Raw genomic sequence first — 144,179 nt, 5'->3', positions numbered from 1 at the left:
TTCTGCAACTGACATTACTGTATTAGTGAAATTATCAAATTTTGCTCTTTCTTACTGTTTGAGTTACCCAGTTGTTGTTGTGCGTATGTGGAAGAGACGCAGATTACACAAATAAACAGAAGAATAAGAAAACGAAAATGAATGGCATGTCACGTGTTCAACGAAAGAAATTTCTGATGAGGTAAAAAAAACGATGTATTTCATGAGATACTATAAAAATCTATAAGCTTATGTACTGTAGAAGTCATGAATCTGGAACAACATGTTTCATTGACATTCACTGTCAAAGAACCAGTGGAAACACTTCTTTTATTATTTATTATTGGATTCTTATTCCTAGCAAGATCAGCCTCTGCAATTTTGTAGGTAGTGTGAAAAGTGAGTCAAGGTGATACATTGTTTATTGTACACTCTATAAGTAGTTTGTTTGTGTGTGCTGTGTGAAATGAGTTAAAGTGACACATTGTCTAAAATACACTTTATAATTAATTTGTGGGTAGTATGTAAAATGAGTCAAATGATATATTTCTTAATGTACGCTCTTTAATTAGTTTGTGGTTGGAGTGTAAAATAAGACAAAGTGACACATTGTCTAGTGTATAGTCTGCTTGTTTCTTTTTTTGAATTTCGAGCAAAACTATACGATGGCTATAAGCACTAGCCGTTTCTAATTTAGCAGTGAAAGACTAGAAGGAAGGCAGCTAGGCATCACCACCAACCGCCAACTCCTTTACCAACGAATAGTTGGATTGACTGTAACTTTATAAAACCCAATGGTTGAAAGGGCGAGCATATTTGGTATGACGGGGCTCGAACCCACGACCCTCAGAATACGACCCGAACGTCCTAACCACCTGGCCATGCCAAGACACTAATATATACTTTTTAAGTAGTTTGTGTGTTTTGTGTAAATTGAGTCAAAGTGACACATTGTCTAAAGATCACTCTTTAAACAGTCTGTGACAAAGTGACACATTGAATTTTCTGTTGTTTGCATGTTACAAGTAATTTGTAGAGCTTGAAACTTTATGTGACAAACTTTTGTCTCTTTAACTGAATAATTTACTTTTCAGTTAGGTACCCTATATCTTCTCGAATCAAATTCTCACATAAAATCCCGACTCACTGAAACAGATGTTGTAACAACAAGAATGTTTGCGTGTAAAATATTTTAAGGACTTTTATGTTAGGAACAGTTACAAACACGTTACTACACTTGTTTTACTGAGTTAAGTAAGCTTCGAATTTCAAGATAAATCTGCAACATTTTTTGACACGAGAAGTGTTTGTAACCGTATTATTCAACACTGGTGAATATGACGATAAAACTTCTACTACACCGTAAATCATGTTAACATATTTTTTGGTTTAACCTTCTCAATAGAAGTATTTCATGACAGGTGTTAAAAGCTTAACAAATTCCAGTGGGACGAGTTCTAATTTTTGTCCTTAAATACATATTTAAAAACTGCTGGTTTGGGTTAAGAAATTTTTTTTATGTAGAGGAGCGAACAACGTTTCGACCTTCTTCGGTCGTCAGGCTCACATGTTTTAATGTGTTTCGTGGTTAAAACATCTTCTTTTTTTTCATCTACTAAGCATGTGATGCACATATATGTTTACTCACATGTTTTTACAGACTCGGTTTTTCAGAAACCTAAGTTCTCTAAGCAATTTTTAATTACTTATGATAACGTATTTAGCATTAATAATCTTTGAATGTTTGTCTTGAAAGAAACTCACATTAAATTGCCTACGGATAATCAAACCACGGATTTTAGTTTTGTAAGTTCCTAGACTTACCACTCTCCCACCTTGGGAATTTCATTAAATAATAATATAATAACATATTCGATAATATATTGTCATTTTTTTTTTAAATTCAGCCTTTCAGAGATATACTTTCCCCTAGTGGATCGGCAGTAAGTCAACGTATAACGCTAAAATTTGTGCTTCGCTACCATTGATGGGCAGCAGCGCAGATAAACCATCGCGTAGTTATGTACTGGAAAGGAAACAAACAAACAGTGACACACATATATATTAACTACTGTAATAAACATCTTTTAGGGTACAATGGATAATTTTCAGCACTAGGTTCCTTAAGTATTTCTCTGTTAAAACAAGCGTTTTTTTTTAATTGTGAATTGGTAGTCAGCTTGAGGTAAAATAAGATACAATTCAGGATTTTGTACAGTGAGCACAATTTCGCGCCTAGACAAAATTCAAAACCAGGCACTTGTCTATTTATACAGTTAATCATATTGTGCAAAAATAATAGTGCAATATTTTGATTAATAAATAACCGTTAGAGGAAAATATCAAACCCATCTTAGTTACAACCAAACAGCGTTGTTTCAGAAGAGTTAACAATAACATTCAGTGTGTTAATTTTTATTGGTCAAATAATAAATATAATTGGTGATAGTGAGTCCATCTAAAACAAGAATTCCTGAATAAACAAGAGAAATCAGAATATTTTAGACATGCTGCAAGAAATAAAAAATATGAAGAAACGTTTCAGATGTTTTCTTTTCTGATGTTTTAAAACACGTGTTGTATGCTTTTACATTTCTTTTATTGAAATATTACTAAAAATGTCTGTCTTTGATTAGAAATTTAATTACATATATTTCATTATTGATAACAAAACTTGAACTTTATAATTTTCTGATAAAACAGCTCAGCAATAAACAATATTAAAAGTTTTCGGGATGAAATGTTCTGAAACCAATCAGTTGTAAAATTCTCCCTTTTCGGTTTCTGATGTCAGCCAGTAGAGTCGGTCTTCCGCCTTCAGCCAATTAGATTAGCAAAGGCTTTCTAGTACATTAGTTTTTTACACGTAATTGGCTTATCTTACAATTTCTCAGCAATTGAAAGATAACTTTTCATTGAGTCCACTTCACGTAATCAATTGAATGCTATTTATAAGTATTACCACTTTTTCAGAGCGATTCTTAGACATTCTATAGCTGAAAACTTTAACACTTCCTATTGCTATACTGTGAAATTAAAGGTAGAAAATAAGTTTGCCTTATGAATAGAGAGAAGGTTTAACTGTTATTAGTTTGTGTCAAATAAGTCTGAAAATACAGATTAGTAATTAAAGTTGCTCGTAAGGAAAGAATAATTATGTAGCTAATTTGAACCAACGACCTCATGTAGTCTCATCTACCAATTATTTATTTTTCCGTGCGGCGATGTTGACCATTAATTTGTTCTTAAAATCTAGCATGCCACACACCTTTCCTACATGTTCGACATGTAACAGTAGGACTTGTAAAAAGTGTAATCCTATAAATAACATTAACTAACACAGATACTTCGGTGCAGTTGTAAAGTTAATTAACGTTATCACCATCTTCGTCAGAAATATAAGAATAAAGTTAAATCCTTTGAAGACATCGAACAATAATCGTGATTGGACAGTACGTTTGCTGATGTTTATTTGTTTGTTTTTGGAATTTCGCGCAAAGCTCCACGAGGACTATTTGCGCAAGCCGTCCTTAATTTAGCATTATAAGATTAGAGGGAAGGGTACTAGTCATCACTACTATACTGCTAACACTTGGACTATTCTTTTACCAATTAATAGTGGGATTGACCATCACACTTAAATGCCTCCACTGTTGAAAGAGCGAACATGTTTGGTGTAAAAGGGATAAGAACCCACGTCCTTTCCTTAAATTACGAGTTGAGCGTCTTAACCATCTGGGCATTGCCGGGTTAGCGTTTGTTGATAAAAAACAACAAAATCTGGTGGATTTAAGAGCTTTCACCCCAATCATAAACAGAATGAAGGCGTAAAGTTTAGTGCCGCCATTTTAATTTTGTTTTGCCGAAAACAGACTCATTTTAAAATCGCATTTTGACCATGGTTCCGAAGCTGGAGTTCCTAAAATTAGATTTTTTTAATGATAAATAACAATGGAGCTATGTTTATATATACACACCTTATTTGATATGGATAAACTTACTGGTCACATTTCTGTGTTGTCCATTTGGGTTTTCTTACCAACTGTGTTGAGCTAGTTTCTCTTGACTTTTCAGAACCATGCGCATTTCGTGGTAATTCAGAAACTTAAGTTCTGTGGTAGGTTTTAATGAAAATATTTTGTTTTTTTATACAACTTATTTCACTGGTTTCATTTGAGCTGAACGTGTTTTCAACTATCATTTTGGTTCAATTAAGACTGCTGTCGTTGGAGGTCGTGAGCATTGTACATATGTGGTAAGTAATTTGGAAGATGAACCTGGATGTTTAATAGCGTAGTTGTTTTCTGATAATATATATTGTGTTATCAATCAAGAGCAATTTGGGTAAGGTTGGTAAGTTTGTAAATAATAGTATTAAGTAATGTTTACACTAAATTCCATCACTTCTAGTCTTGTGGATGAAAGTTCGTTGGATGCATAACATTTGAAAAATCACGTGAAGAAGCATAAAACAGAACATGGGATTCTATGAGCCAAAGGAACGAAGCACAGATCAATGGTGATGAAATATTCGGAAATCTTAGAGCTGTAGCCAGCGTGCAGTTAGCTTATTATATAACCTTGCGCTAAAAACACAAAACACCACCAACAAAAAATGGCAAACAAATCGCGAATATACATCATTTCCAAAATACGCTATAGCTTAAATTTTGCATTATAATATTCCCTTGTTCAATTAAAATGAGGTAAATGAAGCTCGAAACAACGTGTACATATTATTAATAAACAAACACATGAAATGTTTATTGTTTGAATCAATGAGTGCTCTTGCAGCTTAAATTGGAATATGCCTATCGCGCATTCTGAATTCATTTGATGAAAATACAAGAGAAACGAAAGATAATTCACGGTTTTTACGTTTCTTTTGCTAATAAAGCTATTTGCAAATTTTAGTTGTTATATATTTTAAATTATTAGTCACGCAGTATTTCTTTCTTTATTAAAACAACAAAGAAAAATACTTTGCTTTGTGAAGTTTCACATAAAATTGCTTGAGGACCATCTGCATTCAACATCCTAATTTAGAAGTGGTGAACCTCATAGAAGGCAGTCAACACCATCCATAACCAACTATTTTGCTACTCTTTACCAACAAAAAGTTAAAGTGAGCGTCACATCACAACGCTTCCATGTCTGAAAGGATGAGCATGTTCCGATGCCAAAATTTGGGAGTAATCGGTTACTTCTGTCTTGTAGAAATGCGATCAAATGTAATCTTACTGACATTTTAATAATGCAAATTCAAATAAAATTAGGGATATCAAAGAGCAAATATTATCTTATCTGCCTATATAGAGTATATCAGCTTTTTTATTCACACTATATTAAACTTATATTGAATTATATAACGTTTCATAACTAAGATAACTTTGACGTTACTTTTCAAATATCACAAAACATAGTAGTTAAAGTGATAGTGAAGACCAGAATTTATATATTTGGTTTGTTTTTATTCTTCATAACAAGATGATCTCGATAAATATCCGTTTTGTTTCATACTGAGCTGTTGGTGCGTCTCATATTGTTTTGATGTACAGGTTATCACTGCTTAATCGCTATTGTGGGTATATTTTGTTTGAAATACAGTAGAACCTGCACATTATGGACAACCTTCCGACTATATACAGATACAGTACAATATACAATATAGGAAGATGCTCTTAATATAAAACCAATTAGCCATGTGTAGCTATATTCCATAATAGCAGAACTAACTTTCCGAATTTTAAGATCCACTCACTTGGTTTGATGAATGAAAGACATGAATGTTCGTGAATTTGCACGTTGCCATGACAAGAAGCTTCGTTAACAGGTCTCAGGGGGTGGAATAGCTGTGTTCTTTTTTCTTTATTATTGGTTACAAAGTTTCAATATATTTCTCTTCAGAGCTTTAACTGCTAAATATTTCATATTTATTTTCAGTATCTATTTTTCAGTTAGTGATTGAAGTAGAGATCCATTGAAAATAAAGCAACAAATAACTTCTTGTGTTGTTAGACTATTTACCTGACACCATAGTACAATACTCTCGAGAGCAACAAAGCACGTGCACAGAAATAAGGCGACTTGACCCCTGCTCCGACAATAGCATGTGGAATTCACCACCTTATGTATCCTCCAGTGCTTACTGAAAGAATTCCCTAAAGTATTAAGATTGTACTTTGAATCTATGAAAACGTTTATTATAGTATATCCTTCGGAGCCAATCCAATAAACATTACAAGTGTTTGATATTGGTCATGTTTTTTGATGTTTGGAATTTAGTGGTGTACTGTACAGCACACAAAGTAGCTTGTTTGCTTTAAAGAGTGTCATCCTGAGAACGAGATTGAAGATACTGCCCTGAATCCAGAATATCGAGATATCCATTATTGCAAAAGTTTATTGGTTACAAATAGTAGGAAAAAGACACACACTTTAAAGACACGATGTCCGTTAATCGATGTTATACTGTATTATTCCTATAAAGGTTATCAGGAAAATTTGATAAGACAAATATCCTTTCAAATTATGAGCTATTTTTCTTATAAATTTCACTTCTGACAAAGGGACGTTCTAAAGTTAAAATAAAAGGAAAAAAAACAACAATACACTAATCTTTACGGAGTACAATAAGACATCACTTCCCAAATGCACCAAGTAAGTATAAGTGATGTTCAGAAATAAAAAAAAACAACAACACCCCAACCTATCCGATAAACTCAACCATCACTTTCCAACATAATCTTATTTAGATACGATCGATTTCCTCCAATGCTCCATTAACCTCATCTGATTAGCTTAGTTAAATGCAAGTGTAATAATGCGAGTCCAACTGCTTGCTGCCTTTCCAAAAAACATTATTTATTTGGGAGTATTGGGTTCGTAGACCATTTTTGAAAGGACAGAAAGAAAAAGAAAGATGAAATCGCTAACCTATCAAGTTCTTCATCGTTGGTACGTTGAATAACCATTTCCCATTCAGTCGCCAAAAATTTAATTACGAAAAGTAACATTAGTTTGAATAGCAAATTTTATTGTGTTACAAACAGTGTATGTTGTTGAAACACATAAAATAAGATACCACCAACAGCAGAAAGATAATGTCCTATTAATATGATAACTCATTTGATTGAACTTAATCATAGCTAGAATATGTGAAAAAAACAACAGTTTCTTATTGCATTATTTTCATAACTACATTTTCACCATACATTGTTCTATATTTACTTTAACGGTTTTCTTTACTATTACCTGAATTATTAAATGAGCATTTTATATTTGATTTAACTATCATTTAATTTTATATTTTAGTTTCGTCCTATTTCATTATTTCCATTAGTAATAATGTTTAATAGCGATTTTCACATAGTTAGTATTGTTTTTGAATTTCGCACATACCTACACGAGTGATATCTGCACTAGCCGTCCCTGTTTAAGCAGCGTAAGACTAGAGTGTGTGTGTATATCTACCTCGGACTATCTACTGAGTCTACCGAGGGGAATTGAACCCCCTGATTGCAACGTTGTAAATCCACAGACTTACCGCTGTACCAGCGGGGGACTCATATATGTATATATATCTTAGTGAAAATGAATTCACTAGAGGGAAGGTAGTTAGTCATCACCACCCACAACCAATCAATTCTAGGGCTGCTCTTTTACTAACGAATAATGGGATTGACCATCACATTATAACGCCCAAAACTAAAAGGGGCAAACATGTATGGTGTGATAGGGATTCGAACATACTTCCCTCAGATTACGAGTCGAACGCCCTAACCGGCTGGCCATGCCGGTCCTTTCGCAATCAGAACTTATACTAAAATGATGCAGTGTGTGTGTCATGACATCACACTGTTAGCAGACAGGCTGATCCTTATTGTGGTTTGTAACCTATATGACCACTTAGGTGAAATTGTTAATTAGCTTCTGGTAATTAGACTTAGATATTCGTATTTGGGCTACGAACTCTGAGAAGAACTGACGTCCATCCTCTCTACAGTTCTTATTATTCATTGCTTATTGCAAAACTCTATAATGGGTATATTTACTATTCCACCGAGAAAGAATCAAGCTTCAAATGTTGACGTTGTTATTCCATAAAATTGTCGCTGATCCACCGGCAAACCGACAAATACAGAGAGAAATTAATTTATACATTGACAAGAATAATTGACTTGTTTGAATAAAAATCATACAAAATCCTATAAACTGACGAAAAATAAGGAATATTAGATATAACAGACAATGCTATGTAGATGGCTAAGTACATAATCAACTAGAGCCATAACGATACAGATGACCGTCAATCTAATGACGAATAATCCACTTTTTTAGAAAAGAAGAGGTTGAAGACGATTTGAATGGATAATGAATAAAGTTTTTTTTATAAATGTACAACGTTTTGACAAGATTATTTTATCATCAGATACAAGTAGTTTATATAGATATAAGAATAAATATATAAATACAATATGGAACAAAAAGAGGTCATGTGACCTCCCTTAAGTGATTGGCAAAGTTATTATTTTGGTACCTCGAATAGGGCTGAATCAAGATGTCTTTCATTATTTTACGTTTGTTGATGTTTGGTTCTTTGTTTAAAATTACATTGTAGCTTTTTTGAATTATAGAGTTAGTAAACATGAAAATGTTTATTATTACATTCGTTAAACCCAGTTTCCAATTTTATTCCGGTTTCCTTAATGAACAATTGTGCGTTATTTTATAAACGACTTTGGTATTGTATGATATTGTACAAATTTTGTTTAGGGCCGGATGTTTTGTTAAATTTAAAGTTAACATGGATTTTATATTTGATGCAAAGTTTTCTTTAAGTGCTTATTATTAATGATCCTCTTTCAATCTTATTTCTTATTTTGAATTTCGCGCAAAGCTACTCGAGAGCTATCTGCGCTAGCCGTCCCTAATTTAGCAGTGTAAGACTAGAGTGAAGGCAGCTAGTCATTACCACCCACGGCCAACTTTTGGGCTACTCTTTTACCAACGAATAGTGGGATTGATCGTCACATTATAACGTCCCCACAGCTGAAAGGGCGAGCATGTTTGGTGCGACTGGGATTCGAACCTGCGACCATCGGATTACGAGTCGAATGACTTAACACACTTTGCCATGCCGGGCCCCTCTTTCAGTGATAAATGTTAATGTGAAGTGTAATATGTGTTGTTGTTTGCTGAATTTGTATTAATTTTGTGTATTAGTTGAATTTTGAGGTTTTTATTCTGGTGGTTGTGTAAAACTTCGTTGGTGTGAATGAATAAATGCTTTATAAAGCTGATTTTTTCATCTATGTAGTCAGTTGAGAAAACATATGAAGATGTGTTTATAAGGTTTTTCAGTGTATTGATTTTTTTCTTTGGATTTATGAAAGGAATTACAGTGACTGTAGACGCCTTAGTGAGAGATTTTTCGGTGAATTTTGGCTTTCAGCTTTCAAGGTTAAGTAAAGATAACTGCTTGTTATTTTCGTATTCCATGGTGAATTTAATATTAGGGTGAATGGAGTTTGTGTGTTCAAAGGAAATGTGTATGTGTTGGGTAGAAGTGAAACCAATAAAAGTGTCATTGATATATGTTTACGAGTATAAGGGAGGATAAAGCAGGGATTGTATGGCTTGAGTTTCATGCTGGGTCATAAATAGTTTGACGAGAACAGGTGAAACAGGGTTACTCATATTTAAGTCATGAGTTTGAAGAAAGTTTTTGTATGTTTGAACAATGAAGTTGGTTTTGTTTATTATGAATTATATTAGGGAAACAAAAATGTACTGAAGGTATGGTTTAAAATACTAGAGTCATAAAGGTAGAAGTGAGATGTTATATTACATGCTTTCTGTGGTATCAGACCTAGTCCTTGAGGCTTTAGGGTTGAGTTGGCTTAATGTGTTTTTGAAATAAAAGTTATATTTGAAAAGAAACCCGCAGATCTGATGTAAGGTGTGAAGGACTAAACTATGTATTTACTAAGATTATAGTGAAAGGTTTATTTATAATTTTTTTTCGAATCAAGCACAAAGATATACGACAGGCTATCTCTTCTCTGTCAACTACAGGTATCAAAACCCGCTTTCTAGCTATGTGAATCTGCAGACATGCCGCTGTTCAACTATGGAGCATAGTTAAAGGAGCCATGAACTGATAGTATATATGGGTAGTGTAGGGAAAGTCTTGTTTGTATGGTTTTTGGATGCCATGGGAATGTGGTGTGTGTTTTGTGGGTGTCAGTTGTCCTTACATAAAATAAGTGTCATCAATAATTAAGTTTTGTTTACTTATTTTTCATGTGCATTTGTTGGGTTGCTGGGAATGGGTTTTAATTTATTGTCGTCTGAAAGGATGTTGTACATTTTTTGACGTATTCTGTGTTTTTCATGAAACAAATAAATGTAAAATAAAAAAAAAAGTACCTTAATTGAACAAAACAACCCTACCGTAAACCGACAACCTAAGGTACCAAAATATCTTTGCTAAGATGTTTGGTTTGTTTTGAATTTCGCGTAAAGCTACACGAGAGCTATCTGCGCTAGCCGGCTCTAATTTAGTAGTGTAAGACTAGCGGGAAGACAGCTAGTTATCATCACCCACCGCCAATTCTTGGGTTACTCTTTAACTAACGAATAGTGGGATTGACTATAACATTATAACGCCCACACGGTTGAAAGGGCGAGCATGTTTGGTGTGAGGGGAAATTCGAGTGCATTATTTACTTGACCATGCCGGGCCCTTACTGAGATATCGAGCAACTGTCGGTTATGTGTTTTTTGTTCCATACTGTTTATATATATTCCTGTGTGTATGTAAACTACTTATATCTTGTCGCAATGATGTACGTTTATAATAGTTTTATTCGCTAACAATTCAAGCAGTCTCCAAACTTTTAGATAGCTGTAAAGTTTTTTTTTGAAAATTTCAGTTGGTCGGACATACAGGATGTAAAACAAAGTATTTGAAACGTGAAATGGTTTATTCAGATTTTTTATTCAAACAAGTATAAAATACTTTGTTTTTGATAATCGCTTTCTATTATATTACATTCAGTGTATTGTTTTTATTAAAGCAAAACAGTCGTAAGTCAAGCATTACGATTGTATTTTATACTGAGAAATTGAAGTTAAAGATTTTTCTGTTTTAGAAAGTATATTTGATCGTGTTTAGTCAATAACAGAGATAAATCAGTGAGCTCTGAATACCTTTTTGAACCACACTACTAAAAAACTGGTTCTTTCAAACTTGTTGTAGATTCAATGTTAGATAGAGTACGTTTTATGAAATTTGTGGAAACGTGGTGTGAACAACAATAACAAAATCTTCACTGAAAAATAATTGCTCTCTCTACCAAGGGGTCGTTGATGTATTATAAGAGCCAAAGTGAAAGTAAAATATCACTAATCGTTCAGGTGAAGGTAGCCCAAGAATTGGTGGTGGGTGCTGTAAACTAGCTGTCATCTTTCTAGCTTGATAGTTTTCTATTAGGGACTTCTAGCCAGGTAACCATTAAGTAGGTCTACGAAAATATCCAAAAATGAAATAAACATACGGCCTCGAAACGCGATGCACGGTTTTGAGGCAATAGCTTACAAGTCACTGTTCCTCTGATTGTATAGGCGTGTTAATCGATATCGGTCACACCACCATAAATTATTTTCAACTAATGGTTTGTTCACACTTCTGTTAAAAGAACTTTTCTCTCCCGCTTCTAAAGCAATCTTACGACGCTAAAATTCGAACTTCGATACCCATGGGAAGCAGAGAACAACAAACAAGCCTAAACAAAATAATATATCATCACCTCCAGCGACACAGAGTCAAGACTGAAGGCTAATAACGCAAGAAAAAGGGTTTCGATACTTGTGATAAACACAGTACCGATAGCCCGTGACGTATTTTTGTGGTTACTGTTGTCAGAGAAACAAACAAGCAAAAAAAAAAAAAAAGTATTCTGAATGTTGCAACTGTAACGTATCAGTGTACATATAGGTTATCTCTCTTGCCAAATCACATGGTAGTGAAATGTTTATATAATTACTTTGAAAATGCTTTTAGGAAAATCAACTTAAAGAAAACGAAACCACAAAGGTCTAGTAAAAAAGATAAAATAGATCCCGAAAGCATTTATTAGAACTTTTCTTGAACTAATTTTACATTTTTCAATAGGAAATATTCTTTTCAATAGAACACTGTTTGATTGACTAGTTAAAGGTAGCCCTTATGTTAGTCATACAGTCAAAAACATTCAGATCGATTACGTCTGGTAGAAACCACACCGCTGCTCTCCACTAAAGTAGTACCGGTCCTGATGCACAAGCCGTAAAATAATTTATGAAGGTAATTTCCCGAAGAACAGATCTTATAACGAGGCTGTTTGATTTAGCTTGAAAGAAAATTGTTTCTTGTTTGTTGGAGTTGAACTCTTTCTTCAGAATACCCCAGAGAAAAGTGACAGCCCTGAAAACAAAAGAAGAAATAACACTTATGTAATAAACAAGTTTATATTGTTACGCCAAAAACTGTTGATTTTTTTCTGAGAAATTCTAAAACAGGTTTATTAAATATTCAAAAGTGCTCACTTAGACACCTAATACTGTTAGATCATTTCTTACATTTCGTAAATGAGTAACAATAATAAATAACATTCTTCGTGTTTATGTGGTTTAATTTTTTGTTTCTGAGGTGGATAATAAATTTACAAAGATTTATAATGATAACGAAAATTATTTTATCTAGAGAACATACTAAATATCCTGTTTAAGTTTTTACTTAAAATACCTTTAATTACTGTTATAAAATATGTTTCATTTTACTATTGTATTAGCATAATGTGCTTCTATACACAAGAATCAGTGTTGAATCAACATCTGTCTCTTTCAGTTTGGAATGTATTGTGTTCTGACACATGACTCAATTGTTTTGTCTCTAAGGTCCTTGTGTTTGAAGTGTATAGCGTACCGACATGTGGCTTAATGCTTGCTGTACCAATTTATTTGGCTCAGTTGTATACCTGTAAGTATACACTGTAGTGACACTTAGTTTAATAAAACGTCTCTAAAAATGTATGCTATGCCGTCATGAAATTAAATTAAATGATCTTCAGTTGTCGTCGATATGGGAATTAATTAAATTATTCAATGACGACGTATGGTTTAATTAAACGTCGTTGAGATACACTTTGACGTGTGATTTAATAAAATGTTCATGAGATGCATTCTGTGAATGTTCTTGAGACGTATACTATCCTAAAATGTGGTTTAAGGGATGTTTTTGAAACGTATTTTGACCTGTGGTTTAATTAAATCTTGGAAAATATCCTCTTCCAACACGTGAATTAACTGAATATTTTTGAGGTGTATTCTGGCGTGTGGTTCCATCAAATGTTCATCATGTGTATTCTGATGTATGATGATTTAATTAAATGTTCTTCAGATATATACCTCTCCAGCATGACATTTTCATTAAATTTATTCTGTGTTGATATGTAATTTAATTAAATGTTGTGTGATGATAAGTGGCTTAACTTAAAATTATTGAGATACGTGATGTACTGATGTATGATTTAATCGAATATTTTTTTGGAAATTTATGCTGTTCCGACATATGGTGAAATTGTTCAAAATATGTTCAAAAGTATTCATTCTGACATATGGTTTAGCCAAATGCTCTTGCTATGCTAACATGTGGTTTAATTGAATATTCGTGAAATGTATTCTAATATATGACTTAATTGAACGTTCCCTACTGACATGTGGTTTAGTTGAATGTTTTTGAGACGTGTTCTGACCGGTGGTTTAATCAAATTTTTTTAGAGGTATGCTGCGATGCCATATAGTGTCAATTACTGTTTTTGAGATTGTATTTTGGTTATATGGTGAACCAATACATGGCCCAATCCCGTGTTTTTGAGGGATTGAATTAGTATTGAAATTCTCTTTTTACAGTAGTACCACATTGTCTTCTAGCTTATAAATGATATAATGAGTCATCTGGCAATCATACTTTTATTGTTATTTAAGATAACAGAGAAAAAATAGCACAGTTATTTGTCACACGCAAGCTTAAAACTAACATATAGTGTTAATTTATTTTTCCTACCATGAAATACCTCTCTCTTAAAAACTACTTTGAGCTTTATAAAAAAAAAACGTATATGTATTAGGTACATAAGTATCAAACAAGTTCGTTATAGTGTCGGTTGAACTATAGTTATCTCACATATTTAATTAAGATTTGACGTGAAGTATTGGACGTCAAGAAAAATATGAAATTAATTCCAACTGAAGTAGACTGGATTTCATTTTAAGCTGCGTTTTAAATTAATATCAGTAAATTCATAACTTTAAAATCATGTTTGGATCGTAAACGTTCATGCAAAACGAGCATGAAAAGAAGTAAAGTCAATTTTTGATTGTTTTGTGAAATTAATTTTATCTTTGTGGTTAAAACACAGAGACAATGTTTCGTTTAGACGTGGATTCTCGTAGTAAGAGTTGATAATAAGTGGATGGGGATTCGCATGAAGGAAAAATAGAGATACAACCAGGACTTACTTATTAAGTGATACAACACTGAATTTATAAAACATTAGAGATTAAAAAGGAAAGACAGACTTTCTCTTCAATATTTTATAGGTACTGTTGTGTTTACTTGGTTTTATTAACTGTTTTTAACACGTGTTTGTTTTATTAACTGTTTTTAACACGTGTTTGTTTTATTAACTTTTCTAACAAGTGTTTACTTGGTTTTATTAACTGTTTTCAACAAGTTTATGTTATCAGTCTTTGTAAGTGTAACAGAATAGTGTCGGAGAAACCATGTACTAAAATTATAAATGTCTTTTCGTAGAAGACAGTGTTAGAGTAATAACCTCTCCTGATAACGTATGCTCGAATATTGTATCAGAAACATTTCCTTTAACATAGTATCAAAACGAGAAACACTCATGGCTTTAGTCATAAACATAGTGGACCCCTAGTAGCACAATGGTATGTCTGAGGACTTATCCTGCTAAAAACATGGTTTACATACCCATGGTAGGCGGATCACAAGTAGCCCTTCGTGCAGCTGTGTGCTTAATAACAAACAACGATGAACACAGTATCAAAGTGAGAAAATTTTATAAAATATATTCATCGAACGCAACTTTATGAAAATGAGAAACATTCATAAAATATGTTTTTCGAACACGGTACCAAAATGAAAGACGTGCATAAAATATATTCCTCGAACATAAAAATATTAGAAAAATATATATATAAAATTTCTTCCTAAATGCAATATGAGAACGAAAACGTTTTTGCTTGAAATCCATACAATTATTATTGTGTAAAAAAAAAAACACACAAAAACAACCTATCAGACGTCTCAATGATCCTGACATCTGTTGTCAACAGGAACGAAATTACGTGAAGGGACGATATAGTGGATAACAAATCCCGAGATAATTCCTCATTTGTGGCAAACAAGATGACGTCACACTAACTACAAGAGTTTTTTTTTTAAATATTATGTTCTCTAATATACAACACACAACACACAAATATACGAGATTTGGTTAAGATGTTAAGTGTTTCAAAGATATTACACTGGGGAGATACTGTTATTACGTATATAATCAAACTATGTTTCTTATTTTTCTCCCGAGGCGAAATTCTATAAGAAAGGCAGAATGTGTAGAACTCAAAGATAAGACTCCTGTTATTAATGAAAGACGTTTGGTTGTAGCACATGGAGACTCATGTGTAATAAAGAGATCAGAAAGATTGCGTTTATGTTGTTTGTTTTTTATTCCTTTGCTACGCTAGCAAAATCCAAAGCGACTGAAAGCAATATTTCCCACAAATTGATATTATGTTCAAAATTAAACCGTGAACACACGCTAGAAACAAACAGTGTGCCCACATATTACAAATTTGGATTTTTTTCTAACTTTTAGATATATTAAAGTTCTGTTGCCTACACAGAAGTAACTTGATTAAGTAGCAATTGAATTTCAAGCATTAGTTTGTATTTCGCTTCCAGAACATTATATTACTTTTTTAAAACTAGTTAGTTCTTCACGGATGAAGTCACACATATTTGTATATATATATACACGTTTGAATGTGTCAGGTAACTGTTAACTAAATGGTAAATAAGTAAGTACCTTACAATATTATTAATATTATTATACATTTCATTACCATATACCATATATTACCCCAAGTGGTTCAGTAATAAGTCTGGAGATTTATAACACTAAAAAGCTGGTTTCGATACCCATGGTGGGCACCGCACAGGTTCTCAAATGTCCTGTTGTATAACTTTGTGTTTAACTCGAAATAAACAAACTAGATAACTAATGGTGATTGCTTGGTACTTAGCGAGCCATGGGTATGAACGTTATCGCCAATCATATCCGAATTAATTCTTGGGGACGTCCTAATGTTGAAGCCAATCCCACTAGAGTATTCCAAGGGCTGATGGTGGTGGTATTAGTTAGATAACTATCCTCTAGCTTATACCTTACAAATTAGGAAAAGCTAGCGCAGATATCCCTCTGGTACAGGACTCGACAAATCCCGGGCGCAAGGTTGCCATAGCGACTAAAGATTTCATCTTTCCTCCTAAAATATTCTCCCATTTTATTCGTACGTATGGTTGTGTTAAATAGAACTCGACTCTAGGAACATTTGAGGACTCTTGGAAATCTGGAACGTTCTTTGAGTTCTAAATTTAACTTTGTTTCTGGGGTCTTAATAGCGGATTCAACATTTGATGTCTTTTCAGGAATGAAGAGTTGGAGTTGTACAACATATTATTGATTTTGTGCCATTTTGTTTTTCTTCTTTCTCTCAATTCAACCAATCATTGCGCATGTTAAATCAAGCAGTTAACTCAAATGGCTTTTGATATCGTGTGATCGTTAGAACGCCCTCTTTTCTGTAAAAGTGAACAAATATAGTCCATATTTCCCCATACAAACAGTTCGAAAGTTAGGTTAGGCACACCTAAGCCTTTTGTTTAAAGTGTTATAGAAATGAGTAGAATATAATTATTCTAAAACAACCTGCTAAGCCTATCGCTATTGCAGTGATTATTTTTGTTTTGTTTTCCTTCATTATAATAATTCATCTCAGCTTTTGGACTAATAACACTGGGGAACACTTTTTCAGTAACTTTGAGTTGCATTGGATATTTTAACTGATTCTGAAGAAGTTTTAGGCGCTGATTTCAAATCTGAAATTAGTTTTTCTCTACAAGCTCTAGTTTGTATGCAATTTGAGGTTAATGAAATTGTACAAATGTGAACTTGCGTAAACCATCTATAAGCATTTTCACGTCCATATATATAGATAGCTTCTAATATTTTGATCATTCTTCTTTTGTTTCAGATCAAAAATGGCTTCCAAAAATAGATATCATTGCAGAAACAAGCCTGATGCCTTCTGCTACATATGTGGATGCTAACACTCAATCGTCAGAGACGTAACATATCCTCGTTCGTCAAGCGTGCCTACAAGGCATATTTTGAAGTTCATCTTGGTGATCAAGACAAGCAATAGGCTCCTCATGTTGTGTGCCACAATTGTGAGGAAATGCTTCGAGACTGGACCAAAGGAAAACGCAATGGTCTGCCTTAAAAAATAAATAAAAATGTCAAATTGCATAAAATCTGTAGCTTGCAGACAAAAACCGACTTAAGATTTGAAATCAACACACTCAAATTGACTATAGAAAGGTCTTTTTTTAAATGCAACAAAATGAGTGTTCCCCAGTGTAATTTAATAATAATTGCCTTTTAAAATCTGCCTTCCACAGCCAGTGGCTAACTTATAGTCCTTCCTTGTAGTCAGTCAGTTTATATCCTAGATCCTAGATCTGAAATTGTTTGTCAAGGTTTACTGTAGTAGATTTGTGCCAAATTCAACAAACAATTTAACTCAAGGATTTTTTTTTAAACCAAATATTCTGTACTCTCACGGAGTTCGTTAAAGTTATGGTAAATTTACCATTATGTGTAGATTTTATAGATTGGGTCGATAGATATTAATACGTTCTTGTAACAAGTGAAAATAACTTTCTTTTTACGTCTAAAATTTACTTTCAAATTTAACCCGTATCTCATTTGTATATTAAAGAAACTATAGACTATAGAATGAAGTTACCGATGGTAAGTTAGTGTCTACAGATTTCTCTTTCGTGATTCGTCTTGAGAATACAGATTTCTTGTTATTTGTTATAAAGTATATTAAAATTTCTACATAACGTGATGCTGTGAATCAAATACAAACATATCAGGTATAGTCTTGTTTCTTGTTGTTGTATGACCAATTTGTTTGTTTAACGTTTAACCACTTCTATATTTATCATACTTTAACATGTTTCAAGAGTCTTGTTACTGAGCAAAAATTTTCGTCGACATTGTATAAAACAAATATAAATATTCTTATTTACTTTCAGTTAGGATTTCTTACTGAAGACTCCTCTCTCTGGTGCCACAGTCATTTAACTATCCTATTCTTCTGAAAAATGAGTGCTATAATCCGAGTTTGGATTCCCCTCAATAGACAAGCGCAAATTGCCCAATCAGTAATCGCTTAAATACAAAAACAACAACTCTATGTTTTATGTGATTAAAGCTATTTAATAAAAAAATTGTTATGAGGTAAATACGTATTCTAGCGTTCGAAAATATCTTCCTTAACTCTGATGTGAAATGAAATAAAAATATTGATAAAAACTACACTTTACTAATTTAATTTACTTATCGTCTTTACAGCTTATGTCAAAGCAAAACTAATAACTAAACTAATCCTTTGTTTATGGGGTTTTGGGTCTATTTTATTTCATCAAAGGATAACCAAAATTAAATTAGATACGGAAAATCAAAGAACGCATTAGGTCTCTACGTCACGTATTCTTTTTTGAAGCTCACCTGTGGTGAAAAAAAAATCACAGAAATGCATGCATTAACTGTCATTAATATGTTTTTCGTATACCGGCGAGCTTGGTATTAGCGAATGATATCATCAGGATTCTATGACGTAACTATAGTGTGGCTGACATATTATTATACGCTTTTCATTGCTTTTACACACAATTTCGTGTTTTTAATTATTATAGAATGTAATTATCTTAAAGTAAGTATAGATAATTGAATAATTTGAACTATAATTAATCAAACCTCGAGATTTAAAAGAGGACGTTATATTACTTATTATCATTTTTAGAGCCTCCTTTATTTTGTTACGACTGGTCATGTTCTATCTGACAACAGTGCATCCAGACATTAATTTCTGCATCAAATGCTTCGTCTTAAGGCTATTTTGTACAAACCATGGTTCTTCTTTTTTCTCGTTTTTCAATACCTTTCCAGTGTAAAATGGCAATGGTTTATCAGCACTCATTTTGTTTAAACATTGTAAGTCCTCAAATTACCTCTGAGTCCCTGAGAAATACTAGGCATTTTAAGAAAATTAATTTTTAATAAAATATTGTGTATTTAATCTTGATAAAAACACAGATCTTCATCTTGTATTTATTTTTAATATTTATCATTATGGCTTAATCTAAAAAAAACTCAAATATACGAGTGAGAGCCGTTTGTACTATTATTTCAAATGTAATAATTAAGTTACCTTTTGAAATAGCAAAACAACTTGACACACATTGAGTGAATCGTTAAAATGATGGAATTGGCTATAATTTGTAGAAATAGTCGGAGTCCTGCCTTTAAAGGCAGCTCACGTGCGAAATTGAAAGCATTCGTAATTTCATGAACGTACCTCCACTTGAATGTCAACTTAATATGTTGGTGTTCTCAGAAAAAAACATTAAAGTGTTTACAGGTGTGTAAGATACATTAGAACAAAGGTTTTATTTCAAAAAAAGTGTGTAAGTTGAAAACAATCTGGTTAAATTACCATGGTAACAGAATTTTTCATTTTTCTTCCCTTGTTCCTACCGAAATTGACATTGTCGTTTACGGAGTTCATTCAATTTGAGAAACTTGCTCACAAATCTTAAACCAGTTTTAATAACATTAGCTTAACTTTTAGTGGTTCACTAATTCTGTCATTCTAGTCCATACACCCCACATTTGTCAAAAGAAAAAAGAAGAAAGTTTCCATAAAAACTGAAACACAACACACTTTACGAGTTAAGTTCAGTCTAACACTCATGGTGTATAATGATATTTACATGACTCCATATATACAGCAAAATCTTGAAAATAAAAATAAGACAGATCTCCAACCTCATTGTGTCACTCATTTAACAACTTTATTAATATGGAATACTTAACACTTATTACTTGTCAATCAGACCTTTTGATAGCACAGAAAATTGTGTTAAAAGACAAATCGCTCCGAATAAATCTAAGTTTCAGGGAAAGTTAATTAAATTACGTCTACAAGTGTTTTTGGAAACATTAATTCTGACCCGTTGTTGATTTATTACACTTTTGCGCTGTAGCCAAGTTCCAATATTTTTTAGCATTTTACACTGTATTATACATTCTTATTTTTCAATCATATTCTATCCAAGCATATTTACTCTCTTACATCATTCATTACGTCATTACCATCCCAGCTATTCCACTGCAGTGAATATATCGTTTCTTGTCGAAATTTGAAAATTGAGTACAAAACATATTTCTCAAGATACGTCAATGTAATATTGTTACGAGTTTTATTTTTTCCAGATGAGATATTTGTTTTAATATTACAAATATTCTCACAGACATAAAAGGCATATGCTTAAAGAGTCCTAAGTACAAACTAGTAGGTGTTCTTGAATCTGTGTACGATATAACAGGCTTTTATATAAAGGCTGTTTAAATCACTTTATAAATTTTACGTATCTGGGGCATTAAGTGCTTTTTATTTTAAAAATTATATTAAAATTACTTTAGAATCATATGATAAGTCGGAAACACAAATTATTGACGAAATGTTGAGGAAATTTATTGTTTGTCATTAAGGCATCTATAATAATATATGTTTTCGTCTCTTATCTTACTTTTCATCTTAAATACAGCTCCTAACTCAAACTATCGCAATGTGAAATGTGTCCTGATCATGCAGTTTGACATCGCTAATAAAACTTTAGCAATTACATTTTCATATCTTCAATGATAAGCAAGAGAATCTATTTGATGAATTTTGGAACTAGTGTGAAGTAATTCCCTTTTTTTATCATGAGATCTTTGTTCCATCTACTTTTTCTAATAAATAAAAGCTAACGTAAAATTTCTTAGTATGATTTGTCAGAGTTTTCAGAAAGGGGTTCACATCTCAGCGACTAACTGTATGCTTGCAATGCTAGAAATCGAGTTCTGTCACCCTTGTTGGACAGAGCATAGACACAGATAGCCCATTGTACAGGTTTGGGCTTAACTACAAACGAATAAATAAACTGCAGGGTTACGACCTTAAAAATCGAATTTAGAAATCTGTGGTTTGCAGAGAACAGTATACTTCTGCGCTTAAGAACAGCCAATCGACCTAAATCAAAAATCAGGAGAAATTCTCTTTCCCTTAGGAGTCTCTTAAGTACACGAAAACCTGATAGATGTTTCGCTACTTGCGACTTGCATCACTGTTTTATCTACACACTGTTGATTTGCCCGTTTATTCGATCTATTTTTGATGGATGTCTTAAAACGTGTGTGAGAATTTGTAATGACTGTGTTTGAAGTGTGGAGTTTCTCAAGCGTTCCTTCTGGATAAATTAATAGAAACTTGGTAAGACTTGTTACATAAGTATATTTTAAGTCTGGAATTTCTTCTTACATACAGATAAATCCGTATTGTTCGAAAAGGACCAAATACACACGAAAGTGGTGCAAACAGGTTGTTTGTATATTCTAATGAAGATATTTTATTTGAACAACTAACCTCGGAAAATATATTTACGTAACTGTAATTTTTATTTTTTATCAGGTTTGGTAATAATTTCATCACACAATTATTCAAATAAATAAGTACTCTATAAATACGAATCAACCATTTGTTTAGGATTCCAAGGTATAATTTGCTTGTGAAATGACATCGGTTATCAACTGGCTGATTAGTTCGCAAAAGTATCTCTAATGTTTGACAAGGTGACCACTCCATGTTTTCACTTCTCACTCCTTAAAACAAAGAAAACGATTAAATTTAAAAATCCAAATTTTGTTTTATATTAACATTGGTGTTTAATTTATTTTTCTTGTTTTTGTTCTCCATTGTTAGTGGAAAGACTCAGGAGTATAATGCTAACATTTAGAGTTCGATCTTTGCGTTAATCTCATTGTAGATATCCCGATTTTATATTTGAGTTTGAAGAAACCAACACTTTATCCTTGGTTTATTTTATGCACTGAACTCATAATAAACTATTGGAAAAAGAACTAGATTTAGCAGGTTTATAGCTTGAGTTAACAATTAAACTATCATACAAAAGAGAATTTGAACACAAACTTTTTAATTACGTCATGTTCCAAAACCAAGTTTTTCAAACATTTTGTTTATAATTTGAATAATTTATCTTCTACCTGTTAAAGATAATCGAATAATTGTGTAAAACAATTATTTCAGACACCAGTCATCTTGTCTCTTTGTATGTGAGGTTTGTCGAGTCAGTGATAAGAGACTCTAAAATAAACATTTTAGAATCTTTTATCACTGCCTAGATAAACCTCACCTATTATTTAACTTAATAATAAATAAAAAAAAACTGAAATAAAACATTGACATTTCAATACGTAATTTTAATTAAAGTAAAATGTTACAATATTGGGAATAATTATGGTTTGTTAATTCATTGAATTTTTGCCCGAAGCCATTATAATTTTGCTGTTATAGACTAGAGGAGTCAACGCCAATCATTCTCAGCTCTTTGGCTACTCATTTTCAGTGAAAAGTATAACGATCGTAGTGCGAACACGTTCTGTGATGGGGTGAAATCCTGCAATTCTCAGGATACGAGTCAAGCACTCTAATCACCAGGTCTTAAGGAACAATTACAGAACAAAATGAATAAAACAAATATAAAACATGGATAAAGGCACGCAACCGTTTCCCTCTCTCAGTTATTGTAAGAAAGTAAACTGTACCATTTTATAATCGCATGGTGATAACTTACACTATATTTGGCAGCCATCCAATTTTAACTGATACGTCTGTCGAGAGGAAAATGTTCAAAATCTTCGCAAATGGTTTTAAGTAAATCAGGGTATGTATGCTCTTTACTTAATTCACAACGATTTAGTGAAGACCTTGTCTAGGATCTAGTCATAAATACAGCTGCATAGGTATTTTCATAATAATAAGATAAACTTTAGCATGAATGGCTTCAATCCATGCATTACTGATCAAAATCCACTGCTCAAGCGAAAGAACAAATTAAAAATATCGAAATGGGCATCAGACTTGAAAAGATATGATAAACATATTTGGGAGGAAATACCTTTCACAAATGAATCAAAGTTCAAAATTGTTGTTTTGAATTAAGCACAAAGCTACTCAATGGGCTATCTGTGCTTGCCCACCACAGGTATCGAAACCCGGTTTTTAGCGTTGTAAGTCCGCAGACATACCGCTGAGACGCTGGGAGGCAAAGTTCAAAATATTCAATAAGAATCAAAGAGTGTGTTCGATAGCAAAGAGGAGAAAAAGTATTTCTGTCAACCTACAACATTTACAGTACAGCAGACTAGGAGAACCAGTGCAGTTAGTTAACGGCTGCACCTCAGCCAGTAATCTTACAGACCAACAAAAAGTTGATGGCACCTTGACGGCTAACAGGTACGAACAGGATTTTACTCATCATACTATTCCTTTAAGAACAGACCAGGGACCAGTGATCCTAAGCTTTCAACAAATATATAAAATTGAATTCTACAAATAAAATGTTGTAAAACACGCAATCATGACTTGACCTGCAAAAAATCTAGATATGAATATATCTGAGGATGACAAATGGAAAAAAATATCCTGACAGAACTGTGGGAAGAAAATTATTTTCTAATCGTATATTGGTAAACGTACGGTATCAAACAAATATACACAATAGTACTCCTCTTTTTGAAAGCAAACACTAAATATTTAATTATTTATTTTGTATTTTTGTAGTATCTATAGAAATTTACTTTGTTAATGATTAGCCATTGTTCGTAACTCATTTCTGTTTGTTACTCCTTAGTTTAAAATATGGTTAAATCATGCATTTGTATCATGTTTTAAAAAAAACTTTCTTTTATTGAAAACCGAAAATTCAACGACTAGAAGTAACACGCAATAGTTATCACACCTGTCTTAGATCTATTACTTTCGTTGTTTCAGCACACAACAAAATATCCTATACAGTTTCTAATGCTTTGTACTTTATTTTAAACTTAGAACGTTCATATGCATTTTACAGTATGGATGTATAAAAGACTAACATTTGTTAACACCGCTTGATTTCGTGCAGGCATTCGTCTACTTTATACATATAACTGTTTTTGAATACGGCTAAATCAAATAACTAAATGATACCTAAGCGAAACGTACGTTGCCAAGCTTGGTTTGAAATTGAAAGGCCAGGAAGGAGCTAGAAGAAACGTTGCCAGCGTAACAATAATATGCCACTAGAAGCCCATAGAATGACTCGTTTGTCTAATTAAAATGCCGGATAAGAGTAATTTAATGAATAGATCAAGACAGGAATGTAAATATAGATAAAACAACATTCCTGCTAATCGTATGTTTTCGTAAGCATGATAGTTGTCTCTGAAGTAAAGGGTGTTAATTTCAAATAATGATTTCAGCTTAGAGTATGTGTGTGTGGGTGAAAATAAACATTAACATTCCATTGTTTACTCATGCATTTGGAGCTATAGAAAAAGCATATTACAAAAGAAAGTGCATTCTTCGGATAAAAGCATTGTAACAAATATATCGTATACTCTTTATAAATGAAAATAAAGTGTTTATATGAATGTTTTTGTAATTGTAATATGCTTTTATTTTTGAGTTTCAAATTAGTCTTTAATAAAGCTGAAGCTATTTGTTTACAAAAGGAAAGTTAGAGTGGAATCACAGTTAGAATGAGATATTCGGTATCTCTTCCTTTAAATATAGCCTTCACAAAGTCGTTCCAGTGTACATTAGTAATAAGAAAATCATTTATACTTGCTGTAAAGATTATTTTTAAACATAAACGAACGTTTTACCAGTTTATTAGTTATGATCTTTATTAGAGCTCTAAGTAGTCCTTTTGTGATAATTAATTATAATTACGTTTTAGAGCCCCAATAGGTAAATTTGTAATAATTAGTTATAATTAATGATTACAGCCCCAGCAGGTACTTTCGTAATAATTAGCTATTATTAATTATTAGAGCCGCAAGAGGTACTTTCGTTGTAATTTAATTGTTGTAAGAATTCCGCAATCATCATTTAAAAAACTTATTAAGACAGAGTTCGGCAAAGACCTGAAGTCACATAAATTAGAAGTTGGGATCGGTTTAGTGTCTTTTTGTTTTTGTGGTTATGCATGCAATTTACAACTGAAGTTTGTTTTATAAAGTAAGCTTAATACAGTCTTCAATTACTTAAGGTCCTAAGAATCTACCTAGAAGACATCGTCTGGCACGTGTACGCTTTATGAGCTCTAATTTAAAGCTCTAAAAATTATGGACCCGTGATTTTATAACACAGGATTTTGTAACATGTGCAGGTCCAGATATTTCTGTAACATTTGTATACATAGAGATCCAAGGATCTTTTAACATCTGCTGATCCAGAAATCCAAAGATTTTGTAATACATATAGATCAAGATAACCAAAAATCTTGTAACATCTGCTGATCAAGAGGTCCAAAGTTCATGTAACGTCTGTAGATATAGAGATCGAAAGATCTTGTAACATTTGCAGATCAAGAGATTCAAAGATCTTATAACATCTACAGATCCAAAGATCCAAGAATATTGTAGTACCAACAGATCTATAGATTTATTTTTGGATCTACATTAACATTTTATCCAATTCTAAACTACTTCTTTTCTGACAGTAAAATATCTCATTTACGAATTATTTGGAGCTTCAAACTAACAGCGCCTTTAGTCTCGTGTTTGTTCATCCTCTTGAGTCAGTCATCAAGCATGAGTGCTACATCTAGGCCTTGTTAACTGGCACTAAGCACTGAGCCGTTAAGACAACCTTAGTTTTTTTGTAAACTCATTATGTCTGTTGAACTAGTAAGAAGTCCTTCACGCTAGCTACACACACACACATACATACAAATGAAACCAAAGAGATAATAAATTCTCCTCTTTAGTATTTTTCTCGAGATTAGAAGCGGCAATATAAGAAAAGTGACTTGACAAGCAATATCTTATTTACACAATCGTCTCTCGTTGCACCTTAGAAACTCATAATAATGTTATACAATAGAGATTTCCTCAGCTTGATACATGATTGTATTAACCAATCCACTCATTTGTAATCACATCGATTTCTTTCAGATGTTGAACAAAGAGCCAGACTGATAGACATAGAATATCAGCTCAACCTCTTAGATGATTGAAAGTCAAGCGGTATAGGTGAGGAACTCACACTCACCTTACGAATGGTGAGACAGGGATTCTAAGACCAGACAACATGTAAGAAAGATAAAGGAATATATCATAGAATCCCCTCAAGAATTTTATTTTCTTGTTACCTTAATACCTTCTTTCATTGACAGGATCATTTGAAAGACTAAGAATATAACGTGAGCATAGTATTATGGTATGTTTGATTTAACGGAATTACATTCATTTTGTGCTGTGTTACTGTCATCGATATAAGCTGAAATACACATAATAAGTATTTTTGGTTGGTATTCTGGTTTAAGTAACATTCTCTCGCGAACAAACCGAGTAGTAAAATAAAAACAATAAAAATACATATCAGCCATCTGTGATTGAGATGTACTTTAATGGGTTCTGTATTTCATTACTCCCAATATATTAAAGCCATCATTCGTTTCACACCTCCTTCGTTTGAATACGTTTGTGTGTAGGTGATAGTTGTGTAGCTAGTTATTCCTTAATGGGTTTGTTTGTTTTAAAATCGACCACGAAGGCTATCTGCGCTAGCAATCCCTAATTTAGCAGTGTAAGACCTACCTCCAACTATTGGGCTACTCTTTAACCAAAGAATAGTTGGATTGACCGTCACATTATAACGCCCCTACGGCTAAAAGGGCGAGCATGCTTGGTGTGACAAGAATTCCAACCCGCGATCCTCAGGTTACGAGTTGAGTGCCCTAACCACCTGGCAATGCCGAGCCTTTCTGAATTTGAGTATTTTGTTATTACATTTGTGATACATTATGACACTATAATAAACATTATTAACAACACGTTTTGGTTGTCTCTTACTGGAATCACTCTTTTTTTGTGTGTTTAGCAACTTCCAGCTTTTCCACACTTTATAAGGTTAGTGACACAGTGAATCACCAAAGGTGCTTAACCGCTGTTGAGTGATTAAGAGATTTGTAAAAAAAATGTTACTGAAACTATTTTTTTAAGAATGATGCTAGAAGTAGTAATTTGGTATCAACTGGCACTACAATCAAGGAAGTCATTAGATTAATTACAAGGTTTTCACTTTTATAATTAAAAGAAAAATTCTGAGCACGTCTCAGAGAAATCTGATAGAAATCAAAGACTGATAAATATATTTTTTTAATATGTGATTTGTCTGAAATTATTTCCTTATTCAGTGATTGAAAGTAATTTATTTTCCCTTATAAGTTCCATTTTGAAGATTTGCGTAGTTTGGAGAACTAATAGTTTCCTGGAGTGACATGACATGCTTGTCTCTCGTTATCCATACTGTCAATAGATCAGACACGTTTATACTCGATATAGAAAGAAGTACCAGATATTCTACTGTAATATCTAGTGTCTCCTTTGATAATTGCAAACATATGCTATTCACGGCTCTATAATTCAATTAAGATGACCGTTAAGATACCTGTGGTGGTAAGCAGAGGAATGTGTGTCAACAGAAAGATACCTGCAAAAATCTGAAATTATATTGTGGTGAACCAAGTTGTAACAGAAATGAGTCCACAAACACACTATTCATAGCACGAAACATCACGAAGAAGCATCACCATGTGGAAAAGTGACACAAGTGTAAACGAGATGATTTCACGATATATATTTGTTAAACCGTTGCATACCTCAAGCAGTTGGAGAATGAGCTGGGCATTCATGCTATTCCCTGAAAAGTCATATAGATAGAGGGCCTATTATTTTTTTATGAAATTGAAGCGTTGAAATGGGTGCTCAGAAACCGTTGTCTTCGTGCAATAGATGGATTTCAAAAGGGAGTAAGAAGTGGAGTGCTTTAAGCATAACAACGTTAATGAAGAAGACTTCTGCAATGGAAACTACGTTGCAGGATTGTTGTCAAGAGCATGTTTGTGTAATAAGACACGACCTGACATGGCTACATTGACTTTAACGACGTGGTGATACAGGAAAACAGATTTAATACAACGTTTGTTTGTTTTTGAATTTCGCACAAAGCTACTCGAGGGCTATCTGTGCTAGCCGTCCCTAATTTAGCAGTGTAAGACTATAGGGAAGGCAGCTAGTCATCATCACCCACCGCCAACTCTTGGGCTACACTTTTACCAACGAATAGTTGGATTGACCGTCACATAATAATGTCCACACGGCTGAAAGGGCGAGTATGTTTGGGGCGAAGGGGATGCGAACCCGTGACCCTCAGATTACGAGTCACACGCCTTAATACAACGTAGTATTTAATCCTCTAGTGAATGTAGAAATTCATGGAACTTGTAGTTGACACTATGAAATAAAGAAAACAGTTTTAATTATCACAACGAACAAGATATCGTAGAATAAATACTAGTGAAACAGATGAATAATGTAATAGTTGAACAAAAATTAAACTGCCCACATGGTCAGACGAGAAATAAATCACATGATGAAAGCAATATGTACTTATATAGCAAGTAGAAATGATATACTGCATAATATTTAATATTATATTCATAGGAAGTTTCCATTTATGCTTCTTAAACGTTAATATATATTGAAATTACTTTTTTAATTCTTACGAGTTAAAATAGCAGAGTATAAACCTTAACAATTTCAAATATCATATTAACTAAAGTATCGTCGAACAAACAGATATTTTTAGTAAAATAGTTGATTCTTTTACACACCAAGATGGTAGACTAACAGTTGTTTGATGCTTACGTTTAAAAAATTATACTTTTTGAGGCCATTTTTGTGCATGTATGAATACTAAAAAATGGAGCATCGAAGGAATATTTAACCACAAAGTGTTTAAGAACCCGAGAAAGTTGCCCTCTCACCAAACATGTTCGTCCTTTCAGCCTTGGAGCGTTATGAGGTGACGGTCAATCCCACTAGTCGTTGTAAAAATAGTAGCAACATAGCTGGTAGCAGGTGTTGATGACCAGGTACCTTCCCTCTAGTCTTACACTGCTAAATTAGGGACAGCTAGCGAAGATAGCCCTCGCATAGCTTTGCGCGAAATTCAAAAACAAGCAAACAGAGTGTTGCTCTCTAGATTTCAAATGAGTCATTTGAAATAATTTAGCAACATTTGTACTGACTGAGATCTGATTTTCATTGTGTTTTTTTGCCGATTAAAAATTTAATTCTGATTTCCATCAGTGTGTATTGCTTTGTTAAAAACTATTTGATTCCGCCATGACCCGAGGTTGAAAATTTTGTGAATATAAAGCAATCGTTACATGTTTGCATTATGTTGTTTATGAGCTGTTACGATCAGATTTCTTGGATATATTTTGGAACAGTGTTTTCTATAATGTACCTTATTGAAATTACTCTGAAAAATAGTGCGTTTGCCCTAAAGTAAATTGAGGGTAGTTGGTCAAGCATTAAATATGTTTTCTGTGTTACGTGAATCTTTGATAGCAACTATATTGATGCTCTTAAATAAATACACACAAAAGTATAAGTACAAAGTTTCCAATCATCAGATACATTATTTACTGTTTTGAGTGAAAACACCACAGCAATAAAAGTCTGGCAGAGTTTCTTCTCCACTAAACTTTATCTGTAAATTTTATCTGTTGTATCGTTCACTGTTTCTTTACTTCATGTAGTAGCCTTCTGTTTTTGATATTTGATAAAGACTTTGCAAGACCACGTGTAATTGGCCTTCCAATCTTTATCAGTTCTAAGTATTGATTCATTAAACATAATTTGAATGAAAAACCACGCAGTATTATATCTTGGATGAAGTGGTTAAAATGTTACTCTTGTAACTTATATAACATTAAGGTGTTTGAAATGTTTTGTTTAGTTTTGAATTTTGCGCAAAGCTACTCGAGGGTTATCTGCGCTAGCCGTCCCTAATTTAGCAATGTAAGACTAGAGGAAAGGCAGCTCGTCATTACCACCCGCTGTCAACTCTTGGGCTACCCTTTTACCGACGAATATGGGTTACTGACCGTCACATTGTAACGCTTCCACGGCTGAAATGAGGAGCATGTTTGGTGTGACGGGGATTCAAACTCAAGACACTCGGATTACGAGTCGAGTGCCTTAACCACCTGGCCATACCGGGCCTTTTGAAATGTAATCAAATACTTTAACTCATAGGAGTTGTTGGTAATAGGGTTTCTTTTCAAATCTGATTTCGAAAACATTTTGAAATTCTAGATTAACTGTGCATCAATAAATCTTTACCAGTTATTTTGATAATTTGTGGCAGAAGTTGGTAATTTTGATAATTTGTTCAAGTTTATCTTTTGTTACATTAGCAAAATGGGAATATTATGTGGCAGAAATTCGTAATTTCATCACAAGGTAGCTAATGGTTTAGTATCTGAAGAAAAAAAGTAAAAAAAATATATATTTGTAGTCAGTTTTACTAATTTAACTTCTGAAATATGTTATTAATTTAAGTAAATTAACAAGTTTTCCAGTTTCTTACAAAAATATGCACAACTCATTTTCCCATTTCCTCCAAGAACTATAAATGAAAAGTCAAGATTTTTAATGGCACATACATTATTTGCTAATAACTTCTGCATGCAAGAACTGTGTCATGTAATTTACATTTGCATCGAAAGCAACATCAAGTTTTTGAACCATTTTCATAGTGAATTTTCATCTTCAGTTTCTAAGTTTCACAAAAATATCTAACCGTTTCTATGTTTTCTGGAATTTCACACAAAGATTAAAGATTAATATACAAATAATTGTATATTAATGCGTGGATTACTTAAGAAGTTGAAAAGAAATTATTTGACCTATGTAGTTTGCATTTACTAATAAGTCCACCCTTTCACAACAACAGCATTTTTACCAACTTGATTTGACAGAGAAGACCAACGCTACTGTCGTCTGTCAATTTATTTTCATTTATTTTAATTGTATTTTATGGTTTATTTAAAAAAAAGACAAGATGTTATACAATTCAGTCAGTAAATCTTTTCGAGAAGATGTTATGGACCAATGTGTTCCAAAACTCAGTATGTTTTCCCGTGGAACTATTGTGAATCAAAGTATTTCACAGTTCATTTGGCACTGAGTCCCGTGGATAAACTGTGAACCAAAGTGTTCCACAATAACTGAGCTAGGACTAAATCCTGTTTATTACAACATATAAATGGTATTAGCAAATACGTGTACACGTTTGTTGAACAATCTTAATTAAACATAAAATTCATTTGTAATGTTTATAAAACGAACCTACCAGGAAAGAATAACAGGTTTAATGAGCGGAAAAGATTAATTAATTCCTTAAGTTATTAATTTATTTCAATAAAGAACTTACTAAATTTTTGATCTTACGATTTGTTACATTTTTTCACCCTGCTTGTTGTTCGCATTCAAATTTAGTAATGAACCTACAAAGATATAGGCAAATCACTGTGAAACATGATAATATCCTAAACTGTTTTTTCTTTAATTTGATATAAATATAATTTAAACGCTTTTAAATAGTTTGCTTTTAAATTACAGTATATTTATCCTTCCTTAAATTTGTCCTCCGTGTTTGGGCTAGAAATGACACCTTTAGTCAGTTTTTAGAACATCATTTTGCAGATGTTTTCCACGTCAAATTTATAGCATTCACAGATTATTCAACAGAAATGTATCACTCAACAATATCTGCAATGTCTAAAATTCTCTTTTAAAATCTTACCTTATTCTGTACCTCTCGAAGTAATGAAGTGTCCCTCAAACATGATTCCCACAGTTACATTTACCTGTAGAAAACAGAACCATGTATCAGACAGTGATATTGAAATTGAAAGAATATCACATGACATTTTGTATTTGTATGTTTGTAAAAAGAATTGAAAATGTAGAAACAATGTAAATAAAACTAGAGATGGAACACCTTTTTGTATTTAAATTCTACTGCATCGAAAAAATTTGGTAAGGTTAGAACGGGTTTTGAGATAATTTAAGAAAAATATGTTAGAATATGTGAATAAATTTTACATTTTTTTCTATTTATAAAATGAATATTTGATTAAAGGTAACAGGAAGTTTCAATCAAAATTTTATTAATAAAAATATTAATCAAAATATAATTAATGATGTTACGGTTTCCTATCTTAAATGTTTCCCTAAAGATTGGTACATTCCTCACGACACAAGTAAATAATAATAATGATGTTGTTGATTTTGAATTTCGTGCGAAGCTACACAAGGGCTATCCGTGCTAGCCGTCCCTAATTTAGCAGTGTAAGACTAGAGGGAAGACAGCTAGTTACCACCACCCACCGTCTACTCTTTTTTGGGCTATTCTTTTCCAAACAAATAGTGAAATTGACCGTCACATTATATTGCCCCCACGGCTGAAAGGGTGAGCATGTTTGGTGCGACGGGGATGCGAACCCGTGACTCTCAGATTACAAGTCACTCGCTTTAATCCACCTGGCCATGCCGAGGCGTTAATAATAATGAAAACATAAATTAATGTTGAAGCCAGAAGAAATTTTCTATAATTAACATTGAAGTGTTGAATAATTCATTGAACATGGTTATAATGATGAGAAACAAATTATAACTGAAAACGAGAAAAAAACAACGTTTTATCTCAACAATGTTTGCTTTTAATTTATGTTCTCAACGTCTATAGAAATAGCAAAAGTAACATCTTGGAGCAATTCTAGCTTAAAAAAAGTATTGAAAAACAACAGGTGTATTTTACAGATGATAAGTTAAACGCCAGTCGGTCTTTAAATCCAACATCTCATCAAGTGAGACAAACTGTACAGAACAAAACAGTTTCTGAATTACACCACGATGTCAGTACTTTGAACCATACCAAGAGTAATGAAGTATTTGATTACTTAATTTTTCCTTCAACTGCATAACATCATATTGGTTGAAAAATACTTTTTTGTTGATGCTGATTTTTGAGAAACTGTCCTCTCTTTACAAAACAAAAGATGGAAATATGCGACTATACATCAACTTTCATTTCATCAGGATTAATTATTAATATGACCAAATAATTCAGCTTCCATTTCATTGAGATCCATTATTAATAATACAAAAGATTTCAGCTTTCATTCCATCAGGATTAATTATTAATATGACCAAATAATTTAGTTGCCATTCCATTAGGAATAATTAGTAATATTACCAACGAATCCAGCTTCCATTTTATTATAATTTAATATTAGTATGACCAAATAATTCAATTTCCATTCCGTCATATTGATTAATTATTAATATGACCAAATAATTTAGTTGATATTCCATCATGATTAAATATTAAGATCTCTAAGTAGCTATTTCATTTGGATGATTCAAACTTTAGGCTACTAACATAAAAACAAAACTTCGACTGAACAATTTTATGTCTAGAAGGAAACCTGAACTTTATATGCTCACGTACCAGCACAAAGGGCTTTTAGTTCACCTGAATGAATAGAGGAGTGGTTTGAGTGAACATGGACTAAAAATATCACAACAGTGTTAAGCTTTATCGTTTAATCGAATAAGTTTGTTTGTTTTTGTTTCTTTTTAATTTCGCGCAAAGCTATATGAGGGCAGCTAGTCATCACCACCCACCGCCAACTCTTGGGCTACTCTTTTACCAACATATAGTAGGATTGACCGTCACATTATAAAGTCCCACGGCTGAAAGGGCGAACATGTTTGGTGTGATGGGGATTCGAACCCGTGACCCTCGAATTACGAGTCGAGTGTCTTAACTACCTGGTCATGCCGGGCCTAATAGCATAAGAAATGATTTAAAAGTTTCTCACAACAGCATTTACTTTAAGGAATTCACACCTTTCAGTTTCGTCAAAATTAACTCAGGCTAAATTTTATTATTTTCAAGTATCGATTTAGTTTCTCACGGGATCAAATCCCGCTATCGAAAATGCTCGTCCTTTCAACCGTTTGGGCGTCATTATGTTAAGGTAAATCCCACTATTCGTTAGAAATGAGTAGCCTAACAATTGGTAGTGTGTATGCTGTTGAATAACTGCATAACTGACTAATTTGGGCTGGCTAATGCAAGTAACTCTCGTGTAGCTTTGCGCGGAATTCAAGAAACCGTAGTTAGTTTCCCGCACTAGTCATTACCGTGTTATTCACCTATATTATAGAGTTAGAAAATATCAAAAGATAAAATAATACAATTAAACTATGGATGTAAAGTACTAGAGAAAGAGGAACAGATTGCATTGTTACTTGCTTTTTATTAGGATGTTGGAAAATATTTATTTACAAACACGTGATACCAAACGTGGTGCATGACATAAATCGGCAATGTGAATTGTACTGTTCGCTAATCTTAAAACGTCTCTTAATCGTTGCTTTAAGCGATAAGTGTATTTATTTTGATAACGTTAAGACACGAGCTTTGTGAAAGCTAATTTCTAGAAGACTATGTTGTTTGATGGAATTAGAACACGGATTTGTGCACAGGTAATCGATAGACCAGGAGAGAATAGCCATCATTTATTGTGTTACACGTAGTCGTGGGAGGAGAAACGTTTGCGTGTTTCCACTGATAGTAGACGTTGTGTTGTAAAATATTCAAACTTCTGGTTCAAAGGAGGCTTAGAAATTAAACTGTTGATACCTGTTGAGGTGTGTTATATTACATTGCAAATTCATTTCTAAATTTTAACCGTTTTTTCAGCTTAATTTACTTGTGTGACCTGTTAAAAACTGCAGTTATCAACATATCAGCACCGTGCTCTTCAGCTAGACTGTCGAAAGAAAGTATTTGTCCTCGGTTCTCATCACATGCTATTTACTTAACAAAATAACCTGTTTGTTATTATAGTTGTTATTCTAAGTTTCTTTAGATGTATTTAATTCTCCATGGATTTCATGAAAGTGTGAGGCAGTTTATGAAAATAAATACTAGTAATGACGCATGATGTAATGATTATTTATACACCGATAACAACTTAGACACTTTGATTTCCAATCTGTGTGTAGTACGTATTTGTTTTCGCATTTAGGTGCAGTTATGGCGATATGTCTAGTTGTATTAGGAACAAAAAGTATATTTGTGAACTGAAGTTACTAGCACATAAGCTCCATTTAGTTCAGCTAGTCTGTTGACATGAAATGAGTCTAAGAGACTCGCGCAACTGTCTTCCAGGGGTACACTGGTTTGTATGAAGACTTACGACGAAAAAAAAGGTTTTCAGTACTCGTGGTGAGTACAACACATATTATTGTAGTACAGAGTTGACGTGCTTAATGTTTTCTTCTGTAATGTCTTCTATTTGTAATGTGTTCAGTTATATTCCAATCAAGTGGTTGTGGAGGGCTGCAACTCCTGACGATATTTTTTATTCCACACGTGATAGATTATCATTTTGTAAAATTCATATCACAATAAGTTATCAAGATACTCAAAATACAAGTGTGTTGCTCAAACTTAGAACTTACCACACGTAGAACCTTCTCTGAATTTTCCTTTAGTACTAATAAAGTGTGAACATGTGTATAGTCATGAATGAGTTCGTTTAATTAATTAAATTTCAGTTGAAATAAACTTAAAATGTCAAATATTATTTACTTTAGCAGCCTTAGTTCAAGGAAATTCCGGTTCAGCCTACACTCAGATTAACGTGTGTCCTTGGGCTACACCTGTTTCGAAGAAATCCAGTTATCAATAAGAACGATAATGTGTTTGCCTTTCTGTCTTTTGTGATTTGGAAAGTTGTCGTATTCTACGTTCTGTCTGTACTATTTGTAGAGGATTATAGTTTTACAGTAAATTATATATTAGTTTGTTATAGATTTATGATAACAGTAGACTCATATGTTTCAACATTATAGTTTTGTGCTTTAACAGTTCAGTTCTGTTGTTTCATTACAAATCCCTCTGATGTATTATTTAAGTTATTTTTTCGTGCTTTAAACAGCAAATATTGTTTAGATCAGAACTTTTAATTACTCATCTTGGCGGTGTCAGTTGGAATATGTTTGATAACATTAAATTTTACTCGTAGATTACAACTTTGTTTTATGACTTGTATAACGGCTTTAAAGTTTTCGTTTTGTTTGTTTGTTATTAAATACAAAACTTCACGGTATTGAAACCCGTTTACTGGCAACATAAGTTCGAATACACACGTTGTGCCACTGGTAGGAGGTATTGACGTGATCTTTCAGTTAGATAGAGATTCTCTAAGGGATTGCTAATTTGAGATAGTATAAAGATACTTTTTAAATTAGAAAAACCTAAGATCCGCGGTTCAATGGCACAACGGTATGTCTGCAAAATTACTACGCAAGAAATCGGGTATTGATACCCGTTGTGAGCAGGCACAGATAGCCCGTTATGTAGCTTTGTCATTAACTTCAAGCAAACAAGCTTGTAGGTATTACAACTGGTTGCTATTGTTAAAACTCTGATAAGAAAATCTTTCATCCATTGTATGAACTTTTATACAGCTTTAAGTTTTTTATAGATAAGTTATAAACACGAGTTTTGGTTTATGGGGTTTTATAAGTGTAACCCACATGATGAAAGAACTTTAATTTTATTAAAGAAATCTGGTAAAGATATCCGTGCTGTCATCGTTGCTTTATGGAATTGAGTATGTTGCGAAGTGTAACGGTGTTCTCGTGAAATTAGATTGATCTTTCTCTAAAATGAACAGATTTTTCTACAAGTAGTTGAGATTGGAAATATCCCAAGCTCTGGTATTGATCGCATCGCAAACCGTAAACTTTACTAAAATGTGCGTCAATCAAGATATTAGATATACTTCGAATCTCTAACATTTTACTGTGGACTACAAAGATAAACTCTTTGATATTCTAAAACCAACCGGCAAAAACCTAAACAAATTTAGATTTCCTTCGTTTCGTTAGACTAGATCATTTAAGGTATTCTAAAATAAAGGCAGAAATTCATTTGGCTAATTAAATAGAGTAATAGCCTATTGCGGTAGATCTCGTGTTAAATATATCATTTTTTTTTTCTTTGTCTTCATCGATTCCTCCGGAAGGACAGAAAAAAGTCTATGGATTTACAACGCTAAGCATTAGAGCTTCGGTGGACACAACAAGTAATCCGATATGGCTTTGCTACAAGAAATAGGCACAAATTCGTCTTACTTATATTTCCATATGCCTATCTCCATTCATCTACTTTTTATACATTTGTTTCGGTAATTTCGTTTGTGTTTATACATGGTTGTAAATGGCATTACTAAAAGTTTTATGACAAAAAGAGGAAAATTCAATACGAAATACATACTTAGCATCAAAAACTATTTGAATTTTTTTTACTATTTTCCCAAGATGATAAATAACAGAAGGAATAAAAACCAGTTAGTGTGGGGTTGGTGTATCTATTATTTTAATCATATATTTTCTTGGAGTTAAATAACAGAAGGAATAAAAACCAGTTAGTGTGGGGTTGGTGTATCTATTATTTTAATCATAGATTTTCTTGGAGTTAAATAACAGAAGGAATAAAAACCAGTTAGTGTGGGGTTGGTGTATCTATTATTTTAATCATAGATTTTCTGGGAGTTTCCTGTTAGGTTTCAAAGTCTGCCTCAATAAACTATATTTTTATTTGTGATGCTATAGAAATTTCTTCAAAAAATATTAAGAAAACCGCTTTTCTTACTCTGAAAAAAAAATTACTTATTTCGCGTCCTGGAATTAGCGAATTACAGTAAATAGATGTTTTAAACACACTTTTTAATTTAGCTCAATTCTGAAAACTTACTGTATATGTGTGTTTTTTTCTTATAGCAAAGCCTTATTGGGATATCTGCTGAGTCCACCAAGGGGAATCGAACCCATGATTCTAGGAAAACTGACTGTCATTAGTTCTGTTCTATTTAGTTGAGCAATGAAATACTGTAATCAAGAATCAAAAGGCAATCAAAACTGTGACAATTTTTGTACAGTTTATTCACCATTAGAAATTCATTTACTTAAAAACACTATTTTAAGATTTTTTTAGGAAACAAACATAAAACAGGAGATGCGTTTGACTTCCAGGTTATATACGAGCTATCAATAAAAATATTTAATACAACACATAAGACAAACTGGTATTGAATTATTACTACAAACTAACGTGACTTATTTACTGTATATTGTTTACAACATAAATATGTACAAAAATTATAACACAATCAACCAATCGTGACTGCAGTATGTCGCTTAGATTTCTTACTTCACAATTATAATTCCAAAAGCAACACCAAATCCAACTTATACAGTGACACTAATTTTGGAAAGAGGTGATAATGTTTCATCCTTAAGTTAGATTGTAAACTAGATTAGGACAGTGTTTGTTTCAGAAAATGTTTTGACTTCTGTTGTGGAATTAACAAGATACTAGAAAACGGACATATAATTTTATAGAGAGAGTATAAAAATAAGTGAGGAATTTTTTTCAACATAATTTGAGCAAAAGTTGTGATAAATAGAATATTACTTTTATCTTTGGAATAATTAATTTGTATAGTATACAATTAAATAATTAATAACCAATTACAATCAGAATTGTTTAGATTAGTTTGGATGCAAGCAAAACATTCGTGAAATCTTCAAAAATTGAAAAAAAATGATTTAGCTTACAAAATTTTTAATAAATTATGAAACAGATTAAATATTGGGGAGCAGTGATTATCGTTTACTCTAAGTGAGCATTATCTGAATGATATAACAATATGTTTATTATTTGATCACTTTAGATTGAGTTAATTAAACATCTTGTGATTTAACATTTTTCTATGGATTCATAAATACCTCGTGCTTATTGCGTGATGAATGAATTAATTTTATTGTAATTTCGTTGCGTTTAAAAATAGAGGGTTGGAACTATAATATGGAAAATTGATGCCATGACAAGTGTCTTTTCTTCTGTGTCCTACTGAATATTTTGAACATAACGAGCGTTATATAAGTAAACAATTTAAAACACTTATCCAAAGAGACCAAAAACTTTGATCACAAAAGCACATTAATTCAACGAATAAACCACAAGAATATTAAAAATAAGGATCTTCTGCTCCTGTCATAAGGAGCTTTAATGATAAATAAACGAATCATCAGGAAACACTTTGTAAATGAACGACGTCGTTCGAGAATAAGTTAGTAAATAAAACACTTCGGACGTTAGTGCGACAAATTACATCAGTACAGGTATAACTGAAATAAGTTTCATAACAAGTTTGTGAGATTTAGGCAAAGAACACGGTCAGTGTCGGTGGTCTGACAAAAGATAGTAAATCGATGCACAGCGGGTTCGGTTCACTGAAAAAAAAAATCACAATCTTTCAGTTACCGGAAACAGTTTTAGTACCCCATGATGAGATTTAAAAGAAACAGATAAAACATTTCTTAATCGTATCTTTGAGTAATTTCTTCACAGACGACAGGTTATTATCGTAATGTGTAGGGAACGGTGTTTTTAGACTACCGTTGATACAACTGGCCTTTTCCAATCTGTTCTTCCACCCTGAAAAAAAAAAGTCAGTCTTTCTATTGTACTTCAAGTTTTCACAGTCGAAAGAGAGAGAGTGTAGCTTGGTAATCTTTAAAACATAAAACTATACGAGTTTACGATATTAAGAACTAAAAGATACATCCAGAAGAGATTTTATTATTTCTTACACACTTTGACGATGATATCAGACCTGGTAAGATATTGATTGTTATATCGTTATTATAAGTTGTAATGAAACTCAATCAATATTAATGTTGTATGTGGAAAATATAGTGGATATACTATAACAACTGAGCACTGAAATTTACCAGATGTTGATAGGTTATATATTTTATAATAAAGCAATATTTAACTGACAAGTAGGTATTATGGTACTGCGAAAGTACAATAGGTCTTTGAAGGAGTAAAACACATGTTAAAATCAATTGACGAAGTCTCTTTTAAAATATGGAACTAGGTAAAGTAAGATAAAGTGATTTATCCTTAGATAAAAATAAAGTACAAGATAAGTAAGTTTGATTTTTGGTTTGTTTTTAATTTTGCTCAAAGCCACCTGAAGCAGTCCGTAATTTTGAAGCAATATAGTAGCCACTAAACGCCATCCGTTGCCAACTCTTGGGCTACTCTTTAACAACGAAAATAGAGTTTGACAGTCACATCATAATACCCCCGACTAAAATTGCGAGTCGAGTTTCGTAGCCAAAGAAATACGGGTTATTATTTGATAAGTGATGAAGAACTGGTAGTGTAAAGTGTTTTTTTTAATTTTATAAACTTTTTATTTGTATCGGTAAGTAGCGTGAGTGGCTCCATTTAACCATGAATTAGATGTGGTTCGCGTACTTTTACTGCAAAATCCACGCTCTGCAAATGGAAGACCGTGCATGTACGATAAAAATAAAGGTTAGATCCCAGTATATTGCCAGGTTAAAAAAAACACACGAAGAGTTATCAGTGAGAGATAACAAGTTACTGCCTTCTATCAGTTCAAAATTAAGAATATTTATACTCATACAGATCTTGTGTAGCTTTGTACCAAAAGTTTGACCGACCAATCATTTAATAGTATTTGGTTAATGAAGTGTTAGGAAGGGTGGGTGGAAAACCGTAAGTCTTCGTGTATTAACGGATATTTGTGGTCCTACAAAATGTACGCAGTGAAAAAAAGTGTAGTAAAACATTGATCGTTAAAAAAGTTAAAATAATTGATGAAAATATTGAGTGACCGAAAATCATGTTAACACCCATTTTCAAATTTAGAAGCATTAGCTCACACATTAAGCGTACTGTATATGTCCACAAATATTGCTCTAATGAAACATTAACTACAGAAATCCTATTTATTCACTTATGAAAACGAATAACCTATTCTGGTAATTTGTGTATATTTTTTTCCTATTTAAAGTCCTAGTTAGCTCTATTTTTGTTTTGTTTTTTCAAGTTTGATCGCCAGATAGTTTTCCTATCACAACTTATAATAAAATAAGTAACGTTGTCTCATAAAAATATATTTCTTTCAAAAAATATTTAACATGGTTAATACGGAATTAAAACGTATATCTTATGTTCTAGATGAATGACATGCAGGTGAAGCTGTACCTAGTTGGAACTTCTGAAGGCAGCTACCAACAACACTTACCGTCATAAGAATGTTGTACTTTTTTTGAAGATAGTGAATCACCTAACTTTTATTAATAATGTGACCACAGTTTAAATGGTGTTAGGTGGTTTCTGATAAGCAGCTTAGCATGCTAATCGTTGTCTTGCCCGGAAAAATAAAAATATTTCAGGAAAATTGAAATTGTGTCAAATAGAGAATCAAGAAGCAAAGAGTATAGATTTGGCTATACTGGATTGCACCTTACACCTAGCGAATAACTCGGATGGCTCAGAAGTTAATTGCTTGGATCGCTTATTATTTTACACTATTGAATCCTTTCATGTTGTGAATTTTATCTTCTTTATGCTTTGTCTGCACTGTTTTAGTTAAGTGAATTTCATGGTACTGAACAAGTTATAAGTAAATTATCAAAACAAAAATTGAGCCTGGTATGGCCAGGTGGTTCAGGCACTCGACTTGTAATCTGAGGGTCGCTGGTTCGATTCCCATCGTAATAAATATGCTCGCCCTTTCAGCTGTGGGAGCGTTATAATATTACGGTCAATCTCACTATTTGTTGGTAAAAAAAAGAGTAGCCCAAGAGTTCGCCGAAGTGGTAGTGACTGGTCTTATACTGCTAAATTAGGACGGATAATGTAGATAGCCCTCAGGTAGTTCTCTGCAAAATCCACAACAAACAAAAACTGAAAGTTATCACTCTGATTAAAGCAACTAACATACTTTGTTTGCAAATGAAACTCCTCTCATAAATATTTTAGATTAAATAAAGTTATAAATATCACATTAATGAATAATGGTGTAAAAGAATCAATCGTGTTCCGGAACCTAATTATTCGTTTCCGTACATTGTTTCAGAATTATCAAATACCAAATTCTATAAAACCATTGAAAAGGAGTGAACATTAAAACATACGTCACTGCTCCGAATATAAATCTTAAATTCTATCGCAACGAGCGTCAGGGCGTGGCCTAAAGACTATCTGTCGTACAGGACTGTGAATTGTTAAGGTCCAAAATTTGAACTGATAAAACAAGGAATTCTAATCTTTATAAGTTGAACATTAAAGTACTAATGGTTAGGTTGTATTTAATGTCATTCTAATTGCTTATATTACTCTTATCGTAGGTTATTTCTATTGATTCAGAGCGAAATAAACGTGTGGTTCCATAATATCGTTGTCGAAAGTAAAATGTGTATTTAATTTAATAAAATCGATCATATATTTAATATATATATATATATACTCTTAGGTGATTTTTTAACTGGTGCGTGTAGAAAAGTCTCACTCATCAGATGGTTATAAGTTATTTAATATCAATAATGCTATTTCAGACAACCCGTTTCCATTATTCTTCGACATTTATGAGAGATAATCAGAGTTGATCTTAACTGAGAAGAGGGAAACATGTCCAACATTAAGAATAAAAGGTGTTTCTTGATAAACTATCTCCAAATCAAATAAGGAATTATCTTACTCGGTTGGAGATGTTTCTATTCAAGAAGATGTAGTTGCTAGTCTGTGCAGTCCACTTGTCTCAGGTGAACAGTTTAATGAGTGAGATAGGAGGTAATGAATATCAACTGGCTAATCTATGTGGACATGAACTTGACATTGTGTACTGTGACTCTGAAACAAACGATGTTCCCGAATCATAGAAATGTGAGTGTACTTACACCTCTGCTGGATTTGATATATTGTGGACCTATTCTGTAATATCTGTTGTGACAATGGTCAAATGATTCAAGCACACTGTGTAAAAACAGTTGTTCGTATTCACAAATGAAAGTTACATAGACTGGAATATATACACTTTGCTGGAACGTAGCAAAGAATGAAAGCGAATATATTACAAACAGGCTTTGTGAACGCATTTCATCAGCTATTGTAAATAATTTTCATTTAAGACATCTAAATTTAAAGCAATACGAACACGTTTTTAGATATTATTTATTTCTAAGATGACAATCTAACAAGAAAATAAAAGAAAATACTCCAACGTCAACGCAGTTACTAATATGGTAATTATATGTTTGATTAGAATAAGCTGTAACAAACTAGATGCAAAATTGAGTTGACGTTGTGTAGACATCATTAGAAACTGAGAACTGTACGTAAAAAGTGTTCGAATTGTACCAAAATGATTAAACGTACAGAACTTAAAATATTCAAGATATAAACTGTAATGTTTTATGTATTAAAATTGCTTCCGTTACTTAAAAAAAATAATATTTTTTAGAAGCTCATTTTCGATTATTACTCATAAAAATTACTTCAATAAAGATATAATCAAACCCTCACGTGCAGTCCATGTGAAAGTCATGTTCTTTTGTGAAGAGAGAACTTTTATTTAAAACTGTTTTCTGTTATAAAGAAGTGATTGTTGCATCTGCTACAGTTATTTTTCTAATTGCCTAAATCTTGAATACTCAAGGTATGAACTTTTTGATGAATTTTTGCTTATGATATTATTCAGATAAAGGCGCAGGAGTTTTGGTTACCTTCATAGATTCTAACATGCGCCCTACGTCCATTATTGTAAATCTAGCAGAACTTTTCTATTCCACTACTATATATCGTTTTCCTTGTGATGGATTCTATATATACTATGTTATGTGCGTTTGTGTCCCTCCCATGGTGAATGAAAAGGAAGTTTAGGCCATGTAACGTTTAAATTAAAAAAATCGATATAGCAGTGGGAAAAGCGCAGATAGATCGGTTTAGCTTTATGCTTAAAAACAATGAAAAACTTGTAGGCCTAGTCAAATCATACAGCACTATTAATCTGACAGTTCATGGCTTGCGTCCCTTTCCAACAAAATCCCGCTCCGCTATTTGAAGACGTGGTTGCATTGTAGAGTGACACTCAAATCTTATCATTCGATTAAATTAAACCAAGAGTTGGCGGGATGTGCTTTTGAATAGCCGCACTCCCTTTCGTCTATCAGTTCAAAGTTAGAGATGACTAATGCATACAGCGTTTATGTAGCTTTGCACAAATATTAAAAAAATGTATTCTGGCTCATGCATTAATAACATATTTGCGATCATTTCGTATGGAACAATATACGCAATGGGTATTAGGAATTATATTTAACTAAGTAAAGTAAGTAATGGTGTTATTAGCTCCTAATTTGCAGAACTTGGTTTACTAGTTGTTCGTGTCTCACACTAGCGTTTTAATATTCGCCTTGAACTCAAATTTGAAAGAAGCAAAAGTCGTTTAATTTCAATATATTTAACACGTTTGCTTAACAAATTTGCTAACATTTAACGTCTCTAAGTTAATTATATTTATCAGTTATACTTATGTTTCTTTTTTTCAACTTACAGATATCAAATAACTAAATTAATCAAACACTTTAACCATTATATATCAAAGAGTTCTTCAAGTTTGTGTACTGGCAGTTATCAGGAACTATGGTGAAGGAAATAGCTATTTTATTAATTATTATGTATATCAATAATATACCTGGATTGGAAATCTACTTTTAGTACCATGAATAGTCTTATGTTACAGAAGAAAAATGTATTTGGATTTAACTCTGAAGTTTATGGATTTATATAAATTGTTTTTTTTTTATGTTTATTATGCATCATAGTTTTAATCGACTCTCCTGACTAATATTTATGATGTTATTGGAAACCTTTTGTATTTTTACATATTTGTATCTGTAAACAATCAGTTCACACATTATGTTTCGAAATTAGACTTCATCCTTTAGCCATTGCCATTAATTCGTTATTAATCTGAGTATATATCAAGAACAGGGATACTTACATAGATCAGAGAACATTTGATTGTGTATACTTATATATAATACTTTTCTCTTCCTGAATCAACAGAGCTTAATATGAATTAAACAGTCGGCATCTATGTTCCTAAAAAGAGTTCGTGCAAATATGGTAGATATTTTACAATAACAACAACAACAAAATAAACACAAAACATTATATACTAATACAAAAAAGATTTACTGTGAGGTCTATTTATCATAAATGTGTCATTCAAAAAGAAAATTCAGTAAGTAATATTACATAGTACTGTAGCGAACAGAAGTGTTTCTTGGTTTCTTTATCGGCTAGTTTCATAAGTAACTACAAACTTACTCTTCTATCACTTTTCAAACTATTCATTAATGGCGTTTCTACAGAGTAACCATCCATCTCTTCTTCTGTTTCCATCCCTGAACATGGTCGAAGATAGTCGCTCCTCTGGTGGTCAATATTTGCATATTCCGTATGCTCTACGTCTGTATTTTTCACCAGCTGTGGTTTAGTTTCGGAAAGAGACAGTACGGAATACATGAGTTCGTCCTATGTAAGAATTAGGACGTTGAATACATGAACGATTTATTTACAACACCTTAGAATATACAAAACAGCAAAAAAATCTGTTTCCTGCATTTTCTTTTGAGGAATATCACAGAAAAATTTTGGTACTTTAAGAGTTGCACGCCACATCGAAATCAATCTTTTTTTTTTTTTTTTATCAGTCGTTGGCATGTCACGAAACATCATGTCAATACGAAATGATGATACTTTAGCAAACACGATATTTCATGACTGGACAGTGTTGGAAAATTTTAAAGGTACAAAACTAAAAAAAAAAACAACACAAAACAAAAACATTTCTTATGTATTGAAAAGAATAGAACTGAAATGACTTCTAAATGAGTTTATTCCATGTGGTTAATTTCAATACATTTTCAATATACTTTGAATCGGAAGTTTCCTACAAAAACGCGCCTCTAAGACTTGGCTGACCTGATTTGGAAGAAATTCCTGTTGAGCTATTACGTTTTCATAGGTTCGATCCCTTTCAATCCTCAGGTTTTCATAAATCCTCTGGTTTCCTAGGTCAGCCATCTTAATTGCAGGATTCATAACCATGTCATCAAACTCAGTACCTGTGTCATTACAGAGTAAATAATATATAAAGAAATACTTTTATTAACACCATTGGAAGCGATATAATGTTCAAAAGTAAGTGACAATGAAAAAATATTTCAAAATTCTTTTAATTTTTCATTGTAGATTGGATATATGTTTTGATCACCTTTTGTTTACTTGCAGCGTTTATTTTCAGTTTAATTATTTCCTTTAACTGAAAAAGAGGTCCTTTTGAAAGAGATCGTATACGTTTAAATAAAATATGGTTTGTTTTATTTCTTTGACTATTAGCTCAGCTGTAGAGAAAATTTCAAACTAGGACTAGATATTGGTGTGAGGCAAGATAAACTATGAGCAAAAAATAAGATGAAGAGAAAAGTTTAGCGTAGGAAATGAGTACAGAAGTAGTTCTAGTGGTAGGCTTAATTGTTACTATTGTAATACTAGAAGTATAAGAAATAAAATAGATCATTTTAGGGCACTAGTAGGAATAAAGAATGTTTATATAATCGAATTAACCGAAAGATGATTAAACATACGTTTTTATGACAGTAATGCCTTTGAAGTCCATGGTCACAGGCTATTTGATAGGGATAAAGTATTATAAAAAGGATAAGAGCGGTTTACATGTAAAGTGTAAGTTACATTCTGTTGAAGCTGAGGATATCAAAGATAATAGCAAGGAAATTTAATCCATTTGGGTTTCTATTAGTGGGTATAAAAAGCAAAAGGTTTTAGTAGAAAACTGTTAAATATCACCAGATGATGTTGATGAAATTTTTGAAAAAGAAAAATACTTTTCAGTCTTATTAAGATTTGAGGTGTTAATGAAGTTAAAATTATAGATTATTTTAATTTCAGGCATATAGATTGAGAAATGTTAGAGTCAAATCATAAAAGAGAAAGGTTTTTGAAAACTATTCAAGATTGTTTTTTTCATCCATTAGTTAAACACCCTATTAAAGAAAAGCTATTTTGATTTATTATTTTATAATATGGAAATGATTGAGAAGCTGTAAACTGGGGAACATTGCTCTATTACATCAGATATTTTGATGCATATGGAGATCAAGAATATTGACATTTGTGTTACCGAATTAAAAACAGTAAATTTTTAATGGATGCGACAAGAATTATCTGCTGTGAATTGACCAGCTCAGTTATTTCGAAATACTGATCAATTGTGGAAAATTATAGAATTTTAAGTAAGTTGGTCAAACAGGACATTAGGGCCTCAAAAGGATGTATGGAAAAAGCTGGATGAAAATGTAAAAATTAACGGTAAAAAGTTCTTTTAATACTTTAAGAAAAACAAACTCTTAGGATGGGGTAGGAACCTTAAGGAATGATAAAGGAAGCTTGATATGTGATGATTATGAGATAACTGGGATATTAGATTGTACTTTTACTTCCGTATTTTTTACTAATAATGATTTACGCACTATTCTTTATTTTGAACAGTTGATAGATGGAAACGAGATCGAACAAGATGTTCACTTTAATTCTGAGCTTTTTAGAATAAAATGGTAACTTTAAAGACATAGAATGGCTCCTGAGACAGATAATATTTCCACTAAGGTTTTGAATAAGGTTAAGGACTAGATACGTGAGCCATTTACTACTATTTTTGTCAGTCCTTAAACATTGGACAGCTACCAGAAAAATGGAAGTTAGTTAATGTGATTGTCCCAATAATTATAGACTCATTAATAGTACATTAGTAGTGAAAAAAGTTTTAGAGAGTCTGATAATAAAAGGTTTGCAAAGTTATTTAACAAAGTTTAAAATTTAGTTTGGTTGTCAACATGGCTTCATTGAGGAAAATCTTGCTTTACAAATCTTTTGACATTCTCTTAAGAGGTGACTGCTTATGTAAGTGAGGACAAAGGACTAGATTTGGTGAATCTAGGTTTTCAGAAAGTATTTGACAAGGTGCCCCATAAAAGGTGCTTTACAAAATAATTTAGGTCATGTAGATCATGAGAGACGGGCTTTAATTATACTAAGGGACACAAATATAAATCTTGGCAGGGTAGAATTTACCTTCAGACAAAACAGTTTTATTTTTTAACAGATTGGTTAATCTTTAAAATTAGTCGACTTCAGATGTTTTGAAGATAGTAAATTTATATGAGTTTAAAGGGGAAGCTTGATGACCATATGAACATATGGCTTTGAGGGTTTTTTAATATTATTAGTTTACTTTAGAGGACGGGACAGTTTAGACGGACGAATAAGCTCCTTCATGTTATACGTTTTGATCACCTTTCCTACCTAAAGATTTTATTTTATATAAACAAAGTTTAGCTTAAGATAATAGCTTGTTTCCTTCAACGTAAGATACCCCTAAAAGATAAAGCTTTGTGTTATAATTTTTTTCTAGTTGTTCCCTTTTACTATTTTCTTTTAAGATATAAGTATGAAACATAGCTAGGTATTTGTAAGTGGGACACTGTGTGTGTTTGTGTTTTTCTTATAGCAAAGCCATATCGAGCTGTCTGCTGAGCCCACCGAGGGGAATCGAATCCCTGATTTAAGCGTTGAAAATCCGTAGACATACCGCTGTACTAGCGGGGGGCAAGTGGGACACATTATTTTCTGAAAATTAATTTTAATTTTAATTTGGTGTCATCTTATTCATTGTAAAGTAGAAGCTCTAACTAGTTTGAGTTTTAATTTCATCAGATAAATGCTCAGGCCTTAACCAGACTTTAGTTTCACTAAATATTATTTTCATTAGTTATAATTTGACATTTATCAAAACTATTATAATTTTACGATACAATGCATCATAACTAAACAATAGTGTTTCATTAAGTAATTATATTTAATTTCTAATTTATTCAGGATCAGTAGATGATGATTTTCGATTTTATTTTTCGTTCAGGATGCAGAACACATCTTATAAATAATAGAATTACGCAAAGAAAAATAATTTCAATTCCGCAACAGCGGAAAAACAACTGAAACCTTCTGCCAGATAAAAAAAAAGTTATTTATTAAATGTATAACTCATCTTGATTATTCTAGAAGGATACTCTCATAAGGCCGTTAGTAATAACAATATTGCAAGACGAACAGATTGTGTTACCTGGTGTGAGGTTTCTTGGAGGTACCACATCTGGACACTTATCTTCGGGCTCTGGTTGGTCATCAATGCTTTTAATCTGCTCGTTAGATCTATATATTCATACATTGATATATGTACTTAGAAGTTGCATTCGTAATTAGAGCACACATTCGTATCCTGTATATATATATGATCATAACATAAATATGAATAATAAGCACAAGTATGGATCAGCTATTATTCGACATGTTTCTAAAGAAAAAAAACGTGGAGGGTTTTTGCATGCGAACTGTTTTTGTGATTTTTATGGTTTGTTTTTTGCATGTTTAACATATTTTCCATACATGTACTCTCATGTTAATAGCACTCAAGATATTCAACTTATCAATACCTCATTCGGTGCTATGAAAACTTTGGCTGTTTTAAAATATTTAACTTCTTTTATTGTTCAATGTTGGCCATTTGTTTAGAACTGCACATTAAATAGCTTTCTAAGTCGAATTTATTAGGCGCGGCAACCTATTACTGAGATAACTAAGAAAGTAATACAGGACAAACTTGTGAAGCAGTTTTACGATTAACGTTTTTTTATTTTCAAAATTATAAATCGAGGAAGTTGTTTTGAATGAAAACTAGATCAAAAAAGCACACTAAGGTTAAACTGAAGCTATTTCATAACGCATAAAACTTTTTCTTCACATGTGTTTAACTTCAGCACTCTAGGGTTAAGCCTAATATATAATTTATCTCAACATCCACAAATTAATTATCTAAAATGTATAAAAATAAGTTAACACTTCTCTTGCTACTGTTTTCTTATATATAAAGGAAATGCAAATATATGTGCACGTGTATTAGCGTTAGCATTATCTATAAAATTAGGCATAGCTCAGTTGCTGAGATATATGATTCTAATATCCTTTCCAATAAAGAAAGACACACGATCGTAACCTAATCCTAATTGTGCATTTTTTAATACTTAACATATCGTGTCAAGTGTAATGTATTAACTCATGACCATGTGAGAAAAGAAAGAAAATAATTAATATTAAAACAAAATATAAGAAAGTTAAACTTTGAGAATATCGTGCAAGACAGAAATAAATGACCTGTTTTAACTCTGAGGATGTAACTTATCTTCTCTACTAGAAGATAGCTTGCAACCTGCAGTACAGCTTTCTTAAATAGCCATAACTCATGTCGAATAATCCACTAATTCGGAACTATGTATATTCTGTTCTTGCTAAGCAAATTTCCATTAAGGACCGTCAACATCAATTGTCCAAAATCGGATGCAGAAAGATATATCATATTATGTTAGCCATACTAGAAATTTACAACTATGTTTACTGGGTTGTCGAAATTCATTAAGAATGAGTGCCAAGACATGAAAGATTACTTTACAGGCTTTTTTAGGTTTCGTTTTAAGTTCTTCTGAATGTTACCAAAAAGAAAATGAACAAGGTTTCAAAGTTTAAGAAATCAGTAATACAATTCGACAATTCATAAATTCAAGAAAGCTAATAGTTGTACAGAATCAATAACTAAAATAGTCATTACAAGTCAGTTAAAAACTCCTACAGTCTTGTAATTATGAGAAAATTAGGTACTTACTTGTGTTCATTACTCAAGTCTAACGCCACACCTGTGGAAAAAAATCCAAAATGCACATTTGAGTAACATGGCAACATTGTAGTATAATTAAAACATTGGCCTGAAAACTAGCTTTAGAAGACAATGTTTTATTCCATGCGACGACTTCTTTTCCAAGAGTTTCAATAAATGTCTACCTGAAAGTGTGGTTTTGCTGAAATGGTCCAGCAGTTGAACATAAAATAAAAAGGTTAAACACAAACACAAATACGTTAAGATGCCGAGCCTTCCAACTAAAAAGCAATTTCCTGTGAAAGAAATATCAAAAGTTTGTGAACCCATAACACAGTTCCTTACTCCATGATCAGTAGCGGATTAAATTTTATTGTAGCTATCCGGGGTTAACACTAAATGGATTGCTAATATTTGTACAGGTTATCGATTCTCTGTAAAGTACATAGAGTATAAATTCACCTACACGACGCAAGTACGTTACAATGATGAACTACATGTCGTAGATGAACTTTGTGCATGAGTGTTTTGTAGATTACTCCATGTAAGAACTTGCCGTCTCCAGCCATTTCAAATTTAAGTTGATATCAAAGTTACACGGAGAACGAATGTAATAATGTAAACATGATTTCACTGTTTATGCCTTGCACTGATGAAAAAATGTCTGAATTTAAAGTAAGTTGTGATGCAAAAAAAAGAGATATTATATTTAAGCAGTCATCTAGATTCAAAACATTATTTTTTTAACTCGTCTGCAATGTAAAATGTTTTTGTTTGTGTAGTTATATCGTTATATAAATATATATTAGAAAACATAAGGCACACCGTTTGTAACTTTTGTGCTTTCGAAATATGCATTACTGGATAAGGTCGTAGAGCCGCCACTATACAAAATATTAAAAGATTTTTTTAAAGTTGTGCAAAACGTAAAAGAGGCATAATTGATAAAATAGAAAAGCTGTAATAAATCATAACACCTTCTAAAATAAGCGCTTGTAACACGCTGTTTAATTCCTATTGAAACAAAATGGTGGTTTACACGTATTAACACTTTGGTTTTTGACAATAAGCAAAAACATTATGTAAAATAATCTCTTTTATCATAAGATATGGAAAACAAAATAAAAATAATAACAAGATGAAATTAAGTGTGATGTTACAGAATAGTTTAAGATAACATATTCTGTATATTCTATATCTTCCGTAGGAAAACTCATGAAATCTATAAAGTAAAAATGATTTAACTAGTAATTTTTCAGCTTGTGGCAATACTAATGTTTTTTTTTTTTCAGCATATTTCTGCCTGGTGACAGAGAGTGGAAGAAATAATAAATAATATTTTTTTTCGAAAAATAAATCCTGTCTCTTCTATCAATAATCAACCTGACATTTAGAACGCAATCTTTTTGTCACGATATTTTAAACTGCTTTGTCAATACAAACGCAGAAAAATGATTTTGACTCTGGGGTTTGTCTAAAGTTGAAAGATCAACAGCATTGCCATCAACAAGGTAGAGCTTTGTGAAATACGTTTTGTGGAAAGAATCAGAGTTTTGTGACTCTGTAAAGATACAATACAAATAAAACCGAACATTTAAAATGATTATATCTTATATACTGTGTAACCTAGGTGAATAAATTTTCTACCAATATTTATAAGTCTCATTCAAGAAAGTTGAAACACGGTAAAGCTGCTTCCAGATTATTATTATACTGAATATTTAAATCAATTATTTCGCAAACTATTATATTTTACTTCTCTTCTTCAAACTCATTTACATTTGGTGATTTTTAACGAAATACATCCTAATCTACAGGATACTGTGGGGGACCAATGAACGTTGAACAAGCGTATGATACTTTCAATCCACTTATTGGTGTTTAGGATTGATACGTTGAAATGAGAATGTCGGACAGCATATTGAACACTTTTTGTGACATTTTTCAGATACACTGCAGCCATCTAATAATACATATGATTCTAAATATTGCTATTGTAAAATTATTTACTTATGGTAGGCAGCTTTCAAGATACACAACTTTAAATAGTGTGCTTTGCTAACTCTAATTGTAAATGAACACACTGTCCTATTTAAAAATCAATATTTTATAACGACGTTCCAGCTTTGTTTCGAATGTGGTGGGTTGTAATTCTTATATACTTTCTGCAATATATGATGTATTTGTCATTATCCTTAAATACACGAAACAACAATAATACATCTTTAGGGAGACAAACTATTGCCTTGATGTATCGACAGGCCACACAAGCGTGATTATTAATTCCAGAATAAAGTTCAAATACTCCATATCTCTATAGCGTTAGAACAATTACAGTCGAAGTTCACTATTCGGATAGATAATCAACACTTTGGTAGCGAGTGCTGCAGGCTAGCTGTTTTTCCTCCAGTCTATCAGTTCAAAATTAGGGACGAGTAAACCTGTGCAAAATTCAAATTCCAACAAGAATAGCCAATTACTTTAAAACAAAACTAAGCAAATGGAAGAAGTTAACAGAATGATTTAGGAAAGGAATAGGGAACTAAAGAAAATTCACCTTTCTTTCTGTAACTTGCATGTTTATAAAACTCAATATCCGCGCGCATGAATACGAGAAAATAAAAAGAAAGAAGTCCCAGAAAGTAAATATTTGTATTTATTTCATGGAGATCATCTAAGCTTGCTGAATGCAGTAAATATTTTTTACGATGACAAACAATCTTAGTGCTTTAATACAAACTGAAAACATCCTTAGCAGTAAGTAAAAAATAATAAATTAACCTGTAAACCTGCCTCAGAATAGTCACTTTGATAATAGAGTCCTCATCACCAAAAGCATATAAAACTGTGTATTTACAAGTGGCAGTGAAATCCGCCGTTTGAACTTAAAAGACAAGGCTCCAAAAGAATACTTAATATAATTAAATCGTAACTGGTCAATGTGCTACAAACAGTAACAACTGGACGCGAGAACAGCTGAGATCTGTAGTTACTGTGACAGATTTGGTCATTATGAAAGGCCTGTTTTAAGAGGCTTATACCGTAATCTTATGAGACCGTAGCTAAGTAAATAATTTAGAATGCCTGAAGTAAACCATGACCAGTGACAAAAATAGTATATTGGTAACAGTGAAAATTAACTTTTACATTAATATACACATACATAGTAGTTCAGACTTTTACTTATATTTTCTTGTTTTTATTTTAGAAGTATTAATTTTGAACACACACAAAGAAAAACATTTTAATTAGTGTAACAGTGATGGCTTTAACACTAATAAACAAAAGCGGACCTTGTTAAAAATAATGCCCATTTTACCCGCACGAATAACACGTGACTGGCTCTGTAAAAACAATTCTTCAAAATGTCAAAGTTATTTGCAGCTGAGATTATAACATTGTAACGTGGCGCTTATGGACATTTTAAGTGATGTATAGGGACGACGAAACATCAACCCTGATACAAGAATTTCCTCTCTTTCTCTGGTTAAGACTTGGAAGCTTACATTAGTTTGTTGTATTTTGACTTAATGGTTACCGCACTGATATATACGGGGTGCTGTGGTTCGCGTTGAAAATAGTTTTTTCGATACCTGCGGTAGGCAGAGCGCAAATAGTTCACGGTGCAGCTTTGGGATTAACACCAAAGAAGCCAGGTTGGGTAAGGCGTTCGATTCGTAATCCGAGGGTCGCGGATTCGAATTCCCGTCGCCCTTTTAGCCGTGAGGGCGTTATAATGTGACGATCAATACCACTATTCGTTGGTAAAAGAGTAGCCCAAGAGTTGGCGGTGGGTGGTGATGACTAGCTGCCTTCCCTCTAGCCTTACACTGATAAAATAGGGACGGCTAGCGCAGATAGTCCTCGAGTAGCTTTGTGCGAAATACAAACAAACACAAACAAAACGTTTTGTAGTAACGAAAGACTGTAGTGCGCGTCGTCGAGAATATGACATATTCTCTAAACAGAAGTGATGGAGATATGACCTGTTTCTCAGAATACGACAGTTGGTAATGTCGCCTATAACGACACAATTCAAGTTTTAGTGTGACAATATCCTCACGCGTAGCACTGAAATAACTTACATAAATTGTTTTGTTCTTGGACCATTTGTCCAAACTCTAGGCCTCACCAGTAACAAGATACTATCAGAATGTTAACAGAATATGATGGCGTGCTTTGTTTTACAGTTTCTTAGGTTCTGTTAGTACTGTTTTGATAATATAATTTTTCGAGAATTTCTAGATCTGTTTTAAGACATTAATTCTTATAACTGCACATTTATTATTATGTTTATGTCTGCTGTGATATGAGATATTAGGTTATACGGGGGCGTCAAACAGCAGCTGGCTACATTGGCATGTTGGAGAGAGCATTCTTATTGACTGAAAGCCCTAGCTTTTGTGGAAATGACGGGATATTTCAGCAGGACAACGCTGCAATTCACAATTTCCGCAAGACAAAGGACTTTTTCATAAAGAATAACGTGATTCTTTTGGACCATCCAGCGTGTTCGGCCGAACTGAACCCCATTGAAAATGTTTGGGGGTGGATGGCAAGGAAATTCTATAGAAATGTATGTCAATTCCAAACAGTGCATGATCTTCGTGAAGCTATCTTCACCACTTGGAATAACATTCCAGCCAGTCTTCTGTAAACGCTTATATCGACTATGCCAAAGCGAATGTTTGCAGTTATTCGCAATGACGGCCGTGCAGTTCACTACTGAGACCTCTTGTTGGGCATTTCCTACCCTGTTTAGGACTTCTTTTTGGTATGGTCTTAAATTTTTGACCAGCTAGTATTTAGGCTAATTTTATAGTTTTCACATGTTCCCTATTAAATGCTAAAAAGTTTTTATTTTTATTTTCCCTTTTCTTATTTTCATCTTTCGAAGCTCTACTCAAATAAGTGGTTGAGCCTAACAACGCAAAATGCATATTTTTTCTTTATGTTCATTGGTCTTAAGATTTTGGCCAGCAGTGTATATGTGACGCATCCCTCTTATGTTTCTATAAACATAACACAAACAACAAAATAGCGCATTATTATAATATTAAACGCTTGTCGGTGATCTCATAATAAGATGAGGTACACAAAAGAGACATCAAAATAACACATAAATATAACATTAAATACTTAATGATGATTTAGTAATAAGATGAGGTTCACAAGACAGATATTAAAATAACACATTATTATAATATTAAACGTTTGTCGGTGATCTAGTGATGTGATGAGGTTCACAGGACAGACATGAAAATAAAACATAAATATAGTACTACACACTTGATGGTAATCCAGTAACGTGACGAACATACTACGTTTTCATTAATGAACGTATTGTTATATATGTTATTATTATGACTGGAGGTGACACCGAAACTAAAACACAAATAAATAAATTATACAAAAAATAGAAATAAGATTTACTATATCAAGATTGTAAAGATTAAAACAGATATATAGTTCTAACGGATAACTTAATATCAATGAATCGAATGAGAAAATAAAGAAGTAATAAGTGCATTATTGTTAAAGATAAAGGAAACTGTTTTCTGAAATATATAAATTTCATTATTTTTTGAAATAATTTCGAATGAATAATATTATCTTATAACAAAATAATTGATGGTTAACAAAGATAAAGAAAATATTAAAGTTAATGCATGGATAAAACTCTATAAGCCTTACAATAGTTGGTGAATAATATAAATTGAATTTGGAAATCAAAGCTCGTACACATAGAATGTTTAATTATCTGTACATTGTCATCATTGAATGAGTTTATAAAAGAAGCGCCCGTTGGAACAATGGTATAGTTTATAATAGATTGTTGATCATTATTTGCGATCAACAGAATATTGTTATACTTGAATGCATCAGTTTAAATGTAAGTTATTTTCCTAAACAAAAATGGTTTTGAAACATGAATGCTAATCTCACAATAAGATATAATACACATGTTAAAGAGAAAAAAGCCTTTCAGAAACGTATATATTTTCAACAGTAATTAAATTTTAAATTCAACTGAATACATTACCATTGCGTAATTTCTCCTGTCGCTTCTGTGTGTACAACTTTTAATCATCATGGTAATTGGAAAGTTTCACTCGGAAGTATATTGACAATGTTTTATCTATTGGTCTGTTTCTTCCATAACAGTGGACTTGTTTTGTATCGTAGAACTTGGAAAGTATTTGTGAGAATTGAATGGACTATTAACGTACAAGGTACCCACTGTCACTTCTTATGTATCGGTTGAATCGGTTTGGAAGATGTTGGGTCTACTATAAAAATCTTACTCTGAGAATATGAATGTTTAAAATAAATGCAGAAATTTACAGTTTACGCTCTATCTTCTTCCTCTGGAAGCTATGGATCCGAATAAAAATATAACCTTGCACATATCTTTTACAGTTTTTTAATGTAAGTTTTCCGGACAATTGTGGATTGGTATGGGAAACATGATATTATGTAGAAAGAACGAAGTTGGATTATTAAAACACTATTCAGTTTCATAGTTAATATATATATGTTTTATCTTCAGACTTCATTCACGTAGTTGCACATTCAACACCACACATGATGGCGAAATTTTAGATTGGTACAGAGTGTTGGTGAAAGACTTATTTCTATCCAACATATTTTTTCTTCACGGGCTTTTGGAATTTTTAAAGGTGAAATCTTATCTGTATTCGCTTACCTTTAAAAAAGAAATCGAAACATCGGCAAAGACAATAGAAAAATCCACTCTACAGTTTTCTATTCTCAATGAGTGCAGCACAACTGTCTCGGTCCGCTGCCCAGTATAAAATGAAGTTAGAGTTTATCTAATACGACCTCTCTGCCTTAATGCTAATGAAGTTACAGGAAACTCTTCGAAACATGTTCATTTATAGGATAGTACACAAGTATGCGATGAATAATATGAACATCTATTTTATTTAACTCTTCTGGGTGTCTTTAGGCGTGGTCAAATAAATAATACGTCTTTCCAGCAAAATAGGCTCCAGGAAATATACACAAGTCGAGTGGTGACTAACCCATGGTTCCTCCTTCTGAATCTTAAGTTATGTTTCATGTAGAGCTCATTTTTATTCCACTATATAATATTTAGCTTGTGATTGGCGAAGAGTCTCTCAATCCTTTATGGGCGTTATGGGGCTGCATGTACTACTTTTAATCAACATGGCAATTGGAAAGTTAGCTCAGGTTCTCCACCAATTGATTTAAAATAATATTTTATCAGATGTTGTTTGACATTACATAGAGCTGTACCTAAAGTTTGTGTTTTCTATACCTTCTTTTTTCAACCTACTGAAATGGTTTTCAAAGATAAAAACAAACCTACCTTGTTGTAATCTGGTTCTTCTCCGTTTTACAATAATGAGGATTATCACAGCTAAGGTTACCAGAACCATAATAATTCCAAGTAGAACCGCCAGAAGAGGGCTGATGAAAAGTGGAAGAACATTCTCTGCACATGAAGAAAATGTTGGGTTATAGCTCTAAAAACATTCAGAAGTGATTGGTCAAAAATAATTACAGTTAAACATAAAATCACGTTTTATAGAGGATTGAATCAGAAAGAATGGTACTTGTCCTGGTAATAAAGTTTCTTGTATATATTACTTGTTCGTGTTTAAAAAGAAAAACAAACAGAAAACAAAACGGACATTTGTATTTGTTAAGAAGTGTACCAGTAAGGGAAGATGTGTCTGAGAGAAAGGAAATAATGTTTCATAAAAACAATGTATGTTTACATATTTCATGACGTATGAGCAGATAAAAAAAAGTTATTATTGTCCCTTTGCAACAGCAACTAATCTACATACATGAACGTGTAACAAGGTTATTGCTTATTGTGAACAAAAACTAGTGTTTACATACATGAACGTGTAGCAAAGTTACAGTTATTTTGTAACAGCAGCTAGTATCTCCTTACGTGAAAGTATAAGAAGGTTTCCGTCCTATGGAAACAGTAACTAACAAGCCCATTCTAAATACATTTTTCTCAGTCGAAAGGATACCAGTAAATACGATATTTCATAAATGAATGCATCATTAGTGGTAAAAGTTATCATATTTAAATGTTATATGTGAGTTACCATATTGCAGTAAATATTTCGTTAGCAGTAAGATTCTATACGATTTATTTTCTTGAAATAAATATTTTATTATTGATAACAATATATGTGAATTACAATCTTGCAGAAAATACTTCGTTAATGATAAGATAATATATTACGATTTGTAATATGGAAATCAGAAAGTCACGTTATAACAATTATAACAGATATTAAGTCTTAATAAAAAGGCATATATTAAAAGTGAAATGTGACACTGTATTGTGTTTTCTACGTAGTGTGATAGCACTGAAAATCGATCGATTTTGAGAATGATATGTAACAACCGTTTTCAATGCAAAGTATTCAGATTTGGAATTTATAATTTACAGGAGGGGAATATCAGTTCTTATTTAATGTAAAGGAATAGGGATCAAACTAAGACTATTAACAAAGAGAACTGCATTACACGGCATATTCATTGAACCGTTGTATACCTCACATTTCTTACGATAACATTTCTTTGAGTTGCCTTACGCAAAGTTCGTCAATTTTTGTGCTACCAAAGTGTTAGAATGAACTCTATGAAACTAGTCCTAATGCAAATGATGAATTACAAAAAGCACGAAGGGAAGGATATTGTGCTTTTAACACGAGAACGTTGCGACTGAGCCGTAAATTTGTTTGTTTTTGAATTTCGCACAAAGCTACTCGAGGGCTATCTGTGCTAGCCGTCCCTAATTTAGCAGTGTAAGACTAGAGGGAAGGCAGCTAGTCATCACCACCCACCGCCAACTCTTGGGCTACTCTTTTATTAACGAATAGTGGGATTGACCGTCACATTATAACGCCCCCACGGCTGAAAGGCGAACTCGCGACCCTCAGATTACAAGTCGCATGTCTTAACACGCTTGGCCATGCCGGGCGTAATGCAAATTACGCGACGTGACTATTAAACATATTCACGACCATCAAATAGAAGATGGCTGAACGTAACTATATGAACAGCGACATCGTCATGAGACCAAAAATCATTGTCATATAACGTTTAACAATGCATTGACAAGTTTTAGAGTATTTAACTGATATTTCTTAGCCTTCTAACTAAATCAATCCTTTTTTAAGCTTGCATTATTTATTGATCCATTATACTGTTTCTAACTGTGTTATTCCTAATTTTAATATTAAGCTTAAAATCCTAGAGTAAATCAGTTTACCTCTCCTGCTTAACGCTAGTATTATAAATGGGTTATTCTATACTTTACAAAAAAATTTACAATCCTAGCGCAATCTTACTTGTATCTATTGCTTATTTTATCTCTTATTCGTAAAAAAAGCTAATCTTAAACTTCGCTACAGAATCCAGGGGCAATCCACATAGCCTCACCTGTGTGTTTTTCGACCGAGAGCAGCATTCTCGTCTCAAGCAGAACAGCGGGGCTCTTCCCTTTAACATTCGAAGCGTAAACCATGATTCTCAAGGGACTGCCAGGGGTAAGATCAGTCACTTCGAAAACCGGTTGATCAAATCTTGTGTGATTCATAAGTAAAGCTTGGCTATTTCTGATGAAGACCTCGAGGTGGAACTGTTGGATAAGTCCACCATCATCCCCTGATGAACAAACGACCATAAACGACTTTTCTGTCTGATTTTCAATGCTACAGTTAGTAACAGGTTCCGGCCTAGCTGAAATATTAAAAGGAAAAAAATATCGAAAAATTTAATGAAGCCATAACATCGTATCAAATTTGGCTATTTAGTTTAATAAAAGAATATCATTGTTGTCCATGTAACGTGGATTTGACTAGACAGAAGACGTTTCGTTCACAGTAATATGGACCTAATTATGTTGGAAATAATATTATTTGTTGATGTGCACAACAATTTAAAGTCCAAGATTCAACTCCATAGTCTTTATATTAGTTGCAAGATCTTTAAGCTATCCACATATGTTCCTCAATCACAGTTACCATTGGAAAATATTTGAGCTAGTGACAAATTCTGTATTCTAATGCTTAGATATTCTTCAATACGTGCCTATTGTTGGTTCAAAGGTAACCTCATTCAAATAGATACACAATACATGAACGTTTAAGAGAAGGAATACGTTTTTTAAATGACAGCAACTGATCAGGATGAACTCCATGATGAATTTAAAATAAATGCGTGTGTAAATCCTTTATTTAACACAGAATAAACCTGGATGCGACAAAGTTACACACACCGGAATGTTTGTCACATCATATCTAATTGTCATTGGTTTATATAGTTTCTTGAGAAAACTCTTAACAGTTTTGTTTGTGAGATACAAAATCATTCTTCCGTAACACTACTTTCTTGTTTCCTTCTGGTGGAACTACTCTATATACTAGAATGTTACAAGATTCCACATGTATCCAAGTCATATAAGTGTATAGAAATGAAAGTAAAGGATGAGATAGGTAATTATATTGTTAGGGAAAACAAAGTAATGTAGAAACACCACTTCCGATTGTCAGATCAAAGAAAGGTAGAATAGAGTTATTTTTTCTTTAACTGTAAATTTGATATTTCCGACTTCTACAAAAGTATTATCAACATATCTACGACATGTAAGAGGTCAACAAACGTTCTTAAGAAACCATATACCTTGAGACTGTAAGTGTTAAGTCAATAGGAAGTATGGAGAATCGGTATTTATCATATTATCCATATTATTACACATTGATACAACCTACTGGTTTAATATAGTCATAAACATGTATAAGTTGTTGTTTTTTATAATTTTTGTAATTAACTTTCTAGATTACACTCATTGACATGAATGGATTTTAAATTTATCATAATGTCCGTTTTGGTCAGTTCTTGTTATTTAAGGGATGACTTTCTACTTTAAAACGTGTGGACAAGACTATGTGTGGTCAACATTCTGTTATTAATACCCACACAACTAAAAGAACATCATAAGAGGACGAGAGTATAGAATTCGTCCAATATTCAGGTATGAATGGCTTTAAGATCTTAATTAAACAGCACAAGTAATACAATGAGTATGAAAACAAGTTAGTTGTTTGTTCAACACAAAGCTACACAACTGACTATCTGTGCTGTGCCCACTTTGGGTGTCAAAATGTATAAGCCTACAGATTTACGGCTGAGCAACTGTGAAATTAAAACAAACATTCTACTTAACGAAACGCAAATCTGCATTAGTGCGTATATGTCGACTACAGAAACGTTGACTTAACTGAAGTTTATTTAAAAGTGTTCCTATGATAACAACGTTCAACATAGTATAAAAATCTGTCTAGGCTTAGATTTATCTTAGGGTTTTGTTATATTTATGTGTTAACGTTACAGAATATACCAGATATGCGAGTGCGGTGCGTATAAGAGGCATGGAAATGCTTAACTTCCACAAATGAGTGAAGATAATTTATCTCTTATCTTTGATCACCCAAGAGGTGGTCTCTTGTAAACATCTGTAGCGGAAAAAAACAAACAATCTCCCCAAATAAAACACCTCTCACGGAGCATTATTCTTACGAACTGAAAATATTATACATTATATGTGATAAAATAGCATACACAAACAAAAGACTCAGGCGCCATCTGTTCTAAAATGTTCTACAAGTTATGTACCGAACGAAAACAGTGTACCAAACCACTGTTGTTCTGTAAGAATCACTTACAGATATTTTATTAAGAGGTTGATTTGTTTTGGCTGTACGCACAAAGCTGCACAACGTCTATTAATGCAAGACGTTTCACATTTGAACGAATAAATTAAAGGGAAGCCATTTCATTAAAAGTTAAAAAAAATATGTTCATGTTTCTTGGGCACAACAGAAGATGAATTACTTATTAATAGTTTTAGCCGACAACTGTCGGTAACACAGTTTTCAGCACCATTTAATACACAGTAATGCAATGCTCCTGCAGAAAAATTAAAATGGAAGCTAGCAAACAGGTCCTTTGCCAGTTTTGGGGATACTTTAGTCGAATAGTGGAATTTGACTACCACTCCTATTAAGCATGCATAGCTACAAAGTAAGGAGCACAATATTGTATGGACGAAATGATATCCAATGTTACACTCGTTTTAATATTATAAGAAATACTGCTATTGTTTGATAAGAAAGTATAGACAGGTTTAACACATACGGAAATAGAATTCGGAAAATAATAGTATTATTAAGAAAAAAATATGCGGACAGGTAGTGTACTTTCGGGAAAAAAAAAGAGTTATTTGATAATAAATTGCGCATAAGTCTATTACACGGGAATAAAATATTATAATGGATTTGATACTTACAAATCTAGTAACACGTGGTAATCCATCATAAATTTGCAAAAGTACACTATTTTCTCCCTTTATCAAAATACTTGTTTCTGTTTAACAGTTAATATATGTAGGTGTATTTAGATGGAAGGAACCTCTTCGTTCCGTTCAACAATCAATGATTATCGCAATAATTTCTCATCTCACCAAGTATACTTTACTTTTTATAAATAACTAGTACACTGTATAGTACGATAGAGACCAAATTTAATAAAAGGAAATGCGTTACTCACCAGCTGGTATGATATGGAAAACGCATGGTTCCTTCTGAACACCGATTCTGTTTTCTCCCCAGCAGTAGAGGGTACCATAATCATATTTAGATTTCAACGACAAAGTAGCAATACTAGTTGTTCGATTACTTTGGAAATAACCGATGTCTCCTGAGGTGTTGAATCTCCAATGAAACTCGACTTCTTGAGGCTGAGCAGTCAACTCACATGATATTTCAGCTTCCTCGTGCCTTCCCACTCCATAATTTATCTTTTGACGTGAAGCACAAATAGGCGAAACTGAAAATGACCATTAGAAGTAAGACACGAAAAGACACTTCAAATCGAAAGACAAATAATGTTCTGATCTTCAACCAGAATATTTTATTTTATGAATTTAAGTTTCGGTGGAAAAATAATGTATGAGAAATAGGATGTCGAGTCGACAAAAGCCGCTTTAATCAGTTTATTGTATTTTAGCTCTCTTTTGAAAGATTTTATTTTGAGAACAAATACGGAGCCTGAGAAATGATAACTTATATCGGTGTGAGAGGTGTTAAAATGTGTTATTAGTTTTGTTCAGTAAATGTAATGGAGTTCGATTATATTATTTAATGAGCTGTTTATAACGTCTTTTGAAAATGGCTAATCATCAAATTATTCAGTAAAAATATAGAACTAATTATATAATTACATAACTAATTAACCAGTATTTCAGATAAATGCCACTAAACTTTCCAGAACTAATTATGTAACTAATTAACCAGTATTTCAAATAAATCCACAACAGTTTCCAGAATGCACTCTATTTAATGAAACTGGCATATTGCCGAGTACGATATTAGACCTGTATCGAACCAAAATGCTACTTTATCTGTACATTTTAGGATTTACTAGCTTCTTTGTTTACTGAGTTTTTAACCGAAAGAAATTTTATATATTTTAATAAGAATTCATGTTTTATAACTATTTCTTCTTAAATTAAATAATAATTAAAGTATTTTTCTAGGTTGATAATTCTTGCATATCGTTTGTAAACCTGTTCACAACAGTCTGAGAGCGAGTACACCCCAATAAAAAGGATGCAGTATTGGAGTGTATATTTTACTTTATATGTACATATATGTTTGTACATACGTACATGTATGTTTTGCATCGCACTCAGTTAGTGTAGGCAGTTCGAAAAGTCATTTTCTAAAGGCTCAGAATGGTATGTTACAATAGTTGCGTGTTAACTTTTATTATGACGTTTTGTTGTAACGGCTCAGCTTCGCATAACGTAGATTAAAAGTTTGGAGAAGATCACGAAATAATTTTACTCAAACCTTCGCTGTACTTTCAGAGCTAGCTGTTCTGATATTGAAAAGCCCATTTCTTTGATACGAGGTTCCTGTGCGTGTGTGAGAACGGAAACGAACTTGTGCAGAACTTCTACTAGTAAATACTAAACGAATTAGGCCTGTTTTGAAGCCTGTATTATGTTCCATAACACGTAGTCTCTTCTCTGCACATATATATATATAAAACAATAACTGAGTTAAGGGACTATCCGTGTCCGTTATGACGTTAATTAAAAACAGTAGAGAAATAATTATCGTACACCAGCCCGTATTACAGGCATTCAAGCAATTCCCATTGAAACAGATATAGACGTGCAATAATAACAGTTTTAAACAAACAAAAAAGCGAATCAATTAGCACAATTTGGAAAATATTAATTAAATTACATACTCATTCCAAGTACCTATAAGCACAAAAATTTCTGAATGAACCACAAGTTAATTAAAACTATTGTTTAACAACTACAAACTGCAATAACCAACACTAAATAGACTTCGTAATATCGCGTAAGCCTACTTCGACTGATATATAAAATGAAATTCTATTTATTATTGAACTGTTTTTAGAATATTTCGATTCACAGAAAATGTTACTTCACAGTAATAAGAAAAATGGAATAAAGGTTTTCTCATCAGTAGATCCTTCTACTCAGACACTGCTAAGGTTTTATGTTCTGATACAGAGTGACGTCAACTTTGATAACTTATTTCTATCGATAAACTGACACTTAATTCGTACTTGTGAAGAGAAATACCTTATCGATTATTATCTCTTTTTCTGTTATAGTGGAATTTATAATAATACCTAGTCTTCTATAGCCACGCGTTTAATTTGTAAACATGTGTTGACTTCAATTAAACAATATCGATAAAAACGATGTGTTAAAGGCCTAATTACTTTCGCTAGAAATACGGTTTGATTTCAAGTTCTGGCATAAAGCAAAGACGTCCAACTCGTATAATGAAATTTGCTGTAGGTTTTGACAATTTTGCTACACTGTAGTCACGAATATGCGTAATATTGAAATGTGTACTCAAGTGTATGATTACTGTAATCTAACCACATAACTTGGTTAGGTTTTCCACTTAAGGGAAAATTATAAGTGACTAGGTTTATCCTTATACATAGTTTACTCTTAGGGAAATTGAATGATCAAGAATAGGTCAGATATGCGTGTTGCGTGTAATATTAGATCATGCTAAGTAATTAATTTACTTGTATTGGGCGGAGTTATAACATTTAACACTGAACATGTAATTTATTTTAAAATGGTATTGTGATAAAAACTACAAGCTATACTCTTGAACTTATTATTAATTCTCTTCTGTAGGAAGTAACCATAATTCGAAATAATAGTAATGCTCTCCCTAACGGCTGTGTCAATAAAATATCAATAATATGAGTAGTTAAAAAACGGTAATTGGATGATAAAGCATTCATTTGGTGTGCAAGAGTACCTTGAGTCGAATTTCTAACGTAAATATATTATATTATCAAAAACTAATGTACCTATTGTTTACATTACATGATTTATAGTAGGGAGAGTTTATTACAAAGTTGTTGCACAGACCCTGAGCAATATTTCAAAGAAAACACTGACGTCTTCTTTTAAGGGTAGCAATGTGATTTGGTTATAACTTGTAAATATTTTAGAACGGGATATTCTTAACAGCAGCAGTATGTTAAATTATTATTTTATATATAATATAAAAATAACAATTTTGTATATACTGAAATTAAACGAAACACTTAACAATAAGCTTAACATAAAACTTAAAATATCTGGTTTTATAAACAAATATTAATTGTCGAAGTTGTACGTACTTCTCGTAAACTCACACGCATCTCAATTTTTAGAAAAAAACGATAACTGAAAAATATTTAGACCGGATCCAGTAAACTATAATAATGTACAATGTACTGCACTTACGTAGCAAAGATTAGGTGTATAAATTACTCTTTTAAAACAATATTCTATTTGTCTAATGTTTCCTCTAAAAACCACTTTGAAAGTTATACAGTAGGGTAATATGTTACTCACAGTCGAATATATTACCTTAAACCATTTTGAATGCTTAAATGAGTAAATAACAATGCAGCCCCAATATTTAGTCGCTGTGGAATGAGTTATATCGGAACTACATCTTAGCGTCTTTTATTGGTACTTAGTATCTCTAGGAGCGTATGAATGAAAGCATAGACGAATGCATAATAATATTTTCACTAGCTTACATATGCCATATTTAGTGCCAACGAGGATTTTTCTAGTATTGATGATTATCATAGTAGAAGAACATCCATGTAAGGACATGTAAGATCCATTTCTGGCACAAAATATTATACACTCAGATAATAAATATGAATTCATATCGGGGATTTAGAAAGTTCAGCATACAGATATCCATTGTGCTTAATGGAATTGGAAAACAAAATAGTATTGATCATTTTGAACACAAAAGCCTCCGGTAATAGCCATTCATATGCTCCAGGCAACAGTACGGAACAACAAGTATCTCCATCTTGAAAACTGACACACGTCACATTTACACAATTTTATTTTATGACATATTCGTTCAGCTGTCGCATATCTCAAGTATCTAAAGAATAAAACAGGCATCTACAGTATTCCATATGAAATCATGCCTGTAGGTTTTATGTTGGACATTAAGAAAGATTCGTCCTCGTACACTAAATGGATTGTGAAAACCCACCACGGAAGAGTGGCATGCTTTGGACATTATTAAATCACAACGGATCCTTTTGCAAAGGAATCTATGCTGTATGGCTACTTTGAAGATGAATGGTCGTCAGAGAGAGTATTATTGAGCGTGGCGATACGAACTATTACAATGTAATGTTGTAAAATTGTTTTAACATAACATAATTTACTTTTGTGGAACATTCGTTTTGTCTTGTAAATATTAACCCTTTTTTGGAAAATGCCTCTAAAAACTTACAAAAATGTTAATCGTTGTTGATGAGAGCTATTTTTATTTAGTGACACAATGAAAAGTTCTTCTCACATGCGAACCATGGCAAGGAATATGTTATGCCATCATTCTTAGCAATTAATACTTCATTGTTATCGAATTCCAGATATTTTGATAATACAATGTTATCACGGTTGCATATTTCTAGAGCAATAATATGCATTGTTTTTCAGAAATGTTGTGTTGTTTTTAAACGTTGTAGAGTCAAAGGACTTAATATTTGTAACAAAATTGGGGAAGGGGTAGCCTTTGCTATCTTTTCTGTAAGCTACACTCGATGTCAAAAATATATTAGTTCCAATAGTAATGCCTAGTGACAAGTAAACTTAATTATAATCGCGATTCGCCAGTTCGTAAAAAACATTTATACCATAACATATGTTGTTATAATAATGACAAATTGTACGTGATTTAATACCTATAAAGTATGGATTTTGTGACTTTAACAATACTATATTAAGTGTTATACAACTCTTTTCTAAGTTTGAATACCGATAAATAAGCAAAAATAAATTAAAGTTTTAAAGCCTACTTACATAATACAACTAATAGGATGTTGTTGCTTTGTCCTTTTCCTACGCTGTTTTCAGCAGTACAGTAGTAACCACCTTCATGTTCTCGTGTCACGTTCTTTATCATTAACGTTAAGCCATGTATTTCTATACCATTTTCTGGGCCCGAAAATAGCCTGTGGTCATCAAACATCCATTGTAACTCTCGATATTGAGGATTTGCGTTTATATTGCAGTCTAAGTAAATATCTGATCCTTCTTTTACTTCATTACCTTGGTCATTAGATCGTAACTTCAATGACAGCTCAGGTTTATCTGGAATAGCCATAGACGGTAAGGATAAACAGTGTTATTGGAAAGTGTGTGCATTTTATATTATGCTATAATATGTTTAACATTCCGGTAAGTTTTCGGATTTACAACGCTAAAATTAGGGGTTAGACTCCCCTCGTTAGGTACAGCAGATAATCTGATGTGACTTTAGTATAAAAAAAAAGCATAGTCACACACGTATAAATAAAATTAAATAGACGAGAACATTGAAATCAAATTTTATTATCTTATATACAAATCTAACTAGACACACTTAATTTCACTAATACAAATTTTCATGCATTTCACTTCCCTAAAGTTTGCCTTTGTCAAGAATTTCCTTCTTATTTCAGTTTCTCTGTATTTTTTTTCGTTAAAATTTTTAACATTCTCTTTCGTATCGCGTGTAAGAAATACATTTAAATATATTTTAGTTATTTTGTTGTTAAATTTCCTTCTTATTTCAGTTTCTCTGTATTTTTTCGTTAAAATTTTTAACATTCTCTTTCGTATCGCGTGTAAGAAATACATTTAAATATATTTTAGTTATTTTGTTGTTAAATTTCCTTCTTATTTCAGTTTCTCTGTATTTTTTCGTTAAAATTTTTAACATTCTCTTTCGTATCGCGTGTAAGAAATACATTTAAATATATTTTAGTTATTTTGTTGTTAAATGTTTCTATTTTACTTTTTACCTTTGTTTTGTAGAAGCTTATATCACTCTCTCATAAACAAGTAATACGTACACATAACTATGGCTGATTCTATCACTTATATCACTCTCCCTTAAACAAGTAAAACGTACATATAACTATGGCTGATTTTATCACTTGTATCACTCTCCCTTAAACAAGTAATACGTACATATAACTATGGCTGATTCTACTATTTCTTTTTTCATTCATTACTCGCTAGCAATGTTTGTTTCTGTTTTATTTATTAAGTTAAGAGTTTACAAGAATGGGTTTTAGATCTAAAAAAGGAATTTTTCAAGTTCTATTTTCATTTGTTAGGCTTCCAGAAACAGTTTAACGATAACCTGCTTCTTTCTGTGAAATATTATTAATTAAGTTTCATATTAATGTTATTGTTTGCTTATTTGTTCTATAACAAAGCCTCATTCGATTATCTGTTGTATCTACTATGGGGAATCGATAGCTGGAGTTTAGCGTTATAAGTCTGTAAATTTACCTGTAGCCCATCGAAGGAGTTGCTCATTTTATAATCTGTTTCATACTTCAGAGACTTTAATATTTCTTCCTAAACAACATGTAGTTTAGATTTAAGACTTTAAAGGAAGTAAAACACAAACTCTTGTGTTTCACTGGTAAAAAGTAAAATACGTAACTCTTAGTTAAATGTCTGCTCTTTGTTTCAATTTTAGACTTTCAGTTAGCTTTCATTTCATTTCATTCAAATTTTGTTTTTTAAATCACTAGACAGCTGTTTCCTGTTCGCCATGATGACCAAGCAGATAATGACGGAGACGGCGCTAAATTGCCGGAAGTACATCTTTTGCTGGCTAAATTCCAATAATTATGAACCCAGTGTCTAGTTCTGGAATGGAATAATGTAATTTATTCGTCAATAATAAGCAAGAATAGTGAACTATTAAGAATCGTCTTCAGTTATAATGTGTTGCAACGACGTAGTTTAAATTAAATGATTGTATATAGATAATAAAGATTTTTATATAAACAATGTAAAAATGTATTAACTCCAATAATTACGTTAAGGCTTCAAGCGATTAAATAATAGAGAACATTAGCCTTTTAATACATAACATCTAAGGCTCTATTCAACTACATTACAAATGAAGTGTTTTGAGAGCAAAACTAAACAAATATTTCCTTAGTGCTTACAATGCACGTTTAGTTTCCAAGAATCCTCTAAGGCACTTTCTGACAAACGAGGATTTTGTGCGCGACAAACGAGTTCCTTCCCGTTGTCTTCTTTCGTCAGTTTAACAGTCACGTGACTAGTTGTGATCTTGTTCGTCAAAGACTTTCTGGACTCCTTCAACTCTTCACCTTCCATCCACCAAGTTACCTCTGCCGGGGGAAGAGACCCCTGAGACTCGCATGTAACTTCTATTTCCCTTCCAGTAAGAAGTGGTGTTCGTGGTGATGAAATGTGTACAGTTTGAGGCTTCACTGGGCAAAGATATTTAGAGGTGAAAGCCAGGGTTTGGGAGAAAAAGAAATAATTCATTTATATTACTATGATCTCTGGCACTCAAGGACTTATTAGAACTTCATTCACAATGTAAAGAGCAGTTAAGTTTTATTTTCTGCTTAATTTCAATTATATCGATTTTTTTAGAAACAATCACCGTTATTTGCCTTAAGATAGAGTTACTAGTTAAATACGTTCATCACTTTATAATTAAAGCATGTAATAGCATTAAAAAAATAAATGTCTTCCAATATTCCTGTTACATTTACAATTTTAGTAATTAACCAGACAGTTAAACTCCTGATGATAAAATTATCATCAAAAGTGAAGCGTCAAGCATTATAAGTGATACATTAAAAGTTTATCCAGTAATGTCTAAGAATGTTATTGTTCGACATACATTTCATTCTCTTAATGGTTTCTCAGTTCAAAAATACGTTAATACATTAAAGACTTATCTTACATAACTTAATAGAAATAAATAAGTAGTCAACAATATTTTCTGCATAAAAAACTCACAATTTAAATTAAGTTTCACCGTTATAGATGTTGGGGAAGTGAAATTGGTATTCGAGGCATTACAGGTAAGCGGCGCCATGGAGTAATTTCTGTGTAAATAAGGTATGTCTAAATCATTTATAGTAAGTTCTGAATCATTCCAATAGGTGTCATCTAGTAGAGTGGACTTCCTCCACCACGTTACAACAGGTGGCGGTTTTGCTGCGAAGGAAAAAGTGCACAGTGCAGTAAAATATTCATAAAAGTTAAAAATAAACGTCTTTTAAATGCTTTGTAACTCGATAATATGTAAATTACAATTTTTATCGTACGCTGCTTATATTTAATGTTTACCAGATAAAATAACGAATTGATAAATTACTGTAAAATTGTTTAAGTTCTAGATTTTAAGTTTTTTCTCAGCATCAACAATTTTATTGTTATCCATCTTTTTATATTCACTATTATATACTTGTCAATATTGCTTATTTCTTGAAATGTATAGAACAAGTATGGCATGTATTTGTGAAATGTCTTACCACCCACAGCTTCACATGTCAAATTCAAGTGGCTACCTTCGTCAAACGGTCCAATGTTACTGTCTTCGAAGACGTGTTCACCATGTCTGATGAATATCTTTTTAGGAGGCACTGGAACAAAGTACGACTTTTAAATTTCTTTAACACTAACGTGCATAAATAGATTCATTCAACAAAGTGAGCGTTATGATAGAACTGAATATAATAGAAAAACTGTGAAGGAACAAACACTTTTCACTAGAGAGTAGGCTATCTGTGTTGTGTCTATCTCAGGTGTAGAAACCAGATTTTTAACGTTTTGAGCCTTTAGCCTTACCACTTACTGACTGAGAGGTAAACTAGAGGTCAATCAGATAGTCAACATTAATGCTATTCTTGTCTGCCCTAATAATCCCAAAGTTCCATAGTCCTAAAGAACGGAGTGTTTTTTTTTATATATTTTACTCATTCACAAGACCAGGAGATCTGTGGTCTACAATCATATATGTGGACTACGCTTACTTCCTCCTAAATTTTAAATAATAGACTATCGGCAATTGATTAGGAGCACCTAACAACAACTCTTGACTTGCTATAGTCTGATGGTGGTATCTGATGGTCGTTCATTGATCGCGATCGTGACACAAAATCCGCAGCAATCTAACCATTAGTCCATTCCGGACTAATGTAAGATGCTCCGCATTACGTGTTCTCAATGGATTACATGTGTTTGGTTGAAGTATATTTTGGGAATATGTTTTAACACTCCTACGAAAAGTGGGGCCTAATAGGCCCCAGAGCAACTTGAAAGGTTATTAATATTAGGCTAATAATTTTGTATTTAAATGAAATTGCCATTTAAATCCATTAATGAATGGATTAACGAGATTCCCACTGTCCCTATCTACTATCTAGCGAAACCACAGCCAGGGAGGGGAACGGGCTAGGAGAAATCAGGACTAGAAACGTCTTTTCGTAGGAGTGTTAATTCAAACTGTAATATTAGCTAACACGAAATAAATCCGACCCCTTTTCGACACAGAATGTTTTGTAGCCTGGTATAAATATCGCATTATGGTTATCTTATACAATAGTAATAGTGTACATATGCATGGAAACGATTTTACTAGCATCGTTGCGCTAACTACATGTTTATTCTACTGGAAAGTAAGCTTTTCATTAAATTTCATAAGTAAATAAACTCTTTCACAGTTCCAAGAATTTTCTATTCTTGTTTAGCTTTAAGTCTTTCACTCAGGCCTACGAAAAATAAAAAAAACACCTTCGTTTACTATCCGCGGGTTAGCTACTTTAATTCTAAGTGAATCGAAGAAGAGATTTCTCCATGGATTTATGGTCGTTAGGAATTCAAATACACTATACAAGAAAAATGATGGAAGCGAAAAATCCAATCGTGAAACAAAAAAAAAACACCTTATGCTAATGATGTGAACACAATCTCAGTTTCATAAAAAACAAGAAAACAGAAAAAACAAAATTTGTTAAAACTTTTATTTTTTATTTTTATAAGAACATTAACGACATTCAAGCATTCATCTTTAGACAACGAGCTTATGTCTTCGACAACTAAATTTTTTTTTTATACTTCTAAATATTTCCAGCCCTATGTTGTAAACATTTTTGGGAATTATAAGGAAAACTTATCAATAACGATAATATATATATGAACATAAAATTAATACCAAAACAGTTAAGCCAAATAATATCAAAAGTAGGGACACGTTAAAAAAGCTAAGTCCAAACTGGTGATAGATTACATTTTAATGAACGAAAAGAGCCCAAACAAAAAAATAAATAAATAAATTTTAAACATTGCATAAATTAAAAATATCTCCAGGGTACAGGATATAATGTGGAATGAATGTGCTCTGGGCTTTAAAGATGACTGTGGAAGTAGGACCGACATTGCGGTGGGGATACACCTTCTATCAGTCTTAACTTTAGTTCATCAGACTCAGAAATTAGTAGTTCAATCATTAATCCGTTCAAAATATGAGTTTGCTGGATCTAAAAATATTCGAGGACGTCTGTAATGTTTCAGACATATAAACGTATTACAATTGATAATTGGCAATAGTGTTCAAACACGAAAACACAGACATTTCTAGAAGGGTCTACCTAATTATTCTAATATACATTGCTGCTAAGTTTTGGAATTCGTTTTTGCTTTGATATGTTGACTAAACGGACTCAGAACAAAACAAAACTACACCAGTAACGTGAATCACATAATTACTACTTTACACAAACGTAACACGGTTGTGTGTCTGAAATTCTCAGTCGTTTTCGAATGATTTTATAACTAGTAAACACATTTTGGGTGGATTAGTCATCGAACTACCAATTTCTGAGGAAGGAGAAAAGTTGATATCTCTGATAATCTCATTGTGTAATCAAGTGTAAAAATCATTCTGAGGAAAGGTTAAAGAAGCAAATATGTCTGATATCATCTTTACGTACACAACTATCTCACTCATTTAGTGTAGTAAAATGTAAATATCTTGAATAACCGTTTCATGTTGTTTTGAATTTCACGCAAAGCTACTCGAGGGCTATCTGCGCTAGCCTTCCCTAATTTAGCAGTGTAAGACTAGAGGAAAGGGAGCTAGTCATCACCACCCACCGCCAACTCTTGGGCTACTCTTTTACCAACGAATAGTGGGATTGACCATCACAGTATAACGCCCCCACGGCTGAAAGGGCGAGCATATTTGGTGCGACCAGGATGCAAACCCACGACCCTCAGATGAGGTGTCGCACGCTTTAACCTGCCTGGTCATGCCGGGCTAACCGTTTTGTATAGTGTTAATCTCTTAGCAAGGTATCAGAGACAAGAAATGTGTCTGATAAACGATTCAGAGTCACCAAAGTGCCGTCTAATTCGGAAGATACTGGTTACAAGTAAAAGTTTCAGAATATGACTCTAGTTACACAAATACTAGCCTGTGGGGAAAAGTGACAAATATAACTTTGACGATTTACATTGTATTATCCGTCTTTAGATGTGTGCCAGATCTTTGAGAGACTGAAGCCAAAAAGTGTAACAGTTTAAATTGAGTGAGAGCTCAAATGTTTTTCTTACTGTATGCTGCCTCTTACGGAGGGCAAACAGTGACACAAAATTTACATGTTCAAAATGTACTGTATTATAATATAGCTACCACGATAATTTACTACTGTAGAAATTATGAATATCAAATTATGAGTTTTGTAGTAACGATGTATTTTACTGTATTTTTCATGCTTATAATGCTTTCCGTGTGTATATTGCTTGAAATGTTAAAATTTAGAACTTTGAGCAGCTGTGTTTGTGTCTATGATACCGTAATGTATATAAATTAATACATAAAGTTACGTCCATTTCTAACGAACCACCTAATTGTAACAGATACGTCAGACCTGAACCACGTACAAAATACCAAAGTATATGAACAATTTGAACGTGTCATTCGAGTATCCTCGTTATTTATAAACAGTTTTCTTTACGCTTGCTTCGTAAATATGTGATAAATATCGAAAACTCGCTATTGATTTTCGCTGATATCAGTATAACGTTTTCTACGTTACAGTTAACTTGGCTGTACTGCTTGGTTATACATTGGATTCTACGGTGCGAAATTATGAATGGTTTGATGGATCTCCTGAACTTAACGCTCCAAATTCAGGTAATATAGTCATCAATACTGTTTCTTACTCCCACGTACGTAATACCCACTGTTTCAAGCTTAATTAATTAAGCTTGTAATTAACATTAATGGTACTTAATTCTTTTTAAACTACTTCCTTTTACGTTTAATTAATCTTTGCTCACTAGATTCATATTTTTCCTAAATCTTCATTTTGCACATAATCTTTGAAATTACTGATAGCTGTGTAAACTGAATATGAAATTGGTGATCTGTTTCGTATTGTACTTTGTCAGTTTTGTTATTAAGCGCAAAGCTGTACAATCAGTTATGCGAGTTATGCCTACCGCGGGTATCGAAACCTGATTTTCATTGTTGTAAGTCTAGAAACTTGCCGCTGAGCCAGTGGGGGCTGTTTTCTAGTAAGGTCAAATTGTTTTATTAAATTAACATAACAATAAATAGATTTCACGAAAAAAAGACAAAGCAGCAACAACAAAACAGGTTCTTTGACCCCTTACCAATGACGTTGACTTTCAGCTTTCGGTGACTGGTTCGACCTCTTTGGTAATCCACCCTGCATCTGTACTCACCAGCGTCAGCTTCCTCAACTGGTTCTATAACGAGCGAAGCCACTCTCTTCGTGATATTTAAGCTAGTCCTAGACACATACTCATCACGAATTACGTGTTTTGCTTTTTCTACAGGCATGTTCCTAGCATCTACGCTGTACAAAGGGTTTCCAGAGGTTCCCCGATACCACAGCACTAGCGAAACACGGTCGTCTGGAGAAGGAGGCGTGATATTACATGGTAAAACTAGCTTTCTCCCCATCACAGAACTGTATTCCGCGTATTCTAGAAGTCAAGAGGTAAATGAGACTTCTATGTAAATATAAAAGCAAAAATTTTTAGAATACATAAGGGCTAGTTTTTTTATTAAGGTTATTTCGAATGTGATTCATTTTAAAATAATTGGATAGCACATTAATTTTAAAGTAGTATTATCACATTTCTGTTAGCAATATTTTAAAAATATCGATTAATTTAAACTTTACCTCGTTTCTCAGTAACTGTAAGTAAGTATGTAATAAATTTATTAAAATGGATCGAATAAGTTGAAACTCATTGAATTTAAAAACACCATAAATTACCTTTTTGTTCATCGTAGTAGTGGACAGGTTTAAGTTTTATTCCAGGAACCCCTGAAAAACAACAACAAACAAACAAGCAAAACAATAATTTGAACAACCAGTGGTTGACGCAGTTATGAATGACTCTTTCTTTAAGACGTTTCTCATGTTTCAACTACTATTTTACCCATTTCAAAATTTACCTCAATCTTTTGGTTCGTATGCACATTTGGTAACAAATCTACAGTGATTTTTTAGAAATGAGATTAAAGCAAAATTTTTTATCCTATGGAAATAAATCTATCTTGAAGCCGTCAGTTAAAAAAAGCACCAACATACAGTCAAACTTTATATAGAAATATATATGTATATATCTGTGTATTATTAATTGAAGAGTAATTCTTTATTGACCGATGTGATAACTTTCAAGTGCTTTTTTTTATTCTTCTTTTTCTGTTAAAGATTTTGTTTCTCTTGTAGAATACAGAATTAAAAGTAACGTAAACATTGTAGCTCACAAATATAATGATCTTTTCTAAGAAAATTCTCCAACAACAACAAAGAAAACTTTTCTAATCCAGTAATATAACCCTAAACTCTATTTCTGTCATCATCCTTTTCTGGCTAATACCTTCTAACAACTTGAGGAAGCATCTTTCCAGAATACACCGTGTTTGCGTTATCTAAAGTGATGAATTTTTAACAAACAAAGTGAAATTCCATATTTTGCTATGATAGACGAGAGAGTATGATAGAGCACACAATAATTTCTATGGTAGAAGTTTTTATTAAATTTTATCAATCTAAAGAAGCAGAAGTTAAAATTATATTTAAATTATAAATGTGATAATTAAACTTAATATATATGTGTGTGTGCATATGGCGGAAAATCGTAAACTGAGAAACGTTTTGGAAAGTTAAAATTTCATGAATTGACTTTTAAATTTTGTTACGCCATATATGATTCTACGTATTTTACTTCAATTATTTTCCAGAGTAATATTTTAGTAAACTAAACTGTGTATTAAAGTTATATTGAGTTATTATAGATCTCAAACTTATAAAATATGCTCCGATTATATGAACACATTTATGATATTTAATACCCAATTGCAGAGGACATATATCGACAGAAAATGCAAAGAAACCCTTCACTTTATTTGAGAGTAGTGTGAATGTCGCTCTTACTAGAACTGGTATTAAGAGGGATGATGTTGAATACTGCAATGCATGAAATAGGTGCGCTATAAACAAAACCAGTATCTTGAATTCGCCCCTGTAACACCTGAATAAATACATTACAGAAACCATAAACTGTCGTAGTTCAGTTTCAGATTTTTCCACTTTTATCGATTCTCAACAACCTATTATTTCCTATCCACGTAGAAGCATCAAATAACTGAAGATACTGGCACTAAATTTGGAAGAAATAAATTAATGTCCCCGAATTCCCAAACAGTTTAGTAATGGTTTTAAAAGCTTTTGAAATAAAATAAAACTATTTTTATTTAATTATATTTATAGAAAACTAAACAATCCCGAAGAATATAAGACCTAGTGACATTCTTACTGCAATCCTCTAAACAATCCTAAAGAATACAAACATATAAATTTCTATATAAATTCATTATTTCTATAGGTTAAATCTTCCAAAAAACAGCAACGGCTGAAATTTTACAAAAAATCAAATAAACGTAAAGACTACAACTTAGTTTGTTTTGATAAGAACCTGTAATTATTAATTTTAAGAATTTCCGTAAAAACCTTTAATATTTAACAGGAACTTTGAAAATGACAAATTTATAGAAAGCAAAATTAAACATGAAAACTGCTTTTTTATTGTTGTTAAGTTGATTAGTCGCAAAGCTACTTGAATACTATTTGCATTAGTTAGTTAGTTAGTTATCACCATTAGATTCCATCAAAAAACATAGGGCCGCAATCGCTTGCGGATTCTTCAACAAGTATTTAAGTGAGTATGTTGTTAGCCCACTGCACGCTATTTGCATTAGTTGTAACTAATTCAATAGCGATAGAATAGAGGCAGTTAGTTTGTCAAGACCATTCTCGTCCAGTTTTCAGACCATTTCACGAGCGAAAATACAACTGACCGTCAACATTATAAAACTTCCATGGGTGAAAAGGCAATCATTTTCTGTGACCGTTTCCAAAGACCTGTATAATAAGTGTATAATTGTTTTTCAAAACATATACAAAATATTTATTGTTTAAATATTGTAACGTGATATAACGTGATATTTCTTTAAAGATTTGTTTTCCATACAGATCTAAATATGTTTCTGAAATGGAACATAGAATTTATTTAGAGTTTTACAGAAACCATATGGCTCTATAGTTTTTCCAAAGTGCATTTTTTGTCTTAGAAAGATAATGATGTTTTAGAAACACACTTAGAATAAATAGTGTGTTAGTATGTAGCCTATAACACCAAAAATATTTAACTTACAAAAATGTAGCTCCCTCTACTTACTGATTAAATGGAAGAAAACATATTTCAATATTTACTGTACACAACAGTCGTGTGTAGTATCAACGGTAGTGATAAGTTAATATGATATTTTTATATTCCATTTTCTAATTAGATATACTGGAGCGAAAGTAAAAGAAACTCGTGTAGGGGGAAGGGCATAATTACTATCATATATTCTTGCACTAGTGTGTGTGTTTTTATTATAACAAAGCCACATCAGATTTTTTGCCGTGTTCACCGAGAGGAATCGAACCCCTGATTTTAGTGTTGTAAGTCCGAAGACTTGCCGCTGTCACAGCGGTGGACTCTTGTACTGGATTGGCGTAGTGTTGTGTCCAACAGACTCAGACTATGAATTTGAAAATTCAAAGCTCGTGCACCATTTTCGCAAGGGCCTTGGATGCATTGTAAAAGAAATATTAATACTAGTATTCTGTCAGAAAAAAAAACAGTTCTAAGAAGTAGTATTGATTGCTGTTGAAAGGTCTTCCATATAATCGATAAGTAAAATCAAGGACAGCTTACGCAAATAACTGTTCAGGAAGTTCCCTTAAAATTACGAAAAAAATAAAAGCTAACAAACAACCAATAATTAACATAACAAATATAAATTATGTTGGCTTCTTCAGATTCTCGCTGAAAATAAATAAACGAGGCTGTTGCAGATTCAAAATGAGACTAAGATGTATATACAATTCCCTATATCGTCAATTTATCTTCGTAAAGGTAAAATGCCACATGTAAATACATTATATTAAGCTTAAGAGAGATTGTGTTATTCACAGTAAATGACTTGCAATACCAACAACAAATTCATTGTCCATTTTTTCTACTATAAGATAATTGTAACATGTCAGTCAATAACTCTTAAGTATCATTATAGGGGTTGGTGAGAGAAAGCGGAGCCATCAACTTCCCATACAACTGTTTATAACCATCAACTTCCTACACAAGTGTTTATAATCATCAACTTCTTATACAAGTGTTTATAACCATCAACTTCCTATACAACTGTTTATAATTTTTGTTCCTTCATGGATATTTTCCTCAGCAGTTTTGATATCGTATTCAACACAATTAATCAATCTTTATCGTCACAGAGAGTTTTTTTTTATCCTCTATTTTTTATTTTGCTGATATAATGACATTTATATCATCATTTGTACGACAAATTTCTATTGAATTTTTTTAAAAAAAGCAAACCTGTCAGAAGTAAAGTTGTTAATAGTGTTATATTTTTGATGAGAATTACTGACAAAATTTGAAAAAGTTATTAATAAAAAGCATGTACTTGTGTAAAAAAATTAGTCATAGAAAACAGTTTGTGTTTGTACAGATAACTGAATTACTGTTGTAATTACATTAAAAGAAATTAGTGTTAGCAAAATGAGTAATTGAAGACAGTAAAGTTTAAAGGCGGCTTGAATGGGTAATCAAGGAAAGGTTATTACAAGTTAAAGGCAGTAATAAAAAGCACAACATATCGAGAAGGTTTTGTCATCACCTGGTGTAAGAAGTTTATCTAGACACACGAACATACAATACGAAACAAAGTCACGTGACCGGAGATTACTTAAAAGATTTTTACTTCGGCAACCTAGCGCGTTGGTTCAGAGAATGGTTGCGTTGCTTTGTTCAATTACAGTGTTTTCTTAATTTCTTTGTTTTAACATTATGACATCTTTAATAGTTAGTTATTTGTTTGTTTTTTAAGTCAAAAAATAACTTCCAATTTTCTTCCAGTTTCTTGGATGTAGAACCATAGGTAATTATTACGGATTACTTATGAATGACGTTGGTATTGTGTGATCGGAAACTTCATCAGAGATTATTAGGTATTGAGCTAATTGGACCTTTGTAAGAAAGAACTTAAGAAAATATATTTAATTAGTTAAACTCATGAGAAGGTTGATATTTAATTTCATTTTATATAGATAGTTTGTTCAAAGGCTGATTTCAAATACCATTGAATAAGTTACTTGGTGTTTTACAAAGTTTGTTTATTTTGGCCCAAAAACCACATTAGACTATCTGCTGTATGCAGCGCAGGGAATCAAACCCAAAGGTCATCAGGGAGACTGTAGACTTATAACTCCTGTTTCGCTACCCAGAGTTGGCACACCATAGATAAATATAATTTATTGTATAGCATAACAATAAACAAATAAAGTAAACATAGAAATGAAATAAAGACATTTGTCGCATACGATTTATTTGGCCAGGTTATTACAGCGCTTGACAGGTATTCTGTAAAGCGAGAATTTGAATCCCCGTCACACTAAAGGTGCTCGTCCTATCAGTTAAGGGATGTTATTATATGACGGTCAAGCCCACTATTCGTTGGTAAAAGAGTATCCCAAGAGCTGGCGGAGATGACTTGTTGCCTTCCCTCTGGTCTTACACTGCTAAATTAGGGATAGCTAGCGCAGATAGCCCTTGGGTACCTTAGCGCGAAATTAACAAAAAAAAACAACAAATAAACGATTGCTTCATTATTAAGTTTAACATTGTACCTTTGGTTTCAGAAAAGAAGAACAAAAGAAAAATGTTTTAGGAATCCTAGTCTTACACATTAGGAAACTATGAACATGCACAAGTTGTGTTCTAGCTGTGAAACTATTCAAACTCTTTGATAAAACAAGAACTGCTACGATTCTACAATAATAATTACAATTACTAATAAATAATTATTTGTAATGAATTATTAAAAGAAACAGGTAGAATACATAATATCTTCTATGGACACTCTTCTCTGGTTTATCACTAGAGGAAGGGAAGGGAACCTTGTTGCTAACACTAATTTTGCTCCTTTCTTGCAATAAATAATATAGGTTATTCCAAGGATGTGGATAATTTATATGATATAGATAACTCTATTAGCTTAATCCATTTGATATGCATAACTCTTTTAGCTTCAACTATATAATAATGATTAACTGTAGTAGATTAATCTTTTTTTAACGTGGATATTTCAAGTAGTTTAATCTTATAGATATGGTTATTACGTAAAACGTCATTGCCTTTCTTATAAGTTACATTATTTGAAAGGTTTGTTTGGAAATGACAGTAGTTGTGTTACTTTGGGAAAAGGGAAATGAAATACGTAAAGTTTTGAAAAAAAACAAATAATGGTTCCTTTGACGTTTTGTTTCACGACTATAGTTGTAAACTTTTGTAAAAGAAACGAATTGTATCTCATGTGTTTGTAAAAATGAAAGTTCTGTTTATGAGAAATCCATTCTCAACTCAGATTTGGTGATATCGTATATTAAATAATTAAATCAAAAGGGTAAAATTCACGCAGCTTTATAATTATTCTCCATGGTTCAACCCACAACAATAACAAAACCCGTTATCGTTTTTATTTTAAAAACAACAACAACAAAAGATGTTGTGGATACTTATAAAAATATAGTATAAGCTAAAGAAATATGAATATTTGATTATATAAGCCAGTTATGTTAGCTTTCTCAGAACAAAAATAAAATATTTTCCTCGAATAACATCTGTACAATAATACAAGGATATTTTTAGGCAGGAATTGGTTTATCTCACATTGCTTTCGTACTGTAATATTAGTTGTGACTAAGGATATAGGCTAAGACAAGATATTTTATAAGTCCATTTCTTTTCATTAAGAGGATAGTGCTCCTAACAGTAACAACGACACAAATGCCAACGATAATTATTTCCGAACATCCAAATTCACTCGATTCCTTTGCTACGGGTCTTGGAGATCTCATGTGAGTCTACTTGATAACTGTATTCCATAAAATATTACTCGAATGAAGTATCTACCTTGCATTTTACAACGTAATAGGAGGATTCATATCTCATTAAATTAGCACATCTAATACATGGCTTTTGACTGAACGATTCGTATCTCAGTAGACTGAAATATTTAATACAAGGTTTTTAATTGGAAGATTCGTATCACAGTAGATTAAAATATTTAATCCAAGGTTTTTGACTGGCAAGTATTGTTTAACTTCCACTATTTTAGATCCATTTTAAAAATGTGGAACTAATACGATGCATATATTCTTGTTAGCAAGATTTCGTGAAGCATAGGGTTTTCTATTTATCATCTCCTTCAGGTTTAGAAATTAGCTTTGACAAAAGCCGAGATTCCAAACACAATTGCAGTGCTGAAAGCGCTTGATATGAAGTGACAAGAATTAGATTTATTAACGTCGCCAACCGTATGATTTAAAATGTCTAGCGTGGTTTCAATTTAATGAGAGGAACGATAATATCAGAAAATGCCTATTGTATATATGTATAGTAACAAATAGCACAAAGGCTTACAGAGTTCTGATGAAGTCGTGGCTCAGCGGTATGTCTGCTGACTTACACGCGAAAATCCGGCTTTCGATACCCGTGATAGGCAGAGCACAGATAGCCATTGTGTATCTTTGTGCTTAATTCAAAAACAACAATCCTTTCCTTTTGTTTAATTTCAAATGAAACATCCAAAGCAATATTTGGCACGATTTTTTTTTTACTTTTAATTAGAGGCAATTTTAAAGCGTCTTATTCCGATTTGTTAAACTTTTTGCTGTAAACACCTGGTAGGAATAATTGATAAGATATTAAACATTGGTATGATTGAAATGATAAATCTCTTATAAATATCTGATAGAAACCTTTTTTTCATAAATACTTAGTAAAAATAACTGATAAAAAAGAGAACACTGGTATGAGGAAAATGAAGTTTGTTATGTTTTTACCAAAACTTTGTTTTACTAACCGGAATCAAACTCCGTGTAAGAAAAAAATGGTAATTGGTTGTGGTTCTGTTGTTATGTCGCTACGAACAACAGATATATTTCTCTGAATGACAAAGAACCAAGCTAAACAAGAAACATATGCACATATGCATATACACACGATTACACGTAAATAATATGTTGACGAATTGACGTGTAACAAGATTTTATAACATTTTGTGTTTGTTTAATATCCAAAGATATTTATTTGTATTAAGGAAGAATATCTTACATTTCATTTGACGATAATGTTACGATAGAATAGACGAATTCAGTAAAAAGTGTTTATTATTGCAGGAAGCTCTTCCCTTTCATAACGTGTTTGTTACTTAAAATTCTTAAAAAGGGATGTTTTTTTTTTAAAAAAGTTCAGTGTTTTCAGTGCTTGTTCATTTAGTTACATAGCTAAAAGCTTAGATTTTTATGTTTGATCATAATATGGTAGGATAAGAACAAATACTTTGTGTATAAATCATTTCACCAGCTACAGAAAAATAGGTTTGTTTGTTTAGAACAAAGCTACACAAGGCAATCTGCTGTGTTCTTAGTGGGGAATCCAACACAGGATTTTAGTATTATAAGCCCGTTGTGAAACGAGAGGAGAACAAATGGACGACCTGACTGGTTCAGTTACAAATCCATGATTTTGATATTGTTAGGATATTTTTGTAAATAATGAATTTTATATTTGAACAGAAGCTATGAATATTATCTAAAGAATTGACAGCATTTCCCTATTGTAGTTTCAAACCTAACAAACAATGACTTAACTCTCACACACAAGACGATGTTCAGAAAATATACTAACAAAATTGTTCACTAATGTTAATTCTTAACGTAATTTCTGGACACCTTACACATCTTAATACACGTAAATTATTTGTTTCTGATGTAGTTCTAACTATATAGTGCAGGAACGACATACATAGTGTGTTTACTTTTCTTTTAATATTTGTATTAATACTCATGACTCAACTTATGTGTTACAAGAAACAGTTTGCTTATTTTTCAGAAACACCATAAGATTTTTTAAAACGTGTATCCTAATACTTAGTGTATCTAGAATATATTTACTGGGTTTAATAGTTTGCGTACCATTGATTCAGAAATGGAGACCATGTGCGGCTGTCAAATTTAGTTGTTTGATCAAACACAGTGGCCCAAAAGTTGGTGTTGGGTGCTTTTTCCTACTTATCTCTTAAGCTACCAATTTAAAATTTCAGAGTATTGTTCTTTGTGACCCTTTTGCGCGGTTTTGCTCGATTATTCTGAAACAAAGTCACCAAATCAAATATTTGTAAGAATTCCTTTGTCTTAGAAGCATATTAGTTACATTTCAAATCATCCACTCGTGAAAGTTATGTGTCTTATGAAATTCAATTATATTTCACTAGTGAAAATTACGTGTCATTGGAATTCACTTGTATTTTACTAGAGAAAGTTATGTGTCTTATTAAAGTCACTTGCATTTCACTAGTGAAATTTTACTTGTCTTTGAAATTTACTTGTACGTGACATGAATTAATTAAACAAGTAGTCTTGCAGAGATCTCTGTGAAACTGCTTGAAAATTTATTGTCATTTTTACGAATTTCTTACACTTAAAAGTTATAATGCTTTCTCTCTCATTTTTAATTCATGGCGTCGGCATAAAAAATTCACGATTTCTTTTTAATTTCTTTAATTTATATACGTTTGAGAAAAAAATAGTCCCAGACCATCTCCAGCAATAAATCTAAGATAAAGTTGCGTAATATAATGATATCAAATATCCAGTGAGTGTATGGCTAATCCAATTATAATTTTCAGGCAACAGCTTATTGTGTGTGTTTTTCTTATAGCAAATCCACATCGACTATCTGCTGAGTCCACTGAGGGGAATCGAACACCTAATTTTAGCGTTGTAAATCCGTAGACTTACCGCTGTATCGGCAGGGGACCAACAGCTTATTACCAGGTCAGTAAGTATTCCTAACTGTGTTTATTGGTGATCAAAGTGAAAGTAAGTAGGAATGTTCACAATGTTAAATGTGTATTGTTTATTATGTAAAAGAGTTGCACAAATAAAGTGCAACCACACAGTTTAAGGTGATTAATGTGGCTCCATCTTTGGTTTTTAAGGTGTCTTTAATTTCTTCTAGTAGGATACTTGCAAATTCCTGGAAGGAATACTGAAGAATTAAGTTATATTTCTGGATGTCACGATTTTTACATGAAGCAAGATAATTTCTTTTATTATTTATGAACTTCGATTTTGCTGAAAAATAAGCTTTTGTTCAATACTTGAGACAAAATTTTGCATAAAACATGGCAGTTTCGTTTATTCTTCGTGATTTTCCAACAAATATTACATTTACTTTACGTGGTTTATTGGTTAATCCTCGTCCAGAAGTAGCCTTTGACATCGCCCATCTTACAAGGTTAAATAGCTAACCTCTTTGAAAGTATGTATAGATAGTTACTTTTGTCAACTCACGCTGAGTAGACATTACGTATATATAAACAATATGGATAACTTGTGTAAAGGGTCTTAAACAACTTTGATCACATGTGCAAGGAATCATTTAAAGAATATAGATCACATGTGAAAGGAGTCAATTAAACAGCATAGATTACATGTGTAACAGGTAATTTAAGCAAGATATATCGCATGTGTAATAGGTCATTTAACAATATAGATCACATGTGTAAGAGTTCATTTAAACAATACAGATCATATGTGTAGCAGGAAAAGTGGACAATATAGATCATACGAGTAACAGATTGTTTAAACAATATAGATCACATGTGTAACAGGTCATTTAAACAGTATAGATTACATGAGTAACACGTCATTTAAAACAAATGAATCAGTCAACTGAAGATCTGTAGTTAAGCACAAAATTACACAATGGTCTATCTGTGCTTTGCCCGCTGAAAGCTACATAGTATGAATTCACTTCAGAAATTTCTATAATGCACCTATTTTTCGTTTGTAAATAAGCACAGAGATACACAATGAATGAGCTATCTGTGCTCTGTCTACCACGTATATTTAAACTCGGGTTATAGCGTTGTGAGTCCGCAGACATACCACCGTACTACAAGGGTGGGCATTCGCTTATAGTTGTAACTTTTCTTTTCTAAGTTTGTTTTAATTATATATATCATCGACTCTCGTTAATTCTAAACAAAAAACAAAAGAACAACAACACTTGTATTCATCTAATTCTTAAGAGAAAATTTTTGATAGTAATGTATATTAAGAACTTGAAATGAAGCATGCAACAAATACTCCTCCGACTAAGGAGGGTTTATAAAAAATGATATTTGATTGAACTATCTTCACTCTCAGGAATACTCAAACGTTTTTAATAAATATGCTTTTTAATCTAAGAGCAGATAATGAAAACATTTTATTTGCGTTTCGAAAAAAATAGAGGTAAATACTTCAGTTGATGATTCGGTAGAAAGTACGCTACGTCTATTAAAATATTTTCACGATATAATGGCAAATACATATATATATATATATAGGCACGACGTTGAACACCACACCGCGATAACTCTGTTGTTTTCGCCCTTTTGTACTAGGAATCGATTTGTCTATTCGTACACTAAAATAACATTACATTTGAAGAGGTCCGGCATGTCCAGGTGGTTGAGGCACCTCGTAATCTGAGGGTCGTTGGTTCGAATTCCTGTCACACCAAACACCCTCCACCTTCCAGGCGTAGGGGCGTTATAATGTGATAGTCAACCCTCCTATTCGTTTGTAAAAAGTAGCCCAAGAGTTGGCAGTGGGTGGTAATGACTAGGTGCCTTTCCTCTTAGTCTTACCCTTGTAAATTAGGGACGGATATTGCAGAAAGCCCTCGTGTTGCTTTGCGCGAAATTCAAACCATTAAGCTTAAAAAAGGAAACATTAACAATATGTATTGCGTTTAGAATTTAAAAATTTAGTTAGGGTGAAATCATTTCAAAATAAAGTAAATGTGCTATTCCATAGCTTCGAAGAATTATTAGCGTTCATATTTTAATACTCTATGTACGTTTGAATGAACATTTAAAGAATAACTGACGGGAACAGGAATTTGAAAATTTCAATGGAAGCGTGAGGACAGGACTAGAGCAGTTGATGTCAGGCTTTTATCTTTAGGCCTATAAGAAATTTGTTCCTTATAGGTTTTTCATAAAATAATTATAGAAAATATTGTTACCAGTAAAGTAGAAATTCATCTACTCACTAATATGCATTTTTTGTAGTTTGAAAAGAGAAAATATTTTTAAATAATTGGAAATTTGAAAAAAAAAAAAAAACAAACAGAGAGCAAAAACTAATGGTTTTATCTCGATTCCTATATCGTTATAACAATGAAATTCGCTTTACCTATTACTTTTTAAAGAAAAGTCTGTATAAGTGTGCTCAAGAAAAACTGGCAGATTTAGCGTTATTTGCAAAAAGATGTACATAAAACATTCCGAGCAGACTTAAAATAAGTACAATTTCTTGAAAATTCATTCACGATCTTTGTTTGTTTGGAATTTTGCGCAAAGCTATACGAGGGCTATCGGCGCTAACCATCCTTGATCTAGCAGTCTAAGACTAGAGAGAAGGCAGCTAGTCATCACCACCCACCGCCAACTCTTGGACTACTCCTTTACCAATGAATAGTGGGGTTGACAGTCACATTATAACGCCACTATGGCTGAAAGGGCGAGTATGTTTGATGGAATAGTAATTTGAACCCATGACCACCAGATTACGAGTCGAGCGCCCTAATCATCTGGCCATTTATAGAACAACCGTTGCTGAGAAAATGAACAGGATGTTACTCCCCCTCACACAAAAGAAAACAAAACGAAACGAAAATGATTAAGTAAACAAGACAGCATCTCAGTTGGAAATGAAAGAAGGCTTGCCATTTAATCTTAGGAGTAATGTCTATTTTATCCCATTAAAACTGAAATTGGAGTTATCCTCAACGTTCTATCCATTTGCGAAGCCAAGCGTGAGCTCGTGCGAGACCTCGGATAAAAATATTCTCCACTTTGGATGAAGACTATCACATGAATAAGTATTTCACAGAACTTAGTTGTTAGCAACTAACTAGGCCTCGCTATCTCCAGTTCAATAACTAGTAGAAACCTTTCTTGAAAATAACTCTTTAGGTAAATATACGACAGCAAACTCTAGATAAAAAAAAGTTATATATTACATATGCTTCAACTTTTTCATAGGTTAACTCTATCAGTAGCGTATTGAATATATATTACTGAAGCAGAAAAGAACACTATTTATCCATGACATGGAGTTCCTGTCAATGCTAAAAGATAAAAGGAGTCTTCTTGGCTGAAATGAAATAAAATATTGTGTTAATAAACTTCATTTACCAATTTTTTTTAATAGGAAGGTTGACATGTAAAGTGAAAATAATGTATATTAAAAACAATAACTAGGACTCTACAAACTATAGATTGGTTGGCTGGTTGTTCTTTAGTGTTTATTGGTAAAACTCAACTGGGTTATCTGCGCCAAATAGCCGGTAAAAAATAAAAAAATAAAATATGTAAAACTGGAATCATGCTGAAACACAATATAGTTCAATTTTTGGATTCAAATCGTAAATAGAGTTAAAAAGACCAATGACCCTTAAAAATTAAAAACACAACTGATATGGAAATTATCACCCTCACCAATGACACTGACCAATGTCAAGAGTGAATCCACCTTAAAAATATGTTTAAAATGGTGCCGTTGCTCTCGATCGTAACGACGGCATGACAATAAGATGTGTGACTATTATGACCTGAATGCCACACAAACCACACATTGGTGCATCAGTACCAGATAAAAGAAAGTGGTGAATTAAAAAAACTGTGACAAATGCGTAGCCTAGCGAGAACAACTTCCTCTTTCCGATCTTTACGGAAGCAAAACGGGCAAAATCCAAAAGCTTATTATCATTTTGCTCACTTCAAGTAATTTCCAACTGGCACGGAGCTGAACCTTGAATACAGGACCGTAGTCCATGTATGGAACAGGTACGGCGATGAAGGTATCAGAGCAGACTGACTTAGCTGCGATGTCAGCGAAATCGTTCCCACAAATACCAACGTGGCCTGGTATCCAGAAAATCTGGACAAAAGTAGATAATAGAGAGAAATGGGACATTTGATTTTCAATATCGACGAGAATAGAGTGAGAACTGACGTGAAGCGATTCCAGAGCTATCAGTATAAATAATACAGTTCGTGCACTGCAGATTTTCTATGTGATCCAGGGCATGAAAAATGGCGTAGACTTCGGCAGTGAACACAGAAACTGCAACAACCGAATTACGGTAAACCATAGCAGAGCCCACAGAGTCATCTGATTTCGAACCAGCTGTATAAATGGGAATGGGAGGATGGTTCGAAACATGTTCGACCAATAGAAGACGATACTTCCAATCAGGAGTATTTACCTTTTTCAGATGACTCAAAGAATAGTCACATTTAGGGACAGTAATTAGCCATGGTGGGATGGGCTGATCTGTGGATACTGCTATGCCATTCAAAGATAGACCCAATACATCCAACTTTATCTGGATACGAAGGCTAAAAGGAACAATGGAAGACCGTCTATTATAAAAAGGTGTGGCCCAAAGAGAAAGGAAAACACTCCTTGTAGGATGCTGTGGTAAAGATCGAAGTTTTGAAGTGTACATTAAAGATTGTTGCAAAGACGAAGGTATAGAGGGAGTTCATGGGAGTCCGTGTACAAACTCTGGATTAGAGAAGTGCGGAAGGCCCCTTTGTAAAGCCGAAGTCTCTGATGGTAAACAGTGTTCAACATTTTCAAGGCCGAGGTCCTGGTAGAGTCATAGACAAGAAAACGATAGTCCAATTTTGCTCAAGTAAGGGCACGATGGACTTTTTGCATGGAACATCGATCTGCCCCTCAAGAGGTGGAAGATGAGACACGGAGGATGTTCAGTGCTCTTGTACGCTTGACACGTAGCTGTTTGATGTGTGGAATAAAGTTCAGCTTACGGTCAAAAATAAGCCTCAAGAACTTTGCCTCAGAGATCACGGGAAGCACGGCTTCACCAGTGCAGAGTTTAGTATCATGGTGAATGCCTCGTTGACGGAAAAAGTGCATGAAAACAGTTTTGGAGAGAGAAAGGTTAAAACCTGTGGTCCACTTCAGTAAATGATTGAGAGCAGTCTATAGCTACCACTCAATATACTTCATGTTTAATGACTAACACGAGATATGAAAGTTGTCGACAAAGAGACCATTTGCAACTGTAGGGGGTAATTGTCCACTGATGGAATTAATCTTTATAATGAAAAGTGTGACACTCAAGACACAGCCCTGAGGTATTCCAAGTTACTGTGGGTATGAATGGGAAAGTATCGAACCCACACGGAATTGGAATCGCCAGTTCATTAAAATGTTTGAGAAAAATCGATAATTTGCTATGCAACCCATATCAGTGGAGATTTCGCAAGGTGCATTACATACTTTTGTATCATAAACTTTCTCAAGGTAAAAAATGCAGAAACAAGATGTTGTCGCTTGAGAAAGGCTTCCCTGATTGATGTTTCAAGTCGAATCAGGTGGTCCATGATGAAGCATTGTCTTCGGAACCCACACTGAGAGGATGAAAGGAGGTTGTTTGATTCGAGGAACCAAAGAAGACGAGCATTAGCTCTCTGAGCTCTTACAATAGCTCGTCAAAGCAATGGATGGTAGTTCAAAGGAATCTTGGGATCCTTCCCAGGTTTAAGAAAAGGAAGTAGAATAGAATGGCACCAAGCATCGAGAAAAACATATTCCTGCCAGTTCCGATTAAAAACAACCAGAAGAATAGCAAGAGAGGCAGGAGAGACATGGTGCAGCATTTTGTAATGAATACATGTATCATCAGGTCCAACTAATGTACTGCCAGACTGATGAAAAGCAATTTTAAGTTCCACCACTGTAGAAGGGCGATTATAGTCATAAAGATGCTCAGCCTAAAAAGAAAGAGGCGATCGTTCTGCCTGTGTTTTGATGACTAAGAATATTGTGTATGAAACAGAAGTGCAAGATGTATGAGAAACGCTTTTGCCAAGAGTACTGGCGATGCTCTTGGCATCAGTAACTTCCTGGACATCACAGAACAAGGTCGAAAGGGAGGCAGAAGTATACTGGCCACTAACTTTTCGAATTTTGTCCATATGACTTTGGAACTGGTAACAGAAGTGATGATAGAGATGTATTTAATCCAAGATTTCTTCTGGCTTTGAAGTTTGACCTGCCGAGCATGTGCACACGCCCGTTTCATTGCAATGCGGTTTTAAAATGTGGGATACCTTCGAAAAATATTCCAAGCTCGTTTTTGAGCTTCTCTTGTCATGTGGCAGACAGAATTACACCATATACGAGGATATTATGGGAAACGTGTCGAGGTTTCAGGAATACAATGAGCAGCTGCCTGGATAATACGGTCAGTTATTGCTGCCACACAATCATCTATCGATGGCTTACACACAATGTCAGGATCAAGTTTTGAGAGAGCAGTGAAAGAAGGCCAGTTAGCCTCGTTTAGCTTCCATCGAGGCACGCCGGTCAGCTGGCATCGACCACGGCCAATCTCTCTCAAAATGATAGGAAAATGATAACTGCCACGTGGATTACTGCCAGCCCTTCAAGAAAAGTAAGTGAAAAATGAAGGGGAACATATAGAAAGATCTGATAAACTAGCAATGCCACTTCACCATGCACTCGTTCATCACACGACCTGTCGTTTCTGTACAATGAAAATTGCCGAAGAGTGACTGTATCAGCAGATTTCCTGTAAACGTTTCCTGTAAGGAGAGACACTCAGGATGGTAAAAAAAAAAAAATATTTAATGTCATCTATATTTGATCGAAAACCTCGAGAATTCCACTGGATCAGAGTGGCCATTTTTATTTATGTGCAAGAGAATGCGGCGGGAAGACCTTCTGTTTGCGACCACTTTTCTTTTTCTTTATTCAACAAAGATCTATCAACCTCCATGGATAGTGCTCTGGGTCGAGTTGGCATGTCTATGGACAAAGATTCCAATGACTGACGGCGTGAACGAATGGTCGATGTACTTCTCGGGGCTGCGGAAGAAGATGAACCCGAGGAAACACTTTAACCTGAAGGTAGTGGAACAGGGCAGTCACTGGAAGGAGTAGTAAGAACAGAGATGGAAGAAGGCATAGATACGTCAACTCTTTAATTGTGGATGTCACAAGATTATTACGAGGTTTTGCAAACGACACAGAAAGATCTGTCTGCACTCCCGCTTTAGAGTGGAATGGAGTGCAGCAGCATATGTCCGAAATTGATTTAGAGACAATAATTTTCGAGCCTTTGGGTATGTGATATTAGTAAAAGTCTTCAAGCGTTGAAACTCTTTCTCTTCTACCCATTTAGAGAAAGAAATAGAGTAAGAAGGCTGTGGGATTCTACAGTTAACACAGTGTGGTTTCATGCTGCACTCGTAAGCGTCGTGGTCTCTACCATTACAACGAACACATACAGTATCTAAGAACCATGACATGATGTTTTCGAGTGACCAAACCGCTAACACTGGATGCATCTGAGAGGATTAGTAATGTAAGGCTGTACTTTGCTATTTAGATAACATGCTGTGATTGTGGCCGGAGGAGGTGGCGATATAAACGTTAATGTCAGAACATTAGTAGTGTCCATAATTTCATCTTTACACTTCAACTATAACTCCTCTGGAATACTTCAAAGTTGTATGGATATACATACTTCAATGGGTATATCCCCAATGACCTTTGATTTCCACAAAAATGTCTATAGAGTGCAACTTCTTTACTGACTTTGGACAGCCAGCAAGTCCGTCTAGTCCTTTATCAATAAAGTTGAAAACTTTTGCCCCAGGAATTTCTCAAATAGGAATGGATAATCATAAATCGAGGTGCAGAATCTGGCTGTAATATTGACTGTACAACAGAGTCGCCCATGCGTGGTCGTTTTCCAATGTTCTGTTTTGTTTTTTTTTTCAAATTTACATCTTTATTTATTTTGTCAGAAGAGATGTATCCATAATATAGAAGTAACATTTCAGTGTTCACTGACCCCACCCACCATTTAGCCCTACGAGGGGACACATTACAGTGCAGCAACGCCAAGATTTCGTGAGCACTATACTCAAACATCAGCATTAGATAAAATGTTCACAAAACCCGTTGAGGATATCCAATAAAGGTACTTGGTTGACCCTAGCCAAAGTGGACTAGGCGATTGACCATAGGAGGGCCACACCAAGGCCGCCTGTCTACAGGAATTCAAAGCCGAAGTGGTGTGTTACAGTTAAACATTTCAACTACCAGGATCATCTTTTCGCCATCATGGCTCGCCTTGCACGGTAAACACGTAGGTGGATGTTTATATCCCAGAGAAGGTAAAGTGAAAGAACATAACCTTCTCTGGCAGGTTCATTCACCATGTACAGGGACAAACTACAGAAATAATTGATTTTCTATAATGATTATTAACTTCCAATCTCCGGCATTTATTGAACCTAAACATTCAATAATGTTTATTTGTTCTTCAGACCTTTTGTAAACGCTATGCAATAATTACTCATTTTTATCCATTCCTAATATTTAACGGATAAAGGAGAGAAAGATATCTAGTAAACGGTACCCACCGCCAAATCTTTGGCTACCTTTCTCTCACCGAAGATTGGGACTTTATTGTCATTTTAGTGGTCAAAACGGTTTAGGTACTCTAACTACTAGGCCATATTATTTACTTGTTTTTTAGGAGTGACAAGTGTAAGTATTTTAAATATAGTCGAACACTTAAGACGGTTGATAATCCATAGTCTGCATCATCATATTTTAAATAGAATTACTGTGAATTAAAAATAAAGCAAGACATCCACTTCGTGTCCCAACTAAACGTTTTCGGTATAAAATCAGTTTTACTCATCAGGATATTAGGATAGAATTAATAGTATTTACACGAGATAGGAAACTGACAAACGGTGAGGAACGATCATATTCTCAATATTAAATAATTTCCATTAAGCTTTCAAACCGTTGTTTCTGCCTTTACTATTCTATTACCATAAGGTGCTTTAGTGCACATTCACTTACATTAAGGTATAATATATATATATATATATATACGTTTATTTTTGGGTATATAAAGCATCAGAACATACATTACCCACACAGATGTCCACAGATGTATCTCTATTCATCTAAAGAATTTTTTTTTAAACTTTCAGGTTTCTATATCTGAAGTACCATCAATAACGAATTTTATCAAAATAATTCAACACACAATATAGATTTAAACATTATTTAGTTTCTAAGAAGGAAGTTCTTCGTTCATCGGGAGAGTGATTTGCGGTTTTCGAAGATAACAATCCAAATGTTCTCGAAGTTATTACTTAAATGAGTTTTGGTGGGTGAAGGGGTATAATTTCTTAGACTACTCAGCGAAATTTCTGTTTGTAAATCAAAACTGTAGTTTGAAGATTATAATGTTCCAGTCTTTAGATTAATAATAAATCTGTAACAGTTTCCGGATCTCAGCATCCTGTAGGAAGTAAAAAACAATATATTTAAAGTTCTTATTCTAAGTTATTTTGTTCTATGGTATTGATAAATTATTAACTAGTGATTTCTGATCAAATGGTTAAGGTGTTTTATTTCCGATTGTGGGTTTAAGACTACCTGGTTCGTGTTCCGTTACTACGGAAAAATCGCGCTTTCATATCGGGGACGTAGGTTATCAGAGTAGCATACAAATTCCACTGTTTGGTCTGATAAAATTAGTAGCCCAAGAACTGGTGGTGAGTGATACTGGCTATTTGCCTTTCTTTTATTGTATCACGATAAAATTATTTATACCTATTGCGAATAGCCCTCAGGTACCTTTCCAAATAAAAATGTTACAATTTATGGTGCAAAATTCTAACGTTAGGTTACATAGAAAAGTAGTTTTTTCTTGATTTCAGTCCTTCGTGGATCAGCAGCAAATTTCCGGAGTTATAATGCAAAATTCGGAATTTGATTCTAGCGGAGACAAAGCGAATCTCTTTTTGTAGCTTGGATTATAGAATAGGCTATCTAGTGTTGTAAGTCCGTAGACATACCGCTGTGCTACTTGTATTACTTGAGCCCAGCATTGCCAGGTGGCTAAGGCACTCGACTCGTAATCTGAGGGTCGCGGGTTCGAATCCCTGTCACACCAAACATTCTTTCCCTTTGAGCTGTGCGAGCGTTATAATGTGACAGTGAATCTAACTCTTCGTTGGTAAAAGAGTACTTTAAGAGTTGGCGGTCTTACAACTGCTAAATTAGGAACAACTAACCAAGATAGCCCTCTAGTAGCTTTGCGCGAATTTCAAAAACAAGCAAACAAAGTATTACTTTAATACGTTCCCTTTCTGGAAGAAAGACTTACTCCTTGAAAAAAAAAAAACATCTTATTTTTTGTATCATACGTCTTTGAAATTTAATTAAAGTATGTTAAGGGGCGAAGTTCTCAACATGCATAGGTTAATAACCTGTTATGCAGCATTCAGTGTTAAACAAAATGATTGAGAACACATGAAACCTAATGGAGAACAAAACATGATAATTTTAAAACAGTAAATTCCTAATATAAATAATGCACCACATGCAATTATTTTTTATGTTTTAACGTCATGCGCATTATTGTTTACGTTATTTGTTTCAAAGTCTCGCACATTTACATCATTGTTACTTACGTCCACAGGATATGTTTCTACAGTTTCTTTTAATACTTCGTCTCAACTATAGGTTCTGGCTTTCTGTATTTGTTGGTGTTGCTTGTTAGATTAGAGTATTTGGTTTGAAATTGCACAAGTTATATATACGTGTATTTGTTTTTTTTTCTCCATCTTGAGTCCGGGCGTGGCCTGAATTTAGCGTGCTCGGACTGTAAATAGTAGGATTTGTGGTTCGTGACCAGTGGTCACTAGAGCACGACTGAAATTTATGTTTCATAATAATTAAGATCAAATTATAATCAAGATTTGGTACGAGGCCTTATTGACTAGCTGCTTTATCTCTGATCCATTGTTGAAAACTAATGACAAATAAGCACATATCTTCCTTCTCAATCAAATAACCCTTTAAAACTTATGCTTCATTTATAAGTGCATAAAAATATTTTTATTAATTTAAGGGTTTAAAAATTTAAAAATTTTTAAATTTTAAATTTAAATTTAAATTAAAGATCGCTAACAAATAGTCTACTTTATTGCTGTAATACTTATTTATTATTAATATTATGAAATGTTCTTTAAATCAACTTACATGCACATTTATAATTAACTAGCATCGCTCGAGCTACTACGCTGAGAGTGTATGGTTTATGAACCCATTTTAGCATAAAAGTATAACCTAATACTTTTTTGCAAAGCAATATGAAAACAAAATCCATTTGAATGCATTGTTACCAAAACGCATATTAAAAGTTGTTATATAAGGAACCATTTCTTTTCTATAAGTTTTTCACTAGCTTTTCTCATTAAAAAATGCACACTCACATGGATAAGATAAGTGATCATACCCATTTGCACACACTCAGGGTCAACTTAGTATGCGTGCCAAATTTCAAGTTTTTAGGAATTTTTCTTTTGGAGATATAGTGGTCACACGTACATTAGACACGCAAGATGGCACGATCACACACATAAGTGTCTGTCAGTGATTTCTACTTGTAAAATAAGAAAACTTCTTTTCTCTGTGTTTTTTCAGGTGCAAAATTTGTGGTTTCTAGAGGTTTTTTGAGGGGCTATGGCGGTCAAATTTCTTTTCCATCTGATTTTTTACATAAAAAATTCACACGCGTATGCGGGCACGCGCGTAGATATGTAGGAATACAAAGGAGCACAACCTCAGAATTTCATGTTTCTAGATTCTTTTCTGTTGGAGCTATGGCGGTCATACATACAAAGACATACAGACTAACAAGCATGCTCTTTTATTATTATACGTGTGACTATTTGCTGATATTGGAGCATTCTGTAAAACTAACAGTATCTAAGTGTTTACTTTTAAATATATATACATATAAACTATTCTGAAAGAGTTAAAAATTGATAAATGATTTAACTGACATTCAAAGGTAGGTAAAAGTTATAAAATGTATATCCTTCTGAAACAGTTAAAGACAGACGGGTCTTTTAACTGACATTCAAGGGTAAGTACAGTTATAAGATATTTAAGGTAGCTTGCTTCAGTGAAACAATACAATATTTTGCGTAAACCGTGTAAGAAGATATGTTTTCTTTTAACTCAAATAATTGTGCGTTTATTACACAGCTTTTTATCAAAAGAAACTAAGAGTATTTGTATCACATTTCAAAGTTATTTTATCAAATGTAACTTTAATAAAGGTAATTTACTTGGTGTTTTTAACAGCTACAAATTTCTAGTAACATACGAAACCAAATTCCACCATAGCGCTTGTCGTATATTTGAGGTAATAGTATTTGCATATTGCACTTATTAGCAGTGACGTTTTTGATGTAACAGAGACGTTATGCTAGATAATTCTAATTCTCCATTATTAATGTGTTACCTATTGGGAAGGAAGATCAAAAGTACTATGCAGCATTTGATAAATTAAGCACAACCAATAATCTAAAAAGGAATTATTATTTTCGTGGTGACGAGAAACCCACTTGAAGTAAAAATATATCTCAAGACGATTGGTATGGGTATTAACACTTTTACTAATAAAAAGCAAAATAAAAATTATTATTTTTATTTGCTATTGTATAGTTTTATTTTACTGTTTATTAGTTGAACATTATTTATCAATTTGACATTGATGGATTGTTGCACTTTTTTTCTAACGAAAGTTTTCTTAAAACTATATATTTTTGTAAAATTACAATAAGACTAGATGATTTTAGGACATTGTTTTACCAACAACCATCAGCTCATAGAAGTCTTCACTGTTTTAAACAATGTTTTGAAGTATTGTATAATAAGAGTCCATTTGCTATTAATTACATATGTTGTGGGTATGAGGTAAAAGTAGCCTTTTACTGATTCTCCTATTAGCACATCAAAATGTATACAGGATTATGATTCGTTGAAACTAAAATAGAAAGGAAAATGATAAGAAAGTCTCATTCTGTTTGTAAAGATACGTGAGTTGTTTTAAGAAAAAAATGTCTATGTTTTAAAGAATACTCTGTTGGAAACACTTAGTGGTCTTGTTTACATATTTTTACAAAGAATTAGTGACTTGATCAGATAAGAAATTTTTTTTATTAGTTGAAAACATTACATTTCTTGTTCGCGTGTTTCATTGTATTTTGTTGTGCAATAATTCATAATTGGCTACCTGCGCTCAGTTTGTCACAGAAATTCCAACCCTGAATTTCAGACATTTAAGTTAGAAACTTAAGACTAATTCACCAGAGGATTGTCTTAATAGCAGTTAAACTTATAATATTTTTCTTGTCTATAACGTCAACTTATTATTAATTTTTGTGTGTGTGTCCCGAGTCCACATACCATGGTTGGGCAACTTAAACGTTGGTGTATCATCGCTGTTTCTCAGACAAATGTACTTGGCAGCTGTTCCTAATGAAGAAGTGAAAGAACAGTCATTAAAATCTACTACAACTTTTGGACTGAAAGGAAGAGCAGAAATGATGAATTTGAGACCTACAGCCTGAGAGTCAAGCAACCATACCTCTAGGCCACAACAGACGCTCGTTAGTGATAGTAAATTTATTAATAATCTGCTATGAGAGACGAGTATCATGTATTTTGGATATTTTCTGAATAATATCCGAAGTAACGTAATAAGGTTCTTCCTTGTAACGACTGAAGATTAAATGAATTGTTGTTTAAAATAGGATTTGCCATATTTAACACACACGAACATACATAAAACTAAAACTAAAGCCCCTGAGAGTAGATGAAAAGGTTCAAGCTCAAAATACAATTCTAAAACAAAATCTTACGAAACGTTTCCATCAAGCTTACTATTTGCTGTTGTAAAACATGGATTGGAATATACACGTAAGTAAATATGTTATTTATATCTAAGTTAGATTTTAAAACATGTGCCTTGCAGAAAAGCGCCACAACTGTTTAGTGTTTATAGTAAATAGCTTCAGGTGCAAACTTTGGAAAAAAACAAAACAAAACACAAGCACAAGCACACGCATAAAAATACATAGAATATGTTTTAAATTTTAACCTACAAAGTAAATAGTCCTACTTATTAAGGAATTAGACTCGCAATCTATAGATAGCGAGATCGAAACCCGTCTCCAATAGTCTTTTTCAGCCGTGGAGACGTTATAAAATGGTAATTAATCCCACTATTCGTTGGCAAAGAGTTAAAAGTGGATAAGATTGAATAGCTGTCTTTTATCTAGCCTATTACACTAATATAAGGGATGTATAGTGTAGATGACTAGTTTCACTTTGTGAATAGGTTGTTACAAGTTTACGGTTTATCGAAATTAGCATACGTGACGCAATTACGTTATTAATCATTTACCTTTTAGAAATGTTCAAATTTTGTTGTAACGTTAACTCTCAGGGTCCTTACTAATCACATTTCTTCATCTTGTTTCCAAATTGTACTTCGTGACATCAAGGTTTAAATATTTCGAGTAAAACTTTCCGAACCACAAATGTATATTTTTCAAAACAGTGTTCCTGTTATAGACGAACTATGTGTAGAATATGGATATTGTTTTTCAAACATTTACTTTATTTATTTATCTCTGCATTGAACTTCTTTTTAAGCCGTCACACATCATTTGAGGTTTGAATGAGTTTATCCAACAGCTTGATAAGGGTTAAACATAGAAATAAATCCAATGTGTCTGAAAAGAAAAAAAAAATCAAATAACTCTGTTATGATTTTTCTCGGCATTTCCCAATCATGTAGTTTATATCTATCATGCAGTTTTCATATAAATGCACTGAAACTTCTAATATGAAGAAAAACTGATTTGTTGAGTGCGGAAGAAATAAGGAGAAACTAATCAAAGTTTCTCAGAAGTAAATAAAAAACAAAACTACAAAATGGCACATACGAAGACATGTATGTGTAGCAACATCTGTCTGTAGCAATTTCTTATTATTAATCCAACGCTATGCAAGTTAGTAATCTAGTGTAGCGCCTGCCAGTTGTGTCTGTTGTATTCGCCTTTACTTCTTAAATAAATATAATCCTGCCGCCGTTATCTGGAGGTTTCAGCTCAGTATTTGTTTACGGTGTTAATGAAGAATTAGCTAACCTGTTTGCAGATACACATCTCCAGTGTTCTATATTTTAAATTTTCTGACTCCATTTATGTTAGAAAAAAATCGATTGTTTCTGTGTTCAAGTGAAAGAGGAATAACCTTAATCCACTCTTTCTGTTAAACATGTTTACAAACTAACTATGGTTTATGAGCAACCAGCTGAAGAAAAATGTACCAGATGTGTTTTTAAAACTTATTATTAAAATCAAGGAAAAATTTTGAAGCAATAAACTGGTATTAACGATATGTTAAACATTAATCCCGGAATATATATATATATATATATAAAATAACAAAACACAGAGGCAGAAAGAGATTGGTTAGTAGTTTTCTCAACTGTTTCCTATTTTATGAAATTATTAACGAGTCATTTTCATAATGATTTCAACGTTAGCTCTAACAGTTTTTTTAGGCGGATCAATAATTACAGTTATATATTTACCTATATATGTATCAAAGAGGGAATGGCCACATTCTCACCAGTAGCGTTAATTTAAAATAAAGCACAAGCCAGAGGTCGACACTTCATAGTTTTGAACTAGCTTCAAGACGGTGCACACGATTCTAAATTAACTGTTTACCATTTAGACATTTAAAGCTAGAGTGCTAGACTTTGGTTCTAAAGTCCGTTGCTTTTCTTCCCGACCCTCATAATTAGACTCCGTGAGTGAGATATGAGAGTAACGGTTAAGTCTCACTACTTAATTATGGCAACCCAAGAGTTAGCGATGTGTGCTGTTGAATTATTTCCTTCTCTCTTGTATTTTAGATAATTAGTAACGATTGTGAGCATATATCTCTTTTTTAGCTTTGCGCCAATAATCGAAATATAGTTGAAGACAGAGGTATTTCTACAGGCATTTTAGTTGCTTATTATTATATGTATTTCTACATCTAGATTTTGTCTTTCAGGCCTCGAAAATGATGCTCTTAACAAGTAAAAAGTTCTCTGTTTTTGTTTTCTTTTTTAATAATTAAGATAAGTGAGGAAAACTCTTCAGTACTGAGGAACTAAACAAGTATTAAATCTTTTGAAATGATTTTAAAATAAAAATACATTAAATAAATTTAAAATCAGTGTCTGAATGTACAGAATTAATATTCAAGGTCACAGTCAATTTAAATATAATAAACATTGTCCAGTTTCAAGAACTAATAGTTATTTTCAGTTTCATGTGGTGTTTGATTAGGATTATATCGAACACACAGTCAACAAATAAGAATCATTAGGGGGTCTGGCATGGCCTAGCGCGTTAAGGCGTGCACTTCGTAATCTGAGGGACGCGCGTTCGCGCCCGAGTCGCGCCAAAACCTGCTCGCCCTCCCAGCCATGGGGGCGTTATAATGTGACGGTCAATCTCACTTTTCGTTGGTAATAAGAGTAGCCCAAGAGTTGGCGGTGGGTGCTGATGACTAGCTGCCTTTCCTCTAGTCTTACACTGCTAAATTAGACACCGCTAACGCAAATAGCTTTCGTGTAGCTTTGCGCGAAATTTAAAAGCAAAACAATTTTAGTACTTTTGTTTTCGCGAATATTGTAAATTATTATTAAATAATGACACATTCTGAAATTTCACATATTTTTGAGCTAAAAGTTGTTGAAATAGAATAAGATTAGCTATTATTATTTATATTTTAAAAATTTAGCATGCAAATGTTTGCTCGACACTTGAAAGGCACTCTTCGTTCCTAATTTAGCTAGTCTATCAGTTAAAATTAGGGATGGTCATACGCAGATACCTCTTGTGCAAACAAACGAATATGAATTTAAAACACATTTAGGAAGCAGTGTGTTCTATTTTCTATCGCGCAGAATTAGATGTTCTAAGCAAAAATGATGGAATAGAGTAAGGTTTCTTTTAGACGTTTTATTGGAGTCCACCCTGGGAGTATGAGATGTTAAAGATACGCCTTAACTTATAGAATGCTTGTTTCTCTTCACAAAAACACTAGACTTACATAATTAACTATACAGTAATCAAATAGAAGGAAACAAAGAGTGCTATGTTTTTCACGTAATATGCACATCATATAGCACATTTAACATCTGCTGTAAAATAACGAGATAACGCATAAACACGAACTTCATTTTCTGATTAAAACGTCATGAAACATAGTGGAAAGTTACGTATACAAATTATGAAAAAATAAAAGTTGTAGTGTAATCCATATGAGTTAGACAGTCATATCTTTTCAGTAGGTTATCTAAGTGATTTTATATCACAATAAAACTGACATTAACAATAAGTATTTATTTATTCTATTAGACCATTCTCGTCTTATCGAGTAGTAGAATACGAACCATGAACCCTTCTTTTTAAAGTCCAAACACATTACTCACGCGTTCCCAAGTCTTCTTTACTCTGATGTGTAAAGTAAGAAACAATTCTATAAATCATAGATAAGTAAACATATAACAGGGTTAAAGATATAATACTGAAATAGAGACGTTGCCAGAGAGGGAAATGCTTTGAGTGTCGCTGCTCAATTGTAGTCCAAATATTTGGGTATCAGTCGTTTATAAAACAATTAGCCTTAAGGTGCATACGGCCTAAGGGGGGAAGCATGGTTAATATTAATAAGACATACTGTCCCCCACTGGTAGAGTGGTAAGTGTACGGATTTACAACGCAAAAATCAGGGTTCGATTCCCCTTGGTGGACTCAGCAGATGGCCCGATGTGGCTTTGTTATGAGAAAACACACAATAAAACATACTAATAATAACATTACATTACAGTTTGTCTAAATATAAAGTTCATTAATTTTTATTAACTTTACTTATTTTTATTTTTACAGAAGCTTAACATCATTCGTGTTTCATATCACAGAAAAATAAGGGATAAGTACACCTTAAGATGATATTAGGAATAACAATGAAAATTGTTTTAAATCCAAATCCATAGTACATGGATCTATTACGGGAAATAATGACGCTTTAGTAGAATGATAACATTACCGTTGAGACGATAAACTTCAATATCCAATTCATTAGAGCTCTTTATAATCAGACAGTAAAAGTCATGTGGAGGTGATACACAAACGTGCATTTTTAACATTGAAAACGAACTTAAAAAACTGAATTAGTTCCTAAAATGATGATCTTCGGAAGGTTAGCGTCAAGTTTATAGACAAACTAAAATCTGAGGTTGAATTTTTAGCGGTTCAGAGAGCTCAGATAGTCCATTGTTTAACTTTGCGCTAAAACACAAAACACTAAACGATAATCTTATATTACATAAATTATTAAATTTCTCATCCATTATTACTTACAATTACACTGAGAATGGCGATAGATGATCCTGTATGATTAGTAAATGTATTTATTTTAACAAACATGCACTAAGTTGGTTGTGAGTTCTTGATTTTGTTTGTTTCAGACCCCTTAACGGTATAAGTCATAAGAAACACATATAAAGAAAAATACAATTTATATTAAAATTTTTATCACTAATTAATGCTTGAAGTTATTATGTATTTTAGATAAAAATGGATGAATACAGTAACTTTGTTTACGACAGTTTTTTCTTTGGTAGATGAAAATTTGGTATCAAATTACTTAATATTATGCAATATGTAGACACCGCCGTTTGTGAACTGAGTATCAACACTTCTGTAAAACTACTTAAATAACAAAGTATGTTGTCAAATATTTTACAATTTTAAACAGCAACGTAATTCCATGAGTAGTTATAATTTAACCGTGTCTTATATTTCTCGTAAGAAGATTTGTTTGTTTGTTTGTTTGTTTTGAATTTCGTGCAAAGCTACTCAAGGGTTATCTGCACTAGCCGTTCCTAATTTAGCAGGGTAATTCTAGAGGGAAGGCAGCTAGTCATCACCACCCACCGCCAACTCTTAGGTTACTATTTTACCAACGAATAGTGGAATTGACTGTCACATTATAGCGCCCCCACGACTGGAAGGGCTAGCATGTTTGGTGCGACGGGTATTCGAACCCGCGACACTCAGATTACGAGTCGAACGCCTCAACCCACCTGTTTATGCCGGGCCGTCAATGTAGAAGAAATCTTCGAATGATATACAACTGTATACTCCACTGACTTCTGTTTTGTAATACGATCTGGCATAGCCCTATGGTTGGGACTCTCGATTCGTAACCTATGTGCCTTTGCCGAAATATACTCACCACTTCAGTCGGGGAGAGTGTGCTGGTAAATTCTATTTCACTGGTAGGAGATGGTGATGACTATCTGTTTTTAATCAGCTTATCACTTCCAAATTAGGGACAGTTAGCCTAGATGACCCTTGCATGGTTACCCAGGAAATTCGATAAAGAAAATCTTTGGTAAAACAGGTCCCAAAAGATATAATCTGCTACTTGCATTGAACCCATTATCATGAGTGCATACTAAACTAAAAAAAATAAAATATTGCCATTCTAGATCAGTTTCTCAATATTTACCTTATCTAATCAAATACTTTATAGCTGTGATCTCAAGTTGATGACGTGTTGTTAACTTGGCACTTAAGAACTTAATATCAATTAAAGGTTCTTTATACGTATTAGAACATGTATCTTAATTGTTCGTTAAGTATATGGGATTAAGTGATTTAATCCCTGTCTTATAATTTTGTCTTTTCTGAATGCTTGGATTCACTTTTCTTACTTTCTTTTCCCTTAGCCTATTTTATTATTTCGTGGAACAATGTTATGATGAGTTACAGAGTGAGGGGGTGCTAGACAGTTGTATATTTCATAAATACATCATTTATTCACGACTGTGGTTCGCAAGTAAAGGCATCATGGTCCTGAATAAATCACGTATTTGTGAAACGTGCAGTTGTGTTGTTTTTGTCAATTCTGTAAACATGTAGTTTCACCAAATACGAAGAAAGTGGTTACTTACAAATACAATTCACGAAACAATCTGATAATGACCAATAATGTGGTTATTTACAAATATAAACTATGGAATAATGCAATGATGATAACAACAAAATGGTTATTCATAAATATTATCTACATAACAATGCCATGATGTTAACTAGCAAAGTGATTATTTACAAGTACTATCTATAGAACGATGTAAAATTAATAATTAATAAAGTGGTTATTTACAAGTATAATCAATGGAACAATTACATGATGATAACGAACAAAGTGGTTATTTAGAAATATAATCTATGTTTCAAAGTTATGATTAATTACGATGTTGTTATTTACTGATATAATATATAGAACAATGTTCTTATGACCAACACTTTGGTTATTTAGGAATATAACCTCATTTTAAACAACTCGTTTACTGTATATACATATATGTTTGTCCAATTCATGTTTACTAATTTAATTAGTTTTTCTTCTTTCTTTTCATAAACTGTCTTTCTGGGATAAATATGTGTGATAAAATATTTTATTCATGTATATACATATATAAAACTATTATTAGCTATCAAGTAGAGCTACATTTTTAATCAACGAAAAGTGGATTTAACCGTCAATTTATGGCAAAAGGAATGAAAGAGCGAGTTTGTTTGGTTGACGGGATTCGAACTCTTGACCTGCAGTTTGCGAGTAGAGCGCCCTAACCACGTGTATCATATCTACTATAAATCCTCATACAAATATGTAGTGAATATATTCCAAAACTGAATTTTCAAAAATGTTTTTGGTCAAGACTGATAAGTCAACATTGTTTGTTCTACATAAGAGATATTTTAATTTTAAAAGCTAAGCATGATGAAAGGTATATGCCCAAAACTTAGCTAATAATCCTTTCTAAGACGTGTTTTCTAACCTTTTTCAATATTTTTGGAAGAGTTTTTTTTCCGTGATTTGTGGTATCTTCTCTACTATTTGTTCTAATACAATTCTGCAGGTTAGAATCCTCTCCCATTGGAGATACGGGTATACTTTATATCTGCCTTTATCGTAATGTATCACACAATAACAACAACAAGTCTAGAACTGCATCTGAATCGCCAAACATAACTTTGGTAGCTTATATCTAGCTTTTAAAAACTCACTTCAACAGCAGGTAAAGTTTCTTACTTGCAAGTTTGAGAGTCTTTGCTTCTCGTTAACATAATTTGTTACTAGGAGACTGCCTATCCACGTAAAGAAAATGACATAAGACTTTGGCACACTTTCGTCATTGGTCAATTCAAACTAGTTGAAAGTAATGACAAATGACAGCTTTGATATAGCCATAGATCATAATTGATTGAGGCTCTGAAGTTCGAAATGGTGCAGCAAAATTCGGTTATTTTATTCCTTTTCAAACTACGAGTTCGTTGTTTTTCTTCCTACCTTAGTAAGAGCTAGCCTATCTAAAAATACTTTCTTTAACCAGAGCGATGAAGGAGTATAAGGTATTGGGTGGAATACAGCAAGTTAAAAGAACAGTTATAAGGGAGTTGGTTTTCGCTAGTTAAAATGTATAGGTTTTGTGCTTCCCACTTAATTTTCATTTGTTAACTAACAGCAGAGTAACACATCCTCGACAATATTACTAGGATCTGGAGGAAATAGAGGAAGAAATAAATACGTGACCAAGATGAAAAATAATAGCAAGTTTCCCCCGAGAAATAACCGGGACTGTGACGTTTAAGGTTGTGTGGAATTTTAACTTTTACAGGAGCACCGACGAAAGTAACAAACAGGAGCGGAAAACATGCTTGTTTACCAATAGACAGACGTTAGCTAATTTTGATATCTTTTAGAGCGAACATAAGGGAACCAAAGCAGCATTTCACTCTTGTCTTTGTATTTATTGACTGCCTTCTCTTACATAATAACGTTACAGCTGCCTACTTACAACAATGTAGAATCTTCATTCAAAGAAAATATGAGGTTAAAGTTTAAATACCTATAGCTTTTCTCTCACTGTATCACTTTCTTTAACGTAATGTGATCGCTAATGTCACTGATGTATTTGATTATGTATCATGTACACTTCTGAGCCAGTTATGGGAATTTTGGAATAGAATGTTGTTCTTAGTGAATGTTTAACCCTTAAACAGTAGGAATGTAGATGGCAGCATGAACTGATGGTAGCCGCCGTTTGAGGGTTAATTCCCATATGTCCTGGGGAACTTTGCGAGATTTGTAATTATCTCTCACAAAACCACCACCATTTATCGAACGATATTAATAACAACATGTTATTTTTTAGAACAGACAGGCTATTTTATATAGACAGGCTCCTTTTAACAGACTAGGTCTTTCTAAAAGACTGGTTATTTTTTCTACTATAATTATTAAAAACGACGTTATTTAATAATACGACAAAATAAACTATTTTCGTGCCTTCATTATCATACTTTATGGAACTTAATCCTTTGTATTTCATAATCTTTATACTGATCGATATTTTAAATAATTTTAACACAGAATACTTCTTCTTAAACGAGTAGAATGAAAACATTAGAAACTACACTTTTCTGTAGTTTTCTTTCTTTTTTTTACAACATTAATTCCAAACCGTTAAAGAAAATTTATAGTATGTGTTTGCTTTCAAACACGGAAGAGAGGTTATTATGCTACGAATTTTATTGTTAAAAGTTCAATAATCGCCATACCAACATGTTAAACATCTACTTTTATTACGTAATTCACTCTGAAACTTTCATTTATTCGTTGTCAAGCACGAAACCATACAATGAGCTTTCAGTGCTACGTTCATAATAGATATTGAAACGAAGGTTTTCTAACATAAGAAGCATTCATACTTCTCGTGTGGTACCTGGGGTCTATCGTATGCTAATGAAATCTTGTTCTACAAAGAATTTCATCCTTAAATGTTTGACAATATAGATACGGTAAACAGATTTTCCTCAACAACAGTATTTATATCAATACATAGAACAAAGTTTCTACTAAATTCTAAAACAATATTCAAAACAAATCTTTTATCATCGGTTTTCTTAAATTAATATTCATAATGAGACGTTGAAGACAGTACATAACATAACAATCTTCACACCAAGACGTTGAATATAGTACATACCTGTACACACATTTATATCTTCGCACGAAGACATTGAACAACGTTTCTTCTAGAAAAAATATTCATATCAAGACGTTGGAGAGAATATTTTTTTTACAAAAATATTTTTGCCAAGACGTCGAACAGAATATTATTTCTACGACAACATTTATATAAAGACGTTGAACAGAATATTTCCTACAACAATATTCATACCAGGACGTCAAACAGAATATTTTCTACAACAATATTCGCACCAAGACGTTGAATAAAATACTTTATACAACAATATTTGTACCAAGACGTTGAATAAAATACTTTATACAACAATATTTGTACCAAGATGTTGAACAGAATACTTTATACAACAATATTCGTACCAAGATGTCGAACATAAAATTTTCTCCAGCAATACTCATACCATGACTTTGAACATTATTCGTACCAAGACATTGAATAAATTACTTTCGACAACAATATTGATACAATATGGTCAAGCTAGATATACTATACTACAATATTCATACAATGATATTGGGAAGAACTCCTTGGTTTATAAATTTCACGTATAAACTGAGAAAATTTCATATATATCCGTCTGCCATTTCCATTATTTCACTGGATCATGTAAGAGAAGAAAAAATAGCGTTACTCGTAAGTGCGTATAACAATCCGTATCCCGTAATAGTTTTACTCACTAGTTACGTATTCATAAGTTTTCTTCACTACAGTGTAATTCAGTAACTGTTATAAAGCATTCCCCTCTAAAAGAGAAAAGAACCTGCTTTTTTTATTCAATGTATATCAACATTCTTAATTAATTATGCTGATATATGTTGGAAGATTTCGCAGCAGCTTTCTCTCTTTTATGTTTTTATAAAGTTTCTTTAGTATGAGCAAACCTCTTGAAAAATTCATTCGTTATTTTAGTTCATCTATAACCTTTTCCTCAGTAGTTAAGTTACTAATGTACCTATTCAGGTAAATCCGGAAAATAAAATATTTCCGAGATTAAATGAAAAATTGTTTACGATTTTTTTAAAAAAGGATAATATGGAAATAAACTATTTGAATATTGTAGTAACAAGATGATTGCGAATTGATGAAGACAAGAAACCCACTTGAAGTAAAAATATATTCTCAAGACGGTTGATATGGGTGTTAAAACTTTAATTACAATAAAGTACAGATCAAAGTTTTGACCTCCTTCAAATGACCTAAAAAGGTCGAAACGTTGTTCTGTACTTTATTTTAATTAATTTGTTAATACACATATTAACCGTCTTTAAAATACATGATTGTGAATTGTTTAGGGAATTCAATATTTTTTAGGCTAATTTTATTTTTTTATTATTATAAAAAGATCTTCGTAATAAATATTCGTTTGCAATAAGTGTTATGGTTTACAGACATAGTAACTAATTTAAAAAAATGATGGCTACAGACCAGTAGTTCTGATAAGCAAGTGCTTAGTCTTTCCACTTCGTATTCAGCAATCCTTAATACATCGGTATGTTACTCTGTTCAAGATCTTCTTTACAATTATAATATTAATACGTTGTAAATGTATTCTTCCTTTAATGCGTGGGACTTGATTTTCCTTTTATTTCTATTTGTCTCTAAAGTTAAAATATTATATGATGTACACATGATTACATGTGAACACTGTCACGATGGAGTAATTCATTAACCCCAATACTTTAGATTAGTCGGTAATTCAATAAGCCTAGCACTTTAGATTAAACAGTAATTTGTTGACCCTACTATTTTAAACTGGAAAGCCTTGAGCTTATCACACTTTCTACAATGGTTACATTTTCATAAGACTTATTAATAAACTAGCTATCACGACTTTAACTTATAAAGTGAACACCACAAACTGTATATATACAATACTTTCATAGTTATCAACTGCAGTTCCTTGAGAATCTAAGATTTTATTGTACATAACTTACTTGTATTATATATTTATTGTAAGCAAAATATAATGTAGAACTTCAATATTCAGATGGAAATTCTAAAATTCCTTTTTTCTAATAGACAGGTTTTTGTAATATGTTTCACTTTTCACATTTTTTTATTACTCTATTAATCCAACATTTATTGGATATGACTTAGTAGTGAGCGTGCCAGTTTACATAACAGAAGGTTCAACGTTCGAGTTCGGTAAAGAATGGTTACTTATGTGGCGGATGGTGGTGACTTGCTGCTCTCCTTCTGGCTAACATTTTCTGAATAAGTCCTAACTTGGGGACTTCGTAACTGGAGGCTTTAGTACATGCATCATATAAGGTGTATTTTCGGATTAAAATAGTACACATCCTGGAGACTTCTTAACTGGCTGCTGTAATAAAGTCATGTGAAAAAAATTAGGACACCCTATGAAAGCCTGTGTATTTTTGTAACATTTCTGGATATATAGATATTTAATCTCATTTTAATAATACTGAGAGATTATAGGAATATAACTAAACAATTGAAACTGAAGAAAAGACTTTTCAAGATCTCCTGTAAAATGTAATTCGACAAAAATGCATATTCTAACTGAGGACATAGGAAGCTCCCACATAAAATGGCTCAACCCACACACAGATGTATCACACCAGGTGCACGTGATTAGAAGGTCGTTACTCAGCATTGTGAATGAGGTTTGCACTGTTTAAACCTCAGACATTTAGTTTGGTGTGCTCCTGACTGTTGAAGTGAGAGTGAGCACCATGGTGAGAGCAAAAGAGCTGTCTGAGGCCTTCAGATAGAAAATTGTAACAACTTATGAGTCTGGTAAGGGATTTAAAAAATCCCAAAAGATTTTGAAATCAGCCATTCCACTGTCCGGAAAATAATCAACAAGTAGAGGTCTTTCAAAACAACTGCCAACATGCTAAGGTCTGATCGTCCAAGCAAGTTCACCCCGAGAGCAGACCGCAAGATGCTAAAAGAGGTCTCCAAAAACCCTAACATGTCATCATGAGACCTAGAGCAGGCTCTGACGACTGTTGATGTGAAAGTGCATGCCTCTACAATCAGAAAGAGACTGCACACAAGTTTAACTTGCATGGGAGGTGTGCAAGGAGGAAACCTTTGCTCTCTAAGAGAAACATCAAGGCCAGACTGAAATTTGCCAGAGAGATTGTAGACAAAGACCAGAACTTCTGGAATAACGTTTTTTGGACAGATGAGTCCAAAATTGAATTAGTTGGACACCAGAACAGAGGACATGTTTCGCGTAAACCAAATACAGCATTCCAGGAAATGAACCTCATACCAACTGTGAAGCATGGAGGGTGAAGTGCTATGGTTTGGGGCTGCTTTGCTGCAGCAGAACCTGGACAACTCACAGTCATAGAATCCACCATGAATTCTACTGTGTATCAGAGAATCTGTAAGAAAATTAAAGCTGAAGTGGAAGTAAACCCTGCAATACGACAATGACCCAAATATACCACTAAATCCACCAAGGACTGGCTGAAAACTAAGAAATGGAGAGTCCTGGAATGGCCGAGTCAAAGCCCAGATCTTAATCCCATTGAGATACGGTTGGGTGACTTGAAACGGGCTGTACATGCAAGAAACCCCTCAAACATCTCACAGCTGACAGAATTATGCATTGAGGAGTAGGGCAAACTTTCTTCAGACCGATGTCAGAGACTGGAAGATGGCTAAAAGAAGCGTCTCACTGCAGTTATTTCAGCCAAATGGGGTAACACTAGCTATCAGAGGGTAGGGTGTCCTAACTGTTTCCTCAGTTCGAATATGCATTTTTGTAGCATGACATTGACAGAAGAACTTGAAAAGTCTTTTCTTTAGTTTTAATTGTTTAGTTATATTCCTATAATCTCAGTATTGTTAAAATTGAGATTAAATATCTATATATCGTTACAAAAATACACAGGCTTTCATAGGGTGTTCTAATTTTTTCACATGACTGTACATGCATTATATAAGATGTATTTTCGGATTAAAATAGCACACATACTTCAATTCGCCTGAACTTAACTGGCTGCTTTAGTACATGAGTCATATAAAGTGTATTTTCGCATTAAAATAACACACATACGTAAATCCAATCGTTAAAAAAATTAAAAACCGAAATACTTTAAAAGATACAAGTACTGTAAGAATGGTCAAATTATTCGCAAAAAGGAATGGGAAAAATTCTAAAGCGAGATTCCCTTGTTAGATCTATACCACGACAAATATTGAAATAGTTTTGTGTTTTTCAAAGATAAATTTTACACGCTATTTACTACATTTCGTGTTAGATAAACATTGCAAGGCAGTATTCCATCAACTTTTCCGAAATTTCATCGACTTGAAATTTGCTACCGATATCAAGATGTAAAAAACACTGATTAAACCTCTAATTTTGGATGATTTTTTATAGGAATTATACGCATTAACATAAGCTTACGTCGGCCAAAAATATATCAGTTTTATCATTATAAAATACAAAAACATTGAAATATTGAGAAATAGTTGTGATAATATCTGACGTGGAGAACAATAAAATATATTTGTATGTTCTGTCACAAAACACTTTAAACCTTGATAAAATGATGAAGTAGTTTTTATACTAATGAAATATAACTAAGTGTGTTGTAAAATTCATGGAGATGTACTATGTATGTAAAGATGTGTTCTTTTAAAGATTGCTTCTTCTCACAACTTCTTTTAATGTTTCGTCCCAATGGTTGAGCAGTATGTCTACAGACTTACAACGCTAAAAACCGTGTTTCTATGCCCGTGGTGGGCAGAGCACAGATAGCCCATTGTGTAGCTTCGTGCTTAATTCAACAACAACATCTTAATGTTTCGAGTGATAATGTCATTTCATAGGTGATACACCTAAATTTTCTTTTTTCTGATAGACAGGTTACCATAATATGTTTAACTTTTCACATTATTTTATTATTCTATTAATCCAACATTTGATGGGTATTAAAACTTTAATTGAAAGTGGTGGGGCTTATTATAGACCTTCCATACTGTGTAATTTTGGTGCTGGTAAAAAAACCGTATGTCCGGAAGTTAGATTACTCCACTTAGTAAGAGGAATAATAAAAACTGAAGAAAATGAACTGAGCAGAAAACGTGGTATGTTCGAAAGGCTTTAGACACACTACTTCTCAATCAATAACTGTTTGTGGACAATAAAGGTACGACAGCATTCAAGTAAGTTACATGTAAAGTAGACAATATAATAGGAATAACATATAAGTCTGAGGGCTTATAACTCTAAAAACCAAGTTTGTTAGCTGCAGAGGGCGCAGCATTTACATCTCATCACGTAGATTTATATTTGATAAAAAGCAGTAAACGAAAAATTTAATAATGGAGTATGTTTTTCCATCCTAGTAAATCTTTAAACCAAAACCCAGGCTGTTTGCTTAGCGCCTCAGTAAGTAGCAAAGTATGTTAATTGTACACATATACTTGTATGATGATGTCCATGTATGTAAATACACACACACACACATATATATATATAAACGTACACATAAGCTTAACATATGTGCTTTCTTAGCTAAGAAATCACCCCAAGAAATTCGTTATATCACAGCATTTCGAATAATTATATGAATATAAAATACCGGCACATATTCAGAGTAAACAAATCACATTCAACGTTCAAAAGTCACAGTGTGTGATTCATTCTTTATCATCTATTAACGTTACACAATGATAGGTTTCCTACATACAAAATAAACCACTTTTAACTTCAGTAAAAAGTATCACGATACAGATACTACTGTTTGATGTGTATTGAAAGTGTTTGATCAAATGATGTGCGCTTTGGTAAGGTGCGCTATGCACATCTGTTTTAAATCACTTAATCTGTTGTTTCACTTGAGCTAAATACAGAGTATTTCCCACTACTGATGTAATATTAATGGGTCTATAATTACTGGGACAATTACATTAGCTAACGTCCAAACTTGACATTTTTTATCGCGACCTTTGAAAAGACAGGAAGCATTTGCTCATTTCCAATCATCTTGTACCTGCTCACTTCACAAAAATATTTTTGAAATAGAAGGTATCTTTAAAATTAGAATTAGTAAAGAAAGTTTGGTAAGAACTTGCTAGAAAATGATGTATAAGTAAATATTACAGCAAAATAAGAATAACAATGCTTTACCTGTAAATGTCTAAGAAATATTAAAATAATTATCCTATACAATGGCAAGGCTTTAGAAAGTAATTTGAAAGAAAATTCACCCATTCAATATTGTACTATTTAATACAAATCTAAATCAATAAAATAGATTTTAATAGGATTTTTAAAAAGGTAAGATTTAGCATCTTTCGTCAGTTTGTGTATATGTATATTTGTGTGCATGATATTAGTTATATGTTTAAATACGACAAAGACCTAAAAACGAACTTATATTGCTGTTATCACTTCGTAATTCATTCATTATTTGTGAGCTGTGTTTCTTCAATAAAAAATAAGACTTACTTTTTTCTCTTTGTGGATGTGCATGTCCCATCACGTAGTTTTAAACAGAGAGGCGAATTGCTTTCAATATATGTACAGTGAACTCGTATTTATTTGTTTCTTTAAAATTAAGCACAAAGCTACACAATAGCCTATCTGTGTTATGCCCACCACGGGTATCGAAACCCGATTTTTAGCGGTGTGAGTCCTCGGACATACTGCTGTGCCGCTGTGTATATCATTAAACACAAGGCCTGTTGGTGATAACACTAGACTCGGGCCGCGGGGTTGTAACCTATCACAGGACATTTTAGTTTCTCAGCCTTTCAGGAATTAGAATGTGTCAGTCAATTCGTTGGATGATAGACGAAGTGTTTACAGCGGGAGGTATTGACATTATATTTTCTCTAGTCTATCACTTCAAAATGAGGGAAGGCTAGCACTAGATATCGTACAGTGAAGAAATCAATTAGCCAACTTAAAGATACTGTTAAATTAATGGAACAGAAAATAGGAATTGCGCAGTTGAGCAAAAGAACGAAAACATCTAGTGGCAGTCAACGTAACCATGAAAATAGTTAAGTTAAATACCATAGATTCCTATTACGTTGGAAGACCCACTAATCACTGGTTATTCATTTTTATAAATTCTTAAATTAATCTTTTATGCTTATTATTGTAATATTAACCACCAATAAAATATTTCAACCAACATAATAATATTCTTTAACATAATTTCCCGAAAACTTAAATGATAATACCTTGGTATATTTGTGCTACATTTGTGCTATAATATACTACAGCGTTTAGAACAACATATTTTATAACTCTCAATACAGTTCAGTTAATTTAACAGTCTTTCTGAAACGCTTCATAAGAAAACATAGTTTTAAAACATGGAAAAAAATTAATTATGATTTCTTTACAAGGACAATAATTTTTCCAGAAACTCTACTACCTTCTATAATAGTTGAGAAACTGTTTATTAAAGAGTTAATATTTATTTTCAAAAACGAGATGAAATATTATGTTGGTTTATATAAAAATCTCAAATATTTTTAAAATTAAAGTGCCTCATAAAACATGCTACTGTTTTTATAAAAACTGTGAGTACAAAATGATTTGATTTCAAGGAATTATTACAATCATGTTTTAAATAGACCTAGAGTTAAAAGGAAACTTTGCCTTGATATCTAGATAATATTCTTAAAGATAAAAAAAAAAACACTTTCTTTTTGTGATTTATAACTTAGTTACTGCCGTATAAAGAGAGATCCCCAGTGTGCTAGTGACAAGTTTAAGGACGTGTAACGCTAAGATCCACGGTTCAATTCACGGAACAGACAGAACATAGATAGTCTATTGTGTAGTCTTGCACTAAAAGAAACATTAAAGAAAGAAATAAAAGTTTTAAAAAATCGTTGCAGAGATATTTGACTAATGAGATAATATATATATTTTTTCGTGCAAACCTTTTATTGCGTTCTGGAGAGATCAATGTCATCATATTTTACCACAAGTATGGTATATACATGATATAATACATTATAAGATATTTGGTTAACAGCTAATATTCTTAAACAATTAAAATGTTTTTTGTTTATCCTGTATAAAATATTTTACTGTAGTATATTTATAATTTATAAAAAAAAAAATTCGCAAGACAACGTTGACAGAAGTTTCAAATAAAATTTTAATTTAAGGTTTCTAGGAGCATTGCAAGGGCTCATATTTTATTTTTATTGTTTTAAAATAGATTGTAATCTTCTTATTAGAAATTTGATGATTAAATATTTAGCTACACTTTAAAATGCGTTATGAAAATACATGTTTTCACTTTTCTGTGGCAATTAATATTTAACCAACATCCTTACATAAGAGATTCATGAAGGACTAAATATAATAGAGAAAGTATTAAGTTAAACTAATCAACTGAGAATGGTCACTTTAATATAATACGTTGACGGCAAAAGAGTTATTCAAAACAGATTTATATATGTTTCTCTGTTTCGTATTTCTTAGACGTTTATTTATCAAGGAGGTCTAATTGTTTTCTAAATATTAATCTCTAACATTATATTTACTTAATTTGCTAATATTTAGTAAATAGTATAGCCCATTAATACACTTCCCTTAGTTATATTCTACAATGAATCAATCTGGTTATCCCTAAAAATTACTTCAATATAAATCCATTGATTTACAGTTTGAGGTAAAATAAGAGAAAAAGAACCTTACACTTAAATAAGATTTTCTCGTTCCTTTGGAGTTTAAAGAGTTGAAAATGTTTATAATCCATGTAGTTCTGAAGTGAGGAGGAGTGGATAAATCAAACCCTGGGGATCTTAGTGAGAACTACATGTCTCTTTTGAGATTTAATATTCTTCTTGTTTCGGTAGCTTTTTTACCAACTTCCCATTCTATACGAGCGAATAATACGACTTAAGATAAATATTTCCCTAGCACACAAGATTAATGTAATAACGCCAACATAGTATCAATGTACAGAAACAAGAGATTGTCAGTACTTACAAGGCAGCTAGTGATTCAATTATGTACAGTTAAAATTAAAGTATTTCGACAAAATTGTGAACTACCATATTAATTTGAGATTTATCCGTTCTTTCACTTTGTCTTTAGTTTAAAGAAACTCTTTCTATTGCAGACAGAGGTTTTAAAAAATATCTTACGTAGAATGACCCAAAGAAGTTCTCTTAAAGCACTTTAAGGAAATTAAACGAGTTGAGTGAATCCGGAGCTGGCCAACCAGTGTTTTCTAAAGGATTCCAGTGTGCAACAAAAGCAAAAGAAATGTTCACAGGGCAAATGTTAAGGGAAATCTATTATTGGTATTGGCTTCAGCGCCACAGGCTATAAACAGACAAAAGTTAGAGTCTCTTAATCAGAAGAATGGCCGCGCTGCGTCCACACGAACAGTGGATTTTGTTGTGTTCGTACAGTAGATCACATTGTTCTGTCAGACAGTTGAATGATTAAGACTTATCTCGTTGTCTAAAATCCAGAGGATAGAGTTGAACAAAGTAGATTTTCGAACCTTGTCAAAAGATTTATTTGGACAAACAATCTTAGCTAGCAAATGAAATACAGCACTTAGTAAAACATGTCATATATATATATATATATCTTTGTATGACAGTTTCACCGAATATACTTGATAGATCCAGTTGTTGTTTTCTTACCATAAAGGCTTTTAGAGTAGATGGGGAACCCATAGGGGACTTAACAAATTAATATTCCAATAACTACACAGTAAGATGAAATTTACTGAATAATAATAATTACAAGTTGAGGTGATATCCATGAACGTGGATGTTTTAGTGAAGTGTGTTTGGAAAATATCACATTAGACAGAATAAAAAAAAATTGTTGTTCCAAGTAGCTACTCATGACGAACCAGTATCGTGTAAAGTCCTGAAACATTGAATCTTGCATTTATTAATGAAATATGTTTTCTATTGTTTTCGTTTTAGCTTTTTTCCTCAAGAGTTGAATTGCATTTCATGGAATCATCAGCAAAACACTTTAACCATTTTTACCATGGGAAACGGCGTCATTAGCGGCTAAATTGCGCAGTGAAAATGCGGGGGTCGTTTTTCGCCTGCGGTGCCTGGTTGGATGATATGGAGCAAATCCTCAGCTAATGGGCTGAATAGAAAACTACGAAGCACGTGTTAAGAGTTTCAGATGGGAAACCTTGTCTTTCATTTAACAGAAGGCGCAGTAGTACAGCATTATTAATAGTTCTTAAAAACGTGTTGCAATCCAGCAACAGTTTTCACTTCCGTTTAAGTTCGTTGTATATTCATATCTTTATGTATATATATGCTCATAATACAGTAAAAAGAAGAAGCATTTCTCTACATATTCCACTAGTCTAGCATGAAATACTTATGTAAGTTAAAGCTCACAGGAATAAACTAAAAATATACGGATACATCGCTGTAAATGTAGAGAAGTAAATTTTTTCTTTAAACGGTTTAAAAATTATTACATCCGAGCAATAAAAAGTCAAGTAACTTTGGAACTATGAGATTTTATATTTTTCCAGTATTAAGAAGGAGCAAAAGATCACGCAAATGTTAAATTACATCATGTATAGTAACTGTAATACTATTAAACTGTTAGTATTAGAATTCAACAAATGAATGTATTTTAATACCAAATATATTTAATAAACAATGATATGTTAATATCAGATAGGTATGTTAAATAATTTTATATTAATACTAGATAGATATGGTAAATAGTTTTACATTAATACTCGATAGGTATGATGAATAATGGTATATTTATGCTAGATAAGTATGGCAAATGTTATAATGATACTAAATATGTTTGATAATAAATTATGTGTTAATACCAGATAGGTTTTATAAATTACCATATATTAATATTTAAGATGAGCTATGCGTGACAAAATAGTTAGAATGTTTAGACAGAGATTTCAAAGGTTCCTTGTTCTCTACCCGATAAATAAACTACTATTTTGTAAGGTAGCATCAACTGGTAACAATATTTTGATATAGCAAGCCAGGGATAATACTACTACCAATATGGAGTTCTCTGACACAGCACTGAGGTTTCTTGGCATTCCCACTCAGCGAGGAGAAACTTTCGTTATGACGAGTCTAAGGAAATATATATTTTGTCGATAACACTACGTGCGTTGACTTAGAAACTATTGGCACATATTCACTAAAGCCTAGAAGGATATTATTTGCTGATCCAAAGTTCGACTTTCTGGAATATCATAAACTTGAAATAAAGAAGCAGAGATCTTCGAAAGTAATACAGGTAGTTCAATGATACACTGAAAAACGTATAGATTAAATAGGAAATGATTTAGTGTTTAAAAGGTTCACTTCTTAGAAGCTAACATTTCTAACTTGGGCTACTCGCAACAGAAATGTATTCAGATTCCCAAAATGTATTTTAGGTGTGCACAATAATATATATATATATTAGTGAAATTAAATAAATACATTTAAATGAAGTGAAATAAGTAAACAAAATCATGAGGAAGGACTGTGTTAAAAACAGCAAATCCAAACCTCTGATTAATTATATTATAACCATATTTCTTAAGCCAAAACAAAACATATTAAAATTAAACAAAATACGCTGCATTTTTTTAAAAGATCCTAGGGTACAAGCTACAATGTGGGATTATAAAATGTATCCTAGGTTTTGGAGGTGATTGGGGAAGTACGACCAACATTATGATGGGGATACACCGTCTGTCAATCTTAACCTCCAATTTGCTAAGATGAAAAAGATAAACATAAAAATGTAAAAGTAAAAAAAAAAAAAGAGAAAAATAAGGTACTACAATTTGAGGGTAAGTAAAATGAAATTTACTTCTTGAAGTTAACGTTCCTTCCCCCAATATGGTAGAGGCACTAAATAAGGGCACGAGATTCAAATATATTAGTATATTAAGTTTACTGTGATTGTCGTGTTTCTATATGTGGCTCAAGGTGTATATCCGCATAAAGTAGTGCCAAGTTCTTAAATGACCTTATTTTTAACTAAAAATAATCATTAGTAATTTTTAATAAAATTTCAAAATGTGGGTCCTACTTTCGCAGTCACTTTCAAAACTTAGGATACATTTTATAATCCCATGTTGTAGCTTGTACTCTGAGATCTTTTTCTTTTAAAATGCAGCGTATTTTATTTAATTTTAACATGTTCTGTTTTGGCTTTAAAATATGGTTATAATATATTTAGTTTATTATTACTAACTAGAAATTCAACCTTCAATTATTAACACAATCATGATAATCGAAAGCAAATACATGAATGTATCTTAATTATACGGTTATTGTTATGTAGAACGTTATTGGAAGGTTTTTTTTTTAAGTTATAGAGTGTAGATTAGTTTACCACTTCATAAAGTCAGTTTCATTCTGAGATTTTCTAACAATGCTTTCTATTTGTTTAAAAGTAGAAAACAGCTAACTGATGCGTGACTCTATCAATATACTTGATTATCAGTGTGTCTATATCAACATACTTCACTATCTCTGTGACCATATCAACAAACCTGATTATCTGTGTGACCATATCAACATAATTGATTATGTGTTTGGCCACCCCAACAGATTTGATTATCTGTGTGGTCATACCAACAAATTTTATTATCTGTATGGCCATATCAACAAATTTTATTATCTGTGTGGCCATGCCTACAAAGTTGATTAATGATGTGGCCATACCTACAAAGTTAATTAATAATGTGGCCATAAGAAACATACTTGATTATCTGGTCCGTCGCCCCTGAAGAAATGCCTAGCTAACACCCACATCTCTAAGTATATGTTATATTGCATATATGAACTCTAATCAGAATTGTAAACATGTTAAAAAATAATGAACAATTCACGTATGCTTTATCCATTACTTTACTAAAAACTCTCTAAATTAAAACAAACTGAAATCTAAAACAGATCAATAAACTCTATATTTAAACGAAAAATGTCTTTCAAGATATGATGTTATTTTCGCGCATTTTCTTTATAACTCAACAAAATATCACTTTTCAAATTCAGACTTCTATATTCCTTTTTTTATGAAAATAAATGAATTCAATTTATTAGGAACAGCAAGGGAAACTTGAGCGTTTGCAAGTGTACATTCGGTAAGATAAAAAAGTCACGAAATTATTCCCGCTTCTACCCCCACATCCAGCAAGAGCACTTTATATCACAAATGTTACATTTCTCATACATCTTACGACACATTCCCTAGAAATCAGTAATTGTATCACAAAATGTTACTAGGCAGAGTTGAGTTTGAAACGAAATAAATAAATAAAGTTTCCAGTATCTTCGAAACTCTCTTGTGTATTAGAAGATAAGTTGAAATCCTAGCCATCAATAAAACGAATTTTTATGCTCCAGTGCTTTATTTTTGAATATTAAAAACACTCGAGAACTGTTATTTTCCGCTCTGGTAAAACGTTATTTCAAAATAACATTAAACAGTACCTAAATTCAAACTTCTAATCATCGTCTTACCATTCCGACATATCATATTTAGAAAAGAAATATTTATACAGTATTTAGGTCTAAGGACTTTTGTCTCTATTCAAATTCTGGTAGAACTCTTGAAAAATGAGAGTTTTCTTTTATCGGATTGTTATTTTTCTCTTTGTTTAATAGCACATTTGAAAATAAAAATTTATCCACTGTCTAGGCCCAAGGACTATTATTTGCATCCAACTGTAACAAATTATTTGAAAACAGGCTTTGTTGTAACATGAAGGTCCACGGACTGTTATTTCACATTTGAAAAGGAAGACTTATCTAATATCTAGAGCAAGACTGTTACTTCTTCACTGGTTAATAACATACTTAAGAAAAGTAAACTTTAGACAATACAAGATGTTTTTCTCTGTGTTTAATGGTGCAATTTTCATCGTAATTTAAGCAGTTTTGTTATCATAATTATATCTGTGTTAACCGAAGTAGTAAAAAAATGAAGACACGCATAAATGAATCAAACATTAAATATCTTGTGTTTAAGAGAAGTGTCATATTAAACTAGTATAGTGTTCATAGCCAGCCTAAGTTATTTCAGAAGTAATAATGCTAAATACTAATAAAGACGATGCTTTATTTTTAAACATGAATTTACATCATGATAAGATAAAATATAGAACATTATTTAGATTTAAGCCTTGGTAATTAAGGTTCTTCACTTAAGTTGATGAAATTGAATGGGTTAAAAATACTTCACTAAAATTCTTGTGTTCAGAAATGTTCACAGTGACTGTACCTATCATACGAAGGTTCTACAATATAATCATTTTGCTTAAAAGAAAAATCGATGTAAAAGACAGTTTCTCATCCAATCTGGTACATGCTCATTTGCTATCTGGTATTGCGTATTATAATTATACGTTCATCAAAATTGTTATGTACGGCGTTCTGTATCGCTTTAACGAAGAGATAACCACCTACAAATAACTTCATTGTTATTCAAAACAGCGGTGTTTTTTATTTGCAGGGAATAGCTAAGACAAATATTATTTATAGAGATGCTCTTTTATTAATATAAACAGAAGCTGTTGGTTTCCTGCTTTTTGTGGATTAAAAAAAGTTCGTCTTAGCTAATATATATATGTATACAAAACTAATAAAGACTTACTGATAGTTCGTTCGTAATTATTAAATTGCGAATCGTATCACATTTTCTTAGAAAGAACATTACTGCCATGAAATTTAAAGTATCCTGTGTTGGTATACATTTTCCAGGTATTGTGACATACGCCATGACAGCTCGTCCTTGTGAATTTTATTTTTGTCGCGACTCCTCGTCAGTTGTCTTTGAAGAGTTGCTTCTCAGGTTTTATACAGATCTGGCTAAATCACTTACTGCATGAAAGCCATAGTTCCTAGTTGCGAGTCAGACCCTATGTTTGTACAATGAATATTTCAGCTAATTTAAAGTACTTCCTAATTATCGTACCAAATATATTTCCATTCCAACAATCTTTACGCTAGCTCCAATCACGGTCTTCAGTCTTATTTTAATGATGTTTTATAAAATAACAAATATCATTAACAGCTAAAATTGATAAACTTTTCATATGGTAAGACGTTTCAGCATGAAATGAAAAAGCAGCGAAATAACACGAATAAAAAGTTTAACTCATTGTTTATTTATCTTACTTTCAGTTTAAGCCCCGTTATGCTATTTGTATTAAAGATGTTTAATGAAGTTTAATGTGGATGCCTACTAAAGATCACTTTTTCATGTGTTAAACACGAAAGCTAAAGAAGCTGCTCTGAGAAGCGTTAGACTGGAAAGTGTTCAGTTGATACGCTTTTAAATTGGACGAAAGGTTTCCTTAGCAGTGCTAGAAACTGAAACGTATTCAGTTGGTAAACTATAAAATTAGAGCAACAGTTCCTCTTGCAGTGATACCCATAAAATATGATCAAGTGTTATTTTTCTCTACTTTTGAATTTTACATTGTTCTGATTACGGAACTTGTTAACAAGACACATTTGAAGTTTACTGTGATATACATCATATATTTTTTTTGTCCATCCTCATTATACGAACAATTACAAAAAGGACACGGAAGAAACAAATAAAATTGAAATAAGAATTACGTTACTTTGGAAATAATAATTTGTGTTGACAAATGAATCAAGGAAGGAGAAACTTTTGAGTAAAATGTCTTACTTTTTGGTCCTGCTTAACAACAAACAAAATATATGATGCAAATTTGTTAGCGATGTGTTTTCCATTTTGAACTAGTTACCTTCACGTTGTATTGTTCTAGATATAACTTTTCATAGTAATAAGCAAAGGAGCTTATAAATAACATGTTTACATGAAATGATATATATTTTAGGGTCTGGCGTAGCTTAATATTTAATTTATCGGGTTGTGGGTAGAGCTGTCAAACTTTTTAGAAGTAATGCTGCTGAGCACGATCTGCATTTACAGCTGCGGGCGTATTATAAGGGTAGCTGTAAATTCCGGTTTTCGTTTCAAATATCCGGAGAAATACATTTAAACGTGTATACCTGAATGATAGGAAGATTTCTGTCCTAGATGTTTAGCCTGTGATCACATAAGGTGCCATTCAAGTCGAAAGTTCTAATTATATATATATATCATATTCTACTTAGCTTGATGATTAACCAGTCTCTGTTCTCAGAGCTGTAAAATTATTTAATTAAATCAAATATATATATGTTTTATACGATATATCACGAGCAGTGGTATAATACAAAACTATTCATGCAGCAAAGTCTAATTAGAAACGCACATGGAGAACTAGTAGTAATAAACTATACACATTTATATGTGTGAAATTATTAGAGTTTGGCACGAGTTGGTGATTAGTGGTGTTGACTAGCTGCTCTCTCTTCACAGTACGTTTATTTATGAGGAAATAAACAAGAACCAACAATAACAGCATACATTTCTTACTTTCCTTTCGGATTCATAATATTTTTACATTAATATGGTTTTGTTTATTTAGGTTTTGAATTTCGCGCAAAGCTACACGAGGGCTATCTGCGCTAACCATCCCTAATTTAGCAGTGTAAGACTAGAGAGAAGGCAGCTAGTCATCACCACCCACCATAAACTCTTAAGCTATTATTTTACCAAGGAATAATGAGATTGATCGTTACATTATAATACTTCCACTGGCGAAAGAATGAGCATGTTTAATGGGACGGAGATTCAAACCGGCGACCTTCAACTTACAAGTCGAGTGCCCTAACCACTAGGTCATGCCAGCTAGTTTCGAGTTTTATGAACTAATTGATTGAAGTACGACTATTGTAAAAATACAGTTTACATATGTTTTCTTTCTAGGTTTAAATATTTAATATTTTTAAGGTAACAACTATTTACTGCTTGTGAAGCTCACACCGCGTACGTTTTTGCATAGAACTGAAAAATATACATCTGTTTGAAATTTTAATGATAAAGCAAAACTCGAATTTAATAATAGGAAGTACTTATTGATCGTTTCGTAATCGTCAAAACTCCATCATCAGTAACCTTTAGGTACAAAGCAAAACAACAGTATTTATAATTACAAAGGGGTCTGATGTAGATAAAAAATAAACAATTTGAATGTACAAAGAATAAAAAGAGAAATTTTGAAAACAAAAACTAGGACAAATGAAATAATTAAAATAGGTTTAAAACAAATGAAGACTATTTGTTATTTAGGAATAGAAAAACAGTTTTTTTTTAGTAGTTCACTATCTTGTTTGACTGTTTAGAGAATTTTAAAGTTTGATAGTGAATCCATGTGTATTGTTCTGGTAAATAGCAGAGTTAGGAGGGTTTGTATACGTTCTTCCAACACTGTAAGATAACTTTTAGTTTGACCAGTATATGAGATCTTAAAGTGTTGCCACGTGTATAAGTCGACGAGATGTGATAATAGACAGTTGGCAAACGATATTTCTAGAAGAAAACCATTAGTCTGAAATTGGGTTTAAAATTAACACTCAAGTCAGTTTAAGGACAGTAAAAGTTGCATTTGTTTTCAACTGTTTCATGGTAATGAAGATCTATCTTCTAAGATATAGTACGGTAAGTTTGTGTACAATGGGTATCTTAGGTTGTTTGACAAACATGCTAACTGAGAATGAATATGTTCTTTTCTACCAGGAAATGATTAGAGTAACCGTTTCCACAAATCATTCTTTACAAGGAAGAAATTCCCTCGTGAAGGAAGTGGTTAGGTTGTATGTTTTATTTAGTAGGCACAGAATAAAATTGCTTCTGAAAGAAAAGGTTATCAAACTCTTAAATTGGGTGAAAAGGTCAGTAAACGTATTTTTTCAATAAACAAAAGTTGTACAGCTGTTATCGTCAGGGTTAACAAGAGAGTCCGGGAATGAAATGGTTATTTGTCTCAATTTTATGAGTGAAGTGTATAAACGGGTGATGGGAACTTAGACAGTAAATAACGGGTTAATATTTATCAACTATAAAAATCGGGTTACGTGCAATCTTCACATATACGATATATAAATTAAGCCATAGCGGTTAGGTAATCATTCAATATCAAGGATAACGTGCTGTCCTTTTCTGGGCGTGTCTCCTAAACCAGTTGGCCAATCCAGGCGATCAAACTTGGCGTGGTAATTTAGCAATCTATAATAAAACCAAATCCATATATTGCGCATCAACTTAATTAACTAAGTCATGAAACTTTGATTGAAAATGTTCTATCAACGTCTTAAAAAGTTCTCTGTCCACTACACTACGGCCGAGTTATTTCAACATCTCATTATTCTGTTATCGCAATGATATAATATTATTATATTCTTGCACTGCTTACTTAGCACAGCATAGCCATTGCAAAACCTAAAGTTACATCAACATTAAGGAGATGTGATCAAAGTTCAACTAAGGTTAACCTAGTCTTAAGCAAAATAAACAGTATTTTTTTCAAAATGAATTAACATCAATTTAGAAGGAAAGTAACTTCAATGTATTTACCATAAAAAGAAGTTAACTTTAATATATCCGTGATTACAATAAAGTAAATTTATTGAACCATGAACAAAATAAACTAACTTTGATGCGTTCGTAATCGAAATTGAAAACTCTTGAAAGTTATGAGAAGTTCATCACCCGTCACACATTTTATTTTAGTCTCTTTCACCAAAAACTAAAAAGCACACATACAAATGTTTCCATTATAGCAGCTTTATAAATAGTATGATAGGAACACGAAGCTTTAACTCTATAAATAAGATAACTTTTGAAATATTTATTTATTAGGTGACTTGTGAAACTTTGCTTGAAGATGCTTTACCAACGCCTTTCAAAATTTTCTATTCGCTATTCTATGTCTGGATGATTACACCATTCTTCGTACGCGGGAAATTCTCAAGGGTTTTATTTTCTTCTATCCAACAGACGCCATTTTTCTCACGTTTCCCATCTGCAGTATTATGATCCAAAGGTGCACACTAGCATTTACTACAGAACAAATACCGATAAAGAGCAACAACAAAAAATGCTGTGATTTACAACTAGCATTTGACGTATGCGCATACTTTGCAGGTGCAAAAAATATTTTGTCGTAATTACAAATTTAAGATTTATTCTATCAGACACAAACGAGAATAAACATAGAGTATTATCACATTTATATTTCAAGAAATAACTGAGTGATAAACTTTACTTTTTTGGAAATTATGTTAATCGATATTAGTGTCAACTTCGTCGAAGTGTTATTTCCTTATCATTAGCAACAACCTGTCGAAACATCAGTTTTGGGTTTCCTGCATCTCACAATCAAAGAAAACGAATGTTATTTTAACACCAGTTAAGAGCCTATTGTTGTTAAATTAAGGCACACTGACATATTTCACACATGTATTCAAAGCATTTAGATACACCAATAGAAATTAAAAATAATTATTTCTTAATCAAATGTAGATCTTATTTCGACAAATTTCGAAAATAATATTACAATAATTCCCTTGTCTATAGTGTACAATTTTTACACGTGTATATAACGTTTGCATACTATAATTCTTGGCACTAAAACGTTTCGAAAGTGTTGCAAGATCCCCTTAGTTGTGTGGCAAAATGCATTTCATGGTTTATTAATTAATGGTTAACACTTGACCAGACCGAGGACGGCCTGTAACTGTGTGTCTTATGCTGTGTTAAGTTGAGTCCACATTTTCACTAGATATATGATATTTAAAAATATATTTATAACTTTGATTGAACCTAGTTCGAGATGTATGTGAATGTTGCAACTAACAACAATTGTACAGATTTACAAAATATTATAAACCAATATCACAAAATTATAAACACAATCACAAAATAAACTCGAAATTGAAAAGATGTTTTTGATCTGTGTCACGTTAAATCATTTTTTTTAGAGTGGTGGATGCTTGCTTTTGAATCCTTAATGGAAATCTTCCGTGTTGTTGCGTTCAAAGTTTACGAAAAATAATTACTTTAACGTGAAACAAAGTCACAAAATATTGATTAAATACAGTTTTATATCAGTTTAGGAGTTTAAAAGTATTTGATCCAAACTGGCCATGATGAAAACACACTGATTAAGTGAACTGAAAAGTATAGTTTACATGTCCGTGTCTCGTTACAGCTTCAAAACACCTCGTGCTCTACATCTCAGAGCTGGGAGTGCTTTATAAGAATAACAGTTAAACCCTACTATTCAATCCTACAAAACAGTTCAAGAGTTAGCGATAGGTGATATTTCCTAGTTGTCTTCCTTCCAGCATTTCACTTCAAACTTAAGGACGGCTATCGTAGATGTCCTCTGTGTAGCGTTACAAAATGTATAAAATAAATAAAGCATCGAATCATCACTTCAGTATTCTTTCTGTTAAAGATATATAAAGTTACGAGTCTAAAAGCATACAAACTAATACTGAATAAAGTTAGGATAAATCACACCATCTAACAACCTTCTCTGTAACAGTATTTTTAAGTGTCACAATAAGCTCGTAAAGAGACACATGGTGCAAAATATATTGAGTATTTATTGCAAGGAAACGAGAGTTGAAAAACTTTTCTAAATGAAACCGTTCGTGAAACCTATGTTCTAAATTTAACAGCTCGTTATTTTAAGGTTTTGGTGTATCATACCGTCTGTGTGGTTTTACCAATCGGATGTTATCTTATATTTTTCGTGCTTTGGGTAGTACTGAATGATCAGTATGTATCGTTAATGACGACAGATGGAAATGTACATGTCGAGTAAAATAGCTAGATATCAATTGAAAGTGATAACTAAGACATACTGAACTCGATAGCAAAAGGTTTTGGCCCAAATGTGGGCCCCCACCCAGGAACACAAGTGTATGTCTATAGACTTAGAACGCTGGAAACCAGGTTTCCATACCCGTAGCGAGCAGAGCACAGATAGTCCATTATGTAGCTTTGTTATTAATTTCAAAGAAACAAACAAACCAATATTTGGATCAACCTGAACCATAAAGTGGCATAACTACAGAGCTTAAAATTTTAAAATACGGATGCTTATCCCACAGATATAAATTTTCTAGTTTGATGCTGGAATACGCTGTACTTAGATTATTTAATAATTTATCAATAAATTTCACTCATAATTAAACAACGATAAAAACTTAAAACTCTACTAAATTAATTTGGTAAAGAAATATTAAGTTATAGAAAACTAGGTTTTATGATAAGTAAGATATTAGAAACCACTTTAGACACAAATATTTGTGTAAGTGATTAGAAACCAGTTTAGAAATAAACATTGGACAAAGTGACCGTAGATTAGTATAAATGCAACTGTTTGTGTGGTTAGAAACCAATTTACATAAAACTTTTATTAGTGATTGATTAAGAACCAGTTTAGATACAAACATTTGCATTAGTGATTAGGCATATCCTGCTTAATAGAAAACAAATGGAAAACGATCATTAAGTTCCGTTTCTCCAACAAACAACGTTTTTTGTCATACTACAAAAATTGTTTTAAATTTGTTCAGTTTCTACTTAGCTCAGACACGTATATTACTATACATGTATTAAGGGGAAAAAAAAGGATGCTAGCGCGTACTGGGTAGTAAAACTCAACATTATAAAACCCTGAAAACTGCAGTTTCGGGCAACATCAGCTCACTTGATGTTTTAAGGTATTAACCGTAATAATAGTGGCACAGACCAACGGCTTTTGTCAATGGGCTAAGCTCAACATTTCACTTCTGTTGACGCATTTATATCCCCATTAATAAAAAATTATATCATAACTGGCCATTTCTACCGATAATGGGGTCGGTTTTCGCTATTTTATGTGGTATTACCACATACATGCAGTGAAACAGTTTAGCTAAAGTCAAGTATCACAGGACATAAAGTATCTAGTGGGAGATGGGAGGAAAAGATGGTAGAGAGTTTTGATAGCTGTTGTTTGAAGATGTCTTTCACAGAATTATAGGATTGTGGTCAGTTTTGCATTTTAGGAAACACGTCCGAAAATGTGAAAGAAACGTTTCATTGAAAAGGAAAAAAAAAAAAAAGTATTCCACAGACTAAGCGGTAAAGTAGCTTGTAACACGAAAATTCGAGGTTCGATACGTGTAGTGGTAAAAATGCAAATAGTCCAATGTGTAGTTTTGAGCTAGAGCTTATTTTGTTTATTTGTTATTAGCTGTGTGTGTCCAAGACGGGTATAGAAGCTCGATTTTTAGCTTTATAAGTCTTCAGTCTTGCCACTGAGCATCTGGGGGGGGAGAGCTTTGAGTTATAACAAAGATAATATACTTGTCACTAGATAAGTGACACATTTAAACAACGACATGATTTAAAGCCCGCCAAACTCGTTTTGTGAAAATAACATGAGTGATAAAACCTACAATGTGGGCTACATCTTTAAGTTGTGCGTTACCTAAACAAATCAAGCTGATTATGTAGATAACTAAGCGTGGATGTAAATACCCTGGAAACATTTTACGATCCATTTCTATTATGATATCATAGGTAAATAAACGTGGTCTAAGCTGACTGAAAATAAATATATTAGTTTGAATCAAAGTTTCCAACAAAGCTATTCAAGGATTATCTGCTCCACAGTTATAAGTTGATAGGGAAGGCAGATAGTAAGCTAATGTATTAAAAGGAAGACAGTCTATAAACTAATACGGAAGACAGCTATTAAGTTGTTATAATAAAGTGAATGCAGCTAGTAAACTAACAAAATAAAATGAAGGCGACTAGTAAAAGAATAATTTAAAGAGAAGGCAGGTAATAAGTTGAATAATTAAAGATAAAGCAGGTAGTAAAAAAAAGCACCCATAGGTAACTTCCTCAAAGTGCGTGACGCGTTTTCACTGCAAAGAGTTGCAGCCTATGAATTATAGATACTCAAAATTTAGTCTTGCTAAATGATAGGCCGTACCCTCTATCCCTTTCAGATGTATTCTATTAATGCGAAACAGGTGTTAGGTGTTATATTTTCCTTCTGAGCTTTAATTTGATCTTTACGTGTTTATCGTTCAGTACAGTTCGTGTTGTGTCTGAATTAATTTTGTTTCTTTGAGTTTAAAATCGAGTCTTCATCTGAACTTGGTAATCGTTCTTTATTTAAAATATTGTAGCAGACTATAGTGGAATATTTCTCATATCCTTCTGTCCTTTTTTTATATTTAATCGTGACTTCAGAATGACGTTTTCCTTACTGAACGAAAGGGGGCAGAAATAACGTTAAGTTACGGAATAAAACTTAAAAATAATTATGGAAAGAGGACTAATAAAAAAAAAAACCTAGTAGGAACTAGTCTTTGTGATATAAGTATTGATTTCTCGTTCTTTCTTTTCCTGTAGATCTTTCCTTTTATAGAACTGTTTCACTATGGCAAATACATTCATCGGTGTATGGACCTTTCGATGTATTGAGACATCAAAATGAAACATTAAGTGAATTATCGCTGTATAGAATAACCCACAGTATCAATAGGTTTCAAAATATTCTAATTTTCTTGTATAAATAAATGTCTTGGAAATATTGTATAGTTTACTTTCAAAAAAACGAGGGGTCGTTTATTTGGGCTAAAAGAATTTAATCGCAAAAGCGAGATTTGTACGAAACACGTGTTTAAGATGTTAAAAATAAATGAATAAAACAGCAGTGAAACTTTCCTTCTACAAATTTGACACATATTAATGTGTGGAAAGATGTTAAAAATGTAATACTTCATATCTGGATAGCTTATAGAGAAATTGGATGGATGTGGAAATGAAGAAAACTGGAAAGAAAGAAGAAATAAAATATTTATAAGGAATCAATTTTCTTGTAAGTAGCAGAGACTTGGATCTGATGAACAAAGGATACTCGCTAGCACATAAGCTATTTTACTGAGAATGGTTTTAACTACGAGTTGTAGGAGTCATATTTTCAATGAACATCTTTATGGTAAAATGCATAAAATATCCAAGAAAGAAAATGAAAGAAATCAAAATCCGCAGGGAACTCTTTGAGGACTAAACAAGAACCTGTAGAGAAAACGGCGTTTAGTAAGTTGTATTACATTATCGGAGAAATATATTGACTTTACTGTGTATTAATTATTGAGATTTTTGCTAATTATGGAGGAATTGAAGACATTCATGGATTCTTGGACTAATATTGACTGAAGTGTATTGAGCGTCAGGCCTAAAAATAATACATTATTAATAAAACACTAAAATATATAAAATAAAGCGCGGCGCACTTAAGGTATTTTTAGTTAATTATAGAAATACTATTTAGTTAGGTCCAAATATATGTTAAAAAGAAAGCAACCCAAATCCTGTCACATGATATAAAAAATAACCTGTACAATGACACAAGACTGTGCGGTAACACTTTATGTTGACATTAAATAACAAAAATCAGAAAAAAAAAACTTTTGTGCTTTACTTTTAAGGAAAGTGAGATTCAAAAATAAATTACGTAACAAAATTACCTGATATTTTTTATGAGGGAGAGGGTAGAGGTAGATTCATTATCGTATGTTTTGAGAATTCTTGTGTTTAAAGTAAAAAATATTTTTTACGTATAAATGAGTGGATGTAGAGGTAAAGGTGGAAAGGTATCTGTCTCTTTCTCTCTTTATTTAATGTATATATATTATAGTTATAGTTACAGTTGCAGTTGGTTGAAAGTATTTAATATCTGTCTTTTCGTAGTTGAGTGAAAATACTTAATATTCTGTCTTGTGGTAGTTGGTTGAAAACATGTAGTTCGTTTACAAAAAAGAAAGTAGCTGGTCTTGTTCAGTTCTAGAATATTCTCTCAAGATAATCTAGTCACAAGACGTCTTGAACTATCTTCGCTAGACGATTCACCAATCAAGAAACAGAGAGAGACAAAACTGATTTAAAACAGTTATCCTTTATTAGGGATATCCTAGAGACCTTTAAAACAGTTATCCTTTAGTATGGATTATCTAGGCGGTCTTTGAAAGACCTCTTATATCAAGTAGAGTTATTACGAATTGAATATTTTTTATTATTGAATTTGGTTAAAAAATTTCAAGACAACCACATTCAGCGAATGATTAGCACTAGAAGAGGGATTATTCAAAGTTATTAGAATTGACGAATTTTAATATATTTTATATTATATTGAAAGGGACGAATATATTTTACTTGTAAACATGATTGCTTGTTTCATCGTTTGCAATGTATAGCACAGATGTTATTCGTTTTAGTACGGGTTTGTTTGAATTAGTCTAGTAGTACACTTACGTGATTTATTTACTTTATTATTAGCTTTGAAGTTTTACGTTTATTCAAGGAAGTGCTAGTGTAGCAAATGATACTTGTTTGAAACGTGTGTATTCTTACCTACATGATTGTCTGTTTTCTTCGTTTGTTTTGTGTCAGTAAAATGAGATATAGCTGTATTATGCTATGCTTTGCAGCCTAAACATAAAAGTTCTGCAGAAGATAAAGTACTCCAATCACGAGATAAAGCCAATATCTTCGCAGATGTAAAATCAATGAAGTGCATATTTTCAGCTTCAGTGTTTTATGTTTTCAGTATTCATGCAGTTAGTATTGAAGACATCATCTTCTGGTGATGGATTACTGAGAGTTGAATAAGTCTTTATCTTACTATGAGAAACCTAATCGTTATTAAAAAAAATAGACTGATGGATTTGTTGATATACTTGTGAATAAGGTATACTTTTTCACAGCAGAAAAGAAGTGTAGTTTTCGTTGCTGTCACGTGTTATTTCGACTTTAAAACTTATTTGATTTTGTTATTGTTAACAGCATAACTATCAGGACATGTCGTGAGATTATGAAAACATTTTTTTCGAATTTAGCTTTTGTGTTAGTTGATCCTTTTCTGTAATCAGATCCATATAAGCTCGTCCTTTGTCACTTCAGAAACATTATTCCTAATGTAGGAGATATGATGTTAACTGTAAGGTAAGTTTAATTTTTTTGCAAGAAAATAGTTTCATTAGAAACACTTTAATTAATTAATTACAAATCTTCAATAGAGTATCACTTATATCGGTAAAGGTAAATTGAAACCCATTTGTACTTCTTACGTACCTTATGACAGCCTGATATGGCCTGGTGGTTAGGACATTCGACTCAAGTTCTACAAGTCGTGAATTCAAATTTCTTTACCCAACCCGCTTGCTCTTTCAGCCGTGGGGCCAATGTAACGTGACGGTAAATCCAGTTATTCCATAATAAAAAAAGTAGTCCAGTAGACTGCGTTGGATGGTGTTAAATAGTGGCTTACTCTTTAGTCTACCACTTCAAAGTTAGGAACGATCGGGGCAGTTAGTCTTTGAGTGGTTTTGGTTAATTATAAACAAAGAAACATTATTTGGTATTTCATTTTTTGTTTTGTTTTGAAGTTTAGCACAAAGCAACGCAATGGGCTATCTGTGGTTTACTCACCATGGGTATCGAAACCTGGATTATAATGTTGTAAGTCACCCAAACATTTCGCCATGCCACTAAGGGGTTTATTTGATAAAAAAGCTCGCAATACGAATTATGCTATTTTCACTACTGATTTAATCAGATATATATGCATATATAGATGTTATGGAGTTTTAAATTAATCAAGATATTTTATTTATTGAGGATAATTGAGTAAAAGTACAAAAATCCATTAAAATGGCAATATTTTGTCTTGCTTTTACTGTACTTAAGTTAAATAAGTAGCTTACAGTGTGATATTTGAACGTAAATAATTCTTTGAAGACATCAATTAAATTTTACAGGCGAGTTTCTTGTGTCCATCTGTTCTGCGTCCATTCAACATTTCGATCTAACTTAGACGAACATATTGGTGAACTCTCATTTTAAACTTAGCTTAGAAAAGAACGTGCTCAATGATCGTAGCTAAACATATTCTCTGAATATTTTCTTTTTAAGAAAAAAAGTTTACCCTAATGCATTTTTGAACAGAGTTTGAACTGTCTTACTATAACGTACGTTATTCAAGATCAATGTTGAATAATTGAGGCTCTTTACATATAGACATCCGAGCTCTGCACGCCAAGAAAAAACATGGTTTTTATGCAGAATATTTGCAAAGATATCAGCTCTCGTGTTACGATACCAGTTTGTTGTAGTTATAGTAAGTTTTGTTTTGTTTAAGCAGTGCACTGATTTCCGTCAAGGATGACGCATATTGTAATCAATTGTATTTGCTTGAAACAGGGTTAACTATTGTTCGATTTAAATTTTTTGGGGGGAGAGTTATAGCAAACGTAAGAGCTTGATAATAGTTAGTTCTTTTTTAGTTTTTACTGATTATAACATTTTCTACCTTATATTTTTGTTTGTTTCGTAATTTCTGCTCAGTGCTACACAAAGAGCTACTATATTCGCATCGTCACTAACTTTGAATTGGAAGAGTGTATAGATTGAAGGCAGTTAATTAATATGATCATCCGGTAGAATGGTAGGATTTGTAAATCAGTCTTATAACGCAGAGTACATTTTTGCAGCAAAGGAACGTAAGTTATGAACTATCAATTTCACATCCTGGGCACGCCCAGCTCTGCATTGTTTGCTTAGTTTATTAATTTAACAATTTAACAGAATATAATACAATATAAAGTACTTTAATAAAATAAGAAATCTGAATTGAAAGGAATTGAAATTGAGGTAGAAACTACATTCATTTATTGTAGTGCCTGGTTTCATACAACATAATTATTACCAGAGGCTTGGAAGTAACTGTTTTATCTTAGGCTAACGTCAGTTTCATTTATAAGTCTTAATAATTTTATTCACATGTGTTCTTGGCCAAGTGGCTAAAACGCAAAGCTTGTTATCTGAGAGCCGCGGGCTCGAATATATTTGTTCTTTCAGCAATGGGAAAGTTATAATGTGCAGTCAATCCCAAGATCCGATTAAAGTACCCAAAGGTTGCCTGTGGGTGGTATAAGTGGCTGTTTTCCCTCTAATATGTCACTTTTAAATTAGGGACGATCTCAAAGAGCTTACACAAGATTCAGCAAAATAAAGCAAATAGCCCTATTTCCTCCTAGTTTTTATTAATGTTCTACACAATAATTTAAACATATTCGTAGTTTTACAACCATCTATTCCTGCTAAATTTTGCACTAGGTCGTGGAAACATGACATTTGAAACTTTTAAGTTATTTCAATAACATAAACAAATGTGTTCTAATTGAAAACTGCGATAGGTATATGCTTGTTTGTTTGTAATTAAGCACAAGTCTACTTAATAGGCTGTCTGTGCTCTGCTCACCAAAAGTATCAAAATCTTGATTTTAACGTTGTAAATCCGCAGACATATTGCTGTGCTACTGGGAAAGGGGCAACGTAAGAGGTGTAATGACACCCATTTGTAGGCACGGTTACATATCATTCCCTGTTTAGACGTTACGCCAAATGAGAATAAACTTGTCAAGCGCTGGATCCCACGTAATCTCGTGGTTAGTATGTTGCACTGTGGATTTGAAGGTTCATGGCTCGCATCCCTTTGTCTTAGAATTGCGAACCACTCTTCGAAGTTATGGGTGCGATTTAAAAGTAGCCCAATAAACGATGGAGAGTGCTGTTGGCTAGCTACCTTCTTAAAGTTTATCATTTTCAATTCAGATGATTAACGTGGCTAGTCACTGCGTAACTGTGCACAAACACCAAAACAAACGAACGTTCTCAGGAAATCGTAAGTAGTATTTACATTTTAACACTAGATTTAGTTGAGATAAGTATGTGAAAATAAACATTAAATTTCTATATGCTTATTATCAAATGTTTGTAGAATGTGTTATTTCACTTTTTGTTCACAATAACGACTTAGCCTAATTTGTGCTATAATATTAAATATAACATTGGATAATTTTTTCTTTATATGTATTAAGAAATGCTAGACTAAAAAATTCTTGGATACCATTTTGTAGGAATCTTTAAGCCTAATTGTACATTTATTTCCGATAATGTATAATTAGTACTCATTTGTATGAGTATTATGCATTTATATAAAGGTTGCAGTCGAAAAGTGTCTATTATTTCAATTAAATTTATATTTTGTTACTTATAACATAACTATGTAATATTTCTTTTATATACAACATTTTAGTAACAAAGAAATTATAATTAAATAGTAATGATGTTGTTCTATATTTCTGTGCGTAAGAAAGTAAAGCTACAACAGGTTAACTACTGTTTCCACTGTAGGGAATCAAACCCCGAATTTTAGCGTCATAACTCAGTAAATTTTCCGTTCTTCTACTTGGGGCTTTTTTTGTAACATCATGACAAAGAGACATGAAGTGGTCATAATATTGAATGCTAAATAACTATTTAAATCTTTGCTAACAGTTAGTTTTTCTTTTTTTAAGGCTTGTGGTTAGATTACTTTTAGTGTGGTTGTTTTGAAATCCATCGGTACTTCACTTTTACATATACTACATTTAGTTTATTGGGTCTCCATTTTCAGCGTTATTGGAGAATTATTTTAAACAAATCATTTTGACGCATGTTTTGTTAATAAAACACGTGCTAGTTTTATAAACAAAGGTAATATGATTTGTTTATGCGTGTATAAATTTAGAAAGAAACACCAAGAATTAAAAGGCTAGGGCTAACAACATTTCTTCTTGGTTGTAAGACAATGTGATTCAAAGGTATAGTGTTGATGCCTTCGGAAAGGATGGAAAAAAAACAGCTATGTGTATTATCTTTGAGGCTCAATCGATGAGAGACCAAAGAGGACAAAGACTGCAAATCGAACTCGTTATCATGATTATTGGAAACCCAGAAGCACTTCGCTCCCACTTTCTTGTATTTGCAGTCGTACTATTAGTGCTTTTCAAATTATTCTTACAGTGTTTGAAACAAGAGATATTGACATCTTTGTAAATACTGCATTATTAATGTACGAAAGGAGTAGACGTAATAATTAATATAATCATAGCAATGAGATTAGTCCTATAGTTCTGCCACCTTTATTTCAGGTAATCTGGTTTACTCATTGTATCTGCCACTGTTTATTTGCATTACCGCCTATTCCTAATAATTTATTGTGTTACTAAATTTCTTGCTACAAAATGATAGCAATGATAACGTATAAACACTGTGACTGGCATTACAAGCAAATATGAAATTCTGTGTTATGAGAAGTTTCGTAAACGTTTCCTTGGTAAAAAGAGGTAATTTATTTAGGAAATACGTCGTCCATTATAATAACTGATTATAATATCTCATAGGTCGATTTATTACTACTAATATTATTACTTCGTTACCACATTCAGTAGCTTTTGATAATCCCTTGAGAAAATAATAAAAGAAAATTATGGCCGGTGTTGATATGTATACTTGGTAATAGGAAAACATATAATCCTGTGTAGCACATGCTCATGAATTGTTAAACTATTCTTTGCGTTTTTGGATCTTTCAGTAAAAGTAAAAAAAAAAAAACTTGTTCGTTTAGTTATTCATTGTGTGCTACTTTTGATGCCTTGATAAAAATTGTATTAGGATGATACAGAAGGAATAAAATAATACAGATATTCTGTAGAAGAAGATATCCTACATTGAACTCAGTAGGTTCTTTTCTTAATGTGTTATTAAACAATAAGCTATCTATTCTGTGCAAACCTTATTTCTCGTATTATAAGCTCTTCGACGTACCACTATGCTACTGGGTGAATAAGGTAGAAGCGATAGTGTAAAATTTAATAAAACAAAATTTAATCTTACACTGTTTACTGCCATGTTTTAGTAGAAGCAGGCTTAATTGCTACACTTCAAAAAGATTAGATTTTTTTATAAAGAATAATAACTTTACGGAAAATTGTCGATTTAAAATATGTTGCAACATATTGCAAACAAACTATTTGAAGACTATTGTTTATCTCAAAATGTAATTATTAAAAGAGAATTGTTCATAATATACTAATTAAGATCAGTTGAGGTAATAATTGCTGAGATTTAGTTATTAAGACCAGTTGATTAGTCTTATGGAGTTAATGATCTAGTACTATCGAGGAAAAGTCCCGCCAAAAGTGCACAAATATTTAAAACTGATTAATACCCTGTGAAAACAACAATAAATAATTGGAACAGGCGTATAATTATATGTGATTAATGCAATGAAATAAATATATTATTTCTTACCTGAATGGATGACGTGAGCCGACATCAACAAGTAAAAGCAACCGCAAAATAATGAATTCGTCATTTCATTGTTTGCTAGCTTCTTCTCTTCAGAAATTACTTTTAGTGCTTTACACTATTGGTGGATATCTGGCAACATACAATCAAAACATAACAAAAAAAAAAAAAGATGGTGATTTCGCAGTATTTTTCAAGCTTATAAGTTCTCCACCATACAAAAACAGATTCTTTCGTTAGTCTTTGAGCTATACAGATTTTCTAAAAAACTGCTTAAATCCAAGGTTTTACCCACGCAAACCAAATCATCGAAGCGAGCGTAGAATGCACCTGCTCAAGATTGTCGAGTTCAGCATTCTGTTAGTAGGAGAAGCTGCTGGGTCTTCACAGAACATATCGTTGCCCAATGATCTCACTAGGTGGCATTCTGTATAACCTTATACGTCGTGTTAGATATTCGAGAGCAGCATGTGTATGTGTTCTTGTATTATATCTCACACAGTTCACAGAAGATTTAAAATACGGATATTTGAGCAACACTGACGTTTAATTTCTCTTTCTTAATTTTATGAATAAAACTACTTTATGTTTTCGAACCAAATTATTCGGACAAACTAGAAGTTGTGTAAACTACAGGTATGAGCCTCGATATTTTTTAAAGAAAAAAAAAAGAAATTTGTGGTTGATTTTCTTCTTTGTGTGTTTATATATGTATATTTGAAATAGTTAATGTCGGGTCTGATTTGCACACTTACAATAGTAAATGAATTGTTACTTTTTGTAAATGTTTTATCAAACAACCAATTTACGCTAAATTTTTGTCTCACTTTTAAAAATCTACGTAAGTGCCTATTAATGTATTAACAGGCTTGTAAAAATAAAATAAGTTTTTGAAATATTCAATATGTAGTTTTAAAGTTGGAAAATAGAATGCATTAAACTCGAACTACGTAAAAAGTATGCTTTATTACGAATGTTAAGTTTTGTCCCAATTTCTTTTTAGCAGACAAATGGATTTATTCTACGTTTTTCAGTTTTGAAATATTTTAAACGAAGCTAGAGGGACTTATAAAATAAAATAAGTTTTTCTTAAGGAATTCGACATCATTTTTTAACTTCCGCTTCTAATGTAAACCAGAAGGTTTGTCTCTTAATCTGTGATTGGTCTTTACGCAGATTGATAAACTTGTAATCCACTCCCAAATTCAACTTACTGACGTTAGGTCAGGAATCACAAAAGTAGAAGATTTGCTTGAACTAATAATACAAATAATTTCACAAACAATCCGTGTGCATCTACCTCGATAGCTGAGTAAAAAATTGAAATGAAGTAGCGTTTCACATTGACTGTGTTGTCAATGTTTCACTGAACGGTAAACGACGTTCTGAAATAACTATTAGGAATACAGAAATTTGTATTTTGTATTTTTTTTTTAATTTCGTGCAAAGCTACACGAGGGCTATCTGCGCTAGTTGTACCTAATTTTGCAGTATAAGACCAGAGGGAAGGTAGCTTGTCATCACCACTCACCGCAAACTTTTGAACTACTCTTTTACCAACGAATAGTGGGACTGATCGTCACAATATAACGCCCCCACTGCTGAAAGGAAGAGCATATTTGGTGTGACGGGGATTTGAACCTGCGACCCTCAAATTAGGAGTCGAACACCTTAATCGACCTTGCCATGCCCGTCCGAATACAGAAATATCGAAAAGAAAAGTTAGCTCACAATATTCTAACTGAAAAAAAAAGCATTAGCGTTTAAAAGAGAATGGCTTTGCTAAACCTAAAAGTTTAGAAATAGCACACTGAAACATTAACAATGTACGTTAAAAATGGGCAGTAAAATGCTTAAAAATATAGTCGAGATAAAACACAATCAAGAGAGTCTTAACAAAAGTATAAACTCCGAATCTTTAAATATAAACATAATAACTGAAAAACAAATAACAGAGATTCTGACAATTATTAAACTAGTGACAACAAGGAAGAGTTGATGTTATTACTTGGTGTTGGGTGTTCATTGAAAATAGAAAGCTTTCTTTAATAAAGAGTTTGCAATCTGTGGCTTCGGAGAAACTAGTTTTAAGGTTTTCAAGATAGAAGAGGTAGTTTCTATTTTCATTAAGTAATCTGATACAAGAGTGAGGTGGATCACCAGCTTACATCGTGTTCCAGCTATTCTCATGAGCACATAGTTGTAGGTGGCATATAGGTGACTCTACGTGTACCACGAATTTATTTATATACCACACACGAGCGCATAAGGTGTGTAGAGTATCTTTGATTTTAAACAGATGTCAAATTCTCAATTTTGACTTATATATTTAACGTAGCTTAAGCTATGCGTAACAAGTATTGATTCTTTTTGAACTTGTGATTTCAGTTTAGAGCTTTATTTCCCAATGAAAGTTAAGATACGAACCAGTAGACAGACGATGCGGCTTCTTGGTAAGTTATATATATGTATTTGCTTAAATATTCATGTGATAGAGTGTAAGAAAGAAGAAAATAGCCATTACTTTATAACATCTTATGAACTTAGGAGCATTCTGTGAAGAAAGAAGTGATCATAACAAATATTATGAGCTCTGTTTAGAAGATTTAGAACAAGGTCATGTTAGAAGAAGTCTGTTACGAAACTGTCAAAACAAGTGTATGAGGCAGTAGATGTTTCCTTAAAGTAACCAGGTGTGGCAAGAAGATTATTTATTTTGTTAACTGGACGGCTAAAAGATAGGTTATTTTTTCTTTTCATCTCATCCTGTAAAGTTTATACATAGAAAGTTGTGTAGTTGGTATTTGAAATGCTATTTTCTAAACAAACATTTTTTATTTGAGCTGTGATGGATAAATTAATGGAAAAGTGAAAAATGGAATATCTGTATTAAATTTACTTCTAAAGCAATCAGCTATAGTTATTCAGGTATCTGCTTCTTGTATGTTAAATGTCATGCTACTATATGCTGTTTATATGTTGAATGCCATGTAACTATATTCTGTTTATATGTTGAATGTCATGCTACTATATACTGTTTATACGTTGAGTGCCATGCTACTATATTCTGTTTATATGTTGAATACCATACTCCTATATATTGTTTATATGTTGAATGCCATGATGCTATATTTTGTTTATATGTTGAATGCCATGCTACTATATTCTGTTTACGTGTGGAGTGTTGTTATGCTATTATATTTTGTTTATATTTAGAGTGCCATGTTATTATACTTTATTGTACGTTATGTAAATGTCTCATGCTGCGTTGAACAATTAGATTTAAATATTCTAATTCATTTGAATGCACGCATGGAATCTCCCAACTTGCTATGAAAACTTTATTGTTATATTTTCTCCGGTTTATGAAAACTCTATAAGAAAACCATAAGACACTATTTTGAATGTAGGAAAAACGACTTTCACTCTTTTTAACAATTGGCAATATTGCGCAACATAAAATTTCGTAATTAACAAATTAAAAATTCGTATAGATTGTGACTAGAAAGCTCGTTGGTGATTTGTTATTCTCTATAGTTTTGTTTGAGTTTTTACCCCGAATTACGACGGGGTGATCTGTCTCGGGATTAGAATATCTGACAAAAGTAAAACAGACCTTTGAACTATCGCTTGATAAAGGCTCTGTGATGTACATTTGGACATTTCTTGTTTTTCCAAATTTTAATTCAGAATAAGTCGTCTCGTCGGCAAAGATAATATTTTGTTTCAGGTCACGTATGAGA

The 144,179-nt window shown here is 32.6% G+C and overlaps 1 protein-coding gene across 2 annotated transcripts; it reads right to left on the bottom strand.

The window, feature by feature from the left end:
• Positions 1–38,381: 38,381 nt before the first annotated feature.
• Positions 38,382–140,776, bottom strand: LOC143225277 (neural cell adhesion molecule 2-like). Of its 2 annotated transcripts, none has more exons than XM_076454377.1 (15): positions 140,440–140,776; positions 76,880–76,930; positions 76,248–76,583; positions 72,101–72,211; positions 71,583–71,783; positions 70,751–71,041; positions 68,601–68,891; positions 63,755–64,033; positions 60,587–60,886; positions 58,485–58,610; positions 51,140–51,170; positions 49,547–49,635; positions 46,330–46,472; positions 45,673–45,879; positions 38,382–39,954 (listed from the first exon to the last, which is right to left on the bottom strand). In XM_076454377.1, exons 1-15 carry the CDS (start codon positions 140,501–140,503, stop codon positions 39,907–39,909), a joined length of 2,568 nt encoding a protein of 855 aa, XP_076310492.1. In that variant the 5' UTR covers positions 140,504–140,776; the 3' UTR covers positions 38,382–39,906. The 2 variants fall into 2 exon arrangements, with proteins under 2 accessions (XP_076310492.1, XP_076310494.1); XM_076454379.1 differs by having other exon boundaries at positions 45,673–45,831.
• Between the last annotated feature and the right edge of the window lie 3,403 nt (positions 140,777–144,179).

The sequence above is a fragment of the Tachypleus tridentatus genome, chromosome 9 (genome assembly GCF_004210375.1).
Source record: "Tachypleus tridentatus isolate NWPU-2018 chromosome 9, ASM421037v1, whole genome shotgun sequence".
NCBI lineage: Eukaryota > Metazoa > Arthropoda > Merostomata > Xiphosura > Limulidae > Tachypleus > Tachypleus tridentatus.
This window is presented reverse-complemented; position numbering and strand designations above follow the sequence as displayed.

What these genes read in the sequence shown, in the direction of transcription:
- LOC143225277 (XM_076454377.1), bottom strand. Translation starts at nt 140,503, where the DNA reads ATGACGAATTCATTATTTTGCGGTTGCTTTTACTTGTTGATGTCGGCT. An exon ending in GACATGTGAAGCTGTGGGTG is followed by an intron (nt 71,784 to 72,100) that starts GTAAGACATTTC and finishes TTTCCTTCGCAG; the next exon opens with CAAAACCGCCACCTGTTGTA. An exon ending in GTTTGAAAAGTGATAGAAGA is followed by an intron (nt 39,955 to 45,672) that starts GTAAGTTTGTAG and finishes TTTTTTTTTCAG; the next exon opens with GGTGGAAGAACAGATTGGAA.